General features: G+C 36.8%; 8 protein-coding genes across 10 annotated transcripts; 7 read left to right on the top strand and 1 right to left on the bottom strand.

The window, feature by feature from the left end:
* Nucleotides 1–28,526: 28,526 nt before the first annotated feature.
* LOC140169781 (uncharacterized) lies at nucleotides 28,527–46,117 on the top strand. Of its 2 annotated transcripts, XM_072193085.1 has the most exons (8): nucleotides 28,527–28,611; nucleotides 36,403–36,704; nucleotides 37,788–37,953; nucleotides 38,626–38,947; nucleotides 40,702–40,840; nucleotides 41,375–41,500; nucleotides 43,074–43,209; nucleotides 44,125–46,117. In XM_072193085.1, the coding sequence occupies exons 4-8, from the start codon at nucleotides 38,867–38,869 to the stop codon at nucleotides 44,636–44,638; spliced, it is 996 nt and encodes a 331-aa protein (XP_072049186.1). In that variant the 5' UTR covers nucleotides 28,527–28,611; nucleotides 36,403–36,704; nucleotides 37,788–37,953; nucleotides 38,626–38,866; the 3' UTR covers nucleotides 44,639–46,117. The 2 variants fall into 2 exon arrangements, with proteins under 2 accessions (XP_072049186.1, XP_072049187.1); XM_072193086.1 differs by lacking the exon at nucleotides 36,403–36,704.
* LOC140169243 (uncharacterized) lies at nucleotides 31,076–31,528 on the top strand. Its single transcript, XM_072192501.1, has one exon. The coding sequence runs from the start codon at nucleotides 31,076–31,078 to the stop codon at nucleotides 31,526–31,528; it is 453 nt and encodes a 150-aa protein (XP_072048602.1).
* Nucleotides 32,762–33,412, bottom strand: LOC140169242 (uncharacterized). Its single transcript, XM_072192500.1, has one exon. It carries the CDS (start codon nucleotides 33,410–33,412, stop codon nucleotides 32,762–32,764), a length of 651 nt encoding a protein of 216 aa, XP_072048601.1.
* Nucleotides 36,429–38,867, top strand: LOC140169241 (EGF-like repeat and discoidin I-like domain-containing protein 3). Its single transcript, XM_072192498.1, has 3 exons — nucleotides 36,429–36,704; nucleotides 37,788–37,953; nucleotides 38,626–38,867. Exons 1-3 carry the CDS (start codon nucleotides 36,429–36,431, stop codon nucleotides 38,865–38,867), a joined length of 684 nt encoding a protein of 227 aa, XP_072048599.1.
* Nucleotides 46,118–47,666: 1,549 nt separating the features above from the next.
* On the top strand, nucleotides 47,667–61,907 carry LOC140169779 (uncharacterized). Of its 2 annotated transcripts, XR_011861399.1 has the most exons (6): nucleotides 47,667–48,757; nucleotides 52,115–52,894; nucleotides 57,998–58,129; nucleotides 58,774–58,852; nucleotides 60,256–60,934; nucleotides 61,338–61,905. XR_011861399.1 is itself a non-coding variant. In XM_072193084.1 (5 exons), exons 1-5 carry the CDS (start codon nucleotides 48,559–48,561, stop codon nucleotides 60,782–60,784), a joined length of 1,719 nt encoding a protein of 572 aa, XP_072049185.1. In that variant the 5' UTR covers nucleotides 47,667–48,558; the 3' UTR covers nucleotides 60,785–61,907. The 2 variants fall into 2 exon arrangements, 1 of the variants encoding a protein (XP_072049185.1); XM_072193084.1 differs by having other exon boundaries at nucleotides 60,256–61,907.
* A 12,526-nt stretch (nucleotides 61,908–74,433) lies between these two features.
* On the top strand, nucleotides 74,434–98,016 carry LOC140168953 (uncharacterized). The gene is made up of 8 exons (XM_072192263.1): nucleotides 74,434–74,539; nucleotides 77,307–77,617; nucleotides 80,313–80,475; nucleotides 92,554–92,864; nucleotides 93,238–93,376; nucleotides 93,895–94,233; nucleotides 96,022–96,103; nucleotides 97,150–98,016. Exons 1-8 carry the CDS (start codon nucleotides 74,458–74,460, stop codon nucleotides 97,805–97,807), a joined length of 2,085 nt encoding a protein of 694 aa, XP_072048364.1. The 5' UTR covers nucleotides 74,434–74,457; the 3' UTR covers nucleotides 97,808–98,016.
* A 10,324-nt stretch (nucleotides 98,017–108,340) lies between these two features.
* LOC140169778 (uncharacterized) lies at nucleotides 108,341–115,540 on the top strand. The gene is made up of 6 exons (XM_072193083.1): nucleotides 108,341–108,464; nucleotides 109,205–109,411; nucleotides 110,010–110,270; nucleotides 111,438–111,575; nucleotides 112,807–112,888; nucleotides 113,361–115,540. The coding sequence occupies exons 1-6, from the start codon at nucleotides 108,380–108,382 to the stop codon at nucleotides 113,884–113,886; spliced, it is 1,299 nt and encodes a 432-aa protein (XP_072049184.1). The 5' UTR covers nucleotides 108,341–108,379; the 3' UTR covers nucleotides 113,887–115,540.
* A 17,526-nt stretch (nucleotides 115,541–133,066) lies between these two features.
* On the top strand, nucleotides 133,067–134,881 carry LOC140168952 (uncharacterized). Its single transcript, XM_072192262.1, has 3 exons — nucleotides 133,067–133,215; nucleotides 133,449–133,527; nucleotides 134,223–134,881. Exons 1-3 carry the CDS (start codon nucleotides 133,080–133,082, stop codon nucleotides 134,788–134,790), a joined length of 783 nt encoding a protein of 260 aa, XP_072048363.1. The 5' UTR covers nucleotides 133,067–133,079; the 3' UTR covers nucleotides 134,791–134,881.
* Nucleotides 134,882–139,268: the final 4,387 nt, after the last annotated feature.

Raw genomic sequence — 139,268 nt, 5'->3', positions numbered from 1 at the left:
ATATGGATTACAGGCTTTAATCTTCAACACAGATGGTGTATATTTCAAATGGAGTTACCCTCTATGAATTTCACACTCCCTGTGTGGAAAATTAAGGTCATGTCTTCCACAGAGGGTGTATGGATTTAACCTGGAATACCCTATTAAAGATGAGTTGATATGTTTCGTCATTCCATATTATTATGTTTTGATGAGCCCAAGTGTGTGAAAATATTGGATCCAAAACATAATAATGATAAAATTGGATGCTTTAGGCTGCGTTCACATAGAAGTATACGGTATATCGGTATTAAGCTATCTGAAATATGCTCATTCGATCAGGCTGAGTTCATATAGGAGTATACTATGTGAACTCAGCCTGATCGAATGAGCGTATTTCAGATAGCTTAATGGCTAGTATGTCAGTTTACCCATTTTCTTCGTCTTATCAAATGCTTGTAACTTTACTTCTTGAGGTCACATTGCATTCAATGAGGTGTCATAATGTGCAGAATTAGATAGTGCATCTATTAAAAAAATAATTTGCCCACATATGGTTTAGGTTTTTTTAAATTAGGACGGTATACGTTGCACTAAAATCGAACATGCACGATTCCCACTATACTATACTATACGCAGGTATACGGCCTTTTCGAATAGCTCTTATGTGACCCGGTACTATGAAATTGCCTTGCTCGATTTAAACTATACGCGTGCATCTGCAAAACGTGCATCGTATACCCGAATAGTATACTTCTATGCGATCGTAGCCTTATGTGACCCGGTACTATGAAATTGCCTTGCTCGATTTTAAGCTATACGCTGCACCTGCAAAAGCGTGCACCGTATACCCGAATAGTATACTTCTATGTGAAGCGCAGTTTACGCCCAATATTTATTGGTCTCGCTATGAGTTTTAAAATATTGGACTCGACTATGTCTCGTCCAATATTTTTAAACTCATAGCTCGACCAATAAATATGGGCTCAATCGATCCAATTTTATATCACAGTTGGTCGGCAGATTTCATTTTCCTTGCAGTGTGTGCACACATCCTATTGTGCTATTCCAGTTGAAATCCATACACCCCCTATGGAAGACACAACCTTCATCTTCCACACAGGGAGTGTGAATTTTAAATGGGTTACCTGAATGAGTGACTCCATTTGAAATCTACACTCCCTGTGTAAGGGATTAAGGTTATAGGGGGTGTAGGTATTTCACATGGAATAGCCTTATATAGATGAGGCGATTATGTTACGTCATGCCATACAGTTGGTTGGCAGATTTCATTGTCCTTAGTTACAGTTTCCTCTTTTGTTTATGACCTGTGCTTTTACAACTTGTGCCCAATAAGTAAAGAACAACAAGGCTATTGATCAGTGAAGTGAACATACGCTGTTCCCTCAAGCATATCAAAAGACCAGTCTCTATCTGATGAGCTATGTTTTAAACATCTCAGTCACCTCATCTATCAGCAAGCATGCACTGTAAAGAAACTTCGTTGGGTGCTAAAAATGTGGAAGCCTCACTATCTTTATCCCATTGGAAGTGACATGAAACCATGGCAGAGTATCCAATCCCACACATGTATTTGTTGGCAGTCAATTTGAATAGTTTTACCACCATTTATACGCATCGTATTTGAGACTGAGCTCTGGAACAAATGATAGAAATTTGTCCAATCTTGTTTTGTTCATCTCGAATGGTTTGCTGTTGATGTTGTTGTAATCTATGTTATTTGTCTGTGTGTGTTATAGTATTTCTTCAGATGCATGCCCAAGACGAGTATTTTATACGCTTTTATTTTCACGACGGTTTATTTTCGCAAATTTCTGGATTTGGTTGTGGAGACAAAAATATTATCACCCAAAAATTGATTTTTGCACAGGAGTAACATTGCACTTCGCAAAGTCAAACAACTACCACAACTTCCTAAAAAATAATGGCGTCTACGAGTTGACATCAGTTATATTTGTATTTGTTTTTAATTTTGTCTTGTTCAACTGTTTCTAGCAGTTTCGACATTCTTGTATCAATCACTCAGAAATCAAGTAAGATGATTTAGTAAACTTTATCATGCATAGTGGGCATGTGTCATCTGTGATATAGTAGTACATGCATTGCTACACAGCTTGTTCAGTGAGCAAGGCACACATATTCCATGACGTGAGTCAATTAGCCAATCAGGACCGCTCTTGTGTATTTTCAGAGTACACACGCTACTTTGGCAAAAAACGTTTGAAGGAACCATGATAAAGATTAAAGGATGTCAAGGCTGATATTTGTAGTGAATCATTAAATCTCTAGTGAGAAATTTGTCACTTGTTTAAGTGAATTATGTCAAGACATTTGTTAATATATTTTTGAGAACCTGTTTTCCCAGGTTTTTATGTAAACCAACTGAAATATTTAAAGAAAAGTAGCCAGCAAAAGTATTTGATTACATACCAGTAATAACAGTGATGTTTATCTTGGTAATTGGTGTTTTGGACTATTTCGGTTGAAATCCATACTTCCCCTGTGGAAGACCACTCCCCCCTGTGGAAGCTTTTGGAAATATCTTCCACAGGGGAGTATGAATTTCAAATGGAATGAACACATAGCAGCTTCAAACACCCACTGAGAGATTCAACCTGATGAATCTTGCAGAGGAGGGTAAATGTAAAATGGACCTGCCTAATGTATTTATTCCATTTGAAATTCATACTCCCTGTGGAAGTCTTGTACAGGGGAGAGTTGATTTTAAATGAAATAGCACAATCCGTCTTGCTAACCTGTATGTGATCAAATACATTTGGTGGTTGGTGTAGTCTTATGTAAGTAATGTTTTTATGTTTTCATCAATGCAAAACAGCAAGGAAACCTTGTATCATGTAGAAACCAAAATGGTCTCATCATATCCAGTGGCATAGTTCAATAACCTCCAATAGCTTGTTAGTTGACCTCAAGCTGTTGGGAGATGAGTTTTTGCACCCAACACATTCAAAGGTGATTCTAATGAGTATATGTATACAAGCATAAATGGAGGTTAAACATTGTACATGTGCATTGAATAATTACTGCGTCTGTATAGCATTGATGTGTTTAAAATCATGGTGACTTAGAAATGAAGAGTATTTTAACATGTTTGTTTTTTAAGTTTGTTTGTGTTCACCCTATACTGCTGTGTTTTGTTATAATTTTTTTTTTCTTGTACCAAGTTACATACCAGATCATTACAGTTTACAAAAGATCGACATTTTTGTTTGAAATGAATGAAAACAATATTGTTTTGTATGTTTTCACATCAGGTTTGAAGAAATGTGTATATCAATAATGAAATGATGAAAAATTTATTGAAAAGATGACACAATCAAAGAAAATAATTCAATTGTCACACCAATCAAATTGGACTTTTACATTGCATCTTCCCCACCAACCACAGTGTTTTGAGTTCAATAAAAATGGGACTTGACTTAAATTTCTCGAGATATTTAGGTTGCAGGAAATGTCTCCTGTGAATGTGACATTTTGTGTGATTTATTTGAGACGCTGCAAAATTAAAGATATTTTGCTTTTTTTCTGAGGCACTGACTAATTAACAGTCCCCCTTGACATACAAAGCAAAAGTCAGATGTGCAGACCATTTATAATTGATCATAAAAGTGCAAAGCTTCAAATCTGGCCATAGGGGCAGTAATCAATTATATTAGTTAGTGATGTATTAACCCTAACATGCCAAAATACCACAAAATACCATGATGATAACCACGGCGCATGCATGAATCCCACATGATGCAATGACACAATCAGCCTAAGTGCTATATGCTCAGGGAATCACTGGCCAGGCCAGCACAACTTGTGTGAATACCGGCCAGTGAGCGTGTGCTTGGCATGCGAGGGGTCTAAGGTTCGAAATCCGGGGGTACCAAGTGACATCTTTGTTCATCTTCCCTCCTTTTTTGTTCCTTCTTTAACTTCTGTAAGCAAAAAGCATTATCCAGTGTTAGGGAACTTGATACACTATGAATCAGTTTCATACTTTAATTTCACACAGCTGTAGAAGAGTTCAAAAAGTGAGTTCAAAAAGCGAGTCAATGAACCATACAAATGTATACTTACATGTTAAGTACAAAAGATATGGACCATTAATGTGCAGGGCTTATCTCAAAATCAATGTTATGCGATAATTGGTTTATTTTGCTTGATTGTGTCAAAAAAATTATGTACAAAGTTGTGAAAATATGAAGTGAATGAAAATGAAAAAAAATCACATTTCTGTGTACAGAAAATGATTATGAATTATAGCAGCTGTTGAAATCATGATGATGATTCTTCTTCTTCAGGAAACGTATTGTTTTACTCATGTTGTAAAGTAGTAATTGACCTCTTGCTGACATGGCATCTTTAAAAGGTCAAATGTCAGGGGTCATGTATAGGTTTGACTGTGAGGATCATTGTAACATATAGTTTGTGATGTACATGTGTTTACGAATTGTGAGATTTTCAAGTCAAAGTTTATATTATATAAGCAACTCGATAGTTACGCAATCATGGAAGCCTTACAGAACAGTGTCCATGTGTTGTACAGGGTGGTCCATAAGTATGGGTCACATGTTTCTTTATTTAGCATTATAAAGTCAGTTGATTTAAGTGGGTTGTTACAAACATCCTAGAGGTGATGACTTACCCACCCTATATTACCCTTTTGAGCTGATTTTTCTTGAATGTTAATGATCTAAATTCTAGAGTATATATCGCACAAAAAAGGTAATTTTGCATATTAAGAGAAATGAAATAAATACTACCAACACTCTTTGTTAATGGGCTATACCATCTAAAATTCACACTCTCTTGTGGAAGATTTTGGAAATATCTTCCACATGGGGAGAATGAATTTCAGATGGAATGAACACTTTAGGCAGCTCCATTTGAAGCTTATCCTCCCTCTGTTGAAGAGTCAGGTTGAATCTTTCTCAGAGGGTGTATGAAATTCAAATGGAGCTGCCTAATGTGCTCATTCCATATAAAATTCATACTCCCCCTGTGGAAGATATTTCCAAAATCTTCCACATGGGGAGTGTGGATTTTAAATGGATAGCCCAATAGACCTGTGTTTATATCCAGCAGATGTTTTCAAGAATGCTGCAAGTGAAGGACAACTGATTTATAAGTTTGTCACAAAAAGACATTTGGCATCTTATGCCCAGGTCCCACAAGTCTGTAGTATTTTTACTCGGTGAGTCTAGAGTTTAGTGCGCTTTTTGTTAAGTGCAGTTTCAAATTGTGAGCATTCGCTGAAAGCGCTGACATACTTATGCACATTTAAAGATGCTAATTCATAGATTCATATGGGAAACGGCTGCCTCAACATGTTGATATCACAAATGCGCTGAAAGTAAAAACACTCTACATGTAAGTTAAGTCTGCTGTACAGGTTATATCAAAAGTATTGTTCTTGAGTCTTGACCATAGAATTAGAGGAGGAGAACCGGGACTCGACAGCCATCTTGACACAGGCATGGAGCAAAGATTGGGGTATTCGGTTTCCCTCAGAATGCACTGGAGGCATTCGTTGTCATGCAAGCGCGACATGGATGAAGGGCGCATTTGAGAGATGCACTTGATGTGACCTGCACGCAAGTATACCATTAGATGCAGAATTGTTTTCATTCGTCTCCGCGCATCATCGGCAAGAACCGGATACCCCCAATTTTCTCCCCATAGCTGACCGCACGATTGTATTTAGCGGTACAGGGAGTCCTGGTTCTCCTTCTCTAGTTCTGTGGTCTTGACACAAGTCATTATCAAGAAGATATAAAAATATCAAATCGATATCTTGTGGAATCTTTACAGATGTAGAACTTGATTTATAGATTTAATTGGATTAGTCATTGCATTATGGGAGATATTGTACTTTGACTGAAGGTGGTAATACCTACACCCATCGTATGTGTGAGTTAAGGCTATTGACAATTGGATGGACCTTGGTTTATATTCCGGCTCCATACATTTGATGTATATGTAGTGATGCCATGAATTCACTCAACAGCAAAAATTAATTCATATACTGCTTACAAGATTTATTACATGAGTGCTTCCACTGTTCCAAACAAAACAGTAATGTCTGTGCTTTTCGGTCATAATTTTGTCAAATAAAAATTGATCAAAATTTGCACTGTAATATAATTTTAGGACTATAAACATGCATAATTTTGTCAAATAAAAAATGATCAAAACATGCGCTGTAATATAATTCTAGGACTATAAACATGCATAATTTTGTCAGATAAAAATTGATCAAAACATGTGCTGTAATATAATTCTAGGACTATAAACATGCATAATTTTGTCAAACAAAAATTGATCAAAACATGCACTGTAATATAATTCTAGGACCATAAACATGCATAATTTTGTCAGATAAAAATTGATCAAAACATGCACTGTGATATAATTCTAGGACTATAAACATGCTCAATTTTGTCAGATAAAAATTGATCAAAACATGCACTGAAATATAATTCTAATCTATGACTAAAAACATGTCTCAGACAAATATTTCTAGATTCTAAATGATATGATTAAAAAGCAAACTGCTTCTATACTTTTGCTTGCTTACACACCTTTGCTTGTCAAAACACATCACTGTACAATGTATGTAAAGTGTGCTGAGGCTTGTGGATCAACATCTAGGCGCTGTGCCTGTGCATAGCGCACTATAAATCAATGCGCATTTTTTGTGTTTAATTCGGGATATGCTACTATTACAATTTTAAGATAAAATTGTAAAATGACTGCCTTCCTTCACACTGAATTGCATTATTCTCATAAACTAAAATTCCTATAAAACTGAAATTCTTAGTAAATTGGATATTTCAAACAAAATTGGCCAACAAATATCAGCAACATGATTTTAACAAATATCAGCAACATGGTTTAAAAAATGTTGAAAACAGTCAGAGAACAATTATTTTGTTAGATTTGGACCTCAAAATAGTTGTTGTAGTCAGGACTATTTGATGCCGAATCAATGTTGTGTAATCCTACTGTCAAGTGTACCTGTCTCCTTACTTGGAACACAAGAACCTTCTACTAACACTTCTCTGATTGGTCAATTACATGATATTTTCACTTTAATCACCAATCAGAATGGAGCTTTGCAAATAATTCACCCCAATTTGTTTTTGTTTTTTTGCATGTAGAAATTATTCTAAGAATGTTGCTGATTGGTCCAATTGAGAATGAAAACTTCTTTTTGGCCAATCGGCAGGTAGTTCTCATGGGGTTAATATTGTTCATGGTCCTTGGTTTATTAGCAGCTTGATAGCTGGAGGAGTTGATTAAGAAGTATAAAATGAAATTTGTCAGGGATAATTCAAGAAATTGTACAATATTACTGAAAATGTGTATATGACGAGAATATTTGATATTGATAAAAGAAATATGAAAATAATATGTGGCCATCTGTCACAATAAAGTATACCGTGGACAAAGAATTTTGTCTTGTATTTCAAAAAGGTAAATGTTATGGACTAAAATTACTCTATCATGGTCACGTATTTGTGTCAATGCTACAGTTGAGCACAATTTTGATATACATGGATATTGCAATTCTCGCGTTTCACAATACGATGCGCCTCCAGCGGTCGCTGGGTCGAGGCCAAAATACGCAGTGCATCATGGGAAAACGTAATATGAATACAATACCAGAACATACATCATTGTGGGTTTAAATGTCATTATAATGATGTTACATGCGAATGCACACTAAAACAACAATTTACAATTATAGTAGATCCATTGTCTATCAATTGATCACATGGAATCCTTCGTGGAGCTGTTTTTAACATATTTATTATCACACTCGCGTGAAAATTCAATAGCAGCTAGAACGGCGATGTCAACTTTGGAGTAAAAAAATTTGACTGCCAAGAGCAACCGCTGGTGGCGCATCGTATTGTGAAAGGCGAGAATTGGCGAGATACATGTACTTAATATGATCTTCAAGTGAGTGCTGGGAACAAGTTGCAGGTGGCCAAGAAATTATGTACTTACGATTTTCTACTATGATTTCAGTAAGACCGTGATTTTATTTAAAGAAACCTTTTGCCCTAAAGAATGTTAACAAAAGCGTTGATATTGAATGTAATCTTCCTTCCCCCAATGGCTGTTGCAATTGAAATCCATACACCCCTATGGAAGACATGACCTTAATCTCCAACACACAGGGAGTGTGAATTTCAAATGGAATCCATTCAGGTAACCCATTTAAAATTTACACCCTGTGACCTGTGTGGGAGATTAAGATTATGTCTTCCATAGGGGTGTCTGGAAATAGCCCATATCATGTGACATGATGATCAGGGTAAAGGGTTCACAAGTTTCTGTCTAAGATTTTTTAAATAAATTGAAAAGTTATTGTGAAAATTAGAAAGTATAAAAAAATTTTGTAGCCTTTGTATTTCCCCACACCTGGTCCAATGCCACGTCTTGTGTGCATTTGGAAGAACTTTCTCTTTTATGTAAGAAAAGATCCAGTTTTGAAATTTGCACTTTTGTCCAATCAAATCTCAGAAATCATGCGGGATGTTCTGAACTGTACGACGTATATTACATTCTGCATGCTTTGTGAGAGCTTAATGGACAAAGTGCAACTTTCAAAACTGCATTTTTTTTCCTACATAATAAGCCATTGTGATTGAACGCAACAACATCCGACATTTTAAATTGAACTAGGTTGTGTAAAACAAACCAGGCTGCGAATTTCTGTTATAATTTTGTAATTTCATATCAAACTTTTCGATTTATTACAAAATTCTTGGGGGACAACTTAAGAACTATTTATTATAAAAATACATAATTTGAAAAACAAAGAGCCACACTTGATTCAGATGTATGGGGAAGACTATCAGTATTAACAAAGTCAAAGTTTACCTCATGATTTTGAAGTCTAGTACAATATAAGATATTTTTTAAGCCTTGATAATATTGTAATTGTTGTACCTAATGTTTAATCATAGACCTATATGAGCATATGACTTTTGACAGGGAACTTTGTATGTGCATGCCCTAGTTGCATTGTTTTAAATGTAATTGAAATTGTGAAAGTCGCTCTTTATCTTGTATGGAAACATATGGCTATTATATTCCAGATATGGGCTATTCCAGTTATTTCAGTTGATCCTTAATCTTGCACACAGGGAGTGTGAATTTCAAATGGGGTTACCTAAATGGGTGACTCCATTTGGAGTATACACCCCCTCTGTGTGGGAGTTTGAGATCATGTCTTCCATAGAGTATGCATGGATTTCAACTGAAATAGCCCAATAGTTTTCAGGCTTTTGTTGTTGCATCTAACCCAACAAAAATCAATCAAGCTACGTAGGCCAAGAGCAGTAGACCATGACAATGTAGTGGTCAACATTCCCTGTGTTATTTCAAACATTAAGCACGGCATTTGAAACCTATGAAATATGAGATGGCAAGTGTTAAAACAAACTTGGCAAAGCATGTGCTGCCCCGTACTGTAGCATGCTTATTCGGAACAAAAGGATTTCAGATGTGTTAATTTCAAACATACATGTGTGTTTGTTTAGCAAGATGGCAGCATACATGGTAAAAATTTCTGAACCCACCGTCATCTCCAAAGAATATTATACAAATATTGACTGCTATGAGGGGCATGGTTAAAATTATAGGCCCAAGGTGATCTCAAAACCATGACTATGCCCCTCGGCGTAGCCCCGAATAAAAAGCAGTCAATATTTGTTTTATATACCAAATCTTAAGATTCTTGTCATCTGTTTGGTTAAAAGCATCGATTTTGGGAAGAGAAATGTATAGTTTCAATGCGAACGGCACACAGATTACAATCTGCGATTTCTGCATAATTATAGCGCGTGAAAACATTAACGCGTGCGTAATATCATTTTACGCTGGGAAAAAGCGCAGCAGTTTGATCGTGGCCTTGCACGTGACCGGTCCATAGTTCATTTCCATGGACCGGTCCATAGTTCATTTTATGGGCATAGTTAATTCAATGACTGCACTTTCAACCAATCAGATGACAGGAATCCCTATATGAGGTATATAAAATACTCCATGCATGACAAGGCACACTTTTTACATGGCAGTTTTTTAAGCATTTGACAATGGAAAGCCGGACATGAAGTATCAAAATTGATGATGATGATGACAATGATGATGATGATGAATTTTGTCATAGTAACATGATATGGATTCCTGCTCTTATTCCGTTCTCCTTTACCCCTAACAGTGAAAATGCAAAGACAAACAATGTCTATAGCTAATAATAGAATATGTCATACTGAAACTGAAATGAGTATTATATTCATGTAAGCCTACTTAGCATGAGCCTATATTGTGTCTTGTCTCAAGTTGAGAGATAGCATCATGTTGGATTTTGCTGTGGCAGATTCAAATTGATGCGCTGACATAGTTGCATTCCCAGCATATGGCCAAATCACACTCCTATGCGTGTGTATACCCCCTGCGGAATTAGGATAGCGTGCACGATTTGAATCTGCTACTGTAAAATCCAACACGGCGTAAATTGCTCTCAACTTGAGACAAGACGGACTATAGTATCAGTACATTGAGTATTGAGCCTAACAGTATAAAGCTGTATTGAGCCTACAGAATAAAGCTGTATAATCCCTCAATGAAGTCTGGGCAAGAGGCTAATTCCGTGTAGGCGTTACATGAAGAATAGACCCTGACAGAACTAAAGGTTTGTTTCGTGCACTGCCCTTTTTATTAATTTGGAAATACCAAACATTTATACTGAATTTTAGGAAGTAAATTTCATATTTAGTGGACTCCTGTTACCTATTGGTTGTGTTTCTATTGTCTACAATTTCTCTGTGTGTAATTAATAGACAGGTCCGTTGGCTTTATATTTCCATATTTCAGACATTGGTTGGAACACTGTAAGAATGTGTATGTATTATATACTTTCATTTACAAGGTCCTTGCATCTAACTGATAGTGGGTCACTGTTAGTTATGTAATATTTCAGGTGAGGTTACCAGTTTTGTATCAAAATACATAAAGATATTTTCACTGCTTAGGTTACCTTACAATATATTTATCATTAAGTAATCATGTGACTCTAGGGATGAGGTCGTAACCAAACTTTGTATATGAGGCAACCATGTCCATCAAATTATTGTAAATTGACCTAGAGGTTAAGTTACAAAGTTCATAAACCTACTGACAATTATGGTAAGTTGACTCTTGAGAATGAGAGTGCTTAACTGTCTGTAGCTTTTGGTGTATAGAATTTTATTGTATATTTGTAAAAAATATATGACATATATCAGACTATCCTTGTTATTTTATTAAACATCACTGGTATATGATACACACAAATCGTTGAAAAAATATATATGATATCGTTATGTGGATGTTGAAGTACTTTTTTATGCCTCCGATCATGTGTAGCAGCAGTATTGCCTATCTAAAGAAGGCGGGTTTACAAGTAGTCATTTTGAAATTTGAATATTTTTTTTATTACTTCATTTCCACTTGACCTACAAGTTTCCTTTGGAATCTGTGATATTGTTTTTCCTAAAATATGTAAAATATTTCAGATCTGCATCTTAGAACTGCATTCATATCAAATTTCAAATTGAAATGCAATCTTGGTTTTGTTACATGAGTCTGGCGAGGTTTCAATTAAACAAGTACCCAAATATATAATTGCAGTCACACCCAACTTCAATCAAAATTTGGCTTGACTTGTCCCAGCATCACCCGTTACAAGGAGCCAATCATTCCATGAGGTGCAACGTACGAAACTGCTATAATTTGGTTCACCTCAAGTTTGGTAGTGACGTCAGTGCTTCTTCGCACTGGCGCTGCAAGTGTGCCAACAAAACGCCCATCTACACGTGTGTGTACACTTACGGTGTTTAAATTTACTCACACGATTTGACACTGCGGCATGGGAAATACGCACATACGTCACTACCAAACTTGAGATGAATCAAATTATATGCACATACCACATATTTTACTGTCTTAAACCTGAACGCTGGCATGAATTGTTAAACACAAACAATCGGCTCTCATGAATATGCAAAAATTCACAGCATACAAAGCACAGGGACATTGGCCGATTGCGGATAATCTGTATCTCTTTAGTTTATGTGTACAGCACATAAGAAGAAACGTGTCTGCTGTAAACCAAGCTTAGAAACTGACAGCATTTCCATTTGAATATTTTTTGTTTATATTGCAACATTTTCCAAAATTTGAAAAATTGCAGTATCTTAAAAAGGATGAAGTACATACTTTTATGATACCACTGTATCATGGATTCAGAGGAATGGTCTGATCATTATTTCGACTAGTGCATAAGGCTATTGTTGTTGTCTTTGCTGATTGTCTTCAAACTATAGTTCTCTGCTTTACTCTCATACCCAATACAAAGTTCACAAACCTACACAATTACACATGCCTACACACCACCCTAGGAAGAACGGTAACCAATTTTAGCACCATCTCTCAAGTCACAGTACAGTGACCTCTATAATGCATGTATAGGTTGGTTGAACTTTGTAATGGATATGATGATGATTCCCAGTGTCTCAGTATAAGTAAGAAGTGCCTTGATGATGGTGTATCATTTGTGAATTGTGGTCAATGCTGTCCTATTCATCCTGTTGGATATTATTATACATAGGAGATTGCTAGTCGATCTCATTTTATCCAATAGGCTTTCACAATTATATGTCTTACATACATGTGGTGCTTTGAAAATAAAAAGTACCTTCAACAAGGAAACTATTTTGTATGCAGTAAAGTGTTTTGTTGTCAGTGTGGTGGTCGGTATGATGCTTTAATAAAAATGTTGGTATTTATACAGCGCTTTTCACATGTATCAAAGCGCTTTACATTTATTCTGCTGTCGTTAGAATATGTCAGCTGCCATACAATGTCCAAGGCATACTCATACCTTTGGGCGGCACTCTATGAACAATATGCCTAACTACTCCTCATTTCACCATAGGGTAGAGAGAGGCAAGTGAGGTAAAGCGCCTTGCCCAAGTGCACAGAATGATGGCACCACCGGTAGAGACCATACCACTGTGCCACCGTGCCCCCATGAATGCCACTGTTCCTCTGTGAATCCATTTTTTGAACAGTACATATTTCAAAGACATGACAACAATATGACAACATGCAAGCAATTTGAACAATCTTCAGAAGATAGCAGAAAACATGAAATTGTGACCTGCTCCCATGGAAATGAGTGTAAAGTCTCAAGTTATGAGTTTTGAGAAGTTTCAACTGTTGAGTTGATGTTTTTTGCTTGGAGACACCTGTATTGGCAGTGGTATGTCCTTTGTGAATTAATACTGGAGTACATCAGCGCCATTCACATAAGACACCACTGACTATACAGGTGTCTTCAAGTAATGAAAAACAAAAGTCTCAGAACCACCAACTTGCGACTTTACACTCATTTCGTGGGAAAGTAGGGACACAGCTAAACAACAAAACTAAAAAACAAATAACATTTTGCAAATCATAACACCAACACCACTTGACATAAACACAAACAAAACGTCATTCTGCATTTTGTAGATAGCACAAATAGACTGGTCTAAAATTTCAACATGTAATATGTTCTGTTTTAAAGTCGATGCCAGTGCACGGTATGCCCGTTTTAAATTATTGTTCTGTTCTGCTGCTTGCAAATGAGATCTGATAATATACGTCTAGCCCTTTTCTATTCATAGATTATCCATTGTATTTCTTTTGTTCACCGTTCTTCGCCCCGACCATTACCTAGAGTAATGGAGGTGGCTAGCTGCCCAGAGACCATTATCAACACAATAGCTCAAGATAACGGTCTCGGGCAGCGAGCTAAACAAAAGGAACACCAAGACATTCTAGAAACACTAGGGAAAGGATCACAACATACATGTAGAATCTGAGTTAGTTACAAGTCTCAGGTAGAATTACGACTGGAACAAATGCATTTACAGCTGATTCATATGCAAATTGTTATATGGCAAGAGAAAATTATGATAAGGATAATGAACTGAGTGCAATGCATTCGTCAAGATAATCGCACGCGCCGTGGAGTTATTGCATTTAGCTTGAGAGCCGATAGGCTCGAAAGCTAAATGCAATAACTCCATGGCAAGTGCAATTATCTTGACGAATGCATTTGCACGAGTACATTATCCGTCATACACTTTGAGTGTAGGCCTCTTAAAACAATAGGCAATATTAATTACTGCATTCATTATATTAGTTTTAATATTAGGGGAACTATCTTACATTTTAAAAACACCGTCAGGACATTGACCAGCTACGTAGCATTTAACTGGTAAAGAAAATCAATCCCTGTAATCAATGGTATCGATTACACCATACGTCATACTTAGGTAACTACAAGCGGCTACGGGACGACAGGTAACCTTCCGGTCAGCTATTGTTATCACGCAGTTAATTCGTTGACCGCTATCAGGATCAATCTAATTGATCGATTGATCCAATAAAAAATATTCTGATTGTGAATTGTTCTTTCTTTATTTTATTTCTCATCATTTATTGCTTTTCTTTTGTTAGGCCCACACTTTATTTTCTTCTTTCTCTCTTTCATTTTCTTTATTCTTCTCATCAAAATATGTAGTTCTTGTCGTTTTTCATGATTTAATTTGTCTTATTTTCTTCTCTTTAATTTTGCTTTTATCTTTTTCTCTTTAGGTCCTATTCATTTCTTTATACGCATTTGCCTTATTTGTTTACTTTATTAAATGTTTTTTCTTCCTTTTTCATTTGCATTCCACTAGTAGGCCTAATACTTTATATTATTTTTCTTTATTTTAATTTAGATTTTCTATTTCTGTTCTCGTCGTCTTTCTGTCTATTTCTTCAATATATTTCTTTTCTCCTTATGATTTTTATTTCTTTCTTGATTTCATAGTATTCCTTTCCTCCTGATCCTTTCCTTTAAATACATTTTTTCTTCATATTTCTTTAGGCCTATTCCGGGGCCTATTCATTCGAAATATTTACTTTCTTTCTCAATTCGTTCCTATATTTTCTTTTTCATTACTGTATTTTACTTTGTCTACATGTATATACTGTTTTTCTATTATAATACACATTTCATTATAGACCTGTAATATTTTACTTTTTAAACCTATTAATAGACCTAGGCCTATAATATGATCATGATGATGTATTTCAGCGTTATTTTTTTCTTTTTTCTTTCGTTTTTCTGTTATTTTTTGTATCAATGCATCGTGCCCCGACTTCCGATCGATGTAATTGAGTGGATAACGGTCACAGGCACGGAGAAGCTCGGAGAGAGAACAATAGCTTGAGTGTTTGATTGACAAGGTTACCTGTCGTCCCGTAGCCGCTTGTAGGTAACTTATTCACGCATGGATTAATTGACTTGACTTTATGTTGTGATCATTTAATATCGTGGTTTCGAACACAGAGAGCACTGAAGCAGTTGGAAACGATCGATTTAGATGTCAGACTAGTACTACGGTGAATATCAACTGGACTTTATAGCTCTATAATAATAATAATAATAATTTTATTAGAACAACGCTTTTATAACAGCGGCACACGTCTACCCGACGGTGCGTTCTTACATTAATATACGAGGAAACAAACAAATTTAAACAAAAACAACAACAAAATGAACCAAGAATAAAATAAAAAAATGATCAATGAACTTCGTTGCCGATCCATCTACCACGTCTTGCCGGCGTATTGCAGTGTTCCAAAGCAAATTGAATGAAAAAAAAAAATATCATTTTGGGACCCCACAATGCACCAGAAAGCGAAAATCGATGGGTCAACAATAAAGTTTTGTAACGTGACAAAAAGGGTAATCACTCGGCTGTTTCATTAACGACGCCCTCTCTCCACTCAATGCAAAGATTCCGTCGAATTGAAGACGCAAGAGGGCATAGAGCAATGGGATGGAATTGGTGGAGAAGATGCTCGCGGGTCATAGGAAATCAAAGGTAAAGGCGTGTTATTTGAACAACCAGAGAAGATTCTCATCTTCTCTGGAACAACCAAGTGATTATGTAAATGAGAACAAAAGTATATCTACTCTACTTGAGGCATTCACTACGATAAGACCAAGCTCGTTTAAGGAGTGATTTACAAGTTAAATCAAAAATATTTAGCATACAATCAACATCGATACTATTAACATCAAACAATATTTCACTTGAAATCCCAAGCATGAGACATGTTTTTACATTTAGATCACTGCATATAAAAATTGCCATATAAGATCTAAGCTATTTACATTAAGTTGATACTCAAGATTATAGTATTCGGCAGTTCTGATATTTTGGAGTGCTTTACATACAAACATGAAATGTCTTATATCTTCAGTTCCATTATTACATAAAGGACAAGTACTGTCCGCTCCATTGTTCCATAAACGAGTTCTACCGTTGAGCGGTAACGTATTTGAACGTGCTTTGAACTTAAGAGATGCAGCATAAAAGTCAAAGTTACATAAAAGATATTCTTCGAGACTAGGCGTGGATTTAATCAATTGGTAATCAATCAGGGACGATTTAGAGGCAACATTTTTCAACCAATTTTTAAGTGAATTATCCAAAAGAATGTTAGTCAAATTATTAACCCAGTCATTGCTCACGGAAACATCGTTAAATACATGATCCATACCACATTCAATAAACACATTTTGTAAGTAGGATAACCAGCGAAGTTGTTTAGGCTTTGTTGAATTATAAAGTGTGCTTGTGACATTAAACATCAATTTTGGCCAACGATGCAAAGACATACATCTTAATCTATCAAAGTATTTCACACGTACTTTGTCTTGGAGAACAGAGATTGGTTGCCAACCAAGATCACCCAGTAAACATTCAATCGGTGTATTCCTGGGCGCTTTTAAAATTGAACGAGCCATTTGATTTTGGAGACGCTCAAGTTTTCTAGCATCATCTAGGCTATTAGGTACCCATATAGCGGCAGCATAATTAATACTCGAGATACCCAAATTTTTCCATAAAAGATCTCCGTAATACACACGTTTAAAATCATCCTGGCCATCTATAATCGATTTTATATAACCAATCATACGATTCCCTTTTTTAATAATTTCTTCGATATGGTAATGACTTGTCATGTTTCTACTGAGAGTGACACCTAGGTACTTATACCTGTCAACTTCGTTAATAACACTCTCTCCCAAATTCCATATTCTATTGGGATTCGATCGTTTGCCAACAATCAATACATTGGATTTACTATGATTAAAGCTTAGTCTCCACGCGTTAGCAAAGTTAGCCGCAAGATCTAACATCCTTTGTAGTTCATGATCGCTATTTGCAATAAGTACAATATCGTCAGCCCAAAAGAGGCTACCAGTTCGGACATTACAAATATTTACCCCTAATTTATGATGCTCGAGTAACTTTGTGAATTCATTTATATAGATACAGAATAAAATTGGAGAAAGTACACATCCTTGTTTAACACCTTCTTCGATCTCGAAAAAATCGGTATGAATATTGCCAAATTTTACCATTGATTGAACATTTCTGTACAAAGCATCAATGAGCTTCCAAACATTTCCTCTAATGCCAATATTCCATGCGGAATAAAGGAGTCCATCCCTCCATACTGTGTCAAATGCCTTACGAAAGTCCAGGAAGGCCATATAGGTAGGTTTACCCTCAGCAAGTCTTGTAGCTGCAATACTCTGAATGGTAAATATATGGTCTTCACACCTGTAATCCTTTCTAAAACCTCCTGGACTTCCGAAAGTATATTATCTTTATCCAGAAAGAGAGAAATTTCATTTGCAATAATTCTATTAAAGATTTTCGAAATGCAGGACGTTAACGTTATCCCCTATAATTATTGAGATCTTTGTGGTCTCCTTTTTGAAAATAGGAATGATAACACCTATATTCCATTCTTTTGGAATTATATTTGTTGCAGCAATCTTTTAAATAATTTAAGTAAAGAATTTATTAAACAACTGCCACCATTTTTTAAAAGTTCATTTGAAATACAATCAATACCTGGTGACTTATTATTCTTAGACTTCTTTATAGCATCATATACCATTTCATAAGTTATCTCAAGTGTATGAAGTTGATTATCATTAACAGGATTATTTTGAATCCTATATTGATTTACCATCTTTTTGGGTGGGTGCGGCGTGCCGCACCCACCCTGTATTCTCTGACTATTGACCTACTTTTTCACATGCCGCAGTGTTGAGAAAATATTGGTGCCGGTTATATCCCAAACACCCACAGAGGTGATAGTTTACGGCGAGTTTTGTAATTATTACTTGATTTTGATATGTAAGTAATACGATAAAGTCGTCATAGGCAGTAATGTGTTTGTATTAAAAGAAATAACAAAAATAATTATTTAAGTAATAGAAATACTATTTGGAAATTGCAGCAAGATTTGCAGATGTTTTTATTTGAACAGTAGCAGTTCACCAGTTTTGCTAGTTTTCCTAATCTTTGGGCTGAATTAATAGCATCGTGAAGGTCATATATATCATTTTATACTGACAGCTTCCGCATGACTACTTAAATATAGCTTGTATGTGCATTGTGTTCAGTGTGTACATAGGCTATTTACTTTTCAAATCTTTGATGCTTGTATAAGGTATTATAGACAAATTATTAGAATGCATGTGCGCCAGTAGAAATGGCCCAGGTTGAATAAAATAAATAAACATATGAATGAATATTTTATTCCCTGGATTATTTTTGTTGGGACAAAATAATGATATTGTTTGACGCTTTGAAATACAGTTATGTTAATCATATTAGATTTGTAAAGCTAAGAAATAATATCGAAATATTGTAAAATCAAACATTTCCCCTCATAAGTTGCAATACAACATATTGAGGAAATTGATATGACAGATTTTTAAACTTTGATATGGAAAGATACCCCAGCCCTGTTGTCTCACCAGAGAAGATGAGCAGAAGTCTTTCTATCTGATGATAAAAAAACCCTCTAGGTATGATTACGAAAATGTTTTAAATAACTATTATCTCCAAAAGTTTTATAACCATGTTTTATATAAAATGTTAACATAAAACGTCTTGTGTTATGATGTGAAGGGTTAATATAAAAACAGGGAAAATCTGTTCCAACTGACCAGCAGAGAACAAAGGATAAGCAATAGATCAGATTAAAATCAGGAAAATATGACACAACCTCCAATGGGGAATAACAAACGTATAAACGTATAAAGTTAAAAACTCTTTTAACTTTGTTTATACGTTTTGTGTTATTCCCTATTGGAAATCGATGTTGTGTCATATTTTCCCTGTTTTTAATTGTGAACTTGACTTACTCATTCTTTCATTTCTCTTGACAATTTTTCATTTGCCCACCCTATTCCTTTTAAAGGAATTTTTATTAACATTACGAGTCGATACGTCATTATTACAATCTTTAAGTTCCCTATTCATTTTACCAAGAGTACGCCAATAATATAATACACATTGTTTCATTTTGTTATTATCGTGAATAATCTCATTAGTACCTGGATCTTTCAAAGAATAGATATCCTGCTTAGGTTTGTTTCCACGAAGTGATTGCCAGAAATTGCGACAATGGGGACCTCCCTCATTGGCAACCTTGATCGATTTCTCAACACGTTTATGCATGATCTTTTCTTTGATGATTGATTTCACATGGTGCCTCTTTGTTTGGTAGTCATTCCAAAGATCTTGACCTAGTTCTTTATCGTTCTTATCACCCTTACACCAAATTCTATGTTTTCTATTAGCCTCTTTGCGATCTTTAATACATTTATCAATATCTTTATCCCACCAATTACGCAGTTTTGAATTTATTTTACGGCTACCGATGGTTTTTGTTGCTGCTTGAATAACTTTATCTTTCCAAGAGTGCCAAATAGAGTCCATGTCATCTAAATGGTCAATATTCCAATCCGAAAAATTACAAGAGATTTCATTCTGAAAATCAGACCAGTCTTGGTCTGGACTAATATCCCATATAATACGATTTTTCTGATTTTGATCATGGTTATAAGTTACTGGTTTCTTAAAAGCACACTTCATTAATAAAATATTATGATCACTACCCAAATTCATATTACGATCGTCATCTACAATAAATTCTTTAACATATTCAAAAACACTATCCGAGCATAAAAAGTAATCAATTGCACTTTTCTGATCGTGCCTAAACCAAGTAAATTTACCTTTACATAACTTTGTACAATTCATAATAAGTAAACCAGAATCGTCTCTAAAATTAAGTAGACGTTGACCATTAACATTAATATCCTTATCGCAAAACGGAATCTCTTTACCAATTCTACCGTTACAATCACCCATAATTATGATTCTAGGATCATTAATGTTGTCAGTAACACACATTTCCTCAATTCTAATGCAATCAGAAAGTAATTGACTATAAAGTTCATCTACACGCTCGATGTCAACGCCTTCTACTGGAAAATATACAACGGCAATAAAAATGGGACCATTTTCCATAGAAATTTTTAACCATAGTCTTTCAATCTCATCACTACTAGAATCAAGAAAATTATCATCGATTACATTTAATTTATCTGACACAAGAAAACCTATTCCGCCACCACCTTTGTGGGATCTATTCTTACCAAACCATTTATATCCCTTGACTTCAATACCATCGTCATGTTCAAGAAAGGTTTCGGCCAAACCCATAACATCTATATTTTCTTTATTCAACAGATCACTTATGTCATAAATTTTGTTCTTAACTCTGTTAACGTTATTAAACGCAAAATTACACCCGATAACAGGCCTATTACTAACACGTCTTTTCCCTTTACCTCGCCTGTGTCTTTTACCATGTTTACTAGTCTTATTACCTTCATATGACTTGTTGGTAGGCCTATGTGATATTACATCTTGAGTAATGTGATCACTACAAATAGGCATGTTATCAGTTCCAGAGATATCGTCTTCATTTACATGATAAAAATCAGTACATTTTACATTACTTATATTTGAACGAGTGCATTCATCATACAAAACATTAAATGAATTTGAGACACCAATATCATTGCCGCCGAATACAAAATTAATACTTTCTCTGGCTTGTATACCAGAAGCGGCATCAGACACTACTTCTTTGCCTAAAATCTAGAAATATTTACACATGTTCAGACTCTGTTTATGACCAAAGGTACCGCATGAAAAACATTGTATAGGTTTTGTGTGCTTACAGTCTTTCCTCTGGTGATTTTCCTCTCCACAAAAATAGCATCCACGAGCACGATAATTTGAACTACTTATATTAAAACACACGACATTGGGATTTAACAATTTGTTCAGCATGTGTTTGAAGGCCTATGGTATTATAAAGCATGATCATGATATTATGCGCTAGTGTGTGTTTCCCGGGCCCGGCTATGTTATTTTAGATATAGGCCTACATGTATTTCATTTGTAAAATGCTGAATATTTTGCAATGGTGTCATCTTGTATACTTATGATCCACCTGTTTTTGGCCCTTTTTAATTAATAGAAGCTCGATTATTCTCATTTGATGTTTGATTTATTTGAGGTCATTAATCATAATTTATGACAATGATATTTGCAAGGGTGCAACTCTACTAGTCTTATTACAAGACTGCCCTATCCCAACCCTAAACCCTAATCCTAAACTCCGTAAACGAGGACTGGACTCAAGTCTAGCGAGTTGCACCTTATTCGGTAATTGTACACTATTATAGAACACCGTTTGTAACTATACCATTTTAACACCACAGAATGTATATTCGTACTTTTTGTTGGTATATATATCGAACAGATAGTTAGGGGAAAAAGTTCACTTTGGTGACCACTCTCTGGCTAGTAAGGTTTGACGATTGATTCGACTTCTATGGACCATTTAGAAAAAAATAGCCACCATGTCCCTCGCGAAAATCCCGGCATTTTTCGCTAGAGGCCAAAATCAAAATGGCCGCCACCACCATTTTGAAAATTTAAGTTTTGAACCAGAGCACCTATAATCATGCACAAAGACACTTTTTCGTATATTTCTAGTACAAGGATTCCGATTCTGACATTAGTTTGACATTACGGCATCATTTTCACCCAGAAATCCAAGATGGTGGCCGGCACCATCTTGAAAAATTTAGTTTTGAACAAGAGGACCTTAAATCGTGTACAAAGACACTTTTTTGGATAAGTCGACCACAAGGATTTCAAATTTGACATTACTTTGACATTTCGAACTCATATTTACCCAGAAATCCAAGATGGTGGCCGCCGGCATCCATCTTGAAAAAAATAAGTTTTGAACCAGATTACCTAAAATCGTGTACAAAGACACTTTTTCCGGTAAGTCGACCCCAAGAAATCCGAATCTGACATTAATTTGACGTTACAAAATAATTTTTGCCCAGAAATCCAAGATGGCCCCCATTTGGTAGAGCGTAAATGTGATTTTTGAATGAGAGCAGAAGCATAAGTGTGTCATTTCCGCCTTATCTGGGGTTCATGTCTCTTATATGGGGTTTCAACTGCCTTATCTTGGGTTTACATCCCTTATCTAGGGATAAGGCGCCTTATCTGTGGTTTAGACGGCCTTATCCTGGGTTTACGTTCCTTACCTGTGGCTAAGATGCCTTAACCTTAGCATATCGCAGTCTAAACCCAGATAAGGCATATAAACCCCAGATGATGCGCCGTAACCCCAGATAAGCGACGTAGACCCCAGATAAAGCAGTCTAAACACCAAATAAGGCGCCTTAACCCTAAATAAGGAACATAAACCCCAGAAAAGGCATCTAAACCCCACATAAGGTGCCTTAACTCTAGATAAGGGTTGTTAACCCCAGATAAAGGTCGTAAACCTCAGATAAGGCATCTAAACCCAAGATAAGGCGCCTTAACCCCAGATAAGAGACGTAAACTCAGATATGGCAGTCTAAACCCCAGATAAGGCGCCGTCTGGGGTTTACTTCTCTTATATTAGGTTTATGTTCCTTATTTATGGTTAAGGCGCCTTATTTGGGGTTGGGACTGGTTTATCTGAGGTGTACGTCCCTTATCTGGGGTTACGGCGCCTTATCGGGGTTTAAACTGTCATATCTGAGTTTACGTCTCTTATCTGGGGTTAAGGCGCCTTATCTTGGGTTTAGATGTCTTATCTGAGGTTTACGACCCTTATCTGGGGTTAACGACCCGTATCTAGAGTTTGGGCACCTTATGCGGGGTTTAGATGCCTTATCTTAGGTTTATGTTCCTCATTTAGGGTTAAAGCGCCTTATTTGGGGTTGGACTGCTTTATCGACGGTCTACGTCTCTTATCTGGGGTTACGGCGCATTATCTGGGGTTTAGATGCATTATCTGGGTTTAGACTGCGATATGCTAAGGTTAAGGCATCTTAGCCACAGGTAAGGAACGTAAACCCAGGATAAGGCCGTCTAAACCACAGGTAAGGCGCCTTATCCCTAGATAAGGGATGTAAACCCAAGATAAGGCCGTTTAAACCCCATATAGGGGACATGAACCCCAGATAAGGCGGAAATGACACATTTATGCTTCTGCTTTCATTCAAAAATCACATTTACGCTCTACCAAATGGGGCCATCTTGGATTTCTGGGCAAAAATTATTTTGTAATGTCAAATTAATGTCAGATTCGGATTTCTTGGGGTCGACTTACCGGAAAAAGTGTCTTTGTACACGATTTTACGTAATCTGGTTCAAAACTTATTTTTTTCAAGATGGCGCCGGCGGCTACCATCTTGGATTTCTGGGTAAATATGAGTTCGTAATGTCAAAGTAATGTCAAATTTGAAATCCTTGTGGTCGACTTATCCAAAAAAGTGTCTTTGTACACGATTTAAGGTCCTCTTGTTCAAAACTAAATTTTTCAAGATGGTGCCGGCCACCATCTTGGATTTCTGGGTGAAAATGATGCCGTAATGTCAAACTAATGTCAGAATCGGAATCCTTGTACTCGACATATCCGAAAAAGTGTCTTTGTGCATGATTATAGGTGCTCTGGTTCAAAACTTAAATTTTCAAAATGGTGGTGGCGGCCATTTTGGATTTTGGTCTCTAGCGAAAAATGCCGGGATTTTCGCGAGGGACATGGTGGCTATTTTTTTTCTAAATGGTCCATAGAAGTCGAATCAATCGTCAAACCTTACTAGCCAGAGAGTGGTCACCAAAGTGAACTTTTTCCCCTAACTAAGACAATTATATAGTTATGTGATCTCTGTGTCTAAAGCGCCACCTAACTCTACTTTATGGTTATGTGAAAGTAGTATTTCTAGTATTTGAGCGTGCACGTATTATCTAGAATCTATTGTTTTGCGTGCAGGTTTTAGATAATGCATTGTTTAGCGTGCAGGTTTATATAATTTGGGCTGTGAAGGGTAGTTCGCGAAAATAATGCACGGGAGAAGAATACATAACGATGAATAGAAACGGGCACTAGAAGTGTATAGAGGGCTACTGCAGCCCTATAACAGTATTAAATATTTTATTTTATTCCAAATTTCAAGTGATATTTTATATTACACCTCTGGTGCTCAATTAATAAACATCGTTAAATTTATGCAAATTAAAATTTAATTAGCATAACGAAAAGTAACTCATAAATAAAAAGTAACTGTTTCATTGTAAACTCAGTACATGTATATAAACTTGCCATTAGTTTTTAGAAGGGAATCTATCTTTATCCTTGCACAACCCAAAAACGCTCAACGGTCCATGCAAATTAGCTACTAGGCAAGAACCCTCGGGATACTACCCGACCAGGGGAGTATCGCAACTAACCACCGGTACTCATTACAGATTCAGATTCAGATTCAATGACCTATGCGGTCTTTATTGACAATTACCACACAACTTGGTATAGTCAGTCCAAGAGAGCGCCAAATATGGATCAGGAGTAGGCTATTACATAATAATACCCTGCTATGACAATAGCTGCACTAGGTTAATCGTATAATCTCCTTATGTGGTTATCATGGCTGGGCCAGGAAATCCACAAGGTCAGCCAATGTATGTACATGTACAGGCCCGTAGCCAGCCCTGCGAGTTAGGGGGTTCGTTTTTGCAGATTTCTGTTAAGTATAAATGATGAGTAATGGCCGCGTAGCGGGCATCGCGCCGCGGAACCGCGGCGCAGGGGAGTGTCTGAGGGGGGATGCTCCCCCCTCAGAAATGGGAGAATTTTGACAAATGAAGTCCCAATTGAAGGCATTTGGTGCACAATTTTTACATTATTATCAGAAATATATGGTTTCAATTTATTATTGCAAAGAGGCAAATTAGCACGGTTAAAACAAGAAAAAGTTGCAAATCAGGCATACGGGGTGTCTGAGCTGAAAAATGTAGTCCCAATTGAAGGCATGGTGCACCATTTTTACATTATTATCAACATATTGGTTCAATATATTACAGGAAAGACGCGGTTAAAACAAGAAAAAGTTGCAAATCAGGCGCAGGGGGTGTCTGAGGGGGATGTGCCCCCTCAGAATTGGAAGAATTTTGAAAAATGAAGTCCCAATTGAAGGCATTTGGTGCATTATTTTTACATTATTATCAGGAATATAATGGATATATTATAGCAAAGAGGTAAATTAGTTCGATTAAAACAAGCAAATATTGCTAATCAGGTGCGTTATTTCATCACAAATAATATCAATTATCTTATTTTCCTATGTTATATCACTCCCTTCATCTCTGAACTAAGCTTTCTCTGTTATCGTTTTTTTGCACACCAAATATTTTTTTTTAATCTTCAAATCTAGATGAGACAAAGAGGCAAATAATGACTCTGCTGTATTTATAGCATTAAATTAAGTCATAGGCCTACATAAACTGAACCTAAAATTAATAGGAAAATTCGCGCGAAGCGCGAGAAAAATAACAATTTTTGTGCTAAAATGGCCATTTCAACCACATTTCCCATGTTCTCCTTTTTTTGTGTCAAAATTTTAGGGGGTTCGATCGAACCCCTCGAACCCCCCCTGGCTACGGGCCTGCATGTATTCGGTACATGTGCCATATCTTTTACAATGGGTGATAAATTTCTGGTTTGTTTTATTTCAAAACGCAACAGTCGATATTCTAAAGCTTGGTCCAAATCCAAGAGAAGAACCAACTCTAGTAATTTATGTGGTTTCAAATTATATCGGCTGTTGCCTTTTTGATAGAAATGGTGTTTGTTGATGTGCACAGTTTCCCATTAGATCATAACATGCTGTTGTACATCCAAGGTCAAAGGTCTTTTAATCCATATTTGGCGTTGTTCTGGGACTGATAGTCAGAAAACAAATACAAAGAACATTACAAGTCAAGAGGCTGGGGGTGCAAAGCCTTACTGTGACCTACCCATAACGGGGAGTACCAATGAACACTGCGTTACCAGGGGGATGACACTCTTATTCACATTTTCATTCGTGTTCGATTTTAGTGCAGCGTATACCGTCCTAATTTTAAAACTAAACCATATGTGGGTAAATTCATTTGTTTTAAATAGATGCACTATATAATTCTGCACATTATGACACCTCATTGAATGCAATGTGACCTCAAGAAGTAAAGTTACAAGCATTTAATTAGACGAAGAAAATTGGTAAACTGACCTACTCGCTATTCACTATACGAAATACGCTCATTCGATCAGGCTGAGTTCACATAGTATACGCCTATATGAACTTAGCCTGATCGAATGAGCGTATTTCGTATAGCGAATACCGTATACCGTATACTTCTATGTGATCGCAGCCTAAAAGAGTGAAACAGCTCTTTCGAAGTATTTTTTGAAAAGATTTCGCATTTATCCCTCTTAGGCTGCGATCACATAGAAGTATACGGTATTCGCTATACGAAATACGCTCATTCGATCAGGCTGAGTTCATATAGGATAGGAGTATACTATGTGAACTCAGCCTGATCGAATGAGCGTATTTCGTATAGCGATTAGCGAGTATAGGCATGATAGGTCAGTTTACCAATTTTCTTCGTCTAATCAAATGGTTGTAACTTTACTTCTTGAGGTCACATTACATTCAATGAGGTGTCATAATGTGCAGAATTAAATGAATTTACCCACATATGGTTTAGTTTTAAAATTAGGACGGTATACGCTGCACTAAAATCGAACACGCACGATTCCCACTATACTACTATACGCAGGTATACGGCCTTTTCGAATAGTCTGAATAGTGCCCTCTTATGTAACCGGTACTATGAAATTACCTTGCTCGATTTAAGCTATACGCGTACACCTGCAAAACGTGCACCGTATACCCGAATAGTATACTTCTATGTGATCGTAGCCTTATGTGACCCGGTACTATGAAATTGCCTTGCTCGATTTAAGCTATACGCGTGCACCTGCAAAACGTGCACCGTATAGCCGAATAGTATAGGGCCTACTTCTATGTGAACGCAGCCTTACGGTGAGTGCGTTTTTTTACTCTTTTACAATATGCGTTTCACAATTATTTTTCATGCATCTTATCATTTCAACGAGCCCTGTCCTATCCCGTTCAATATTGAACTGAACAATTCTAGTTAAATTCGCCGGCGGCAAAACTTTTTTAGGGGGGGGGGGCTCTTCTGAATCCGCTAGCAAAATTTGTCAATGTAAGCGTTTCCGTACTGTTTTCATAAGCCTTTTTATAAGGCGCCCCTTGAATTTGTGGCAAAAATCGCTTCCCCGTTCACGGCTTGCCTAAAATTGCTTGCTAAAAAAAATTCTTGCCTCCCCAGGGCTCGTAATTTATTTGGGAAATTCTTTAATTGCACAGCTAACTCATATCCATAATACTATAATTTCTTATGGTGGCAGCAATTATTTATGGGATTTGTCAATCCTTTAATTTCATTTCTTCAACAATTACTGAAGCCTGATTGGGTTCATCAGTTTTCCGACGACGGGGTCATGGCTGAAACACACGGGGAAACCCCCAATTACCTGTATAGAAACTTAATAACCAACGCAAATCAAGTTCACACGTCATCAAAATACATGCAGCAAATTCATTTGTAACCATAATTGTATAGTTCTACTGACGACGGAGAGTTATCGGTGTGTGAAAATAATTTATAGCTTATTACTTCCTCTTTTAGTAGACAAAAATGTAGGCCTACGTGTATTTCACGTATTTTAGGCCAAGTAAAAAATAAAACATGTTTCACGTCCGGGTTTTCGAAAAAAAGGAGGAAGAGGGGGCTTTTTATTTTCTATTTTTTATCGCAAAATTGGTGTAAATACCCATACTTAGAGCTGTTTTAGCGTATACAATAATGCCTGGAAAAAGAAGGAGGCCCTTTTTTATTTGTTGTTCTGAGAGTTACACCCCTTCCAATGATCACAAAACCTTCCTAAAATGTTTCTTGTATCTTAACAAGGCTATAGAAAGCATTCCAACTTCCTAGACATATTTTTTGAAAAGTTATAACTGAATTTCAAAAATAAAAATATATTGAGGAAACCTCAAAAAGGAAGCGGAGGGACGTGAAACATGTTTATTTTTTTATTTTGCCTTATCCAAAATGGCTGACATTAAAGCACGACTAATCGTCAGCCTGGCATTGGCATGTTATGTGCTTCATCTGGCCTCATCAAATGGTATGTTGAATAAAAAAGTAATATATATTTTTTTACATTACAATCTCAAGCTATTTTTTTAATCGTTCTTTAAATATTTTATTCGATTACCTCGCACATCGTTTTTGCTTCGACTATTTTTCACAAGGGTTAGAAATATTATTGTTATTGTTTAGCATGTTTACCAGCCTCAAGATTAAGTTGAAAAGAAAGCAACAACCAAAAGTGACAAGGAGGAAATTTGATACAACCTAACTCCATCAGACTACCATCAGATCAAAATTCAAAATTGAACTTATAGATTTAATGTACTCCAAAATTATGAGGATGTAGTAGAAGTGGCAACATTTTGACTTTTTCAGCATCTCAGTATTATATTTATGTTGCTTCACTGCTCGAGTATGAAATCAATGTGCAATATTTTCATTTTATTCTGAGTTAAGTTCAAAAATCTGTTTTTAACATATAATGCCCCATTTGATTATCTATTTAGTTTTGATGTTTTATGATATATGTGCAATATTCCATGTTGATTATAAATGTTTTTAATGTTTTAAAAATGTAAACCACATGTAATTTGGCCTTTGGCCACGATTTTGTGAGTGAAATACAATACAATACAATACAATACAATACAATACAAATTTTTTTAAATAAATTGAGGATGCTTACAAAGAAACTGCACAGAAGGTTATGTTCTCGGTACAAAAAGAAGGGCCAGAAACCATGGATCAGCAAGAAATCATGTATTTAGTAGAGTATAAAACGGAAGAGAGATATTGAACAGACAAAGTCAAGCAGAATCTAACAGAACTATTACCTGAACAAAGACAATGAAGTCAAGAAAAGTATGAGAAGGGACAAGCATGTCAACAAGTGAGAATTGGCTGATGATCTCGCATATCGGGCAGAACAAACAGCAGGAAATTGGCGAATTAAGGATAATATGACATTACAAAGAGTAAGCAATGATAAAGGCAGAACTAGCAATGTTGTAAATGATAAATCAGGGAACATATTAACAGAACAATCAGCAAGGAGAACAAGATGGCGAGAACATTTTGAAGAAGTTTTAAACAGACCACTACCAACCAACCCAGTCTCAGAGGAGTTAAACATGTTAAATGACCAAGTATCGGTAATTGAGAACATCAGTGATAATCACATATCAAAAGCAGAAATTAGAGCAGCAATTAAAAATTGATGAATTGTTGAAAGTAGACACAGATCCGGTGGGGGGCACTCAACTTTGGAGGTGACGCGTATGTAGGTATCGCTGTCACCCAAAGACCCCATATTTTTTATGAACACATGCTCTGTCACCCGAAGACCCCCTATTTTTCCATTTGATTTATCACCGAAAGACCCTTACAAGTTTAATTTGAACAGCAGCTTTCATTTATCACTGATTTTGTTACTTATTTTGAAAAAACACAGAAATTTGAAGCCATTTAGAACTAGAAATTCGATTTTCGAGGTTTCTGTGGCGCTGTTTCGGCTCTCACCCAAAGATTCCATTTAAAAAAAGGTCATGTTCTCACCCAATGACCCCATATTTTTTTTCATTTTGCTCTCACCGAATGCCAAATATGCTCTCACCCAATGACCCCATATTTTTTACATTTTGCTCTCACCGAATGCCCCTTAGTGCGAAAGTGCCAGCCCCACACCTATATCCATTGTCAAGTTATATACCAAAGAAAGGTGATCTCACAGAATGTGGAAATTACCGAGGCATTACGTTGCGGTTAACTTCTGTCCCAAGCAAAGTATTTGGAAGAGTACGTATTGACGGAATTAGAGATGGAGTGGACAACAAGTTGAGAGATGAAGAATTCCATCAGTTTGGAAGAAAGCTCTCAGCTTCCCCCTCTTCAAGAAGGGTAATCGCTCTCTGGCTTGCAACTATCGTCCAATCTCACTCACGGCTATTCTCTGCAAACTCTGCGAGCACATCATCCACTGTGCAGTCATCAGGCATCTATCCTACCATCACATCCTGACCCAATCTCAGCATGGCTTCAGGAAGCGCAGATCATGTAACACCCAGCTTATCTTGACCATCCACGACCTGGCGAAAGGACTGAAGTCTAAAGAACAGACTGATCTCATCTTGTTGGATTTTTCAAAAGCCTTCGACAAGGTTTCCCACAGACACTTGCTCATGAAATCAGAACATTACGGCATTTGTGGCTCCACACTTCTTTGGATACAAGATTTCCTCAGCAATCGCACACAGCAAGTCATGGTGGATGGAAGAGTCAGCAGTGAAGCACATGTTACATCAGGTGTTCCTCAAGGAAGTGTCCTTGGTCCGCTCCTCTTCTTGATTTACATCAATGATCTGCTAGCCAGGGTACGCCATTCAGAGACAAGACTCTTCGCTGACGATTGTGTGTTGTACCGGCGAATTCAATCTAGCCAAGACAACAACTTGCTGCAGGAAGACCTAGATGCCTTGCAGAAGTGAGAGGACAAATGGATGATGGAATTTAACCCATCCAAATGCCAAGTGGTGCGGATCACAACCAAGAGGGAACCGACACTCACCTCCTATTCAATCCACGGTCAAATTCTTGAAGTTGCCTGCTCTGCAAAATACCTGGGTGTTCATATAGATGCCAAGTTGAACTTCAACACCCATGTTGACTCCATTTGTAAGAAAGCTAACTCCACCAGAGCTTTCCTCTCACGCAACTTCAGCCGCAAAATAAAGGAAGCCTGCTACAACACATACATCAGACCCATTGCAGAATATGCTGCGACAGTTTGCGATCCCTACACCATTCGCAACACCAAAAAGATAGAACAGGTGCAGAGGAGCAGTGCCCGGTTTGTTTTGAACAACTACGATCGTACCAGCAGCTATACTACCATGCTTCAAAACCTGCAGTGGCCTTCGCTTGAGTGTAGACGTCTCCAGAGTCGCCTGCAATGATGTATAGAATCCGATATGATCTTGTGGACATCAACTGGAGACATTACCTACAAGAATCAACATCTAGTACAAGAGGACACAACTCACGCTTCTGGATACCCTACTGTGGCACTCCAATCATCCTTCTTCCCAAGAACCATCAGGGACTGGAACAACTTGGAATTTGACCCTGCAGAGATCTCCTCCCTCGACACCTTCAAATCGGCGTTGAGGGCGTCCTGCAACTAACCTTTTCCTGGAAGATTTGTTTTTACTTGCACATTGTACATAGAGCACTCTGCAATATTGGTTGCGATTATCTCTTTTCCGCACACGCCCGCAACCACAGTGCGATATTATTCACTTGTGAAGTCTGCACTTGAAGGAAGGAAGGAGGGAGGAAGAACAGTAGAGCAGATTTATGTTTAGCGGAATATTATTGAGCAAGTCATAGAGTGGCAGTCAACCTATATACATTACCTTTGTGGACTTTGAAAAAGCGTTTGATTCCGAACACCGAGAAAGCCTGTGGAAAATTATGGCTAGCTATTGCGAAACTCATTAGACTGCTATAACAGAGTATTTCTCAGATAAATTCTCTACAGGTACTTCAAAGGATATGTATGCGACCATAAATGGACTGCTTAATAATTCAACTAAAGCACTGCCAGTGCGTAAGACATCATCTGACACCGAATTAGCCAATGAGTTTCTTTTGTTTTTCATACAGAAAGTTGAAAACATTAGAGCGAATATTAATGATTGCTCCTCCTTGTACAGTGCTTCTTCATCTCATACTGTGCCCTGTTCTAATTTGATGTCAAATTTTGAATCACTCACCAGTGCTGACGTTGAGAAAATCATCAAGGGCTTTTCAAACAAGTCTTGTATTCTTGATACTTTACCATGTTGATCAAAGATAATTTGGATATTGTTTTACCTATTATAACAAAGATTGTAAACTGTTCTTTATCCTCTGGAATCTTCCCTGATACACTGAAACAATCTATCATTACCCCGGTTCTTCAGAAGGTTTCTCTTGATGTTAATTCTCTGAGAAATTATAGGCCGGTTGCTAACCTCAAATTTTTGTCAAAAGTAATAGAGAAGGCCGCGTCATCTCAAGTCAGTAACCATGTGAACAGCTTTGATCTTGGTGAGAAACATCAGTCTTCGTATAAGAAATATCACAGTACGGAGACAGCCCTCCTGAAGGTCAAAAATTACGCTCTCCAGTCCTGCCTACCTGCCTGCCTATGTCGAGTGGTGTCCTCGAACTGTGATGGCCCTCCATATCTTCCTGTCTTGCATTGCTGTTGTCATGTCAGTTGTTTCAAGTCCGGTGTCTTGTTTCAAAATGTCGACATATGTTAGGGCAGGCCTTCCTTGTTTCCTTTTCCCATGCTTCGGAATCCAGTGCACCAGTTGAGATACAGGTTCTGTCTTGCTTCTATAGCAGTGACCAGCAAACCGAGTCCTTCTCTCTCTGATCTTGTCTGATAACTTTGGAAGGTCGCCATACAGCTCTTTGTTTGTCATATGCTGTTTCCAGTGGACATTACGCATTGACCTCAACAGTCTGGTATGGCAGCCATCCAGCTCCTTTGCCAGTTTGGAAGTGACTGTCCATGCCTCACACCCATAGAGCAGTACCGATTCCACTGTTGCTGTAAATAGGCGCTGTTTGAATCTTGCTGAGAGCGACGACTTCCAGATCTTGGCCATCCCATTACAAGCTCTCCAGGCTGCTGCTTTTCGTATTTTTACATCCTTTTCTGAGCTCTTCATCCACGCACCTAGGTACTTGAAATCTGGGACCTCCTCAATCTGTGTTCCACTGTTTGTCTTAATTGTGATACATTTGTTATGGTTAAATGTTATGAACTTGGTTTTGCCAGCATTCATTCCCAATCCGACTTTTCCTACTGATGTTTCCACCTGGCTGAGCAGCTTGATCTATTTCCTCTGACAGTAATGTTATATCATCAGCAAAATCAAAGTCAGTGACAACCTCTGGACCAGTCCATGGATGGTAACAAAGCTGTTCTCGTGGTTCTACTTGACATGTCTGCGGCGTTCGACACCGTTGACCACCCCATTTTTTTTTAGAAAGACTGGAGAAATGTTTTGGTTTGCAGGGTGCTGTAGTATCTTGGTTTAAGACCTATCTTGAAAATCGAACTACCAGTGTTTCCATTAAGCATATTTTTTCTGATGAACATGTTTTCAATTGTCATATTCCTTATTACTACAGGGCTCTATAATCGGTCCACAAGGATTCATATTGTATACATATCCTGTTGGAAACATCATTCGTGGACATGACCTGCGTTTTCATTCTTATGCTGATGATACAACTATATTCTGAATTCGACCCCACGATTCCTGGTGACTGTGATCGTGTGCTTAATAATCTTGCCTCATGTATCTCTGAAATCAGTGCATGGATGTCTCAGAATAGGTTGCAACTTAATCAGGATAAGACTGAATTCTTTGTCATTGCGTCTTCTAGAGCTCTGTCTACTTTACCTCGCATTCAATAAGACATTGGTGATATCACTATCAACCCTGCCGTCACTGTTAAAAATCTTGGGGTAACATTTGACCAGTGCTTAAATATGTCAAGTCATGTCAGCAGCATTTGTAAAACTGTCAATTTTCATATTCGAAATTTGTGGCGTATTCGCCGATTCATCATTCCGTCAGAGCCTTGATCTGATCCCGCATCGACTATAATGCTTGTGGACGGGATCAATCCTAGCTTACATCTTCTCAGATCCTAGATGGCCTCTTGTTGTCTTACCATTGATTACCGGTAAAACAAAGAATTATTTATAAAATCATTCTATATGTATTTATATGTCTAAATAACCAGGCCTTACATATCTCACTAATCTTGTCCAGCAACTTCAGGATGTAGCTACACAGATTTCGTTCTCCTACTGATGCAACAAGACTTGCTGTTCCTCAATCTAAGAAACGAGTCGGAGATAATTCCTTTGTTGTCGTTGCACCTCGCCTTTGGAATAGTCTCCCCGTTGACATCAGGGAATCGGCGTCTGTGTCTATGTTTGAAAAACGCCTGAAAACACACTTGTTCCAGAGTTAATTTTTTTTTTCTGCATTTTTTTTCTGCATTTTTTTTCTGCAATTTTTCTGCATTTCTTTTTTTTCTTTGTATTATTGCTTGTGTAGGGGGAGAAGCGATTATTGGCAGCAGAGAATCATTATAAATTGTGCACCGCATAATTCTTAGCATAAAGTTTTTGGCACATGTTTGATGTTATGTTCGGCTAAATTTGTTATATTTTCTCAAATATCACTCATAATTTTGACATAAAAAAGGAATATTCTATATAGAAAATAAATTCTGCAAAATTCAAACAAATAGGCCTATCGTGGCAGGTTTTGTGGTTTATGTGGAAAAGGTGTATGCCCTATATTGACACGATAATTCTAAATTTATCAAAATTTAACTACAACGTTTGAAATTACCGGAAATAAATTAATGCTTTTATTAGAAAGGACATTTCTATGACACATGCACATCCAGTACTCATATCCCGGACTCAAATTTTATAGCCTACGACGTTTCAAGACCCACGGGTCTGGTATATTGATCACATATGATTGATTTCCAGAAGACTTCAGGACACTAATGGACAGAGCTTCAACATACTCGTAATAATCTAAATTTATTATAGTTACTGATGAATAAAGACATAAAGAAAGAGGGGCAAGCGTTCAGGGATCGGATAACAACGTTTGCACCATATTTTTTGTGGGACATGAGAGCTCATCAGACACACTAAATTGGATTCTGAATACGAGGAATATCTGTCTTGTATCAAATAATTTTTAATTCGTGATATAATACAAATTTTTATGGCAAATTATAACAAATTGATGATTTTGATATACCCTAGATTTACGAAGAGGGGGTGTACCACCCCCTGTAAGATTTTTTATCCGTCATAAAAAACCCGCACGTGTTTACGTCCAAACGACCTAAGCTAATTGTAGATACACCCTAATTTGACCCTATGCGCTCATTTTGGTGATATGATTTTCACCCCAGCACTTATACCCGGGCATAGGACCGGCCATCAAAGATGACCATAGAGGGGCGGGGGGGGGGGAGGGTTGGTCAGGTCACAATGTTTTTCATTTCGCTCTTGTGAAATTATTTCAAGAGCTACTGACTTTTTACTTGTTAGTTAGGTGAAAATAGTCATTTCCTCTAATATTTAGCATTTTTGTAGGATTTTTAGCCAAAAAACTAATTTTGCCTTCCTTTACTTTTGCACATAGCCAGAATTTCCCAAATTTACATGGGTATCCTCACATTATGACGTCATAGCGACATTATGTGGGGAATGTTTATACCTATTTTGGTATCTTATTGTTTGTACCTATTCTCGGCCTGCAAAAAATCGCTTCCCCCTCGGCCTGCCAAAAAATCTTTACCCCCCCCCCCTTTGCACATGCGAAATTTTTGGATCCTAATTTGCAAACCTTAAATTGCCTAGACATATATTGCGAGTGCAGCGAGCAGGAAAATTTGCATTTTAGCGCTTCCGTACTGTTTTCCTAAGCCTTTTTAGGGGGATGTCATTTTTTTTGAGGGGGCATGGGTATGTCGGTGACCGGAGTCAATTGTTTATGACCGCCCCTCCCATTGCGGGCTAAATTGTTTATGACCCCCCCCCCCCGCCATATGAATGTGTGTCAAAAATTTCTTGCACCCCACCCCAATTTTAACACTCACACCAGGGCTCATACTTATTGCACAGACCCTTATGGTTTGTCAGTTGGGTTTGTTGCAATTTTCAAAACTTGTCATTTACATGTATATTTGTTTCATTTTGATCTGTATTACACTTTCTCTGGTATAGCATCAGGCTGTCAAGATGCACTCGGGATGGAGAATGGAATGATAGTAGACGGGCAGTTGTCATCTTCTTCTAGCGTGAATTACGTAGGAAGAGTACGTCTCAATGGTGGCAGTTCCTGGAGAGCCTCACAGAGCGACACCGATCCATGGGTTCAAGTCACATTTGTTAATGTAGTTCATATCACAGCTATAGCAACACAAGGAAACTTTGACGAATTTGTTACGAGCTATACGTTAGAATATCTTTACCAGGAAATTTGGCAACATGTCAAACATGACAACATGAAAAATGGCGATGATATGGTAAATCAAGAAACATCGTGCTTTTCTGATTTCCACTCTTCTAATTTTCATTATAAACTAATTAATTTTATTTTCCATCTGAAGTTATTTTAATTAAGCAGATTATAAATGTAATCTGTAACTGTATTAAGAATGATTGATTTTGTCAAAAATTCAATTTATTTATTTATTTATTTATATTTTTCATTTATTTATTTTCTATAATATAACTAGTTTAAAAACTCGGTCGAGTTTTCCAAAGTTAAAAAAGACATAAATAAATAACGCATAGTTAATGAGATGAAGGAGAAGTAAGCAACGCGCACGCGAAGGTTTTATTATTAGCGCGACGTCTATAGTTCAAATCTATTGCAATGTGCGTCTGTCAAAGAAGTAATTTCTTGTTTAAATAAACATCAATATCTACCAAAAGAACGTTTCAAACGTAAAAAAGGGGCCAAAGTTTAAAAAATCTTTCCTGTGTGGCTTTTCAACCTTGGTCCCTTTTTGGAAAGTCGTAAGAACATGAAGAACGGGTCACGAGTTGTATGAATGTTCGAAAGCGGTGCAATATGCAGTAGGCAATGTATTACCAAAAATCATTTGCATGTTATGTTTTTTTTACACTGCGTGTTCATAAAGACAAGTAGAGTATTATAGACTTAACAAATCGACTGTCAACCCACTCTGTATGCCCTACACATAAGGCGCAGAATTCCACATGACGATGACGATTTTAACAAAATGAGTCTTTGCTCCTTCTTCCGCAAACCACAAACCGCGAAAGACCGCCAACTACCGCTGCTCACTATGGATATCCAAATATATTGCCCCGCAGGGCTACAAAGAACCACTAACCGCGAAATTTGGATAGCCAGCAAGTTTGCCCCGCGGGGCTACAAAGAACCACTAACCGCGAAATTTGGATGGCCAACAAGCTTTGCCCCGCAGAGCTACAAAGAACCACTAACACATTAAAATACACCAAAACACATTACAAGGTCTATACGGAAAAACCAAGTTTTAAAAAGGGTGAAAAGCCACATAGGAAAGATTTTTTAAACTTTGGCCCCGTTTTACGTTTTGAAACGTTTGTTTTGGTAGATCTTTATTGGCCATACGATAGGTTCGAGTGGATCCATCCCAGTTGTTCGTAACTTGACGAATCCAATAAGGTTAATAGCTATCAGAATCCGAATACTAGATGGACAAGGTGATGTATATGATCGTCTGCCTCTTCGATTTGAACTTTACGGTTGTGCAGGTACAGGTAAGAGCATCTATCAAATAAGCAAGATTATTAATCTGTGATTTATTTGCTTATTTTAAGTAGGGCTTACAGACAATGGTAAACACCCTGTTAGTGATATAGATATTAGGATTTCTACACGCTATTCCGAAATTCCGAAAATAAAGGACCAGTAGCAGGAAGGAAAGAGAGAAAGAATGAGAGAAAAAAAGAAAGAAAAGAAAGAAAAAAGAAAGGAAGAAAGAAAGAAAGAAAGAAAGAAAGAAAGAAAGAAAGAAAGAAAGAAAGAAAGAAAGAAAGAAAGAAAGAAAGAAAGAAAGAAAGAAAGAAAGAAAGAAAGAAAGAAAGAAAGAAAGAAAGAAAGAAAGAAAGAAAGAAAGAAAGAAAGAAAGAAAGAAAGAAAGAAAGAAAGAAAGAAAGAAAGAAAGAAAGAAAAAGAAAGAAAGAAAAGGGAAGGAGAGAAGAAGAGAAATTTAAGTTAGGTGTAGTCACCGAGTTTTACACCAACCGCATTTTAATATAGAGAAGGCTGTTCAAGGACAGGCAAGGGGTTAGATTGATTTTCAAGAAAACCCTTGATTGTGTGACCTTATGCTAAGGGTACGTACAGCTATAAAGAAACCAGGGATTACTGCTTTAATAGTTTTGTTTTTGTTTATTTTTATTTTTTAACATATCGTTGCAATCGATAAGCAATAACGTCTTGCCAAGATGCCTTAGGTATGGTGGATGGACGAATAACAGACAACCAGTTGTCAGCGTCTACAGATGAGTTAGGTGCCTTCAGGGCACGTCTCTTCGGAGAAAATGCTTGGGGAAGGTCTACTGACATCAATGAAGACCCGTCGATAACAGTAAGCTTTGGTGATCCTGTGACTGTGACGGCTATAGCGACGCAAGGTCAAGGAACTCTAAAGAAAGAGATGAGTATGTAATGACATACCAAGTGACATATCGCATAGATCATCAAGAGAGTCAAGAGTTGCAAAACATCAGACAGGAAACAAGAGATATAGTAAGTTCACATGTTGGTTGACGGATTCACAATTATCAACTTTTCGTGACCACTCAGAGCTGCCATTTTTTCTCATAACCATAATACTCTCAGAAAAAGAAATATCCACACTGCATGTACTACAAAATACTATATCTACTGCGGATGCATGCATCCCTCATAATGCAATCACCCTAATGATATACGGTATAGGCCTACGCACGGCTTTGTTGGACGGGCCAGCGAAACACCCGTGGCCCGGCGGACCCGCTACCAATCGCAAAGGTGTGTTCGGCACGTGAGGGGTCTTGGGCTAGAATCTCGATCAAAACTAAAAACTTCCTTGTTCATCTTGTTTCTTTATTGTTTCCTTCTTTTCTTCTCTTTCGCCAAAAAAAGTACTTCGGGCGTTAGGGTTAAGAACGGTTCAAACGTCACATGGAGTTGCATATCATCACATAATTACAATGGTATTGCTAATAACTATCAATAGCTACAGATTACGTTTACATTGTGAAATTCTTCGGTACAATAATGGAGCCCTGTGGTACGAAATATTTCATTCCAATGCACTCCAAGTTTTTCATACTCCCTCACTTAAGGTAAACAACCTGAATAACTTTTAATTTGCCTTCACATCAGGAGCTGAGTTATAAGAACTCAACATGGATTCCTGAAATCGGATAGCTATAACAAAAACATCAATTGATCAAATCAAAACTCGACCGCCGGTTGTCCGCCGGTTCCGGGTGGTTCCATCCGGTTGTGAGAGGTAATTGCTTTATGAATATCAAGAATTAATGAGAAACATGAGAAGAACTCCAGGGAAAGAAAATCAATTCTTCGTATTGTACTACATTTGAATAAAAACCACTTGAAATCACTCCACTTGAAAACTGTATATACTTGCGCGGACGACTGGATGATAATCAACCAGCCATGTTATCCAGGGTGTGACGACTGACCTCATTACTGTATATATTCCCGTAGACTTTTAGAACCAGACGGACCCGCCCGGAACCGCCGGGTAACCGGCGGTCGAGTTCTGATTTGATCCCCAAGAAAGACATGATTAAGTGATGCGCATGTGCAATATTATGTTTAATGCTTGTTTAATGCTTAAAGTTTTTGTTAAACTTGAAAACTTTTGCATTCATTATTCATGACAATATTTTGTCTGAGAAAACATAATTCTTTATGTTGTACAAAATGTTATATTTCATCTTTCCAAAGAACATTTGAGCCAAGAATGACAATAATCAAGTGCTTACAGCTTTATCGTGTGATTGTTGATATCATGCAACATTATGTTGAAGTTGAAAAAGATTTAACTTTTGCATTACCATTTCTTTGCAAATATTCCCAAAACATTAATGTGTGACTTAGCCAGCTGGAATTCTCTATGCAATAATACCTTTTCATGTTTATGCAATAATTATATTTACAAGTACCGAGCATCATCTCATATGTAGTATTCTCATATTTGAATAAAACCTATGTTATATTATTTATTAATTAATAATAAATACTATTTCGTTGGCAAAAAAAGATGCAAATAAGTTTTTATGCTTAGCCTAGGGATTACTCTTAGTCTTTCTTTGTCATCTTCTTTATCTTTTTTGTTTCCTGCTTTTTCGTGTTCTGCTTTTTATTTAGTCTGTATATTCTTCTTCTTTCATCTGCTTCGCCGTATTATTCTTCTTCGCATACTTCTTCGTACATTATAGTAAATTTGTGATTTTTGTGATTGGCTGCTATTAATACTTTGAATTCAGACTTTTGTTGGGAATTTGGATGCCACCACGCCTGTATTCCAAAGATTTGAAAATCCAGTGACACTAACAGAAATAACGATATATCCGACCTCGTGTAAAAGTGATTGTGCCCTTCGATTTGAGCTATATGGATGTGAATGTGAGTAGTTTTATAATTTCAATATTCCCTGTAAGACTTGATGATAGTGCAAATTGGTCATGTTGCACAGTTTGTGTTTGATTTATGTACACACTTAATACTTAAGATAAGTTATCAGTTTCAGAATGACCATGATTTATACAGACTGTATCAAAATATTGATACCCATCAGTTCTGGAAATACAACATTGCATCCTCTCGAAATCATTTAGGATTCACAAGAGCTGCATAGAGGTAAATGGACTACCACACAAAATTACAATTTTGAGATTATGGTATATAATTTGTTTTCATGGTTTATGCTTTCGTGATGTCTTAAATTAGCCACTTCCGGTACAATTGTCTATGTTTTTCTTTATTTTGCTTTTTTAGATTTTACAGGCCAATAATTCAAAATAACCAACATGTGGAATAGCCCAATTTGCCTCTGTACGGCTTACATAGTTTTATCATAGATATTGGTGGTCCATAATGAGTAAAAACTGAATGTGTATCAATCATTTTGATATAGCTTGTATGTTTAAATATTTGCAGATATACCTACGACTCAGCCACCAGTCAGGATGCTGACATCTCGCAGGATTATCGCTACGTCTTCGTCAGTTTCAACATTTCAAAAATCGGCTACTAACAAAAAGGAATTCACCACTATTGATAAAGGTATCACGTTTTTGGGAATATGGGTCAAACCGACAAGAAAATTAAGCACGAGAGCACAAATTGGCTGCGCCTCAGCAAGGCCGCCCGTTTGGCTGCGTTCAAATCTGAGCGGAGCCAGGCGAAGCCAACTCAAGGTTGACCTGCTACCTGCGTTCGGCTATTATGTAGTACTCGGATTAACTACCATAGCAATAGATGAATACAATTTTTGAATAGATCTCCCTGCACTACAAGCAGGATACACTCATCACCTGTGTATGTCTGCAATCATAGATTGGATACAATGCCGCTCTTTTCAATGATACTAAAAGGCATGCACCGACGTCGTAATGCACGTGTTAGCAGTGTAGGAGGACACATTCCCTACTTAGACGTTAAGTTTTATTTCCATTACAAACACATGAACAGGCCTGGCATACTGTATTGTTTGAAATCTGACTCCTTAGGTTCAACCTTTAAAACTGCCTCTTTTTTACATAATGAACCACTGTCACCGAACGCAATGATGTGTGACACTACAAATTGGTCCGGATTTGTAAAACAAATTAGGTTACTCATAACTTTTTACAATCTTACATTTCGTTAAATAATGTTCGATTTCTTTCAAAAAGCATTAGGGGGACCTTATAAGTTGTGGACCCTATAGTAAATAGCTCAGAGTAACCACAAATCCTAGAAGCATAGAAATAATGATTAGTATTGTATAGCAAATATGTAAACCACTTTATTTACCCAAGCAGATAATCCTCATACGATGTAACATTAAATGGCTCAGTTCTGGCTGCAGCCTTCCAATTACATTGACCACCACGGTTGCAGCCAGACAGCGCGTCCTATTTGTGCTCTCACACCTTATAATTTGACAATTTGATCTGTTTATACATTATCTCAAACTATGAAAGCCATAGGCGGCGGAAGCAGGGAAGGGTGGGGTGGCGAGGGACACTCCCTCCTAAATGTTTCTATTGGGAGGCAAATAGAAGGAAAAAAAAAACAATAATTGCCCTGCGCATCTTCCTTTTTAGCCCGAAACACCGAATTTTGGGCCAAAAATAAGGTCAAATTACACACAATATCGCCCGTCGCGCGCACTGGCCCATTAACATTAATAATTCACCTTCAAGGTTTATTTTCTAAATTCTAATTTGTGCTACTTTTTAGCAACAAGTTCTTGCACGAAAGAGACATCATCAAGAGGTGAGATAACAATATCAAGTGTTACGTATGACACCTTATAAATCATACACCCTATTTGGAAGCTTTGAAGAATATTATTTGGAGAAACGGTGAACTTTTATCAAACATTGATGTGCGACGCTTTTGGTAGAAGTGGAAAGATACGATGGGTTTTTTTTTAAAGAAACTACATTGACACATCATTAAAAGAAGGAGTGTTATCTTTTACATTGCTCAGAGCTCATAGTGTTATTTTTGAGATATCCTCGAACGTTTGGAAATCTGACAGAATCCTTCTAACTGTTGTGTCCTTAGAGTTGTATAACTTATTTAATAATCAATAATTTCAATTTTATTTCGTATGAACGATTAACTGATAGCATTTATCTTAATCTAGGTCTAACATCAACGATAGGATCGGAAACTGTACTACCCAATAGGCTGACATCAGTGGTAGGACCAATAACAGGGTCTATTCTTGGCATCGTCGTTATCGTCGTGATCATAGTCATAGTAGTCATCTTCTGCAAAAGGTAATTTAATTATATAATATGTGTTCAATTAGGCTATTAGGTTTGAATTACTTGATTGAAAACTGTAAAACACTATTTCATGAATGACAAATGTTTTACATGATAGGATCTTCTATTCTATTTCAGGCTATTTTAGCTTGATTATAGTTTAATACGTCAGGATCATTTAGTGAGTTCCTCTCAGCACTTTGATTGTAATTATCCCCAGCAGCTTCCTAGCTCTCCCTATTACCCCTGGGTGGGGTAAGACAAATGAGATAAAGCGCCTCGCCCAGTTGCAAAACATGATACACCGCCGCCGGAATTCAAACACGCGATCCTCCGATTGTGAGGCAAAGCCCCAACAGATGTGCAACCGTGCCATCAGATCCAGTGAACATGGACTTCTCAGGAAATTGAAGTAATGTTTTAATATCTATGAAATCTATGATATATTTTTTTCCCTTTTGTGTATCTCAACTGACATATTATATAAATCTATTTTTGTAATGGATTGGTTTAATTGTATAAAAGGACGATGGTCCGATTGCCAGCTTCATCACCACTTCTTGACACTATCAAAATCTAAATTTTGGAATCAGCTTATGAAGCGCATTTTTTCTATTTTGCCTTGTGAAATTAATATAGGGCTGATTTAGTATCCAAAATGTCTCCAAAGCGAGTTAAGCCATTTATTATTCACACATTATTTGAGCTCAGTACTTTGAAACTCGAATTTTTGCCTCTCATGAGAGGTTGAAAAACAAACATGAGACATCATAGGTATAATCGAAAGTGTGATTTAAGGTCATATAAATCAAAGTGAAAATAGTATGTGATGAAAGAAATCGGAATGTCCTCCTTTAATAATACCGAATAATCTTCGTCTTGTGACTTCGCTTGTCGCTGATTTGTTCTTCGTTTTGTTTATCTCAGGCGCAAAAGCAAACCTACTAATACCAATGCCGAAACGGAACTTGCCGTGTCGCCATCGGGAAACGAAAACAAATCCAACCCTGGAGCAGAAACTTACGTCATCAAAACATTACAAGGACAACAAAATGACAATACAACTAACACTGAGCCAGATCGCAGTACACTGAACAACACTGAAGAATATGCATACGCGTACGCAGATGTGGATGCTCGCGAAAAGTCCAACCAATCAGGTTCTGGTCAGAGTAAAGTACAAGGCGTTGAAAATCAGAATGCAGGCTCGCTGTATCAAAATGCTTTGAACAAAACGGATACTGATTCACAGATGTACACTGATTTGAAACTAGACGAACAGTCCAATGAGTACGAAACACCTCACATTTACACCCAGCTTACACATACGAATGCTGCGGAGAAACAAACAGATTCAAGTCCTGCGAATCGTAATGAAGAACATGATCAAAACCTCGAAATATATACAAATCAAAGTGTGGTCACAAACTTAGAAAAATGAAAAAGCGATAGACCTGGGATGAAAAAAATAACAGATGTTTTGGTTTCTCTTCGGATCTTTTTTTCTTTTAATGAAAGAAGTTTGACTTTATTTTGTGCATATTCAAGAAAAATTATCGTCTAAATATATTTACTAGACGTAGTAATTTTATTTTAAGATTTTCCATTTTTTGTCGCTGAATTGTGTTTAAAGTATGTCAAAAGAGGTCGACTAATTCTTTTTGTATTTCATTACTTTTAGCGACATAAGAGTAATCAGTGTGGTAATGGTATCTCAGAAAATGCCAATTTTGCCGCATGTACATGGTGTCCTAGAAAGAACTGTATCATCGGAAACATTCATTTTGAGATATTTTAATGCCCGCATCAACCAGAACTAAATACATGTAGTTAATGTTGTTGAGAAACTGTTGAGAAACAGCTGTCACATACCTTTGAATTTTCAAATCCATTGCACTGAGTCAAAAACAAACTGTATTGAACATTATCACATCATGCCTCGTGTTCAGTTCTTGGTAGTCCAGATACAGATCATTGCTTAATATTTGAATCTGTGGAACGAGTTGAAATTGACATATTTTCATACGATTATAGATTATATTTCATGAACAAAACGATCAATATATAATATTTAAATAGTATATGAAAACTTTTTTATTGTGTAAATGCAAACATGACCAAGTACGTTCTGATTAGTACCATAAAATACCAAACAATTAAAAGATTCCGATGATCAATTCTTTAAGGGACACTGTGTATATTGAGCTTGTATTGGATATTTATATAACGCATTACGTCATTTTTGAGACGGAATCGAATAACATGAGACATTCTTGTCTGAAATCTGAAATGTTGAGTTATGGTTGTCTAAGTCTTCATCTATTTTATTGTATTTAGAAACGTAAAATTATCTCAGAAATCCTAATTGGAAGTTTGACAGAATTTTCAGTACATTATTTCGCATACTATGTGATATAAAATTTAATTTTAATTTTGTGGGCTGAGATTTCGATCCATTTGTTTTGGATAAAGTTCTACCAGGATCGAAAGTTCAGGCCACCGAATTGACCTTTAATATATTTGTCCTGACAGATGAGTATGTTAATTGACCATTTCGGTAAATCACATAATACAGTTAGAGCACAGATGTCGTTATTTGACGTCACGCCTCGCAGTAACGGTGTTCGCTAAACGATGTGTGCATCGGCATGACGTAAAATGACGACATCTGGGGTAGGCCGCATGAACTATGGGATTTACCGAAATGGTCAATTAACATACTCAACTGTCAGGACAAAGTTCTTTAACCCCAATATGTTGCACATTCATTAGATTCATACCAATGTTATGTGTCGGGTACAAAAGTCACGTACTTCACAGCTTAAGGTCAAGTTTTAGTAATCAGATTTTAAAATGCAAATAAACTCTGCCACTGAAATTGAGACCGTTATGGTAATTTCCAACATACAAAAATAGATATGATTGAATTTGTTTTTCTGATCAACACAGAATTCACCTAAAATGTCTTTATACATAAACTCTTGCATGATTACTTGGAAGGGGTTCCCATCTCTCATATTTCTCATGAAATAGCTTCAAATTGTTACACACTGCATATCACACTGTTCGTATGATGACACAATCGCATCAAGTGGGTTCCTCACGATTGCAGTTGTTTTGTGAATTGAGGTTTTTTTAATGTTTAGTACGGTTAGTGTTGATATGCAAGTGAAACATCAATATTCTGCAGCAGAAAAATCCAAAATCAAAATTAATTATTGTTGTTTGCAACACACCTTGGTTTTTAAAGATCTCTTACACATGGGTGTAATATAAAGCTTGAATATTTATGCCAATGTAATATTAAGGTAACGCTGAATTATTTTGGCCTACAGTGTACTGAGATCAAACCTTTCCCCGGAAACCCTTTATATTATATTGAAATCAGTTAAAGCCATGTTATAGCATTTGCTGAGGAGAACGCCCTCAACAAATTTGTAAATTTTGGTTTTTACACGATTGTAATGTACTTTAGTAAAAACAAAGATACTCTGCAAAAGTCAAGACTTTAGGTGCTATAGTTTTGTCAAAATCCGAGATTTTGAATAAACCGCAGGAACCGTCGTTTTATTTTTAAAAAAAGTGGGTAATGGTGAATCCAACGGACAAGGACATAAAACACATCAAGGATCAATAAATAATACGAGAGAATACCTTGAATATGAACAACAGGAAAGAAAACGTACACGGTACACCAACTTGATGTGGGGAAACAAGTAAAATACAGACTAGACAATATGCAGGGGGTGGTAAAACCAGCAAATGTAGGCATAGGAAGTAGGTAAAGGTTGATAGCCAAAAATTACCAGTTCCAAGGCTCACAAAAGTGAGCATAGACTTTCAAAGTCTATTGCGACCCAATTAAAGGGTCAGTGATTATTTTAAAAACGTTAATATATGAGTTTGTTCTTATAATTACATTTTGCATCAATATAATTTCAAAGATTTTTCACTTCTTCTGCGCCGGGATAATCAAAAGTGACCACTCCTTTCATGTTAAGGCCAAAATAGCTCAATTTCTATAGCATGGTCTTAAATTGTCAATTCGCCGGGTAAATTGTGGTTTTTTTTTTTTTCGTGTGGGTTTAAGAATGAAATCGCGTATTTGTAGACGGAAATAAAAAACAGAAATTTTTCTTTGCAAATAGATCAGTTTCAGGCAAAAATTCCAATTTTTTGGCACTTAAAATCAGGTATCAATCATGCCCATAGCCTATCAAAATGAGTCTTCGAAGGGCGCACACAAGTTTGTTTTTCTACCCCATGTTAAACCATTTTTCATATTTTGGAATCACCAATGTCTTAAATAAAGATTAAAATTTATTTTAAAATTGGTTTTTTGAAACAAGTTGAGACTAACTTTTAAGCTACGGGGACCTGAACAGCGCCACCATTATTTTCAGCTTGCACGAATGTCTCTTTACCATGTCCGCACGCGGATTAGTTTCAGGAGCCAAACTTTTTGAGCAGATCAAGATGCACCATTTTGTGATATTCTGAACATTGATCAATTGCATATCTTTTAATTTAATTATAATAAACAATCATGGCTACTCATCTTGCTCCCAAGAAACACCCACTTGTTTGCACTACCGACCTATTTTTACCGGGACTATCAAGGGTTACACCAAATGCGGAAGGATTTAGTGGTGTGCTGCCTTATTGTTGTACGTAGAATGTATCTGATACCTGATAACTGTAATACTTTATACAACTCAAAAGTACCAAAATGGTTATTTTGAAAATCACAGTGTTAACACTGTGTTTGACTTATTTTCTAGTGACAGTAACTGCACAGGTTCCTGTAATTGTTGAGCAACCAGAAGATCAAACGAGAGATGAAGAAGTAGCCGTTTTCATGACATGCGGAGTTCAATATTTGGACAGAACTACACACGTTGTGTCATGGGTAATCGGTTCAACAGTTATTTCCGATGATGGTACTGTACGCAAAAACGACTTGGACAATTTAATTGGAGATGGTGCATCAGAAAGGTATTTATTGACTCTCGGTATCGTACCTGAAGACCCGCCGAATACCCCGAGGCAATATAATTTTGAACTGTTCATAACTTCAGCCCAAGGTGTGGATAATGGAGGCGAGTTTCGCTGTGCTGTGTGTCCGAAAGATTCTGATGGCCTTTGCAATGGAAACTTGGAATATGAATCCCGTGTTGCCACTCTGGAAGTTAGATATAGACCAGACACAACTCTATACCAAAATGTATCAATCCTTCCAATTCACCAACAGATACCGTTGTCGTATTAGGGGTACAATCAACTCTAACTTGCGAGTCTGAAATAGCCAATCCACCAGTGAACTTACAATGGCGTCAAAATGGCCAGATTGTTGAAGGTACAATGCCTCCAGATACTGCAGGAATACGAAAACTTGACTACGATATAACTCCAGTTCTTTCTGATAATGGATCTATTTTCACATGTACTGTCATCAGTGACTATTTCGATGATCTTACCGATACAGAATGCAATTTGCCGCGCATTAAAGTAGTCCCCATCTCATCTGTTACCGTTCAACCACCTGGGGAAGTTAGCACAGGTCAGTAAAGCTGAATTGTCTATTAGGCCACAATTTAGACGAATGCTGCAGTAGCCAAGAAGACCCTCCAATCCACCAAGGTCCAAACATATCCCCTGTAAAAACCCTGCACAATTCTATAACAATAATATTCCCCGCCCCAAATCGCCAATATTAGCCCTAGATCGATCACGCATTATTATGTTTTGATGAACCCAATTGTTGAATATTGGATCCAAAGCATATTCTCCGAAATTAACCAAAATCCTCCCAAATTCCATGTGACCCTAACCAAAATAACTCTGTACTGCCTATATAGGTGTATGATTGTAATATACTTTCAAACCTAATTCTTTGTCGTTTTGTAATCTTTGTACAAATTGTAGCTATATTATACACTAGGTAGAATCATTCATATAAAACTACCTATATGGCTCCACTTGTAAACGGAGCTTTTCATATGTGATGCGATCAAGCAAAATCAGTCGGAACTCGGAAATATTGTTTTTTAGATATATCTAAACAAAGGAACTATTTCCCTTTGTTTCCTCTTGTTTTGGAAACTCTTTAATTGCTTATATCTTTGCAACTGGTTGTTCAATTTCAATGGGGTTTTCTGCAAAATCCCCGGGGCAAAATCCAAAATCACATATAACCTAATTTCGGCTTGCAATTGATTGAAAACCTTCCTGACCGTTATTTCTAATAATAATATTTCATCATTTGAAAGTTTAATATCCTTAAAATTTCAAAGAGATTGAGTTATATTATGATTTTCATGACTTTTAGTGGCAATAACCTGGAAGCCTGATATTGGTTTATTAAGTTCATGTAGGAAATCCATTATTACCTTAAAATGTTTTTTCACTTCCTCTTAATTCTAGGCATAGCCATGGCATAACGCACTCCGTGCACACTACACCTGCCACTTTGTAAATTTGGACTTTCTGCATCTATTCGCTACTTGCACGGTTCCGCCATTATGCACTATGTGCGGGAGAGCCTCGAACTGGCAGCATACATGAAAGGAAGAATTATGTAACCTTACACAGAACGTTATGACTAGTTCAATTCCCATTCATGTATGCTACCAGCTCGAGGCTCTCCCCGCACATAGTGCATAATGGCGGAACCGCGCAAGTAGCGAATTGTACATGCACAAAATACACAAAATCACTGATGGGTATCTAAACAGGCAGAACGAAGCCATTGACCTCGCTATTCAATAAAGATTCTTTGTGAATTGAGGTTTTTTATGTTTAGTACGGTTAGTACTTGATATGCAAGTGAAACAACAATACTCTGCAGCAGTCGTTTTCTTTAAAAATCAAAATTAATTATTGTTGTTTGCAATACAACTTGGTTTCTCTTACACATGGGTGTTACATAAAGCTTGAATATTGTTAGTTTATTATGCTAATGTAATTTTAAGGTAACGCTGAATTATTTTGGACTACAGTGTACTGAGATCAAACATTTCCCCAGAAACCCTTTATATTACATTGAAATCAGTTAACCCTTTATTTTTAGTAATGTTTTAACATTCAAATAAGATTTTCAGGATGCAACTGATGGTACTTATTCTATATACATGTACTCATAGTCATAGTAGTGTCATTGGTGGACTGATCTTTCTAGGTCGTTAATATTTTCTATAAAAAATTATGACATTATGTTGCACTCATTATGTATTAATAAGTGTCCTTAACTTTCTGTTAAAGCCTTAATGTACGATTTCCGTCAAATTTTAATTTTGTCATTCTTTATTCAAAATGTTTCAATAAAATTAATAATAACTGCTGGGGAGGGTTGCTATCTATTTTAAGCTGACATAACAAGGTAAAGTGAAAGAAACCCCTCTGGTTATTTTGGCCATTTAACATGCAGTTCTATGGGAGGACAAATTATTATCATAATTTTTTTAATTTGAACTTTGCTCTGTTGACCTACAAAGTCAACAAATTTGACCGATTTCATTTAGGTGCTAGTTGGGATATGTGCAGAGGAGGCTTAAAGGCATTCCTACAATGCACTATGATTGGGAAATTTGATCAATATAACCTAATTTTAAAGGCAAAGTCCCCATTGCCACACACACAAAATGGTAATTTTAAAACTGCAGCCAACGAGCTAATAGTTGAGACTTAGGACTGATATTTGATTTTCTTACAGGAAACATTCATATTGTCCCACTGCATTAATTTTATTCCTAAGTCTCGATGTTTTGAATGTTAAATAATAGGATGAAAACACCAGATATTTGCACACAATCCCAATGCAAAGCATGGTCAACTATACCACATGTGTACAAAAGCCAGACATACAAGGTCAGAAACCCCATTGGGTTGTGGGAATGTCTTTAAACATCCTCTGGGATATGTGTAAACATTACAAATATGCAAAAAAATCGGGTTTGAAAAAAAAAATCAAATGTTGGGCTCTTTAATTAAGCTTAAAAGGTTAGTTTGATTCAAAAATAGTATTCATATACAGTCATTTATAGTGATTACCTGCATTTGGTGGCCATTTTGGGCGCTATTTAGAAAATACACTGACTCTTGGGACGTTTTATCCTTTATATTAACTTGAGTTTATGCTGGGCTAAAAAGTTAGTTTGAGTCGGAAACAGTATTCATATTATGGCCATTTATAGTGATTACCTGCATATGGGGGCCATTTTGGATGTCATCTTGGAAAAACCCACTTTTTGGGGCCAGTTTATATTTTTTTGGAACATCCTGATTATGTTTTGGGGTCATCTCAGGAACCTAACAAAGTTGGTTTGATTTAGTCCTGAGGGATGCACAGGATGTGCCTCTAGCTACCCGAGTACAGTATGACACTTCACGCACGATAATTTCCCGTACCAAACCTCTGCTTCACCTAATAACACAAGAGGAAGTTTTGGATGAGAAAACGGACATTTTGATGAGAAACGGCCAAAATGGTGAGAATTTAAATTTTCTCATTCTTTTGGATGAGAAACCTCCTGGTGTGTGTGTCAATCATTATTGTCTTATTAAAACTGGCGAGAATTGCTAATCCCCGCTGAGCTCAAAATAAACATTATTATTTTCTCATCCAAAAGAATGAGAAAATTTAAATTATCACCATTTTGGCCATTTCTCATCGAAATGTCCGTTTTCTCATCCAAAACTTCTTCTAGTGTAACAAATAATATCGCAATGACAGTATACAATGTATAATAATGACGCCCTCCACTGGCTGCTGTGGAGACTAGCTTTGTATTGTTCTTGTTATTGTTGTACGTAGAATGTATCTGATACATGATAATGTAATAATTTATACAACTCTGAAGTACCAAAATGGTTGTTTTGAAAATTATAGTGTTAACACTGTGTTTGACTTATTTTCTAGTGACAGTAACTGCGCAGGTTCCTGTAATTGTAGAGGAACCAGAGGATCAAACGAATGATGAAGGGGCAGCCGTTTTCATGAATTGCGGTGTTCAATATTTGGACAGAACTACACACGTTGTGTCATGGGTAATCGGTTCTACAGTTATTTCCGATGATGGTACTGTACGCAAAAACGACTTGGACAATTTAATTGGAGATGGTGCATCAGAAAGGTATTTATTGACTCTCGGTATAGTACCTGAAGACCCGCCGAATACCCCGAGGCAATATAATTTTAAACTGTTCATAACTTCAGCCCAAGGTGTGGATAATGGAGGCGAGTTTCGCTGTGCTGTGTGTCCGAAAGACTCTAATGGCATTTGCAATGGAAACTTGGAATATGAATCCCGTGTTGCCACTCTGGAAGTTAGATACAGACCAGACACAACTCTATACCCAAAATGTATGAATCCTTCCAAGTCACCAACAGATACCGTTGTCGTATTAGGGGTACAATCAACTCTAACTTGCGAATCTGAAATAGCCAATCCACCAGTGAACTTACAATGGCGTCAAAATGGCCAGATTGTTGAAGGTACAATGTCTCCAGATACTGCAGGAATACGAAAACTTGACTACGATATAACTCCAGTTCTTTCTGATAATGGATCTATTTTCACATGTACTGTCATCAGTGACTATTTCGATGACCTTACCGATACAGAATGCAATTTGCCACGCATTAAAGTAGTTCCCATCTCATCTGTTACCGTTCAATCACCTGGAGAAGTTAGCACAGGTCAGTAAGATGAATTGTCTGTTAGGCCACAATTTAGACGAATGCTGTAGTAGCCAAGAAGACCCTCCAATCCACTAAGGTCCAAAAATATCCCCTATAAAAACCCTGCACAATTCTCTTACAATAACATTCCCGCCCCAAATCGCCAATATTAGCCCTAGATCGATCACGCATTATTATGTTTTGATGAAGTGTGGAAATATTGGATCCAAAGCGTATTCTCCGAAATTAACTAAAATCCTCCAAAATTCCATGTGACCCTCCCCAAAATAACCCTTGGCTATACTACTTATGATTGTACTTTCAAACCTAATTCATTGTCGTTTTGTAATCTTTGTACAAATTGTAGCTATACATGTATATTCCAATATACACTAGGTAGAATTATTCATATAAAACTACCCCATAGAGCTCCACTTGTAAACGGAGCTTTTCATTTAACCTAATTTCGGCTTTATACAAATGATTGAAAACATTCCTGGCCGTTATTTCTAATAATAATATTTCATCATTTTTGTGAAAGAATAAGATCCTTAAAATTTCAAAGAGATTGAGTTATATTATGATTTTCATGACTTTTAGTGGCAATAACCTGGAAGCCTGATATTGGTTTATTAAGTTCATGTAGGAAATCCATTATTACCTTAAATGTGTTTTTCACTTCCTCTTAATTCTAGGCATAGCCATGGCATAACGCACTCCGTGCACACTACACCTGCCACTTTGTAAATTTGGATTTTGTACATCTATTGTACATGCACAAAATCTAAACTTCACTGATATCTAAACAGGCAGAACGAAACCATTGACCTCGCTATTCAATAAAGCGTGGCATAATGCATTGAAAACTCCCGGTGAAAACTTTTCCACAAAATACTCGATTTCTTGTATTAGAAATAAGCCATAGGATTGAACATTTCAGACAAGTAGAACCAAAAGGAAATTCTTGCCTGACCAAATTTTTAACTTTGAAAAATAGTTTTAAAGTTTCCATATCTTTGTAAATTATAGATTTTTTTCGTCCAGGCTCCGACCTGGGTGATTATTAATTACTCTACATTCAATTGCGACCTTAAACCCTATTCTATTACCCCCGCAAAAGTGCCATCTCCGAGGTGTGGAGGCATCATAATATTAACTAGACTTAGCTGTGGTCTAAGTCCACGAACACAGCCGTGTTGTAACCCCTTAATGACCTTTGACCCCAAAATCTACGAAAACCCCCCTTAATGACCTTTAACCTCAAACAAAAAATACCACATATACATTAGGTAAACATAATTCATGTGTTCACATACCGTCACTCTCCTATGTTTTTCTTAGCTAAAAATTTGTGTACGAATTTGGTTTTATACCGGAAGTGACCGCTTAATGACCTTTGACCTCAAATCTGTGTATGATTCATAGACACTGTGCAATAGCAATACATGTGCACAAGTTGCATCACCGTCCTACGTAATTTGTGGGAGAAGTAGCATTTTGAAGCTATTTCGTTTTATACCAGAAGTGACCCCTTAATGACCTTTGACCTCAAAAAAAAATACCACTTATACAATGGATAGACACAATTCATATGTGAACAAACCGTCACTCTCCTATGTTTTTGTTAGCTAATAAGAATTTTTTGAGGAATTTGGTTTTATACCGGAAGTGACCCCTTAATGACCTTTGACCTCAATTCTGTGTATGATTTATAGGCACTGGGTAATAACAATACATGTGTGCAAGTGGCGTTACTGTCCTGCGAAATTTGTGGGAGAAGTAGCATTTTGAGTTGAAATCACGTTTTGACCTCTGTGACCCCTACGTGACCTTTGACCCACAAGTTTCATGTGACATGTAGGGGCATGGTCAGTGATGATTGTGACCAAGTTAGGTCAAAATTGGTGTACGGATGTCAGTGCTACAGCAAATGTAAAGGTCGACAGAAGAAAGAAAGAAAGAAGAAGAAGATCCTGTAAGAAAAAAGACACAGCCGTGACTAACGTCACGGCTGTGTAAGAAAAGAAGAAGATCCTACAAAAAGACAGCTGTGTAAAGAACCTGTAAGAAAAAGACACAGCCGTGACTAATGTCACGGCTGTGTAACTACTGTGTTGGGAAGTTGGTTGGTAGGCATACTGCAGTTACTGTCCGTTTTCCTATACACAATACACAGTGCTCTTTCCCATTGACGCGTGACCTTACAAATAGCCCTACGTTAACAGTATGGGGATATGACTAGTTAACGTCGCTGTGTGAAAAATAACCGGCCAATATTAAAAGTACTCTTCTAAAGTTCTAGAAAATATAGTTTTTAACATGTCCTAAATTTTAGCTAATTTAGATGTTTGGAAATATTCGTACTTTGGTGTTTTAGTTAATGTTATAGGTAATAGTACATTGCCTAGTTAACGTCGCTGTGTGAAAAATAACCGGCCAATATTAAAAGTACTCTTCTAAAATTCTAGACAATATAGTTTTGTAACATGTCCTAAATTTTAGCAAATTTAGATGTTTGGAAATACTCGTACTTTGGTGTTTTAGGAAGGATATGTAAACGACAGATAACACCAAAAATATGAAGAAATTATTTCTAAACCGTGTTAAGTCAAAAATCATTATGTTGCTCATTTTCAAGAATGCTGGTTTACAAAAAGCACGACATTGTCTGATTTCGTGAACAAAGCCACACATAACATTGTTTCCTTTCGTTTCCTTTATAATCGGTTACCCAACTGAAGCTATGAATACCAGCATTATTGCGATATCGCACATGAAAACAGTCACTTGTGCACAACCAGAGAAGATCCGATTTAATCAGTTGAGCTGTTTCAATGAGTGTTATCTTGGTTTAATAGCTTTTAATGGGGTTAAGTCCTGCAAAGGTCGAGATGAATTCTACTGTAGACATGACTGCATCATGGGTAGCGTGGTTAGTTACTCATTTAACACATCCAAACTTCACACGTTTTGTATTTCTACATCTACTGGTTTATTATAGTAGTTGTATAGTGGCAATACAGTAAGATATATCGCTATCTAGAAGCGGAGCTTGACTATTACTTATCTCTTCAGTATCACGAGTCTAACTAAATTAAATCACATCATTCTTTCCATATACATACAAAAGACATCACATAGTATTAAACTATTGTCCAATTGGAAGCTTCCTAGTGTGATTGTACCAAACTATTCTTAACCAATCACCAGCCTCCAAGTAGGCTTAGATATATTAACATAAGACCAATCTCAGGACTAGTAGGATATAGATCACCAACAGAGCGGGTGGGGTCCCTAGAGATGATCTGAGTTCTTGGAAAGGGATGGTTTGACCAAGGTAGTATAACTAATTAATAATATGTTGACATGTAATTTCCTTGGTCAAACCACATTGAAATGGGTTTATAATAATTTTAGTAGGAAAACAGGATAGAAGATGACCATTAGTTATAGGCCTATCAAACTGTGGTCATCTAGGAATTTCATCTGCTTTAGAAGTTTCACTTACTCACACAAGGATTTTACCTCTGCATAAGGGTTAAACCATTAACTTTCTCTTTATACATCCTAATGATTTACTTCATGCATGCTATATTACTATCTCACATACTGCGTTGCAGTGTTATCGGTTAGGTAAAAACCAATAAGTGGCATACCCTTGGCAAGGTTGGACTTAAAGCTTTTAGAAAAACAAGTTGAATAATTAATTATGTACATTTTAGGCAAATTAGCTCATCGATAATTGATGAGCTCATAGCCAAATATGATAAAAAAATATTTTGATTTACATTTGTGAAGTGTAGCATTTTCATGCAGTTTTAAATACACTGCTGTTTTTTACATTATAATAAAAAGAAATCTGAGTTAATTTAATTCCCGAGGAGAGCATCTGTGTTTTGATGGTATTGCTACCAAATCCGTATTAAATAATTGGATGTGAAAGTCTTTAGAATGTCTGGTATCATGTGTATGGATGTCGTCATCAGTAGAAGAAGTTGTCGTAGAGGTCATTTGGTAGCATTTTGTAATGGAATAATAAAAATGCTGTTTGAAATTTGAATATATCATGGATCTTAAGGGGTGGGGTATGAACGTTTGGACAGTATTTATTGTGGGATATTAGAGCACATCAGACATATCAAATTGCATTCTGAATACGAAGAATGTCCTTATGATATCAAATAATTTTGATTTTTTTTGAAATTCGCAATATAATACACGTTTTATGGCAAATGATTAAAAATTGATATTTTTTATATTTAATAGTACTCGAAGTAAACTTAACAATTCTGATGATTTATACTTAAAGTGTATGTAGGTGGGATGAAAAGCCGACGATCAATTGAAAATTTTGACCTTTCGTATTGAAGATATGGATTTTTCCCAAAACACCAAAAAAAAAAAAGGTCTTTTTGGGAAAAAAAATCCATATCTTCAATATGAAAGGTCAAAATTTTAAATTGATCGTCGGCGTTTCATACCACCTACATACACTTTAAAAATATGTCATTAGATTTATAAGATTTACTTCGAGGACTGTTATATATCAAAAATGTGAAAATATCAAATTTTAATAATTTGTCATAAAATTTGTATTATATCGTGAATTTCAAAAATGAAAATTATTTGATATCAGAAAGACATTCTTCGTATTCAGAATGCAATTCGATATGTCTAATGTGCTCTCATGTCCCACCAAAAATACTATCGAAACGCTCAAAACGCTCATTCCAGATCCCTTAAGGGCACTTAATTGGTGGGAAAATGGGTCAGTGTGGGCGAGCCACAAAGAAAACACTTTCACCGTCCTATTTTAAGTAATTTACTTATATTTAGTAATTGGGAATCGGGAACATTTTAACAAATTAATGATTGAACAACCGGAATTACAACGTGTGAATATCATGCCTGGGTGACTTAATCTACTAAACCTTTAACGTTTTCCAAATGAACTCTAACCCTCCTTATTAGCTAGACCATAGATCATACATCATCGTGAATTGTGACGTAATTCCAGTCGCCCTATAATTCAAAGTTGCCTGACCTCATATTCACATAATTCGTCCTTGTTATAGTTCCTCCTATCAATGTTTATCACTTTGTTTTAATGTGAATTTACAGACATACCCACGACATTGGCACCTGAGATGACATCAACATCTGGCTTGATAGGTACATCTTCAACTCTTTCGACATTGCAACCGACTACAACAGTTTCTACTTCCCAGGGGGGAAATTCGGCACCCAACAGCGGTCAGTTTCGCAGTCATGATATAGTACACCGTAATGTCCGTGAAAATTGAAAAAGAACAAAATATTAGGAAAAAGTACTGGTTTAATTACACCATAAAACATACATTACCTGAACTATCCAATGACATTCGATGGAGATTTATTTAAAAAGAGATATCCTGTCATTAGATCGTTTGTCAAGAAATCGAACTTTTACTTACACGGTCTTCCGAGTTTCACAAATCTAACATTTGTATATGTATATTATATATTTTAAGAAAAAACATTACTTATCACATGGATTTATAATTTGGTGTTTGTTTGATATAATTTTATATTCCAAATAGCCAGGTAGCGGGTTTTCACAAAGTTTGGAATTCGACACGGAACCGATCAGTTGATTATTAAATACAAACAAACAAACCTACATACATACATACAAACAAGCAAGTAATCAAATATCTTTAAAAATACCCCGTGGTGATAACATTTTCGGACGTTTTTACTGGAGTAATTAGAAAAACATGAGCTTTCTTCTAATATCAAAAATATCACAGTTTTGATTCAAAAAAAGGAGGGACGAGACTGTCGATCGGGTCACACCCCTGTACATGTTCCCATACGTGTTTTTTTAAAACTCATTCCCACTTACTCTCTAATTACAGGAGTAGCAGTTGTAGGAGGGACAGTGGCTGGTATTTTTGTAATTATTCTACTATTGACAGTCCTTGTGTGTTTCTTAAGGTAACGTTTTTGCTTTCAAAGCAATACTTTTTTCACCATTAAAAAGCAGTAACCAGTATTCGGTAATCGGTAGCTGTAAAAGACAGAAAACAGAAATGACAGAAATGACAGAAAAGACAGAAAAGTTTGGAGTTATGAATTAAAGAGTTGTCAGGAAGCTGTGGGAGTTAAAATGTTGGGAGTTAATGTTTAAAGGTGCATGTTCCCATTAATTGATAGTTTGCTGGATTGCCATCAAACTTGGTGGATGCGACCACCATCGGGTGCCGATAATGGTCAAGGTCATCCGAGTATAGATTGTTGGATTGCCATCAAACTTGGTGAATGTGACAAAATTTAGTTTCAGTCTGTAATTAAACAAATGTTTGAGCTACAGGCACCTTAACAGTGCCACCCTTATTTTCAGCTTTATGAATGCCTCCTTACCTGCCATGTCCGTGCACGGATTATTTTCATGCACTCAGATCAACAGTGGCATGGCCAATGGGGGAGGGTGGGGGCGTCAGGGGAAAAGGGGCAGCTTTTCAGCCGGCCTAGACTTTTTTATTAAATTGTTTTCATCTAATTGTGGGTAACTTGTAAACTTTGCTTATTTTTTGAATTGATATATAGATTCTTCAATTGTGTCTCCTGCTTTATCACAATTAGTTGTGCCATATAAATAGTAAAAGCTAATAAAATCTAATTGTGATGATTTGTGGGGATCAGCATCCACCCCTCTCTATGTACTCCACCACCACAAAGTTAAGTTCTCGCCAACATCACATGCACTTCAAATAAAGTAGCTTTATATACTCACTGCGCCACTAAGAAACTCTAAAAATATGCAGGTATGCAAAACGCACCTGCTGTGTATCAGCAGGTCCTGCAGCTGGTCAAGGCTTTCTGGCTTAGAACATAGACCATTTAAAATATGCTCTGAGGCACAGTCCAGACTTGACCACATAGAGTGTATGGTCAAACTGATTCATTTCGACTCATTCTCACTCATTTGCATTCATTAATCAATAACTACTCTCTAATTCATAACTTCAAACGTTTCTGTCTTTTCTGTCGTTCTGTCATTTCTGGTTTCTGTCTTTTACAGCTACCGATTCAGTAATCAGTATTCATTGTTGATTGAAATCAGAATCACCTTCTTAGTTCTATGTGCGTGTATGGTATTCAAGTTCAATTAAGTGATATTATCTCTCGTGATAATGTGCCATCAAAAATGATATGCCCATAAAAATATATACATAAACAAAGGTTTCTTTAGACTGGACCTATGTGTCGATAATACGGTGGGTAACTAATCTTGTTGTTGTTTGGGAGAGAGTGTCTCTTGTCTTCCGTAAACGCAAAATTATGTAAGACTGTAATATCATTGTCGCTGATTATACTTATTTGTTTTTTCATCTTAGGTGGAAAAACAAATCTACCACTGCCCATGCAGAAACAGACATTGCTGTGTCGCCACGGACAGACAAAACAAAACCCAATCCTGGAACTGAAACGTACGTAATCAAAACTTTACAAGGACAACAAAATGTCAATGCAACAAACGCAGGAGAGCATGACCGCAGTACACCGAGCAATACTGAAGAATATGCATACGCGTACGCAGAAGTACAAGGTCGCGAAAAGTCTAACCAGTCAGGTTCTGACCAGAGTAAAGTACAGGGCGTTGAAAATCAGAATTCAGGTTCGATATATCAAAATTCGTCTGACAAAACTGACTCTGAATCACAGATGTACACAGATTTGAAACTAGACGAACAATCCAAAGAGTACGAAACCCCTCACATTTACACCCAGCTTACACATGCAAATTCCGCGGAGAAACCAATGGATTCCAGTCCTTCTAATCGTAACGATGAAACTGATTCAAATCTCCAAATATATGAAAATCAAAGTAGGGTCGAAAACTTGGAAAAAATGAAAAAACGCTAGACCTGTGATACAAAAGAATAATAGATGTTTTGGTTTTCTCTTCAGATCTTTATTTACTGAGGAAAATACAATTGATCCAATCAGTCCAAATGAGGCAATTTTAAAATTTTGAAATTTGAGTTCGTAGAAAGAACACATTTTTATATTAAGGTTATTTTAATAACCTTAATATAAAATAATAAAATAATTAAAATTATTTTAAACTGTTGTGATTTGGTAGTTCACAGCATCTTACGAGTGGTAGTGAGCTTTAGCAAAAACTGCATTGCTCAATTCATAGCGAGCGTGTAGAAGAATTAAAATATTACCGATATACTTTTATAGGTGCTGCGGTTCTTGAGTTACGTTGTAAAGAGGGCTGAAACAACAACACTTTTGTAAAACGTACATAACTAATTAACAACAATAAATTAAGCAAGTTTGCAAAGTATACGATTTGTAGAATGAACTTTTGCAAAACATCAAGGTGTTAATGTTCAATAATATATTGATCTTGATAATGAAAGTCGATATTTAGGTTGCTTCGAGCAACAATACCTCGTCTACCCTTAAGCGTACTATACATACCTAACATATATACTTAATTGTGAAGTTTTATTTGATTTCACAATTGCCACCTTTGGTCTGGTTTGGATTAATTCGTGTCACAAACATATCTATCGTAACTGATTCGTAATTGACGCCACAGGTTCATTGTGATCATACGTCAGGCCTTCGTTCCCGATGAATTTGTCGTTGGTTCATGAAATATTTGTCATATTTTCAAGATATTGTGAAATTTTCTATGATATCAATGTACGGAGTATTTATGGGATGAAATTAGTCGCGTCGGCACTTTTCGGCAGTGTATTGAAATAAATATTTCATGTATCATGTAACTCTTGTGGCTCTTTTATGCCTCTCCTATGCCATTGTTCCTCCTGATCAAGAATAACAACTTCCTCGTTCTTAATTGAGTGTCGAGTGTCCTTCAAATGGAGGTAAACAGCTGAGTTTTGCGCTTCGTTGGTACTTGGTCTCCTATGTTGACCAATACGGGTTTTTAACGCCTGTTTGGTTTCTCCAACATAAGGCGCTGATCAGGAGGAATAATGGCATAGGAGAGGCATAAAAGAAGCCATTTGGGAAATTTTAGTGAATCCGTTGTTCGTCAATGTCCGTTTTATGTTCTTTTAATGTCCCGCTTTCATCCGCCAAATAATGCGTTTCGTGTTAGCTGTTAGGTGATATTTGTTAAGTCCGTCGGCAAGTTTTCGTCTATACCGTATATTTCCTTACTTCGGGGGGTTTCGCTGGTGCTGGCGCCGGATGTATTACTGGTGAACATGGGCGTCGATCATGGGATGTGTAGTATTTTCTGAAGGGTGGGGGACGTAATATCAAATGCCCCCAGAAAAAAAAAAAGGAGAAAGGGGAAAGAAGAGAATGAGAAGAGAAGGGGAGAAAAAAAGAAGAGAAAAGGGAGAAGAGAAAAGGATACATTGCACGTAATTGAGTAGGCCCTGGTCAATAGTAGGCCGAAGCCTACGAATAGGGCTATGATTATTTTAGGCAGTGCTTAAAGGTGTATAATTGCCCCAAAAGCCTGTGAAAATTACTGCCGGCCTGTCGATATTGTTACGACTCATACTTGACTCAAGGCCAAAATCACCTTTTACCCAAATTCACACAAATGCACAACACAAATACACTGTTTGGTTAAGCTAACAAAATCTAAGTCTTTAATTGAAAGCACGTTATTATTGGTACAATATATGACAACAAATGCACATACACAATAATCAAATATAATCACTCTTTATCTATTTTGTACTTAGCCAGCATTCTTCTTCTTGGCGATCATTAAGTTCTTGCAATGTTCTGGACGACTGATGTAATATATCCTTATTCACTTGTCCTGCGAAAATCAGCGAAGTCCAGTGAACACTTGAGTTTATGAATATCCTTGCGTATGAAATCCTCACACAAAAATGGCGTTGCTTTCTCCTTGCGTTGCTTTCTCCTCCAAACTTAACTCCTTGCGCTGCGTGCTCCAAACTCAACTCCTAGCGCTGCTTTCTCCAAACTTGGTGCTATTTCCACCTTTCACCCAATATCTTCAGGAAGCAGGACTGCGATGCAGTTGTCCCCACTTATATTGACAGTTGTGTTGCTCCTTTAACCAGACTTCAGCAAATCGGCAGAAGAATATATATTCCTTTCTTGGAAGAATAACGTTCTTTGACGTATTCTAGATCTTCTCCGACAGCACTGGTAAATAGTAGTACTTTGACTACATAAAATATTTCTGGTTTGCAATTTCCTTTCTTTGAAGGAATTGGACTGTAAGCATATTAGCTAGCTAGCCCAGATCAACACGATAAACTTTTCTTATATATCAGGCCCTGGGAAATCCCAAGTATTAATACACATAATGAGAACTTGGAAATTCCCAAGCCTTAATTATAACAAAAACCTTTCTCATTACATCACTTCCTGAGGGGAAATCCCATTACATCACTTTCATTTTACAACCTCAGGGGTTTCCAAATATTCCAAATTTAGAAATGATTCAATTTGTTTTTGATCAAGTTGATGCAAGAAAGGGGAATCCCTCAAATGTCTCATAAAATAGATTTTAATTGTAAACAAAGATAATCAAATTAAATTACTCAGGGCACATCACAATATGCAGAGCCAGTGACATTTTGTCACCAAAGCCAGTATTTAAAACGGACTTAGACCTAGTATTACGGTCTAAAGTCTTATATTAAAGTGTCAGTGACCAGTGTAACATTTCGAATTTTGCAAATTGAGTTAGGGCCCTTTTGTTTTTGTTTAAAGCAATAATAGTGTAAAAATAATGCACCAAAATTTTCAATTGTACATTAAATTTGAACGATTTTCCAATTTTTTCCAACTAAAATGGCTTCAGTTGGGTATTCATTTTCACACATTTTAAAACTAAAATTTTACAAAATAATAATAATAGCTACTGACGGGAGAACATCAAACTTTCAAAGTTTAACGCAATAATAGTGTATAAACCGTCCCCCAAATGGCTTCAATTGGCCTTCATTTTGCAAAAAACTACTGACACCCCACCCATGCGTATGGATAAACAAACAAGTCGTCCTTTTTGCTTCTGCTTTGGACATCCGACAGTTAATGTTTAAAACAACCATTTGTACAATGATAGTGAAAACTTTTCAATGGCTTCAATTAGGCCTTCATTTCACCAATGTTCAGCTTTTTCAAACTAAAATTGTACCTGATAATAGTGCTAAAATGGTCCACAAATGGCTTCAATTGGGCTTTCATTTTCCAAACCTCTCAAACACTCCCCTTCTATAGGATCGACGTCCCTGCTGGTGCCACATGGCACGGATTCGCCGGTCATTTGTCGGAAGTTGCACGATCGGACATAAGACGCCTGCAGGGTTAATACCGACCAAAACGCACATCGCATAGGGAAACGCATAGGGAAATCGGACCCCGAATTCCACCGAATCTTCTGCCGGACTGGTGATTTTGCCACCGGATAAAATATTTTAGTATACGGCGATGTACGTTGTTGACCCAGTCCGTTCAAGTGTGACACACGCATTGGCAGCGACGGACTGGCTGAAATCGAATGTTGAGTCATGACCAACTAAAATCGTTTCCGATAAATTTGTTGGGGGTTCATGAAGTAAATAATCACGGTGTCACAGAATTTGTAGCACGATGTCGCATATTATATACGTGAAAAAGATTTAAAGTTTGATTTAGTGAATAAGTAAAAAGGTTTTGATTCCATATGTTTCCAAAGATGACAATATAAAATAAACCAACATATATAAGTCAAACACTCCATCGAAGTGCGAATATTAATTATAATTAACATGCTGAGACAAACTATTGTCAGAACACTTTATCCACCGGCCTGTATCATCTCTGTTTTATTATTATAACTATTTCGTCACATAAATCAGTCTTTGGATATAAAAGTGATAGAATGAATAATATTTAACAATTCCCTATGGCTGTAAAAGGCAACTAACGACATACTCCCGGACATACTGCTTACAATAATATTATATTTGTTCGGGTCGTGGTTAAATGTAGATTTTGTTACGAGTCGTACTTGACTCAAGGCCAAAGTCACCTTTAACCCGAATTCAAACGAATGCACAACACAAATACACTGTTTGATTAAGCTAACAAAATCTTTAATTGACAGCAAGTAATGATTACAATATATGACAATAAATGCACATACACAATAGTCAAATATAATCACTCTTTTTAACTATTTAGTACTTAGCCAGCATTCTTCTTCTTGGTGATCATAAAGAGTTCTTGCAATGTTCTGGACGGCTGATGTATATACTTATTCTCTTGCGAAAATCATCGAAGTCCTTTGTACACTTGCATTGATAAATATCCTTGCGAATAAAATCCTCACACAAAAATGGCGTTGCTTTCTCCAAACTCTTATCTCCTTGCGCCGTTCTCCAAACGCCTAAATCCTTGCGCTGTTTTCTCCAAACTTAACTCCTTGCGCTGCTTTCTCCAAACTTAACTCCTTGCACTGCTTTCTCCAAAATTGGTGCTATTTCCACCTTTCACACAATATCTTCAGGAAGCAGTACTGCGATGCAGTTGTCCCCACTTATATTGACAGTTGCGTTGAATCAAATAACCAGACTTCAGCAAGTCGACAGAAGAATATATATTCCTTTCTTGGAAGAAGTACGTTCTTTGACGTATTCTAGATCTTCTCCGACAACACTGGCAGGCAGTAGTACATTAACTACAAAATATATTCCTGGTTTGCAATTTCCTTTCTTTGAAGGAATTGGACTGTAAGCATATTAGCTAGGGGACTTTCCAATTGTGCAACACACTGAAAAGGGGAATTACCAGCTATCCATTCAATTTGCTGAGAGGGGAATCCCTAAAATGTCTCATGAAATAGATTATAATTGTAAACAAAGATAATCAAATTAAATTACTCAGGGCACATCACACCTCCCCTTAAAAGAAGAAAGTTTGAATGTATGGAAACCTTTCTTAAATGTTTTCTTCTTTTACATCAACTTCAACAATATATTAACTTTGAGTGATTAACTCAACATACACAGTGACTACTTATCACACAAGTTCCTTTTTAAAGTAATTTTTGTTTGTCAGTTTTATGCAATTCTGGACAAGGCATCAGCCATTACATTGTCTTTTCCCTTAACATGTTTGATGTCCAGATTGTACTCTTGCAAGGTCAAACTCCACCTCACCAGTCTTTGGTTTTGTTCTTCATCCTGTTGATGAAGGTGAGGGGATTGTGATCTGTGAAAACAAGCACAGGGTATACGGTGGTACCTAAATACACATCAAAATGTAGCAGTGCTAATAGCAATGCTAGACACTCCTTCTCAATTGTGGAGTAATTTCTCTGGTGCTTGTTGAACTTCCTTGAAAAGTAACATAATAGGGTGGTCAATTTGATCTTCACCCTCTTGCATCACAACATCTCCACAGCCTATGTCACTGGCATCAACAGTCAACTTGAACTGCTTCTGAAAATCAGGTGCAGTAAGTACTGGTGAACTCATGAGTATTGATTTGACTTTTCACACTGTTTTCACACTGTTCTGACCAAATGAATTTTGCATCTTTCTTCAACAAATCAGTCAAAGGACTTGCTATCTCTGAAAAGTTTGGACAGAACTTTCTATAATAGCCAACCATTCCTAGAAATCTCATGAGTGCCTTCTTGTTTACAGGTGTGGGGTATTGCTCAATTGCTTCAACTTTGGCTTTGATAGGTTTCACCTGACCTTGACCTACAACATATCCCAAGTATGTGAATGTGGCATGGCAAAACTCACTTTTTACTAGATTGACTGTCAATTGTACCTCAGACAGCTTCTTAAACAATTGAGTTGTTCCATGTGTTGTTCGCAAGTTTGACTGTAAACAACCAAATCATCTACATATGCTTCACATCCCTCTATGTCTGCCACAATTTGATTTACCATTCTCTGAAAGGTTGCGGGTGCGTTTTTCAACCCAAATGGCATAACTTTGTATTGGTAAAGACCAAATGGTGTACAAAAGGCAGAAATCTATTTGGCACGGTCTGTGAGTGGAACCTGCCAGTACCCTTTCAAATGATCAAATTTGCTAACAAATTTTGCATTTCCGACTTTGTCAATGCAATCATCAATTCTTGGAATTGGGTACGAGTCTGTCTTTGAATGAACATTTGCAGCTCTCATGTCTGCGACCAATCGGTATGAATCAGGCTTGGGAACAAGTATACACGGTGAACTCCATTCACTACTACTTGGTTCTATGATATCATTGTCTAGCATATAATTGATCTCATTTTTGAGATGTTCCATTTTCAATGGATTGACTCTGTAAGGATGCTGCTTGCTTGGTTTTGTATCACCAACATCTACATCATGAAATGCAGCATTTGTTCTACTTGGCGTATCAGGAAATATATTGTCAAATTTGTGAATCAAATTTGCAATTTGACTTTGCTGATCTTGAGAAAGATGACCTAACTTTGAGTCCAAATTAGTGAGCACATCAGAATTGTTCAATTTTACATTATACTCTTTGTGCTCCAGCTCTTTATCCTGGTCAAATCTGACATCAGAATTGTCATCTTTACTCTTGTCTACATTGGCGATTTTGTCTACATCGGCATGTTTGTCTACATTATCAGCATGTTTTACTGTACACACAGGTTTTGAAATGCCACTGTCACTTCTTTCAACATACTCTTTGAGCATATTTATGTGGCATAACTGCCTGCTCTTGCGTCTACCAGGAGTCTTGATAATCTACTTCACCCACTTTTGACTCTACTTCACATGGGCCATGATATCTGGCTTGTAATGGGTGTCCTGGAATTGGCAACAATATTCATGATATTAGAACTTTGTCACCTGGTTTGAACACTCTCTCTTTGGCATGTTTATCATACCATTGTTTCATTTTGGCTTGTTTTCTTTGGCGATATCAGTTACTCTGTTAAGCCTATGCTTAAAATTGGAGATAATCCAATAAATTGATATCTGATTTCTCATTGAGCCACTTTTCTTTCAACAACTTTAAGGGCCCGCGCACTGTGTGTCCAAACACTAACTCAAAAGGACTAAATCCCAAAGTTTCCTGAACAGCTTCCCTAGCAGCAAACAACAACAAGTGTACTCCCTCATCCCAGTCCCTCTGAAATTCCAAACAGTATGTCCTGATCATGTTTTTCAAAGTTTGGTGGAACCTTTCTAGTGCACCTTGTGATTCTGGATGGTAAGCACTTGACATGCTTGAGGTATACTGCTCTATACCTAATTGATACATGGTCTGACTGTATGGACTTGGGGAGCCCCACAAATGTGAAGAACTTGGTTAAAGCTTTCACTATTGTCACTGCTTTAATATTTCTCAAGGGTATGGCTTCAGAAAAGCGTGTTGACGCGCACATAAGTGTCAGAAGGTATTGATTACCTGACTTAGTCTTTGGTAGGGGGCCTACACAATCAATAATAACCCTACTAAATGGTTCATCAAAGGCTGGAATTTGCTTCAATGGAGCAGGAGGTATTTTCTGATTTAGCTTCCCTACTACTTGGCATATGTGACATGTTTTGCAATATTCAGAAACATCTTTTCTGAGAGTAGGCCACCAGAAATGTCTCAGAATTCTTTCATGAGTTTTATTAACACCCAAATGCCCTGCCATGGGACTATCATGTGCTATGTTAATAACTTCAGTGTGGTATACTTTTGGTACCACAATTTGGTGTACTACCTTCCACTCTTCATCGGCAGGTGCATCAGGCGGGCGCCATTTTCTCATTAGCACATCGTCTTGTTTGTAAAAATAGACAGAATTTTGTTCTGCTTCTTCTAGGGTCAATGTCCTTTGATTGATCTCTTTGAGTTCTGGGTCATTTTGTTGCTCCAGAATTAGCTTGTCATGACTTAATGGGTCTTTTATGGTTTCCCCAATTTGTTCATGCTCAGAGGCTGTGTCATTTTTAGGGGTATTTTTATCCCTAGGAGAAGGAAGTTTGTCTTCTTTCTCATTCAACTTTGACACAAATGTGTCTTCCATATTGTAGCCTAAGTCATCAATTTGGTTGTCCTCAATTGTTTCTAATGAGGCCCTCTTACTCATTGCCCGTGTAACTGCACATGCAGGAAATATCTCCTCTTCCTCACTATTATCATCCTGTAAACAGGGCTTATCTGTGACTATTGGGTCAGGAAAAACCTTCCCCCTGCCAAATCATTTCCTAGCAACATGGACACTCCTTTGACTGGCTATTCGTGTCTAACTCCTAATGGTAACAGGACCAGAAACCAAGTCAGATGTCAAGTTAATTTTATGGAGAGGTACATTAAGTATTTCCATCCCAATACCCTGGATCAAAGCATTACCTGCTGAACTATCCTCATTAAAGGGCAAAGTTCCTTCCAGAATCACAGAACGTGTACAACATGTGTCTCGCACAATCTTTATGGGCTTTGGACTACCATTATCACCTAGTGATACTACTCCCTCTAACACAAATGTTCAAATTCCTCACACACCTGGTCTGTGTCACCTCCCTTTTGTGGGAATTCTTGTTTCTTGATTTCACTGACTTGTTTCTTTGACCCAAATGACACTGCACATCCTACATTATTATTAGTAGATGGCTGTTGTTTTTGTGAGTCTTGTTTGTCTCTTAAGATATAGCACTGGGATATTGTATGTCCTGATTTCTTACAATAGGTTCAAGTTACTTTGGTTCTAAATTCAGTCCCAAATTTTGATTTGTTACCTGAACTTCCTGAGGTCCCTCTACCACCAGCACTATGCTGTGAATTAGACTGAGGTTTCCATTCATGTGTGCCACCCTGATTGCTCTAGGTTGATTATGGCTGAACCTGTTTGAGTAACTAAATTTACTTGAATTAAACTTGTGCGTCAAGCCATAATCGTCAGCCATCGTCGCCGCCTCACTAAGCGTCTTAATTTTGCTAGCGCTTTCATCCAAATGGGTTTTCATGATGCAGTCATGTCTACAGTAGAATTCACCACGACCTTTGCAGGACTTAAACCCCATTAAAGCTATTAAACCAAGATAACACTCATTGAAAACAGCTCAACACACACATGTGTCTGTTTTACATGTGTGATGAGCAATGAGCTGGTATTATAGTTTCAGTTGGGTGAACGATTATAAAGCAAACGAAAGGTAACAATTACTGTGTGGCCTTTGTTCACGAAATGAGACAATACCGTGCATATTGTTAACCACATTCTTGAAAATGAGAAACATAATGGCTGTGGGCCGTAACACGGTTTGGAAATAATTTCTTCATATTTTTTTGGTGTTATCTGTCGTTTACATATCCTTCCTAAAACGCCAAAGTGCAAATATTTCCAAACACCTAAATTAGCTAAAAATTTAGGACATGTTACAAAACTATATTTTCTAGAATTTCAGAAGAGTACTTTTAATATTGGCCGGTTATTTTTCACACAGCGACGTTAACTAGGCAATTACCCATACTTCTATCATACACTATTAAGGTTACGCGTCAATGGTAAGAGCACTGTGTATTGTGTATAGGAAAACGGACAGTAACTGCAGTATGTAATGTCAGCATGGACTCATTTCTTGAACTCTTCTATATGAACCAATTATTGCCTAAGTTGGCCGAAATCATCTTTGACTTCTTTTGAACTAAGCCACCTGTCAAACATTTGTTCTTTTACTCTAGCATATTATACATGAGTTTGATCTGCTTGCTTTCTTGAATCTCTGAACTTTAGTCTGTATGCTTCAGGCACCAGTTCATAGGCCTTAAGGACTGCCTGTTTGACTTCTTCATAATTATTACACTTCTCTTTTGGTAGAGCTGAGTAAGTCTCCCTGGCCTTCCCCACAAAACTACTTTGTAAAAGCTCTTTAGGCCATTTCAAATTTGTAGCTACCTTTTCAAAATGTTGAAAGTACTCGTCAACGTCTTTTTCTTTGAATTTAGGCACAAGCTTTACATACTTTGTAACATCAAAGCCTGACTTTGACTTTGAGGAGAAACTTGATGAGTATTTGTCACCTAGTTTTGCTAACTTCTCTTGTTCAAACACAATTTCCTTTTCTTTCAAATGTGCTTCCATTTCGATTTTAGCTAGTTTTTGCTTTTCTTCCATTTCTAACTTTTGTTTTTCAAGTTCCAATTTTGCTACCTTTTCCTTTTCTTCTGTAGCCAATCTTTGTTGTTCAAGCACCATCTTTTCGTGGCTTGCTTTATTTTCCATTTCTAATTTCTTGTTTTCCATGTCTAGTTTTTGTTGTTCAAGAGCTATCTTTTCTTGTTTTTCATTCTCTAACTTGATAATTTCCAGTTTTTCTTTTTGGTCCATTTCTATTTTCTTTGGTCCATTTCCATTTTCTTTTGGTCCATTTACATTTTCTTCATTTCTAATTTCCAACTCTTTCAATTGAAATGCCGAGTCCCCACCAATTTCAGTTTCTACTTCAAATTTCTCTTCCAAATAGGATTCATCAAAAATATCTTCCCCGACCAAAACATCAATCAAGGCATTTTTGATTATTTGCTTTCTTGTAGCTTGCTTTACTTTCAAGTCATAATGTTTGGCAAATGCTAACAAATCAGGCTTCTTCAACTCATCAAACTTCTCCCAATTTATAGTTTCAAGAAACTCTTCTGCTTTGTACTCTGCTATACTGTACTTTCACTTTCAAGACTCAGTAAATTAATGTCAACTGTTTTACAGTGTATTTCCCGGACGAGCCCCCAATTTTGTTACGAGTCGTACTTGACTCAAGGTCAAAATCACCTTTTACCCGAACTCACACGAATGCACAACACAAATACACTGTTAGATTAAGCTAACAAAATCTAAATCTTTAATTGACAGCAAGTAATGATTGGTACAATATATGACAACAAATGCACATACACAATAGTCAAATATAATCACTCTTTAACTATTTAGTACTTAGCCAGCATTCTTCTTCTTGGTGATCATAAAGAGTTCTTGCAATGTTCTGGACGGCTGATGTATATACTTATTCTCTTGCGAAAATCATCGAAGTCCTTTGTACACTTGCATTGATAAATATCCTTGCGAATAAAATCCTCACACAAAAATGGCGTTGCTTTCTCCAAACTCTTATCTCCTTGCGCCGTTCTTCAAGCGCCTAAATCCTTGCGCTGCTTTCTCCAAACTTAACTTCTTGTGCTGCTTTCTCCAAACTTAACTCCTTGCACTGCTTTCTCCACAATTGGTGCTATTTCCACCTTTCACACAATATCTTCAGGAAGCAGGACTGCGATGATTTTCGCAAGAGAATATTATATACATCAATAAGTATATACATCAATAGGATCCACGACAATGGAAATCATCCAAACGGTAGGTTACAAAACATAACGCAAAGGTAATGCATATCAAGTTCATAGACGGATTACGAGGAAGTCATGTGAACTTTACCGATGGTTCCGTTTAGTAAAATCATATCAATAAACTAACTGGCACGCTATATACTACGTACAGTCAGAGCGCTAGTGAACAGCGTCTTTGTTATGATCATGCATGTTAAAAATGAGGCTCATGATTAGGTATAAAACTAACAGCTCAGTGGGTGAAAAAGTAAGAATTGTGGTCATTTTCTAACCGCAAATAATGGTGATGTTAAAAGAGGCAGAGTATTTCTCTCTTGTTTTAAGTCGCTGTCTAACCCAAAAATGAATGACTGATATGTTGCAGTATCGTTTCACCAACCTTGGTAATCATTGGTAACCCAAAACACTTATTTACAATGTATAAATGTATTAAATGTCACTCCTGAAGTGACCAAGTGGCATGCTGCGCTGCACAGTGTCGACACCCTAATTTATAAATATAAACTTAATACTCCGTTGGTGAGCGACGGGCGAGTGGTATTTCACCGAACGAAAGAAGAGGAGTTCTATCTGATTGGCTAGCAATCGATCGCTTGATCGCTCGCTCAGTGGTGAACTACAAACTCAAAATGGAGCGATGTATTCAATTCGATTGAAATCGATATTCTATATATTATTGACGCAGATAAAGAAAGTCGATAATGTACATTGTATTATAGATACAGCACCTGGATCTTACACGGGTTCCTTTATATAATTCATTTCTCAAACAGTTGAATATATCACAATTTTAACTTTTGATTTCAAAATCTTTACTTATAAAATGCAGTAAAATATATCCACAGCAAAATACCGGTCCCCGCTAATGAGTGTATTTAATTTCCAGTTAGTGTATTAAAAATAAAACCTGGGATTTACCTGACAACAAATCAAATTTTCTAGTAATAGAAATATCATATGGGATACTGATCATGCGCAAATCGAAAAACATAGAATAGAAACTATGTGGCAGGCTCTGTGGAATCTCATATCGTGTGAAAATGGTATGCTTAGTCTGAGTCGCTCGGCCTATCTCGAACAAAAGCGCCATGCGTATAATCTGTTGAAAAACGAGAGGATTCATCGTACTATCACGGCAATTTTTGACACGAAGATTTAGGGATGATGACGCTGTGCGCTGAACCTATCTGACAATCAATTAGCATCAGTGAAGCGTGGGCTCGAGTCCCAAGCCAAAACGCTGGGTTTCATCTGATTTTGTTCGGCCCTTTATTCTTATTCCATGTGCGTGGAATGGGATTTTTCCCTCGAAATTTGTCTTTGTTCCCTATAAAAGATACCTGCTGTTGATTAATATCCGTTTAATATGGTTAAACCCGAAATACGGACAAAACATTAATTGGTTCACAGTGGTTTAGGTCAGTGGTAATTTCTTTTTGCTTTTTGACTTGATCGAGGGGATTGAGTTCAAAAAGAATTTGTGAAGTGTTGTGTATCCAGCACACAATAGGCGACATAGTTTATGGTAAAAATTCGCGCTAAGTACGCAAAAATTGGCAAAATATGAGGTAGGTTTGGCATACTCACCCGACATGTATGATGGGTCTGCAATCTGGTTTCAAAACTGGCAACTATGGTTTTCAAAATGTGTCCTAGTGCATAAACGTGTTAATTGGCCTTGGATCAATCTATGCATGGCGGGAAGCCTGCAGAAATGAAACTACCGGAAGTGACATTGCGTGTTACAAAAACGTCCATTTTTTCAAACCTAAATAATTTTGCTCATAATTATGCATGTGTGGGTTAAAAGGTATCGAACATAAATATCGTACCGGAAAGGTTTAACATGACTGTGTCCGTATTTTGCTCGATATGAAAATCGAAAACTGTACTATTAATAGGCCTATATCTAAATTTTTATATCACTTTTAAAATTTGTATTTAAGGATAAAGTGTACTTTTGTTCTACTTGTCTGAAATTATCATTCAAGTCTGTAGCTTGCTTCTAATTAAGATTTTTAAAAACTGATCATTTCTAGGAAAAGCCGATAATACATTTTGTGTGGCTTATTCGCTAAGTGAACGGACTTACGGGTTCATTAATTGAAAGGTATCCACACTTTATTGAATTGTGAGGTCACCGGCAGCGTTGTGCCCGTGTGTAGGAGTTAGTGGCGTATGACCAAGCAAATTAGCAAATTGTTGCTGTTTTACTTCCTCATAGTCTGTATACTATTGTAGTAATAGTCCCGGAGTAATAGTGTACAGTAATGGCTGGAAGCAAACGTTTAATATTGGCATTGGTGCTTGGCTTATTCCTAATGCATGAGTTTCATCCAGTATCATCAAATGGTAAGTTTAATAAGACGTATAGTTTTACGACACGTACGTTGTTAATGGATATAACCCTTTCTCTGACACCTTATTACAAGCAATGCTCTTATTAAATACTTTATATATCTTCATATTACAAGTTAAATAGATGAAATAACATCGCGGGTATACATGAGGCAATAAATATGAAATGAATATGCAACTTAATGTGGCAAGAGCACAATAACAGTCGCAACCCAAAGGTTGTAATTGGGGTTATAGTTTTTGGTCAGGATTAGTGTTAAGATTAAAAATTATGATTACGGGTAAAGTGGGTCTAACATTTTTTAAATAATATTAACATGGATTAACATTACCAGAATCCACATGATTTTTCGCAGTTTACTGCGTAAGAGAAGCACTTTGAAACAAATTACATTGATTTAATAAAATTCCAATTGCACCCAGGGGTGTATTGGACAAAAACACTGTCAATTTATGTGTACACTAGCTGCATCTATGATAGAGGAATATCTCGCCCAACTAAACATGCCAAAGTGCTGATGAAATTCCCAAACCATGCCGCAGCAAGATACTAGCTGATACTGAATCACAGTGTAATACACTATTTGGCTATATGATGAGGACATTTTTGGAGAAAAGCCGTAAAAATAAGATTCCAATAAATCAGCCTCCTTCACTGACCAATCACAGACACCATAAAACTTGACCTAGACCATAGATGGTAGTGATTGTTTGTAAACACCCTAGAAAACCTGATCAACTGGCCTTACGATTCAATCCCACATGGCTTACATTATTAGTTGCAGTTAGACTATTGTTATGAGTCGTACTTGACTCAAGGCCAAAATCACCTTTTACCCGAACTTACACGAATGCACAACACAAATACACTGTTTGATTAAGCTAACAAAATCTAAGTCTTTTATTGAAAGTAATGTATGATTGTTACAATATTATGACAACAAAATGCACATATAAAATAATCACACAATCACAATAATATTTGAACTAATCAGTACTTAACCAGCAGTCTTCTTCTAGAGTTCTTGCAATGTTCTGGACGGCTGATGTATGTATCCTTATTTACTTGTCCTGCGAAAATCAGCGAAGTCCATTGTACACTTGCATTTATAAATCCTTGCGTATAAAATCCTCACACGAAAATGGTGCTGCTTTCTCTCAAATGCTTTCTCCCAAATACTAAACTCCTTGCGTCGGTCTCCAAACACGTTTATGACTCCTTGCGCAGTTCTCCAAATACTAAACTGCTTGCGCCGTTCTCCAATACTAAACTCCTTGCGCAGTTCTCCAAATCTCTTTACTCCTTGCGCAGTTCTCCTACTTGACAGACTTTAGAAGCTTTGAATCAGTTATCAGCATGAAGACGAAGATCACAATAAGTCCCTCCTTTTTGGGATGTCTCCACACTATCTTCTCCGTTCAGCGGCTAAATATTTAGATATAGCACCTTCGCTATAATTCCAATGCTGATTCAATATTCAACTTTGTGAATATTTTGCTGCACCATACACACACAGCTCAGTGCTTCATAATAATTAAATGTCTGTGTAATAAACATGTTGACATTGGCTTTTATATCAACCAAAACCCACATCTATTAATAGCCACTCTGTCATATTACAACACTTCCTGTGGGTAATTCCCAAATCTTATCCATTTCACAATCCAAGAGATTTTCCCAAAATTATAAATTCTAGAGATGAAGAGGGGTTTCCCCAAACAATCTTAAATTAAATATGATTCCATTTGTTTTGATCACTTGATGAATGAAAGGGAATTCCCCTAAACATGCCATAACACACACACTCTTTCATGATTATACTTCCAAGGTTTTTCCCCTTGTCTCATATTTCTCATGACATACTTTCAACTTGTAAACAAAGTTAAATAATTAAATTAAATTACTGAGGGCACATCACACTATACATTGAAAATGTCCTAATATTCGTAAATGTTTGTGGACCAATCTCTTTTCAATTGACATTAGCGTCCTTTTCAATCAATTTTAGAACAAATTGATATGTAAAGTCACTAAGATCACTCAATTTTTCAGAAAGTTGGCCCACAGACATATAGATATGGCATTAGTAGTTAACTTATACCTTAGTCATTCAATTAGACATGAGAATAAATTATTCTAAAAAAACCTGAACATTTTTTATAAAAAAAAAACCTGAAAGGGAGAGTGAATCTGGCCAAAAAGACCTAATAACCGGCTAAAAATAAATAGAATTGGGTAAATTTGGTCAACAACAACAATAACAACAACAACAAAACAACTACCTGAAAATTGAATATTTTAATATTAAATTAAAATTTATTTTAATATAAACTGCGTTGTCTTTGTTTTAGACAGTTCTTGTTATTGTTATATGCAGTATTTTGAAAATGCATTTAGGTCTTTGCCATATTTATCATATTTATTACGAGCTCATTTGACTTACTTTGAAAGAGTTCGTTAAGAAGTATTTTACAAATAACACGTTTTCAAAGTTGGAAGCATACAATTTGCTATGGCTAATAACACATACCTAGCGGTTTTACTCATGTATGTGCAGCTATAATAACCCTATCTGTCAAATATATTAGGAGAAGGGTTCGTTTTATCAATATCAGATATGCCATAAGTTTCAACATGCCTAAGAGAAGAATAAAAGGTTAATTGAGGACTTATTTTTTTGTATAAATTTTGTATAAGTACATTCATCATTATGTTAGTTTTTACGCGATTTGTTTCACTATTCTCATTCTATCTGTACAGCATCCGACTGCCATAAAGCACTGGGGATGGAGCATGAAATGATAGTAGATGAACAGTTGTCAGCATCTTCTGAAGAAAATAACGTGGGGAAAGCTCGTCTCAATTCTGATTCCGAATGGAAACCTCACAAGGACGACAATGATCGTTTGTTTCAAGTCAGGTTCGGGAATGTGGTTAACATTACTGCTGTTGCAACGCAAGGACACCACGATCATAGAAAAATGGAATTTGTAACACAATACAAGTTGGAATATCGTCAAGATAATTCCGTATGGCATACTGTCAAAAATGAGACTAGCGATGACGATATGGTAAAAAATGCATTAGTACAATAAACTTACACCGCCTTTCAAATAAAATGCAAAATAAACAGTAAAAAAACACACACACTGGAGCTACTTGCATTTCTTTCAGACCTGCTAAACAATGATTTATGTCAATACTTTGTTCATGTCCAGGTATAAGGATAATTTACTGGGTGGGCAATTTAGTTTATTTGTGCCCTCAAGTTAGGGAAAATAATTTACTGTGTGGGCAGCGGTAATTAATGGCATCCGGGCGTTTTGATTTTCAGAAATGTAGCCTTGTTTTTGCGTAGAATTTGGCTTTGATGTAAAAACTTTACACTCCCCCCCTGCATCTTATGCCGATATTAGCACATATTCATACATAGCGCCTATCAATTAGTAAGCCCTCTTCAGCAAAGTCATATTTCATTGAATTTTCAACCGTATGACAAAACAGGCGAAAATAGTAACTTTTTGCACAAGATTTGCAATTTAAAGAGAATTGGCCATTGCTCATTCTAATGACGCTACAACCTTGGCGGAAATTCGTTGCCACACCTGCACGTTCTGGTGTTAAAAGCACGCAATCGGAGCCAAATATGTGATAGTTCCGTATTATTTTGTATATAATAGTTGCAAATGTACATTCAGCTTACACTCGCCCCTTCCCCACCCCCCATTTTTCAATGTTGGGAGACTGTAATGTAGAAATGATGACGATTTTGTCCAAATCAACATTGCTATGGGGGAGCGGGGAAGGATGTTGGCCAATTACCGCTCAGGTGTGGCAACAGTTTCCGCCAAGGTTGTAGTATATGGACAATAAAAGTGTGCCATTTCATTTAATGTAAGGATTTATATTGTAAGGAACACTTGAGGTTTTGACTTTTAAAACCTACATTTTGGTCAAAAACTGTGTTGAATTGCGTTATCTGTTGACCTAATGAGAGAAAGGGAGAAGTGTTAGCTTTTGTTTGATATAAAAAAAACCAATTCTGATTGGATGAAAGGAACACTTGAGGTTTTGACAAAAAACAATTACAGAGGCCCATTTTCCAGCTAAAAGCTCCACAGCTCTTACGATGATATGCACTCAATCGTGTAGTGTAATCAAAGACTGTGTAGAGACAATTCACTGCTTGCTTGGAAGCTCTTGGAAGAAAATGTGTGCTCATGTGTATCGAGGTGGAAACTGTGCATTGATGGTTTATAAGAGAATCGTTTTTGTATAGAAACCTTTCCATATGTATCCGTTTGATATTTCACTTCGGACATTTAAAAATCTTATACTAATTATCACTCCTTAAGGTGGTACTACACCCCTGGTCAATTTCGTGCCTATTTATGCATTTTTCTCAAAAACTATAGCGCATTGGTGACAAGTAAGATATGTATATATTAGGGGCAATGACTACAACTACTGCATTGGAAAGTTTATTTCAGCACAGACAATAGTTGTGGAGTTACAGTAAAAAATGAGGGACAACCAATATTTGATCAATAAATCAATAACTACTTGCCTTATTGAGTTGTTGAATTTCCAGTGCAATAGTTGCAGTCATTGCCCCTATAATATACATATCTTACCTGTCACCAATGCGCTATAATTTTTAAAAAAATGCAAAAATAGGCATAAAATTGACCAGGGGTGTAGTACCACCTAGTTAAAGCAGTAAAATTAGATGAGAAATATTTTTATTTTGTATTGTAGTAAAGTTATGTGTTGACTTTTGCTGCGTAAATTCTTATCACAGACACACACCGGGGACACACACCACTCGCAGATTTAAGAAATATAAATTAAACTATACCTGTTTTGACATTATTTGATAAGAAATTATGAGAATCTGTTAAAAACACGAACAAAACTATATTCATAAAGTATTGCCAAACCACTATTTGAAAAGGTATTAACTTAGCGTACGAGACTGGGACCCTCAGATAGGGTGTTTGGTACCAGTTGGGGGGGGAGCTGCACGGCTACCAGAGATAGTTGGCATGCATGTTAGCAATTGATCCGGAATAGCTTTTGGCGAGAAAAGGTCAAAATAGGTCAAGTACCATTGAGGCCTATTGACCTGGACCTATTTTGCTGAGCGACGTCGCATTGAATTCCCTCTATAGCTTTTGTAATGACTATTTTATTAGTTTATCCATGTATACTCGTACCTTACACTTATTTTTCCATTATAAATATTTTATAAATTAAATAATGTAAATGCTTCACATTCACAAATTTCAAGTTGAAAAGTTGTATAAATCTGTGAATAATTCAGTATTATTTATCAACCTCAAACATCGTGCAATGCGTTGTGTTGTTTTTCGTGATCAGCTCAAAGACAAAATCATCTGTAAATATTAAATATTATTTTTCAGGCGCACCGTCCTTTTTCTTAATCTAAAATTGGCTATTCTAATTTGTATAAATTATTTTTTGATTAAGATTCATCTTTTTGGTAACACCATATAATTTTAAGGCATAGACTACCTTTATTGCCCTTTTCCAGCATTTTCCTACAATGTAGGCTACATAATGTGTTTTTGTTGTCCAATGTTTCTTTGACTGTTCTTTCTAATGATTCTAAGAAAACAAAATTGAACATGTCCCAATTAATAACCGTTACCCGTCGTTAAACACAAATCTAACCTTGTCTGTTTCATTGAACTAATATTGAAATTTTGAAAGTGATTCACGGAAATTGTTATGTGATATGTACAGATCTTTATTGGACACCCGATGGAATCGCAGAATGGAGTTAACCCAGTTCTTAATAATCTGACGAATCCAATAAGAGCAACGGCTATCAGAATTCGAATATTGACAGGACGAGGTGGGAAGGATTATCGGTTCCCTCTTCGATTTGAACTCTACGGATGCACAGGTAGTATTAATTATTTACAACTATACGGCCATGTGTTTTGAACTCGCCACCCTTAGCGTTACTTCACAAATATTATGAATTTTTACACCAATCAAGTTTCAAATTAGAATATCTCCACAACTATCAACCCTAAACCAGCAAAAGTATACATTTTTGGAAAGCTGAAGGCAAAAACAATTTAAATATACACATTTCAACTCATTGTACAGGGTGACCTTGAAGTTATACAGGGTGGAATAAAAATAATCCAAAATAAAAAATGGGTCACTTAAGGGCTGGGGTATGAGCGACCTTGAAGTTCCGGTATCTGGAGAGGGGAAGCAATGAGTTACCCCAAATCACAGCGGCAGGTAGTGACTGGGCCGCCGAGTGCTAATATATATTTATTTTGGAAGGTTCGTGTTTGTTTTAAATTTTGGGGCGTTTTTCCAAAATTTGATATTTTTGGTCATATTTCAAAAAAGCGACATGCCAAAGACAACTCTTTGGGCACATAGTTTGTTATTGTTATTGCAGTTCTTTTCCACATACCTACGTTAACATTCGATTGGGTGATTTACTAATATTATATATTTTATGACTGCAATTTGGCGTTTTCAATGCGTTTTACACGTATCATGAAATTAACGCAAATATCTAGTCACGCTGCTTTTAGAATTTTTACCTGATCGTCGGCTTTTGCAGGCAACAGAATGCAGATTGGCTCACGATAGATGTCGTATTCCTCTATGTGGTTCACTCATTGATAAAATGAGTTTGCATTCCTTGTAACAACACACACACATTGCCGTCTGGAAACCGGGTCTGGTACTGATTTTGGGACAGCCAATAGACTTCAGCGCCGTATCAAATCTCATAAAAACCACACGACTGACGACTATGTGTTTATGTTTCCCGCACGAAAGCTTGTGTCTACATCTATTACTATACTTCTTTGGAAACGTTGACCTTTGACCATTCTTTGTAAACGCCCTGATATGACCTTGATATGTTCGCTTGATTGGGTACGTTATAGAGGCCTTGCATGTGACGTATCATCCCGTAAATATGGCGGACTACTCAAATGCATTCAACAAAAGCATGATTGCAATCTACCGTGACAGTTCGTCTCACACACATAACCCTGCACTACGATCAAATAGGTTGATGACAACATTTGATTGAATGGACTGCACTCCGCCATAACTACGGTGAAGGACACCGGCTCAACTCCTTTGTTTGGAGCCAATCGATAATTTCATGCAGGGCCTCTATAGCATCCATTTCATTGAGGTGTTAGGACTTGGATAATACTTGCAGGGATACAATAGTTTAACATGGTGTGTGAGCATGGTGAAAGACTCATTATTGATTAGGCGCGGACATATTAAAGGCACAGGTCCTTTGCGTGTATAGCAGAAAATTATAATAGAATGTGTGAATAGAATGTTTGGAATTTTGCAACTAAAATACTAACTGCATTCTGCATTATGTATTTATTTATTTATTTAGGCCTATGCCTATTTATTTATTTACTGACTTATTTATTTATTTTATTTATTTGGTATATTAGTTAGTACGCCTAGTTAGTAATATTCCATGATAGGCCTACGTCGGTTTATTATTGATTGTTGATAACTTGACAACTTGATTGATTGATCGATTGATAGTCATTTCACATTATATTCCTAGTTTATAGGCCAATTTGAATAACATCGTACATTAGATAAATAGACCTATCAGTATTGATTTATTCTATTCAGCAATATCAAGGATTACTATCAAACTTCTCATAGCTGATTGTCAGTTGGCTCAGTGGTAACGCAGTAGGTTTTACAACACCGAGGTCCCGGGTTCGATTCCCACCTCTGCCTATTTTTTGCAAGGCTGAGAAAAAATGAAATTTCTGGACTGCAAACTTATTTGGCGCGCGATCTGAGCTGGTCCTTTTCTGGTGGCTGTGTCTGTTACAGGCACACTCCCTCTGCATCCAAACCAGGTTCACGCTCATTACACCTCCCTTAATGCATTGCTTATTAAGTACTAACTTGCATTTATAAACTGAAAGTAAACAACATTGGTTTGGTTAGAGGTTAGGGGAGCCTACTGACTTAGGAAGAAAAAAAAAAAAATCACAGCTGTTTGGTAATCTCGGAATACAGGGTGTCCCAAAACATGTTCAAATATTTTTTAAATTCAACATATTTTGAACTGAAACATTTTACCCCTAACCCATACAAAAAAGTAAGTCCTTATTTAGATTCCTCATCAAATTTCCTCTCAGAAAATGTAAACTTTGACTATGATAGGATAAGTAATTACAAATTTACAGCAACTTTTAGATTTTGAAGACATCCGCATTGCTTACTACAGTGTTTAATATGAAAACGGGTAGTTTTGTACATAAAAGTGTGCATTTTATAGACTAAACCAATCATAAAGAGTTCAAAATGATTAAAAACAATTAACAGAATTAATAATCTTTCAAAAGAGGTCTTACCCATGTCTGTAGCCCATATGGATGCAAAGATATGATCAGTTGATTCAACTCGCACACACACAATCTTTATTTCCCATAGACTTTGCACATACCGCCACCGCCTCATCCGCCACCGCCTCATCAACCACCTCGGTCACCTTTTGTTTAAGCAGAGATATAACAATTTGAACGAGTCTCGATTTGGAAAAGCGTAACAAAACCACCATTTTTGGGTGGCGAGTTCAAAACGCGTGGCCATACAATGTAGGCAGCATTAAAAGGGCAACACACATAAACGTTTTTTGTAAAATGTTCAATTTGGTAAACAAAGATTTGTTTACCAAATGTTGATGCGTCTAATGCACGAGCGCGCGTGCATTATTTTGTCTAATTCTCTCAGAATAAGTAATACGCGTTCATTAACTTATAACTAGAACATATGTATGTACGGAGCCCCGGAAGTGACATGGAAAAATCTTTTTTTATCTCGTTCCCGCGAGATAATATCTCGTTCCCGCGAGATAATATCTCGTTCCCCCGAGATAATATCTCGTTCCCGCGAGATAACATCCCGCGGGCGCGAGATAATATCTCGCGGGAACGAGATAATGTTCAACACAATGCGCACTAGTTGTTAACACTGTCAATGGGCTTCATATTTTTTCGGTGAAATCCTTTTGGTTCTTTTAAACAATCTGTTTCTTGCAAAAAATTTAATTAGGTTTTGTTCAAATTTGAAAACCTGCACGATATTGAAAATGAAAGCTAGCATGCAATATGATGCTCGGTACTTGTAAATATGTTTTTTCGTTAATGTTGATATTATAAATGTTGCAGGAAGAATTATTGCATAAAGAATTCCAACTGGCTTCAAAAATTTCTCACACACATTAATGTCCAAGAAATTGTAATGCAAAGTTTAAATCTTTTAAAACTTCAATATTAATGATGCATGGTATCAAAAATCACACGTAAAGCTGTAAACACTTGATCATTGTCATTCTTGGCTCAAATGTTCTTTGGAAAGTTAAATTATAACATATTTGCTCAACCTAATGAAATAAAGTTGGAAAGCTTCCAATTGCAGTAATCAAAGTTTTCTCGGACAAGCTGTTATTTATCTTCAGAGAAAGCATGAATAACATAACACCGTGGATTATAAAATTGATAATGTGGGCTTAATTTAACGGAATACACAAACTTTAGGAAGCGGTGAGCGACATATGGAAAGGTTTCTATACAAAAACGATTCTCTTTATAAACCATCATGCGCACAGTTTCCACATCGATACACCTGAGCACACATTTTCGTCTAAGAGCTTGCAAACAAGCAGTGATTGTCTCCGCACAGTCTTTTATTACATTACACGGTTGAGTGCATAGCAATGTAAGAGCTGTGGAGCTTCTAGCTGAAATGGGCATCTTTGATTGGTTTTTGTCGAAACCGCAAGTGTTCCCTTCATCCAATCAGAATTTTTTTTTATATCATACGAAAGCTAACACTTCCCCCTAAAAACACTTTTCGTCACTAGGTCAACAGATAACGCAATTCAATGTTATAGCAAGGTGAATGTGGGAAATCTGTTGAAAACTACCTATCCAAGCACATTTTTTGACCAAAATGTAGGTTTTAAAAGTCAAAACCACAAGTGTTCCTTACAATATTTTTCTAAAAAAGCACACCTATATTGTCTATATACTAGCGTCACTAGAATGAACAATGGCCAATTCTCTTTAAATTGCAAATCTTGTGCAAAAAGTTATTATTTTCGCCTGTTTTGTCATACGGTTGTAAATTCAATGAACTATGACTTTGCTAAAGAACCCTTACAAAATTGATATGGTATTAAATAAAAATTCCTTTAAAATGAATAGGGAGAGCAAATTAATTGTCAAGATAAAGGTGTAGTTCCATATTGATAAGTCCAAGTAAAATAAAAAACATGTTTCACGTCCAGGTTTTTGAAAAAAAGGAGGACGAGGGGCCTTTTTATTTTGTATCGCAGAATCGATGTAAATACCCATATTGAGAGCTATTTTAGCGTGCACAATAATGCCTGCAAAAACGAGGAGGCCTCTTTTTATTTGTTGTTCTGAGGGGTAGGCCCCCTCTAATGATCTCAAAACCTTCCAAATTGTTTCTTGTATATTTGGGAAGGCTATAGAAAGCATCTCAACATCCTAGAATAATTTTTAAAAAGTTATAACTGAATTTCAAAATATAAAAATATAATTGAAGAAACCTCCAAAAAGGAAGCGGGAGGGGACGTGAAACATGTTTATTTTTTTTTATTTGGCCTAACATGCGTGATGCAGTATTACTTCGATTTTCACTTGTCATCATTAGCAGAGGAGTGAAATTTTGATTGAAAGAATTAAACTAAGGGACGCACCATTTGATACTGAGGGGGGTAGGAAGTTGGGGTCGGGGAAAAAATTTTGGGGTTCATTATCGAACCCCAACGGGTTTAGTTTGTATTTATATTATATATCAACATAGGCATATTTGTTTGTGATATTTCAAGCGTTTTAAAATTTCAAAATAATCCCATTCAATTACACGGTTGACGACGAAAATTTACTGAATTTAGAGAATGCAATGCGGCCTTGAGACGAATATTCGTCTCAGATGCGGCTACCACCTGATATTTAGAGGAGTATGCCAATTAAACAATGAATCACCACTCATGACTCGAGGTCAAAACCATTATGTAAATAAGATAATGGCGACTAAAATGGGCTCACAAACATGAGTTCATTATTATGTAAATGAGATGTCATTGTTCAGTGTTTGCATGCGAGCTCAAAAAAGGACATGTTGACATAACTTAATTGACTCTGTGGTTATAGTATCATTAACAGATTTTATACGCTATAGTAGAACAACAAGCACATACAAGCAAGTATTTTGTCAGTATTAATAAGACTATAATGAGGCTATTAATGTAGCCCAACTCTATGTAAAATCTGGCAATACCGCTAAATCTTAAAGAAATGAAAATATCTGTTGCAATTTTCGGATTTGCATAAAAGTAATTCTAGTTCATCCAAGTTGTAAAACAATTATTTCTTTTAATACAAACACATTCCTTGGTAAAACAACTTTATAGCACTGTTTGTATATCAACATGAAGTAGTAATGACAAATTTAAATGTACACTATCGCCTCTGTAGTTTCCTGATTACATAGACAGCACGATTATTTTATTTTTATTCTGCAACGCTGTGAGGAAATAAGTAGACCAAAACCCATCGCAATAGCGCTGCGCATTTCTCGCCCAAAAAGCGCCTGTTGATCAAACTTGGAATGAACTGCATTGACGCGCGCATTATGTAATCGTAAATTTCTTCGCAACCAGTCAACCGAATCAAATAAAATGTTCGTATGTGATGAACAATAACATAGGCTATGCGCAACCGGCTAACATTAAGAAATTTGCATGGCAAAATGACCCGTCTCCTCCGCAGCCAGTTTGGTTCCGCTCCATCGAAATCAAGCTGGTCACGGAGGGGATTATTTGTGTATGGAGAGCCAATCTTGGAGTCTGTAATGACTTAGGCTACGCTCTCAGCTAGAGTCCGACGCTGCATTGTACTAGAAATACCTTTTCTGTGAAATGGCTATCGGAGCCAACCGGGAACACGTATTCATTTAAATATATAGCATTAATTTAGTATCACCCTGATGGCCCCCGTGCAGTGGAAAACGGATCCACCTGTGCACCTATAAAATGGGCACAGCAATTTGTCTCAAATATGAATGAATTTAAAGAAACATACGGGATATGATGAACCATTGACCTGACGCCATGATAGTAGGATCTATTAGTCGTTTTACATACAATGTATATACCGTATTGTCATAATACCAATATTTGTCAAAATATATAATGAGTAATATTTAGCATCGTATATGTGCAGTCCATATGCACAAACGAATACTGATCTTTATGATATTCAGGTTTTTGTACATCTCATATAACATGTCACGTAGGAAGTCATACGTGTTGACCTTCATCTATTGTATTTGTTCATCTGTGTATGGAGAGAAGAAACACCATTAAACGCCATTAATACTCCATCAGTATTATGGCGCACACCGACACCGCCTGGCTAATAATTATTTGGTGCAGCAGAGACACTAAAATGAATACACGGGATCGATACACGTGAATTGCTATGCACGATTTTGATATCAGACGAAAATCTTCGGATACCGGGTTAGGAAATGATGAATATCTCCCGTAAATGAATTTTTCTCAAGAAACCAGATGTGGTCTCATACACTTGAAAATACGTGTTGAACAGATATGATGGTCGCTAGAATGCGCTTTGAAAATTGGCCGTGCGCTTTGAACTCAAAATCGGATCAAAACTCTAATTTTATATTGCGTTGGTCCTGTATGGACTACATCGTGTAGTACAGCTGCACTCACTACTAGGCAGTATAAAAGTCGATGACCATTGACCTCAATGGGGTATACAAGCTTATTCACGCACAACCAAGATCAATTACCCGGCTATTGTGAGTAGCCTTAGTCATGTCCCTCGACTAATTATTCGTCTCAAAGAGCTTCAAAGGTCTGAACCAAATGGCCAATCGTGGCTGTGGATTCATTCTACCATGGCGATTTCTGCCATGAAGATATAGGGTCGATGACACTGTGTGGCGTAGTTCATTGAACTCACCGGATTGCTATTCCAAGTACTTTGATAATACAGATAATAATGTACTACTGTCTGTTCAATTAGCTTAGATTCTTGAATTTTTAAGATATTTGACAAAATAAAAAATTGCGGCCAAATTCATCAAAGAAAAGTGTTAGCACAGCCTTAGACCTAACGTGATTTATACTTTTCAAATTCCCAAGTTCAATCTAAAACCCCATTTCTTTTCAATTTTGCCTCATTTTAGACAATTACTTGGGTCCACCAAAAGGGTTCGCGACCTTTTTACAAATCGAGTGGGACGGGCCATTCTGAACTTAGGACATATACCCTATCCAATTTAGCAAAACAATCTGTCCACCAATCTGTCCTGCCATTTCAATTGTTATACCGTTCCAGTTATTGGATAGGTTCTATAGGTAATGATGGTCCACCGGTTTTTGTTACACGAAATTATATGGCGCGATTACATTTTATCGGGCGTTTTATGCATAACATTATTCTGAGCATTATTTTTTTCCTAAACAATGACATTAAAATTATGGATTTCGTTCTTATTTCAACTAGTTTACAATGTAAATTGAGTTTTGTTTAATACCATCATTCCTTCCCAAGAATATCAGCATTCGCTTGACATTTTCAGATACAGTGACTTTACAAGAACCTGATTGTTTTCAATAATATTTTCTTGTACAAAAGTTCTTTTGTTTCCAAATGTCCTTCTCATAGTTTGTATATATTCAACAAACAAAACGAAATAACAAATTGAAAATAAATGTGTAGTTTTATAATAGGACTATAGGCCTACACCTTCTCAGACCCATTCGATAAATAAATAAATAAATAAATAAATAAATAAATAAATAAATAAATAAATAAATAAATACGCAAGGAATGTATTGATATAAGCTGGGCCTATTTTAGAAAACTTAATAAATAAATAATAACGTAATGTTTCAACAGTAGGATTTCAACACAAACAGGCATAATGGCAAATACAGGGTGTAACAATAAAATTTGTACAATTTTGAAAATAGAATGACACAAGTATGCCGCTTATTTTTTGGTTTGATTATGTCTATCGAGATAATTTCTTTAGCCACCAGATAAGCTTTGTTCCAATAAAATTGATGGTATGCAAGTGAAGATATGGCCAATTATGTAACCTAGTCTTAAAACAGGTTGGGCCACTTTTGTCTAAATGTTACAAAAGTGACTGAATTGAGTTCGAAGTGGTAAAAATGATTACATAATAGAATATCTCCTTGAGTTTTTTGAAAGTCACATCTAAGCATTGACATAACAATCTCATTTACAAGAAATCGTGGCTACAGCTCAACAACTTCAAACCCAATTCACGTTTGAAGAGCGTATTTTTATGGTTGTGACATTCGGTAGCACACCATGGAGTCAAGCAGAAACCATAAGATTGTTTATAGCTCATTTTCCAAACTCACGTCTTCCATCAAGGCATACAATTACATATAACTATGGAAAGTATGTAGAATTTGTCAACGGAAATGCTGGTAATACTGGTCGCCCCAGAACAGCTAGAAGCCCAGCTGAACTTAACTTCAAAATTGTATTGTTTTGTACTTATGGATGCAAAAATTGTTCTCAGTTTTACCACTGATATCTCAGGGATATGAGAACATTACTTAATTTATAAGATAATTTGAAAAAAAAAATCATGATTTCATTTATAGATTTTAAAGAAATATCATATTATTATTAAGTTAATGTTAATTTTATGAAGAAACACCACCAAATTCTTTTGTGTCTGTTCTTTGATGTTTAATGCACGATAAGCATATCTACGCGGTTCAAACTTGACAAATGCTTGATATGCGCAAACATGGCAAAAGTGGCCCAACATGTTTTCTGGACGATTTAATTAATTGGACATAACTTTTGAACCCAAGCTACTAAAGAAACCAACTAAACGTCTTCTTTTAGCCAATATATTACTGATTGTACTGCATATAACATTTGTGCCATAACTCTTTTAGTTTCTTCCTGAGACTTCAAAATGCAATTGTATAAATGTTATTGTTACACCCTGTATAGCTATTTTGCTGGACAATTATACTTCTTGATGCGGATGATCAAATAAATACTATCTCATCGCATTATGACATTCGTCCCCATTGCTCTAAATGGATTGATTCAAAAAAGTTTATGGTACCCGACGTTCTACGGCTTGTTATAAAAAATATCGCGGGAAAAGATCAAAATTGAAAAGAAATGGGGTTTTAAATTGAACTTTAGAATGTGAAAAGTATAAATCACGTTAGGTCTAAGGCTGTGCTAACACTTTTCTTTGATGACTTTGACCACAATTTTGTATTTTTTCAAATATCTTAAAAATTCAAGAATCTAAGCTAATTGAACAGACAGTAATGGGTCAAGGCGAAAGCGTATGTTCGAATAAATAAATAAATAAATAAATATTCATAACAGTTACGTAATCAATCGATAGTGCGGACACTTTTCACTTGCAAACCACCAAAATTCGTGATCTTTTAGCGTTGGAAAAGAAACCACGTGAATAGAGTGCCCTCTCAAGGCTCTGTGCTATGCGCTACATTTTAATGGCCAATCTGCACATATGAACCGCACGTCTGAGTGATGTCAATATTTACACATCTTTTTTGGGCGAAAAATGCGTGCGATGGGTTTTGGCATACTTATTTCCACACAGCGTTGCAGAATAAAAATAAAATAATCGTGCTGCCTATGTAATCAGGAAACTACAGAGGCGATAGTGTACATTTAAATTTGTCATTACTACTTTATGTTGATATTCAAACAGTGCTATAAAGTTGTCTTATCAAGGAATGTGTTTGTATTAAAAGAAATAATTGTTTTACAACTTGGATGAACTAGAATTACTTTTATGCAAATCCGAAAATTGCAACAGATATTTTTCATTTCTTTAAGATTTAGCGGTATTGCCAGATTGCACGTACAGTTGGGCTACATTAATAGCCTCATTATAGTTTTATTGATACTGGCAAAATAGGTGCCTGTATGTGCTTGTTGTTCTGCTATAGCGTATAGAATATGTTAATGATACTTTAACATGTTTAACCACAGTCAATTAATTTATGTCAACATGACCTTTTCACAAGACTGTGTTTATATAACTGAATTCATTTATACAAACACAACCTTGAGTAAATTAAAGAGAGTACTTAAGGGATCTGGAATGGGCGTTTCGATAGTATTTTTGTGGGACATGAGAGCACATCAGACATATGGAATTGCATTCCTAATACGAAGAATGTCTTTCTGATATCAAATAATTTTCATTTTTTGAAAATCACGATCTAATAGGCCTACAAATTTTATGACAAATTATTAAAATTTGATATTTTTCATATTTTTGATATATAACAGTCCTCGAAGTAAATTTTATAAATCTAATGACATATATTCTTAAAGTGTATGTAGCTGGGAGGAAAAGCCGTTCAATTGAAAAATGTTGACCTTTCATATTGAAAATATGGTCTTTCTTCCCAAAATGACCTAATTTTTCTGTGTTTTGGGAAAAAGATCCATATGTTCAATACGAAAGGTCAAAATTTTCAATTGATCGTCGGCTTTTTCATCCCACCTACATACACTTTAAGTAAAAATCATCATTTGCGAATTTCAAAAAATCAAAATTATTTTATATCAAAAGGACATTCTTCATATTCAGAATGCAATTCAACATGTCTGATGTGCTCTAATGTCCCACAATAAATACTGTCCAAACGTTCATATCCCATCCCTTAAATGGGGAAACTTAGGCAGGCGATAAAGAGAAAATATATTTACTTTAGCACTTATGGACCCTGTCAATTGAGACTTAATGTCTGTTAAGTGAGGGCTGTTATTTGAACAGTTATGGGATTAGTTAATAATATTATTTTGATAAGTCTCAGGTGGTGGTCGCAGTGTCTCTAAATTCAGTAAATTTCCACCGTCAACCGTGTAATTGAATGGGATTATTTTGAAATTTTAAAACGCTTGAAATATCACAAACAAATAGGCCTATGTTAATAAATAATATAAATACAAGCTAAAACCGTTGGGGTTCGATAATGAACCCCACAAAATTAACCGAGTATATTGGGAAAATGCCATACGGCCGGGCGGTGACACAAGTTGCCGGCTCTATCATGCCACTCGCCGCCTGATAGGTTTCTACCTCTTACAAATGTTATTCGGGTCAAATTTATTGTCAGAACACGGAGATAAAATAGCATTGAAATAGAAATAGATGTATCAAGGACGTTTATGAACATTAATAAATAAATGTATCGAGCATGTTACGTTTATGAGCATTAAGACATAGATGTAACAAATTGTTATACGTTTATGAACATTAATAAATAGATGTATAGAGGATGTTACGCTTATAAACATGATTTTCAACATTGTTAACAATATTGCTAGTATGTCAACAAATGAAAGTTCTGTAATTTGTTACGATTTATTTGGCCCGCCTTTTGCCAGTAAATAGGCTGTCATGAATTATCCAGTGTATTTTTTATTATACGTGCCCGGTCTTATCACTTGATACACAATAGCTCACCAATCTGAAAGCCTGTTTTAATCACAATGGTCAGAATTAAATAGCCAAAATGATTAGACAAATAGGCTACACTGTCCATACACTGAGTACAGTCTCATTGCAAGATCATAGGCTAAGTACCGTAGTCCTTGTCATTTGAGGTACGTAAAAACATACTCATTAATATGATCGATGCGAATTATAGAAACAGTTCAAACAATAAAATAACTACACCTTTATCTTGACACTTCCTCATTTGTTCGCCCTGTTCCTTTTTAAAGGAATTTTTATTATGATCAACATCAGTCACGATACTATGTGATACAAATGACTGTTTACTCTATTATTTTTATGTATTTCTATTTTTATGTATTTCTATTTATTTAAATAGCATCCTCTTGTGGGGATGCATTGGGAATGACAGATAGACGAATAACGGACAGCCATTTGTCGGCGTCTAGCGATAATAGTAATGCCCAAAAGGCAAGGCTCTTCAGAACAGATGGTGCTTGGACTGGTGATTCTTCATCGTGGATTAAAGTAACCTTTGATATTCCTGTGATTGTGATGGGTATAACGACGCAAGGAAAACCGAATGCTGACGAGCATACAATGGATTACGAAGTGAAATTTCGCTTTGATGACAGTCAACCAAGTAGTCAAATGGACATCCAAAATATTGAAAATGAAACCGGTGATTTAGTAAGTGCAGTTAAACAATTTTTTGAAGGTCTTTGGAAATGTCGAGATAAATCGCGTGATTTGTAAAGCAAAATATTGCTTGGGGAATGATTAGTCAAAAATACTTTCATATAAGCCGATATGACATGTATGATGTTCAAATTAGGCAACTTACTTAAAAATAATTTAAGATAATACATGTAGCATGTGCCTAATAAATTTAGAGGCATTTAACGAGTTCAACGGAGGCCCACAACATTTGTAGGGAAGCTCTCAAAACTGAAGATCGTCTCAACTTAGATCTTGGTTGCTAAAAGTCTTGAATAACGCCACAGACTTAGCTTTTAAGGACACACACTATCCTGTAAATTTATTCTTCTATTTTCATTTTTAGACATTTATTGGTAATTCAGATGGGGATACGCCGGCGTTCAGAAGGTTTTATAATCCAGTCATCCTGAGAGAGTTACGTATCTACCCAAAACAATGTCACAAGGACTGTGCCATTCGATTTGAGCTGTACGGATGTGAATGTACGTATAATTTGTTCAAATTCTACTACCTCCATTCTGCCGCCACTGTCCATTCAAAATTGCGTACTTACAATAAAAGTCCGATATAAAAAAAACCAAATCGTTCGCGTCTGGCGTCACCTGTCAGTCAAACATTGTTTACGATTTGACGTGATGATTTCTGAACGCATCGGGAAAACAGCGTGTCCTATGGTTAGTTTTGAACCCTCAAAAATACAAACCGTCTCAAAAGTTAGACCTTAGTAATAGGAAACTTCCTTTATTGAAGGCACCATGTTAACAATGTTTAGAAAAGTTGCCTTTGCCTTGTAAAAGTACCGACATAGTTAACAATTTAAATTAACACTATAATACAGTGTAAATACTGAATATATCTTTAAGACCTACTTTTACTCTCGGCACTTTAGTAGGGAGACTAGGTTGCAACATCATGCATCCTATGCTAAAGTGTCAAGCAGATACAACAATGAGATACAACATAATATTTCAGTTTCTTATCTCGTCCTAACCTAAAATAGACTTACCTACGACACCGCCACCAAAAATGACGACAACATCAGGGAGGTTGATGACTACATCTCTAGCACCTTCGACGTCGACATTGCTACCAAGTACAACCACTTCTATCCAAAACGAACCTTCTGTTGGCCAGACGGAAACTTCTGCCATCCAGACGGGAACTGCTTCTGCACAGACACAGGTTTCTACTCTCAAGCCGGGAAATACGACGTCGACATTACAACCAAGTACAATCACTTCTAGCCAAAACGAACCTTCTGCTGCTGGCCAGACGGAAAATGCTTCTGCACAGACACAAGTTTCTACTCTCAAGGCGGGAAATTCTGCGCCGATCAATGGTCAGCTTCGTCGTTACCTTTACCTTAATATATAATAAGCAATGAGTTTGATTCAGAATGACGGTTCAATTAGTGATATGATGGCCAAAATGGTTCGCCTCATTGCTCCTCCAAATGATAAGAAAGGGTTTAGGGTGTTCAGATTAAGCAAATCCCTGACTGTCTAAAGAATAACTTAAGATACAGGCTTTTATCAACCCACATCCTTATCCTCCTGTCAGTTAGTAATCAGTGCTTTGTAAGGATGCGAATACACATTATACGGTCTCCATGAGTTTCACAAATGCAATATATTCAAAATGCACATGATACCTGTTTAAATGCAGTTATTTGCTAGATCAGAAGAAAAATCATCAAAAATTGAGTTGAAATCACATTTTGTTAGCATTTGTTCTACATTTAAGTAAATTTTGGACCAGTCAATATGTACGGACACTTACAGCAGCACGCAGTCAAATGGATATGCTTTTCACATTTTCTAGCTTTTTGTCAATTTGCTTTTGATACGTATTAAAAATATTTATAGACATATTCTTCTATGTTAAATTATTCTTACAAAAATAAACAGGGATCACTGATAGCACCTTTAACAAACCAGCATTATTTATTAATAAAGAATATGATATTTGAGGCCATTTATAATCTAAAGGACGCATCTAGGTATCATTTTGCCTCAAAGTTGACACAGAACTAAATTTTTGGTGAGAAAAATTTATAATTAGTAACCCCTATGATACGATTATTTTCTATTCGATTGTTCTGCCAACCTACCGTAGAATTCCGTCTAGAAGCATATATGCCTCTAAACGATGTTTTTTTTTAACGAAAGATATGAAAGGCCAATATCCTTCTCAAAAACATTGCAATAGATTGGTCTTACAAATATACATGTTTGTACAGTAATATAGTTGTTCAAACTCCAAATAACGTTTTTGTTGAGAGTGTCTGCCTCTTGTCTCTTGTGTCAAAAAAACCTCGTTTAGAGGCATATATATGCTTGTATACGGAATTTTACGGTATGCTGGGTCAAAGGACAATGACATTTCGGTAATGTAACTTGTGGTAAACATTTATTCTACCTTCTCATTTATTCTATTAAAACAAACACATTACGCATTAATTTGTGTACTTCCATGCAAGGTTTAGTTGGGTTTGTGCATTTTGTGCATATTTTCGCAGGCCGCAGTTGTCCTGAGCAGAGATCCGTCATATAACCACGTATTACATGCACTCCATAACTTACCTAAAGCTTGTAACTGTGTAACCTCATCAGTGCTTAACACCCTAATTTATACTACGTAAATCACGGTTTTTTATATATAGGCCTAAGTGTTTTTGATACAAAAACACGTTGCTAAAAGTGGCGGGTAAGCGTCATCGATTACAGTTTCCCGTCGTATTCTAGTGTGATTCTTTGGCATTGTTCGCATTTGGAGAATGAGTGCGACACTCGAACTACGCAAAAAGCATTCTTATTGTTTGACGGAATTCCGTCAGTAACGGATTTTATTGTACCAGACTCATTATTGTTTATATCAGATTTCCGAGCGTTATTAATAAATACATGTATGTGCATTGTGAAGTACTCGGATGACGATACAATATTCAAGCACAATAACGCGCCGCATCAGCACACTCACTCGTCAAACACCATATCAGCACATTTTTGGCTCGTGCAAAATGTATCAGCTAAAAATAAAGGAGCCTGAGGCATGTTAAATGTCAAATGTGTAACGTATTATTATGTTTTTCTATATTTCTAAATCAAACTTAACTACTTTATTGCAGGAGACGCAATTATAGGAGGTGCAGTTGTCGGTGTTCTTACAGTCATTGTAATGTTGGCAATTCTTGTATGTTTTCTGAAAAGGTAATGTTTTTGCTTTCACCGTCAGTGACTCTTATTAACTCATAAGTGCCAATTGCATTCAGGATTGAAGTTTGTGAAATTACTTTACCGGTTAGAACTGACGTAGATAACGCTATAAGGAATATCACATATATCATAGTCCACTCAAAAGATAAGCGGTATGTCAAACAAATATCTTTTACCATGCCCGAATTGCGATTAAACGTACATAGGAGAAACTGCAAGACTATTTGGAATTAGACTCAAAGAACACAAAACCGAAACGAAAAAAGCTTCAAAGAAAGCATACACCAGATCACAGACAGCCTCCATTACAGGGAAGGATAGTAAACCCGCGCTAACAGATCATATTGCACGGGACGAGTCAAAAATCATAAATAGCGAACAGAAAAGAAAGATAAACATAATTTTCACCAGGTCCGCTGTCGCAAAAATGAAAACAAAGAGTAGACATGACATAAAAAGCAGCCATCTAAATTAGAGGGAGGGGGCAAAGCACTCAACTTTACGACCAACTTCTTACGGAGCCATCTAATTAAACGTCAGCTCCAACCGGAAATAGCCATTGAGATGCAGGAATTGGCCAGTTTAAAAAAGTGTAAGTCTTAGTATGAAATTGAGGTACGTAACAGCAACACAAATTTTGGATTTGTACAAATAAAGAAGTTCTGAATTTTAACTGTTTAAGTGACAATCCTGATAACTTATTTCCTATTTGCGGATCTTTGGTATGATAAATGTGATAAAATGTATATCATTTTGGCCACCCCTTTGTCATTAATTTGGCGCGTAGTCAGCGTGGTTGTTTGGTAAGGCAAATCCGATAAGTTATGTCGAAACTCTTTTAGATGGAGAGGATATAATTCAAAATGGCTGATTATGCATTACCTTTCCGTTGCTACTTATCACCACATATTATTTTCTGAAGGGGCCTTCTTTACCACCGCCTGATTATGATCCCGTGTTCGTATTACATTCAGTAAATGTTTATTTTTGCTTTTTTTTGCTTAAAACTCATGATCGGTTTGTGCTTTTCTCTTCTACAGACGTAAAGGGTCAGATACAGGTAGCAATGTGAGAAAACAGTCAGAGGAAAATGGTCTTCACAATATTGCATTAGAAAATGCAATCAAGAGTCATGGCAAAATCAATAACGGTGCTTCTTCGCAAAGCAAGGAAGGGGATATGCCAGAATATGCAGTGGTTTACACGGATAAGGATGAATCTATGCCAGAATATGCAGTTGTCAACCAGGACAATGAGAAAGAAATACCGGAATACCTGGACATTTACCAAGATAATCATCCTGGAGATATGCCGGAATATGCAGTTGTTAATAAGGAAGAAGATGAAACTGAATCAGACAATGTAACTTTGAAGAAAAAGACTGAAGAAGTGCCTACATACGAAGTGGTCAATAAGGACGAAGATGGTGACTTGACCACTGATAATGACACTGAAGGGTGGATGGATAATTCTATCTATGCTACTACAGACAGTGGTAACCAGGGTGGTGGTCAGAAGGAAGTAGACAACAAAGGTAGTAACCAGGTCCGTAATGTAGGGGGACCGGATCAATTGAAAGTCAATAATGGAACCGAAGGTTGGATGGACAATTCTATCTATGCTACTACAGACAATGATAACGAAGGTGGTCAGAATGAAGGGTGGGAAGACAATATCATTTACGCAGCGGGGAAATAAGACGATGAGGGACTGTAATATTGGTATATATAAGGTTTTGGTGAATTTATTCAAAAATGTGACATTACAAAAAAAAAAAAACCTCTAATATGGCGATATTTTTTTAGTATAATGCGTAATGTTTTTTAAATGTAAACTTTGGCTAAAGGAAGGGGCAATACTGATGTAGCATTAAAATATTTTAACCTGAATTTAATCGTCTAGTTGTCATAGCCTTGCAATAAATCTATTATCTTGTAAATGTATATAGTATTTTTGTTGTTATAATCATTCTGTTCAAAGAAACATAATATGCCTCATTCTGATATTTTTGTTAAGAAACTTTATACAAGGTGTCCCATAAAAAGGTTACATGTAGAAAATGAACCCCATTTTGTTATGGTACAACAAAACAATGTCATTTTTTTAGATATTATTTATTCATCCCTCGTGTAATTATTTGTTAAGTTTCAATTCCGTATCTTAAAAGCAACTTAAAAGATGACAGGGGTGTCAAAAGTGGCTAACCATCAAAATATCGCACGACGAAAGTTGAACACAAGCACAACATTGTTTTCAGATTTTTTCTTTAGGCCTATTACTTTTTATGTTTCTCTTATTTTTTCATTGTTGAACTTATTGCTCAAAAGAAATATATTGAAAAATTAAATATTGTACACTGAAAATGAATCAGTTCTAGAGCTTCTTGACTCTTGGAGGTAACAAATAAAGAAAGATGGTCATTAGAGAAGAACATGTTTTTGGTATGATAAGTTCTGACATAGTGAAATGAATAACAGTCTTTTGCATTTAGGCATTGCTTGGACTTTGTTGACTTGAAATCGCTGCTGTTTGTTTTTACATTTCTGTCTGAACTCTTGAAATAGTACTGAAGAAGTTTTATTCTTTGATTATAAGAATGAGATTTCTGCATCAGCCATGCTTTGGCTGGACCTGCTCAGGTGCCCCGCCAAATGCACGGTGGCTGTGACTGACGGTGGTATAATGAACTTCGTGTTGCATTATATCACGTAAAGAGCTTGGTCAGGAATGCCTGGAATGCGGCCTAAGTACGTAGGTTGTGAACTTGACATTCACAGGGGTGCTAGTAGAGGGTACATAGATTATGTAATGAAAAGGATGTTTATATTCATTAACATTAACTTACATTATTTTCAAAAATCTACATTTCTACAAATCTACAAAAATCTACATGTTTATATTGACTGTAAAATTTATTATTTGTGTCCATTTTGTCCCAAATTCACTTCAGAATGCACAACAAAACACACTGATTAATTAAGTTAATCTATTAAAGTCTTTAATTGAAAGTAAAATATGATTGGTACAATATATGACAACAAATGCAGTACAAAATAATCACACAATCACAATTTTAACTACTCAGTACCTAACCAGCAGTATTCTTTTAGGTAATCATAGAGTTCTTGCAATGTTCTGGAAGGCAGATGTATACGTATATCCTGATCCTGCGAAAATCACTTGCATTTATAATCCTCGCTCAGAAATGGTGCTGCTTTCTCCACACTTAACTCCTTGCGCAGTTCTCCAAACACTTATCACTCTGCTCTGTTCTCTCTCTCCAAAATGGCGCTATTTTCACCTTTCACACAATTTCCTCAAGAAACAGGACTGCGTTGCAGTTGTTCTCCTGTTTCCACTTATCTTGACAGATGTGTTGTTTCATAAACCAGACTTCAGCAAGTCGACAGAAGAATATATATTCCTTTCTTGGAAGAAGTACGCTATTTGACGTTTTCTAGATCTTCTCCGACACTACTGGCAGGTAGTATATTGACTACATAAAATATTCCTGGTTTACAATTTCTTTTCTTTGAAGGAATTGGACTGTAAGCACATTAGCTAGCCCAGACAACATTGTAAACTGTGAAGAATTGTGTTTACACCAAGCAATGTAAAAGTCCCATTCTTTTTTTTTTTTTATAGCCAATTGCTATTTTACAACACATGGTGTGATCTTGGAAATTCCCAAGCTTTAATTATAACATTAACCTTTCTCATTACATCACTTTCTGCGTTTTCCCAGTTATGATGTCATTTTCACTATACAACCTCAGGGGAATTCCCAACTATCCCAAATTAGAAATGATTCAATTTGTTGTTGCTCAATTTGATGCCTGAGAGGGAAATCCCTCAAATGTCTCATGAAATAGATTTTAATTGTAAACAAAGATAAATAATCAAATTAAATTACTCAAAGCACATCACAATTTGAAAAGTTCAGAGGCAAATGGTGCAAACAACAGATTTGAACAAGCAAACATAAATCATAAACATCAGTCATATTACAAATTCATATCAAACACAAACAAAGGTTCTGTGACCAATCAGATTGAACCACCATGTGTACATATACAAGAGTTATATTTGAGTGCCAAGACAGAAATGTCTTACTCTTTTTCAAACGTCACCACGGTCAAGGTCAAGTCACATATTGAGATGGGTTTGTGTATGTGATGTGTGTTTGGGTCTATACGTCACATTAGTAGGTATAAGATGCCCTCAATGTACCCCCGGGGGTGGGGAAATATTAATGTAACCGCACAAATGATGATCTCCCGGCCCCGGGCTCCCGGCTCCCTCCTCACATATCTGAGGGTATGGGTTATAATTGACCCCTTAATAATGGCTCCCTTAATAGTGCAACGTAATACATAAATGAATACTCTCTTTGTTCTGTCGTTCTGTACTACTCTAGGCTCTATGGGGGAGTTCGTGGCCATCTCTGTTGTACTCAGTCAACCATGATTTTATTGTTGTACAAGTCAAGGGCTTTCAGAAAAACTTGGGTGATTGATCTGAATTTGCCTAACTTTTTCTATAGAGGGCGTTTTTCAAAATGGCCGCCAAAATTATTACTTTTGACAATATCTCAGGTTCTGGAGTGCGTAGAGACACGATTTTGTTGTCTATACCTATGTTTTTACTACCAAGGAATCCAATAAGACCAGTTGTTTAGTCACTGGCACCTCCTTCGAGGCAGCCATTTTGAATTTCAAAATGGCCGCCAAAAATTAACATTGTTATTTATAAGCAAAGAGTCATAGTTTTGGTGGCTAAACTTTTGTTTGGTAAGGTCTTATAGTATCCAATGTGAGTATTAAGAATATCTTACATTTGTATTCATTAAGTTTAACATCTACATGGTTTTGTCCATGCTTAAAATGCATTTTATATGGTATAGTACTATTCAAATCAGACCTAAGCTCACATGACTATTAATCTGACAGTTTCGTCTGGTCGACAGAGTTTCTCAGGAGCCTCCAAAACTGTCATTATTAGGCATTAGGCAGTTAAACTTAGGTTGTGATTGAAAGAAAACCGTACCAATTTACCATTTGATTTCAATAATAGCCCAGAATAATAGTTCATGTATATTGTCTATCAGGTCAGTTGTGGAGATTTCTACAGCTATCTGTCTTCTGACACTTGCAGAATACACTGCATTTTACCATTGCTGCACGGGAAGGACAACTTACACGAGCACAGTTGCCGCAATGACACACCACACTCCAACATGGCTCCAATGATCTCCATGATGTCAAAGGAAGAAGGTTTCCATTCTCATGTAGAAAACCATAGTCTAGTGGATCTAGATCCGCTGTTTGGACGATGAGTTGCCTATCCAGAACATGCATGGTGGCATATGCATTGAAGAATGCACGGTAGATGTGAGGTTTCAAACCTTTAGATGTTGGTGGCAGACTATGGTGTAAAGCTGACTTTGAGAAGTGAAACTGATGTGCTCTGAGTTGCAGAAAATTACTGGACTTGTTTCCAGCATCTATGACTTGCACCAAGTACTGTTCTGCCTGCTGGATAAAAGAAGGACCTAGTGGAGTTGTTGCGCCAAATCCTTGCAAGTAAACCACAGGTTTGGCCTTGAGTGCTGCTTTTTTTGTGCCTATTTTACTGGTGATGTTACATCCTGTGAGGCTATGTAGCGCAGGAAGCACTATGCACACTGAGGGCCCAATCTTGCATACAGAATGTGGAGAGGGACAAAACGGGCAGTGTTGCCTCTCCCTGCTCTTACCCACTGTTCCTGAAGACCCTCGTGAAGAAAGGTAGCCATATAAAACAACAGGGCAACTGTTACATCAGTATCGTTGGATATAACAACGCAATGTTTGTGACCAGCTCGGACACAATCTAGGACATGCATGGGTATACCATGCCTCTTCAACTTAAGACTGCAGGTGCTGCATGTTATATTCTGTTCCATTATGGATCTTTATGCACTTCCATTTGCCACTGTCAATGCATAGCTGGCTAAGAATAGTTGGCTCTTTATGCATTTCCATGGACCTATCACGCAAGAATGTATACACTAGTGTTTCGAGCAGCAGTTTATTTTGGCTTGACGGCCGAAACGTTGACATGTTCTTTGGAATTGGTGTAGATATCTCAATTGAGCTCAGTACCACTGTAGTTCCTCAACCTCTCTGTATCTTTCACCGATTGGTCGTCATGGTAAATGTCAAAGATATAATCGCATCTGCCATGGTGATGATACAGAGAGGTTGTTTCTGCAAACTTTGAGAGCAGATGAGAGAAACTTGCAAGTCCTGATAGAGGCACTCTGCGGATTGCTGCCATGACATCAATCAGGAAGGTTGAATCATCTTTATGCCGGTAGCAATGGTCATTAGGCTTGAGGGTTTCCTCTAATTCCCGAACAAGTTGGCTCTTTTCTGGTTTGGCCATTAAACCGTCATCACCAAACAGCAATGGGGAAGGTACGACATCATATGTCAGAAGATCATCAGTGCCAAGACCTCTATCTCTAGCCACTTCGATGGATTTGTCAGTCATATTCATGGCTGCGATGACTTTCTGGACTGATCTCTTGGGTTTGTTTTGAGATTCCCTCTCTTAATAGTTTTACAGAGTTTCTTGATTATCTCTTGACTGTGGAAAGCCTGATATGTGTTCTTCCCTTTTTAGACCCATTTAGTACATCGTTTCTGATTACTGATGTCATCACCCGCTTGGTGACGAAGTTGTGGAGCTCTGTGGGGCACTCTGCAGAGAACGGTGACCCTCTCTTTTCAATGAACTTCATCATCTCTTGAACGTGCTCTTCTTGTTTGTTAGTGACTGAAGATGATAATTCATGATGGTGCCATGCCTCTAAGGTACTCCCGTCGACACCAGTAAATTCTCTGTGCAGGTTTTTTCAGGATGGCTGTCCATCCCTACTGCGTCCAAGTCTAATATAGTAGTATTTTTGGGTTTCTTGACCCTAAAAACATATGTTTAGACACTAACGTCAGGTCTATGAACCTCTAACGCTAAGATAAAGTCAAAAGTAGTCAATTTGGCGGCCATTTTGAAAAGCGCCCTCAATAGAAAAGTGAATTATATTCTATTAGTCTATACCAGAAGTTTTTTTGGGGGTTCCTTGACCCTGAAAACGTATATTTAGACACCAACGCCCGGTCTCTATGACCTCTAGAGCTGAGATAAAGTCAAAACTAGTCAATTTGGCGGCCATTTTGAAAAGCACCCTCAAAAGAAAAGTTATTCATATTCTAAGTATATTCTTGCGGGTTCCTTGACCCTGAAAACATATGTATAGACACCAAAATCATATCTCTATAAGCCTCTGGAGCTAAGATATAGTCAAAAATAGTTAATTTGGCGGCCATTTTGAAAAGCGCCCTCTACAGAAAAAGTTAGGCAAATTCAGATCGATCACCCAAGTTTTCTGAAAGCCCTTGACTTGTACAACAATAAAATCATGGTTGACTGAGTACAACAGAGATGGCCACGAACTCCCCCATAGAGCCAGGAGTATACCATTTAATGATCACGATTTAGATCCCTACCATCAGAGAAACGAGGAGGGGGTCGGGTGGTCATCTTTTGTACGGTTACATTAATTCTTTCCCCACCCCCGGGGATACATTGTGGCCATCTTATACCCACTAATGTGACGTATAGAACCACCCACACACACGCCACATATACAAACCCACCCTAATATGTGACTTGACCTTGACCGTGGTGACGTTTGAAAATTGGCTTCAAAATCGAAATGTTGGCCTCCATCCCCCCCTCACGATGTGGGTGATGGCGGATATTTGTAATGAGTGAATTTTGTCTGCAGCTTACAGCTGAGCTTAGAAAATAAGTGATATAATGAAAGATCAACCACAATTATCAATAATATTATCATCATATCCAATGTTTTCAAAAATGCTAATTCTATTCAACTGATCCTTTAATTCTGTTGAGGAGTGTATTTTAAATCCAGTGTATATTTTTAAAACTATGATAAAAAACAGCACATAATTTCTTATTATGATTTCTTATTTATATTTGAGTTATATCTGCCAAAATATCAAATCGAGAAAAATGGATATTTCGCCTTTTTCACCTGACCTCTTCATTTGTTACATTGATATATCAAAGCATGTATTGGACTTACTTGGACTTACTGCTTTCCTCCCTCGGATCCTGGGAACTTTGGAGCTAGCAGCCGTTTCATCATGGAAGTCCATATGCCTCTGTTTGTGACCATACTCCTTGCATTGAAGATTGATGTAATCCCAAGTTCTTGGCAGCTGCTTTTTATGTTGTCAAGCCAGCGCTTTGGGGGTCTACCTCTAGGCCTGTATCCAGGTATTCTACCTTCAAGGGCATGTTTAGGGTATCTGTCCTTTGGCATCCGTATGATGTGTCCAAAGTAGAACAGTTGTTTGGCTTTGATTTTGTCTAGTATTGTGACCTGGCTGTTTGTTGCCTCTCTTATTGATGTGTTCCGTAGCCTATCTCTTCTGGAGACTACCATTATCCATCTTAAACAAGACATCTCGAACACCAACAATCTCTTCTCGTCTCTTTTCTTGAGCGTCCAAGCTTTTGCCCCATATGTTGCTATTGACAAGATTAGCACCTGGTAGAGTTCCATTTTTGTGTCAATACTAATTTCCTTTGACTTCCATATTGTGGTTAACTTCCCGCATGCTTCCCATTGCCAGTCCAATCCTCCGTTTGATGTCTTCCGTACTGGTTGAATTCTCTCGGCGAGCGCGAAGCGCGATCACCGAGCGTAAAATGCGCGGAGCTAGTGCTAGATCTTTAGACAGTTTAATTGGCATACATTTACAGTCAAAAATGGTTACATAACATAATATAAGCAATTCAAGTTCATGAAGACATGTTCAAGTTCATGTTCATGTTCATGTTCAAGTTCATGAAGTTCGGTGATCGCGCTTCGCGCTCGCCGTCGCCACTTCGCGGCGTGAGCATTCCGCGCTAGAAATAGAAATCAGTTTCCAGTGATAAGCATATTCTGACGAGTGTAGGTCGGCTTCGGCTGGCTTGCATGAAACAATATTGTAAATAATGCTTTAATAAATCACCAAGTCTATTTTAAATGTATTCCAGCTCCCTTCTTGGTTGAGCACTTTACTGTGGATGATTTACCTTACTTGGATTTATTTAAATAAATAATTAAAAACTCGAAACTGCCATGTTCAATAGTTAACAATCTATACTGTACGGGTATTTTTTTTTACTCTCAATTACATTCATAACCGCAAACCTACACTCTAAATTGCAGAACTTTAAGATTTCTGAAAGATTTAATTTTTAATTTAATACTTGATTGGTCCCTAATCACAATTGTTGGAATGTTAGAATGACAACTTGAAAATATTATCAAGGTCACAAAATAGTTCGACGACCTAAGGCAGCAGTTAGTTTGCCTTGGCGTTTTTACGATGAAGAACCAAGCCCTGAGCAAACCCTACACTAAGATCTAAAACATGCTCAATGCCAGGTCACAGTTCTCTAACCCGATGGGAGGGGGGTCTGTTTGTAGGTATACGAGGATGTGAAACGGGGTTGGGGTTCCTCTTCATCAGCGATTCATCGATAGATGGGTTTTCAGAGGAGACTAATTTGGCCAATTTGAGCGAAAGTGCCCTTAAAAGTGCTCTATTAAGGCAATTTTTTTCGAAGACCGCCCACCCCAAGTGTAATCATAGAATGGCCTTTGAATGTGTTGGGTACAACAACCCATTCTCCACAGTTTAAAGGTCATCATGCTTTGAGCAATGATTATCGAAGGGAATTAGTGAACTGTGCCATTTGAAATTGAACCATTTTTGGTTTATAGTGCTATATACCAATAAGGGATGTACTGTTATACACACTCGCACACCATGGCGAGTACTTTTGCTGTCGGGCCTGTAACTTTCCAAAGTACATGTCCGACTGGCGTGTGGCATTTTGACACTAGGCCTAAGTATTGGTAATTTCAAGTTGTTATCGTAGTAAATGATATGGCTTTGGATAAAATAGGTCCCGGAAATAGGTCCAACATGCGGGGCCCCCACAAGTAATTAATACTGCCAACTTACCCCACCCCCCTTTCCGGGGAGCACTCCAATAGTAAAGTGACAAGCATGTGTGGTCGTAACTTTCAACATGCATGGTTTTTTTTTTTTTGGGGGGATTGTGTTGAATATTAATGTCCTATTTTTCAATGCTAAAAATGGGGTCTCTCGGGGCAATACTAAACAATTGGTTAAGGTAAAACCATAAAAATCGGGTCTTTTCGGGGGGCAGATGATGTAACAAATTGGGTCTTTTGAACGAAGATCTAAAAATGAGTTCTTTCGGGGGCAGAAAATAGCAATTTGGTTATTTTAGGCGTTGCAGATATTGTAACATTAGGAATTTTTCCACAAAAAGGGTCTTCGGAGCAAAAATTGGCCACTCACATCTAACATATTCATGGACTGGTTTGAGGCTTGCGCCCTAGACACCGCAACCGATATACCATCTTTCTGGGCTCGCTACGTCGATGATACGTTCGTTGTAATACGCGAATAATACATCGACGGGTTTACCACCCACATCAACAACATTTCGCTCACTGTCAAGTTTACCATGGAACAGCAGGAAAATCGTCAACTTCCTATGCTTGACACTCTTACCCACAAGAAGGAGACCGGCTTTACCAAAATCACCATCTACCGTAAGTCCAAACACCCCCCCACACACACACACACCCCCCCAACCAGTACTTTCTCATTGACTCACACCACCCAACCCACTACAACATAAGTTGGGAGTCATCAGAACACTGGTTCATAAGCAGAGTCACTGGTCACGGAAAAAGAGGATAAAGTTCTAGAGTTGGAAAAGATCCGGAAAGCGTTTGATGTGTGAGGCTATAAACGGTCCCATTTCGCTGTCGCCAATAACCGCAACCCTCATAACCGTCAACCCCCCACTAATGCTGAGTCCAAGGGATCCAACATACTTCCCTATGTTATGAGAGTTTCGGAAGGACTTCGCTGAATTCTGTTCAAACGCGGTATCCAGATGCACTTTAAACCAAGAAATACTCTCCGGCAATTTCTTGTGTCACCAAAGGACAAAGTCGACAAGAAGGAGAAGTATCATACCGTGCATAACATCCAATGCCAGAACTGCAACTCCTCATATATTGGAGAAAAACCAAACGCCCCCTAGGAATTAGAGCTCTGAACATAGGAGGGAGCCATTCCCGGTAGCGGAACAATGGACACTCTATCCCCACTGCAGATGCCAAAATCTTGGATACTGACTCTTCATGGGTCGGCAGAGGCGTCTGGGAAGCGGCTCACATCAGGCCGTTATTACCTACCAGCAGTGTAGACCTCGCTATTGAGACGTCTTGCGTCTAAATAGTACATCCGACAGCCGCCGCAGCGCCCCCACGTGTTTATTGGGGCTGAAGAAAGTCTAGAGAATTGCAGACAGAAAGCTACCCAACGTGAGCTATTTTGAGTTTGAGAAACAAGATTCGTTTAATATGATAGTCATATAAAGTATTTCAAACATTCCTACGTAATTGACACCACAAATATGGGGGAAGTGGGTCTTTGGGATGGGGGGGGGGGCTCTCTCGGACTCTCCTATCCCCTCACGTCAATTATCTGAGATGTTGGTGGACATGCATTAAACTTAATAGACTATTGTCTTCTTTTACGCATTTACGGTAACATTATTTCCGGAAAAAATTTTGAGCTTCTAAAACTTCTGTCGGGCCTGTAACTTTGTAGAGTTACAAGCCCAATTTGATGATGCCAAAAAAAACCCGTCAAATTTAATACGGGCGTTTTAATAGTGTATGGTGGTTGGAATAAGCCCTTGCCTGATCCCTAGGAAAATAATCGGTTCTTTAACCCTCATAACTATGTGTGCAAATTAATTGAATAACCAAAACAACCTCATATTCCCGACCTCAATTTCCAATTTTAAGGTATGATTGCTAATTTAAGACTAATGAACTATGCGACGGGAAATGAGAATATTCGATTCTTACAATGAAAGGTCATTCCAGATGACTAGGTTACAAAGTAAACATAAGCAAATCAAGTTCAAATACGGAACTAAACAAAATATTGTACGATAACAGGGGAGTATAGCAAACCTTCCTGGATTTTTTTAAATACACTTCCTCTTAAACACATTATTGTGAATACATTGAAATGAATTATATTTTCTCTTAACAATACTTTCAACACGTACTGTTATTGTTGATACAATATGGCGGACATAACAACAAGAAATAGAGGAGCTGCTACAGTATTAGTACTTCTGCTTCATTTATGTCACCCGGTCTCATCATCTGGTAAGTTCAATCCAGTACGAGGGCAGTCAATAAGTTCGTAGAACAAATAATGTTGGTCGCTCTCATTTGTTCATTTGAAAGGATCTTCCTTCACAACATTACTGCAAAAATAATAGATTGTGGCATCCCGGTATATGGACACCATGCAGAGTAATTAATAATAAACGTTTTAAAACGCTTTCATAACCTTTATATAACCCGGTCTTTAATGTTATTAAAATATTTTTACCAAAATCAAAACCCAAAATGCAACCTGTTTAAAATGTTTTAAAAACGTTTTCTGTTTGCTGGGCCCAGCAAACAAAAAAAAGTTTTCGATATCATTTGCGAAGTGTTAGAAATTGTTACCAGAAAACCTTTAAATGTCGGGTTATATAAAGGGTATAAAACGTTTTGCTAACATTCAAAAACATTTTTAATTACTTACTGCAAATATTCTAAAATAAAACTATTTAAGTGTTGACAAAATATTTGGCAAAAAATGCAACGTGTTTCATTAAAAACGTTTTAAAACGATTTCAAGCCCTATACATAACCCGACATTTAATATTATTAAAAGGTTTTTACCAAAACCAAAACCAAAAATATAACCTGTTAAAAACGTTTTAAAAACCGTGACGTCTCTATGTTTGCTGGGATGCAGTCGAATTTAAATAAAATAAAATCACAGTCATTATCATCACTAAGATATTACTTATTAATTTCGTAAGTGAATCTTAACATATCCATTTCCATTGCAGGCCAATGTCATACCTACCGCACGAATGATTTCGGATCAAGGAGGGTGCAAAACACAGACTTCCAATATCCTTGGCCACAACTTGCTGCTGGTACCACAAGATTTACCGTGTTCATCCAAGGAAATAAAGATGCTTACATCACTTTGTCACCGAGAAATGGTGGAATTTCTGATGACAATTCCGGTGATACTGGCATTCCCAAGATTGGTAGGTTAAGAAAAAAGAACAATGTTGGTTTCAATCTGAAAATTTTGACAATATTTAACCCTAAAGCTACTAGACCATACAAAACAATCCAACATGAAGCGATTGCAAGATTATGCATCCCACGTGATCTGATTACGCAATCCTGCCAAACTACTTTTATACGTACGAGAACGTTTGTCCGGCAACGGTCACACGCGTGGCTTGATATACTCGTTCTGCTTATTGGCACCCGAGGGGTCGGTGGGTCAAATCCTGGGCGGGGGAAACTTTTCTCTTCACCTTCTTTCTTCCTTCTTCCCTTCTTTCCTTCCACTCAGGCAAAAAAGATTATTCCAGATTACTAACAATCATCATGTTGCTCTGAAATTACCAGACAGATTTGAAATTACACAAGCAGAATAGAAGTAAATAGAATAAAAGTCGTTACTCTGTGTTTTGCGCCTAAAAGCGCTCATCAGACGAAACGATGGAGAAAATTTGACTGGACAACCATCTCAGAGTAACGCCTGCTGTTTATTCAGTAATTTTGTAATACTGATGGACCTGTTCGTTATGGATCATCTGCAAATAATACCTTATAATTTGTTCTTATCGATAGCCATTGGTGGATGGCAAAATCAGGAATCGGGATTCCTGTGTAACTCTGAAGAAGACTGGGAACGATTTCAGTCACCCAACATTCTTAGTCTAAGCGAGGAAAGGGAATTTTTCGTGCAATTTGTCAACAGCTACCTGCAAGTCGGCGCTGCTGGGGAATCGCCATTCATGAGTGTAAGCTACAGTTGTGACGTGAATGTTAAGTATGTTGGCATAGCAACTGGTAATGGCGGCAACGCTATGTGGAAATATTGTGAAAATGGTAAGAAAGCTTCGTTTTACAAACATACACCCTTCCCCCCACACCCACCTCACGTGTGATAGATCCGATTTATTTACAATGCCTCGAAATTCCTCATCTCCAAACGTCATATCCATCACAAAATGTTGACGGATGGTATATTATGAACAAAATTACGACCCTGGTAGTAAAACTATTACATACACATGGTCAATAAAGGAGGTGAATAGAAATAAACTTAAAACTGTTGTAATTTTGAAAAAAGGAAAATAAATAATGCGAACATTAGTGATCAGAAGCGTTCGGAGATGACGATTGATAAAGGTATGAGTGAAGAAATGGTTGTAGATGAATTTATTGCGCCAACATGAAGGTAAAATGTCTAAATTAATTGACTGCAGATTGACTCGTGCCCTCGGGGTCAAATATATAACCTTACAAAATTAGTCTTTTTCTCCAAGCGCTTCTAAATTTTCGTAACGGTAGATGACGCAGAAATCGGGACAGGAAATTTTAGACATAAATTATCTTTACTCCTTGCTATGTGTTACAATAACCTTTTTTACAATATACAATAAATAATTTGTAAATCCCGGTGTTTTTTATGATGATGAAGTTATCCAGTAAAATATATCAGCAAGATTTGATGACCCCCAATCGGGACATGTGGTTTTGGGAGTTGTGACTTATTAAATAAAAACTTATTTCAATATTTTGATGTTTTAAGATATAAAAGGAACATCAATACTATACAACTGCTAAAAAAAATCGAAATCCCGTTTCGTATTATATTTTTGACTCCTGAAATAGGCACCTTACCGAAGAATGACATGGGAACGGAGTACATAAACCCCAACACCAAACGGTTCTTCATATCAGCCCAGCCTCCTTTAATCATCTAATTTGCTACTTTGACGTTCCCTTCCTTTGTTACAGCGTTGCCTAGATGCAAATGTGACCCATCACATCGAAACAGACCACTTCGCGGCTAAATAAAAAGAATTCTGAGCTTGTTTTGCCTCATAAAACATTTTTACTGTATCTGATTTCAACAAGTAAGGTGTCATTTTCAAGCTAAAAAAAGCAGTAGTTTATCCTAGTGTTTAAATCTCCATTTTCATTTCTGCCGCAAAGGTGGTATGTTTCGATGTGATGGGTCACAAATTATGTACGCATTTTATTCAACAGATATACCTACGACACCTCCACCGAAAATGATGTCAACATCTAGTACGTCGGGGGCTACATCGTCGTCGCCTTCGACATTACAATTGGTTTATACAACCTCTCCTAGCCAAGTTACTGCTAAGACGAAAACATCTGCTGGTAGGACAGGCACTTATAATATAAGCTATTGTACTTTTTTACATTCCAGAATGATAAACAAATTACTTTATAAGTAAACATCACACAAAAAGGAAGTCAACGCTTATCTGGTCGATCATAATTGTTAATGATTAATTCGCAACTTCTTCCGCCCAGGTGAAAGGGGTTTCAAACTTGTAAAAGGGAATATCAGGAATAAATACACAAACAAACAAACAAACAAAAACGAGAGTGGGAATTCAAGAATAGATATATAAATATTGATTTCCCAACACTATTGGAGTACATTTACTCCAAATGTTTGGCAATGTCAATATGCGCAATTTTAAATCCAGTTGCCCAGCTGTATTATACTCTTAATTCGAATTTGATCATTTTAGTGATTAATGTTTAAACTATTCCTCTTTTAAATAGTGTCATTTAAAAAAAAAAGAGTGTGGGCATATTTTAGGTAAAAACGTTTTAATAACATTAAAATGTCGGCTTATATAAAGATCATGATAACGTTTTAAAACGTTTTGTATGAAAACACACTACAACAATATTTTTAAATGTTTTCAAAAATGTCATTGTAAACTATTTTTGCAAACATTTTGCCAAATATTGTGTCAATACTTAAATAACATTATGTTAAAATATTTGAACCCAGCAAACACAGAAATGTTCTTAAAATGTTTTTTTTTCAAAACCTTTTAATAACATTTAGATGTCGGGTTATATAAAGGTCATGAAAACGTTTTTAAAACGTTATTGAAAATATTTTGGGCAAACATTGTTCGCAAAATATTTTTTCAACCCCAAAATAACATTCTGTTCAGAATGTTTTGTATCAAGTTTTCAAGAATATTTTTGGAATGTTATTAAAACGTTTTTATACCCTTTATATAACCCGACATCCAAACGTTTTCTGTAAAACGTTCTTGTTTGCTGAGCAGTAGATTATCAAAAAATGTTTTTTAAGGTTATGAAAACGTTTTATACTCTTAAAATACCCTTTATATAACCCGACATTTAAACGTTTTCTGACAACCTTTTATAACTTTTTGCGAATGATGTCGAAAACGTTTTGTGTTTGCTGGGATATTAGTGTGTGTTTTTGTCCTGGGCCACCGGTCAAACAATTCTAAGAATTCTGCTAATAATGCAAATTAGTTACTAAGAATTTTCGAAAATGTTCCCAAACTATTGTTACGTAAGTACTTTAACAAAACTTTATTTTGTTTTATTACAGGAGTAGCAGTTGTAGGAGGAACTGTGGCTGGTATTCTCATAATCATTTTAATATTAACAGTCCTTATATGTTTTCTGAAAAGGTAATGTATTCGCTTTCAAAGCAATAACGTTCAGCGTTTAGAGTCATTCATTAGAGCCAACCACAATCAGGATTTTATCGGCATTTTAACTTAAGGTGTAGCTATACCACGTACGAGCAAAATGTTGGAGCAAAAGTAATCACCTCATAACGATATGGTATTCAAACAAATACATGTCCGTTTTAGCTAGAACTTGCTGCGCATAACCAGCTTTGGTGTTTAGTCGTATGATAGGGCTAATAGCCATGTCGATGTTAAAGTTGTCCCTGTTGGAGGGAAACAACATCCAAAACGGCTGATTATGCGTTATTTTTTAAATCGCCCGAAAATATTTTTCGAGTGCATCTGCCCCCTCTGGCACTAACTAATTACGCTCCAGTTTCTTTTACTGTTACATTAAGTAATTGTTGTTGTTGTTTGTTTGTTTTGCTTAAACACTTAATATCTATAGTCTATTCTTTCTCTTCTATAGACGTGAAAGGTCAGACACAGGTGCCAATGTGAGAAAACAGTCAGAGAAAAGTGGTCTTTACAATATTGCATTAGAAAATGCAATCAAAAGAACTGGCAAATTCAACGATGGTTATGAAAGCGCTTCTTTGCAAGGCAAGGAAGGGGATATGCCAGAATATGCAGTGGTCCACAAAGATAAGGAGGGATCTATGCCAGAATATGTTGTCAACCAGGACAATGAGAAAGAAATACCGGAATACCTGGAAATTTATCAAGATAATCATCCTGGAGGTATGCCGGAATACGCAGTGGTTAACCAGGAAGAAGATGAAACTGAATCAGACAATGCAACTTTGAAGAAAAAGACTGCAGAAGAGGTGCCTACATACGAAGTGGTCAATAAGGACGAAGAGGGTGACTTGACCGCTGATAATGAAACCGAAGGGGGATGGATAATTCTATATATGCTACTACAGACAATGGTGATCAGGGTGGTGGTCAGAATGAAGTGGTCAATAAGTGCAATAACCAGGTCCGGAATGTAGGGGGGAAGGGCCAGTTGAAAGCCAATAATGGAACCGAAGGATGGATGGACAATTCTATCTATGCTACTACAGACAATGGTGACCAGAGTGGTCAGAATGAAGGGTGGGAGGCCAATATCATTTACGCAGCGGGAAAATAATGTGATGAAGAAGTGTAAATAGATATAAATGGCTGGTGTAACGTACCTTTGATGAAAATTACCCTCAAAGATTCATTCAAAATATGACTCACATTAGGTTTCACTACCTGAAGAGAATTGATCAAAATTCCTCCTGAGGTTGATATCTGTCAATGAGTTGACCAGATCACCAGGCGGTTGTTATAGCCAGATGCAGTACATTACACAAATGGGTTAATGAGTTACATAACAATGACCTTGTGTGGTATTTAGCTCCCAGAAAGTGAGTTGTGCCTGAGGCAGTTTGTGGTTAAATGCTGATCCCTCACTAAAAGAGTTACTACCGTCGATTTGGTTGAAAAAGGAGGTGAGACATGACCAATTCTGTTCAGGCAGCAAAACATAATGCACGGCAATATATTTTTTTGTATGCGGTCATACCTTGAAATAGAAAAATAAGAAAAATAGCAATTATAGTGGTGACGCTGAGGTGAATATGGGGTTGGTAAAATTATTTCACAAGCAGTAGGAAAGGTTGACACAAGTATAGGCAAGGAAGTGATTTTTTTTCTTTGGAGTTTGGAGGCTCTTATGTTTATACATGTATTACTATAATACTTAAGGTTTGTAATATCTCTGTGTCTCGCCCAATTTATTATAACATGCAATACGGAAATGAGAACAAGAACATGTAAAAGATGGGTCAAGAAGATGAAGAGGAAAGGGAAATAATAATACGAAACAAAAGGAACTATGAAAGAGAGAGGTTTTTGTTTGTTGGTTAGTATTTCCGTTTCCTTATTGAAGAAGACGACAACGGCAAAGAAAATAGGTATAGGAAGGAGCAGGGGGAAGTAAAGCAGTGGAAAGAATCAAATTAATCTCAGTTGGAACACGAGATTCAGAAAATAGATGTTCATATAATCCGATGAAAGAAAATTATGACAGCGTTGTGAAAAGGCGATATTTAAATTTGTACATTATCATAATAATTAGCATTGTTTTGATATAAATTCAAAGGCACGTTATCGTTTGAAATATTGCGTGTTTAAACAATAAAGATGATAAGTATTTGAATGGTACATCAGCTCAAACATTTTAAAGCAAACGTGGCGATATTGCGTTTATATTGCCTCATGGGGATATACATATACCATGTCTCGGGGAAGTCCATTGTTTTATCTACTAATTAACACCCAAATCCAAAGCTATATCAAAAGATTTGGTGTGGAAATTTCAATATTCATCAGTACCCAGTTGAAGTTTAATGTCATTTGTGAGTAACCCAAAGACTTCTGGTTTCGAACCACTACCACACATCGTCATCATCCCTATATCTTCGTGTTAAAAATTGCCGTGATAGTACAGCGAATCCTCTCTTTTTTAACAGCTACGCATCGCGATTTTGTTCGAGATAGGCCGAGCGACTCAGGCTAAGCATACCATGACTATCATATGAGATACCACAGCGTTTCTATATTCTACACATTATTACGATTTGTGTATGCTCTAGTACCCCATATGATGTTTCTATTACAAGAAAAAATTAGTTTCAGGTAAAACCAGAGTTTTTTGTTTCCAGTACACTAACTCGAAAATCAGTACACTAATTAGCGGGGCCTTGCAGCTTGCTGTGGATATCTTTACTGCATTTTTAATGTAAAACATTTGAAATCCAATGTAAAAATTGAGATATATTTAATTTTGAGAATGACATTTATACTATATAGGTATAAAGGAACGCGTTTAGCCCATCCAGGTGCACGTCCACTAACACAATGCCTATGTAAACTTTCTTTATCTGTGTCAATAATAGAATATTGATTTCAACAGAGTATTGAGCTGTATGGAAAAAAATATTTATAATACAGGGTGTTGACACTGTGTACCATGGCTCTAAATATGGAGTACTGATGAATGGTAGAAGACAATGCTTGCAGTTTTCAAAGACACACATATCAACACGTTGTTAATGTAGTAAACTTCAGATTTTTGTGGAAATAGAGTCATAGTAAGATATTGGACTCTTTTCGTTTCCTGTTATTTTAGTACAGATTATTTTTAATAAAATAAAATTTTGATTTAATAAATAAATTTTGTAGAAAATAAAGGTTTTGTTTATATCAGGTCCATGCCTTGTATTCAGAATGTAATCTGGTGTGCTCTCATGTCCCACAAAGTGACTGTGTTAATGTCGCTATCAGAGAGCCCTTAAGGGCTCGGATAGCAACGTTTGCAGTAAAGTATGGAATTGAGAGCACATAAGACATATCAAATTGCATTCAAAATACGAGGGATGTCCTTCTGATATCAATGAATCTTGATGTTTTGAGTGTTCCGATTTAATACAAGTTTTATGACAAATTATTAAAATTGATATTTTTGATATTTAACACAGTCCTCAAAGTAAACTGTGTAATGATATGTACTTAAAGTGTATGTAGCTGGGAAGATATACATTTTTTTAATCTCAAAAAGACCTATATTGTTTTTGTTTTATCGTATTTAGAATGCAATTGTCTGATGCACACCGACATCGCCTGGCTAATAATTATTTGGTGCAGCAGAGACACAAAAATGAATACACGGGATCGATACACGTGAATTGCTATGCACGATTTTGATATCAGACGAAAATATTCGGATACCGGGTTAGAAAATGATGAATATCTCCCGTAAATGATTTCGTCTCAAGAAACCAGATCTGGTCTCATACACTTGCAAATACGTGTTGAACAGATATGATAGTCGCTAGTTTGCGCTTTGAGAAACGGCCGTGAGTCTTGAACTCAAAATCTGACCAAAATCTCTAATTTTATATTGCGTTGGTCCTGTATGGACTACAGCGCGCATAGGTATATTCGTCTCAGAGTGGAGGCAGTATGTATGACCATTAACCGCAATGTCGTATACAAGCTTACTCACACAGCGAGAAATCAATTACCCCGGCTATTGTCAGTAGCCTTAGTCAGGTCACTTGGCTAATTATATACGTCTCATAAGGTCGGAATAAAATGACCTTTCGTGGCTGTGGATTCAACCTACCATGGCGATTTCTACCATGGAGATATCGGGGCGATGACACTGTGTGGTGGGCTTTCATGTCCCAGAACAAAATACTGTGTAAACGTTGTTTTCCGAGCCCTTAAATAATATTTTGTTCATTCTGGTCATGGTTATTAGTCTTAGTTAGGTCACTAAATTCAATAGGATCCGCGACAAAGGGATTTCTGAACGATAGTTTACAAAACACAACACAAAAGGTAGTTTATAGATGCATGACGAAGAAGCCTGAACTTAAGCAAAGAGTGTGATCTGTTCCATTATTAAAAATAATCATAAAATACACTAACTGTTACGCTATATGGGGGTTGATAGTGATGCGTAAACAAACAAACCAAACCAAACAGTGAGTTTTTACTTCCTCCTAGCACGTATAATAGTGCACGTAATTAAAATGGCTGCAAGAAGCAACATGTTTGTGACGGTATTTCTCGTAGTTTATGTATTACGCTTTGTTACATCAAATGGTAAGTTTGATATCGGTAATTTTCTATCTATCTTAAACGGGAACAGGCATTAAATTATAGTAATTGATGAGTGTATACATATTTTTTAGCCTTTTGACTTTGAAAATCAATATTCTTATTTTACTTGCTTGCTGTAATTTGCCATACACCAAAACACAAGTAATGAGTGAATAATAATAAATATCAAAAGCATTTAGACTATGAGCCAAGAAGATTTATTCAAGTGAAAAGCGCAGGGTTGAAAGGGTCCTACCCGCACATTACAAATATGCATTGCTGCCGGGTCAGGGCCGGGGGTTTCCAGCCCAAATCCACCCAGTTACGGACGCCATATGCCAAAGCCTTTGCATCGGGGCCTGAGATTGGAATTCAGTTTCCTTTCTCACGAAGTAAGGCTAAGAGTAAAATTGTACAATTGTGTTTGGGAGTGGCCTTCTCTCTGTTCTCTTTTTCCTAGCTATTTTCTTCCATTTCTTGCTTTGTTTATCAAAGCTATCTAGGCCAGCATGCATATTAGCCTACACTGGCTATCCAGGCTTGTGCATTTGTATGAGTTTGGAACGGTCCATGGTTTTCCATGGATTAGCATGTGTTCCTCACGGACCAACCTGGGTAAACAAACAAACAAACAATTACCATTTTCAAAAGAAATAACTATATACTAGTAAACACTTGAGAACGTTCCTGCAATCTTATTGGTTCTTACCCAGCTTTACCCGTGTGATATGACACGATATCACACGGGTCAGCGCGTGTGCGTCAACGCGATACGAATACTCGCTATTTGGACCAATCGGAGGCGCACAGCAACAATGAGACTGCTCGATTTTAAGCCCTAGGTAATTCCTTGCAAAATGTAAATTTAATTTGATTAAAATTTGCATAATATTTTTATTTTAATTGAAGTATTTAAGAATGAGAATAAAGGTATTGTTTTTAGCCGCTGGAGTTTTTAGCCGCTGGCGTAAAACAACTCGGCTTCGCCTCGTTGTTTTACTTAAAATAATGATGTCGCCCGTGTTATATGAGACGATAGATGCACTCCAGCGGCTAAAAACAATATCTTTGTTCTCTAAATATTGCTGGCAAACTGAAAACAATAAGTACAAAACTATACGTCACTATTGAAAACACGCAAAACGTGATACCCTAACCTAACGTTAACCTTACGCCACCTCGATCGCCATGTCATCCCTATGGCGTTACTTGTCGTCGGCTTCATTCCATAGTGGCGTATAGGTCCGATACGTCACTATGGCATGTAACGAGGTGTACGCCACTATGACATGCAATGTTTTTCATTTTTGCCGATATTTCTTAATTATAAAATGTGTATAAAAAGTGACGTATGGTCGATACGCCACTATGGAAAACACAAAATTACACTTTGTAAATATGCGCCACATTTAATTTATTAATTACTAATTAATTAGCTAATTTTGACTGATGAAAAATGAAAGAACATCATTAAAACATATGTGCCACTATAAAAAAAAAAAATGACCAAAATCACTTTACGCCACTATGGAATACAGCCGGTTATGGTTAATTATAACAAAAATGTATTGTTTTCTGGTCTGGCACATATTTTGCTAGAATACGTTACCAAAGTAATCATGATTCCATTACCAAAACACACTGTTAGTATATATTTCAATATATCGATACAATACCTGCACATAAAGTCCGTCTTTTTTTATCAGCGCAAATATCACTATGCTATAACCACTTCTTAGCCGTTTAATCATCACAAGGCCCCATCATCACTCTCGTCACTGTTGTTGTCTTCATTCTAAGCGTCCTCAATCGGCACAATCTATGGGACTTGCTCCTCCGGTCCGTCGGATCATTTTTGTAAACTTTACCTATTTGATATGGTTTTGTAGTGTATTGTCACGGTGGGGGAGGGTTGCAGAGTTAAGTTTCTGTTAGAGTGCAGATCCGTCGGAACACGCTTTTCAATACTGAATAAATGCTAACCTTATCGTAACATCATCCAAGCAGCAAAGTTCATTTCCCATTGAAAAAGCGTGATCCTACGGATCTGCAGTTGACTATTCTGTTTAATATCCTTATCACTACAATAACACGCATGGATATGATTGCCTTGTATCCGGCATCATTTATGTCAGAGGTTTTTTAAGCCATCACGTACAGTGAGATTACAAATGAGGTTACAACTGGAATGTCCGCCTCCTCAAAAGTTGGTGATCTCAGTGCCATTATGTTTTTCATTTGACTGCATCGGCTGGAAAGGCTTCACTTTGCCCTTTCCGAAGAAACATGACATGAATCCACAGTCAGCGCATGGTAGTCAATTATGGCTTCTGTGATACCAGGTTGATTCTGATCAAGGATGGCATCAAGTTATTGGTGTTCCTCTCCTATTGAGAGACCCATGACAATGCTGATCCCATGCACCACCGGCATTTTTGTATATATGTATGGAATTATGCAATGAGTGTATTATCTCGTTTCGTGTCGACATTGATCGTGATTTGGTTTTTGGTTTTTCCTATTTGCAGTAGATTAACCTATTTTTTTCCTTCGTGACATGCTTGAGGATCCAATCAACTTCTTCTTTGAATCATCTATTCTTTACGTTTTAAATAAGTTATATTTGGGCTTTTGGTTTAGGTAAAAACGTTTTAATAACATTAAAATGTCGGGTTATATAAAGGTCATGATAACGTTTTAAAACGTTTTGTATGAAAACACACTACAACAATATTTTTAAATGTTTAAAAAAATGTTATTGTAAACTATTTTTACCAACATTTTTACCAAATATTTTGTCAATACTTAAATAACATTATGTAAAAATGTTTGAACCCAGCAAACACAGAAATGTTCTTAAAATGTTTTTTCAAAACCTTTTAATAACATTTAAATGTAGGGTTATACAAAGGTCATGAAAACGTTTTTAAAACGTTATTGAAAATATTTTGGGCAAACATTTTTCGCAAAATATTTTTTCAACCCCTGAAATAACATTCTGTTTAGAATGTTTTCAAGAATATTTTGGAATGTTATTAAAACGTTTTTATACCATTTATATAACCCGACATTTAAACGTATTCTGTAAAACATTTTTGTTTGCTGAGCAGTAGATTATCAAAAAATGTTTTTAAGGTTATGAAAACGTTTTATACTCTTAATATACCCTTTATATAACCCGACATTTAAACGTTTTCTGACAACCTTTTATAACCTTTTGCGAATGATGTCGAAAACGTTTTGTGTTTGCTGGGAAGTTACCCTGACATTGAGACGTACTAGTCAGGTCCCGTGGTGACAAATGCTTGTGGAGGACTTAGGGGCTCTGCAATAATTATGAGCCCCCGGGGGGAATTTCTAAACGGCTCGCCACAAATCGATTCCCCCTCACGTCTTGCCACAAATGTCTGGCCTCCCCCTTAGATCATTTGGTAAAATGATTTAACTTGAAAATCGATGTATGGAGAAAAAGAGCTTTTAATTTGGAAGACTTGAAGTTTTTCTTTTTGAATAAAATACATTATTAAACACATCTCATAAAATGAAGCACGGTGGTGATTTGAGAATATCACCAATGTAAAGAGCACCCTCACATTACCCAAGATATGGATTTATCTCAAAATGTCCACATTTCAAGTTAGATAGTTTTACCAAATCAGGGCCGAGCGGCTAAGGCTGAATATAGGTAAGTGAGTATTCTTTCATTTTACCTCACTAGTTTGGCTTAAAATGACCAAAAAACTTTCTTAAAAGTTGTTACTAATATATATCTTATAATAACTCAACTTTCTGCTCTTGTGGACGACTTACAGAAGATTTTAGACAGAAGAAGCCAGGCAGACCTCATAATTATGGACTTTAGCAGGCGTTCGACACCGTCCCCACCAACGTCTTTTTAGCGAAGCTACACCATGTCGGTATCCGCAAAAACATCTTGAACTGGATCGACTGTTTCCTCACTAAACGTCATCAGAGAGTGGTGGTCGACGGCGAGTCCTCCGAAAAATCAACTGTGGCTTCCGGAGTACCCCAGGGGACGGTGTTGGGCCCCTTGCTATTTCTCATCTATATAAACGATCTGCCGGCAAATCTTTCGTCTAGCATAAGGTTGTTTGCGGATGACTGTATTATTTATCGCGAGGTGAAAACTCCGATGACAGTAGGATTCTCCAAACAGATGTTGACAACCTTTGTAAATGGGAGTCCAAGTGGCAGATGGGTTTTTAACAAAGCTAAATGTTTCAGCATGAGAGTTACACACAAAATCAAACCACTCATTCATCAATACTGTATGGGTAACCATACCCTGGAGCAGGTTGATCATCATCCATACTTGGGAGTGGAATTGACATCTGACATGTCATGGAGAAAGCATATTATTCAAGTTGCCGTTAAAGCAAACAGAATGTTAGGTCTTCTTAGAAGAAATCTCTCGTGTTGCGATAAGGCAACAAAATCAACTGCCTATGGTGCCTTAGTCCGTCCATTACTGGAGTATTGCCACACCATCTGGGACCCTTATCAACAAACAAATAAAGATACCATTGACAAAGTTCAACGACGAGCAGCCAGGTTCGTGTTTAATGACTACAGTCGCCACTCAAGTGTCTCAAATATGCTTGGTAAACTTGACTGGGATAGCCTTGAAACTCGGCGCACCAGAGCCCGTCTTCAGCTTGTGTATAAAGAAACTCATGGACTTGTACCAAACAACATTAGTCACCTCCTCAAAACCCAAGACCAGACATCCAGACCGAAGACTCGACAAAGTGCTGGAATATTCATCTACACCCATGTTTCTGCAAACAAGAACTGCTACCTTAGATCACTATACCCAAGAACTATACCCACCTGGAATGTTTTACCCGACCATGATGCGCCCCAACACTACAAAACTTCAAGGACCAGCTACAGACCATCGACGTCGACAAACTGCACAAACGACCGAGTAGCAAAAATTAGCCCTCCGACTCCTTGACGCGCTAAATTCCGTGTGAGATAACCTACCAGGTGTTTACGCAGTAGCAACCAAATGCAGATGCAGATATTTGGTAAAGAATAACCAAATTAAATTCTTATCGAAATCGTATATTAAAGGAGTATATCGTGATCCTAGCATCCTCTTTTAATGACATTTTTCAGCACATATCCACGAAAAAAGCATATTCCCAAAATTTCAGTTGATTCCGATTTTGCGTTTGCGAGTTATTCATGATTATGTGTATTACACTGCTCCATAGACAATACGTTGTAATTTCGTTCTGGTGCACCAGAACGAAATTCAAATTTCACGATATCTTTGCTAAACGAATTAATCTGCAAGAAATATTTGTACATAAACATTATGTAGCCAGAGTATTCCAGTGATATAAAAATCTCAACTTTTTTTGAGAAAAGTGGGGGGATGAGGCTGTGGATCACGAAATGCCCTTTTAAGGCGTTCAGCAACCAAATTTCTCACAGAGGCGGGTACAGGGGTCAATAAGATATCATTTATTCACTCTTGCAATAACTAAGAGTTGTTGATATGACGTGGTATTTGTCGTAATCAGTGATTGTAAGCATTTTTAAAGCAGTCATCATTCCAGACTTTTTATATTATATTTCTTGCCACTGTTTTTATTCCACATGTCTAGTATCTCACTGTCAAGAAGCACTCGGGATGGAGAATGGCATGATATTAGATGGACAGTTGTCAGCTTCTTCAGACACGAATAACGTAGGGAAAGCTCGTCTCAATTTTGGTGGTTCTTGGCGATCCAGAACTGAGTCAGAAAAATGGTTTCAAGTCAGCTTTGTGAATGTAGTTAATATAACAGCTGTGACCACACAAGGAAGAAATGATGACATGCATAAAGACGAATTTGTTACAAAATATAAATTGGAATACTTTTGAATCGGATTGGCACAATGTAACAAACGGACTGATGAACATATGGTAAATACAGTCACCTCTAAGTCATAAACAAGATTGAAGACAGGTTGCAAAAACTGTTAAGAATGAATTATTTTCATAATTTAATTATTTTTTCAAATTACCTATATCCATCTGACGATTAGCTAAAATTCGTTTAGCATTCGTTTCTAGTTTTTAAGATATAATGTCCTAAAAATTCAATGTGTATTTAGACAGGACAAAATCTTTATTTCTTGAAAATAAAAACAAAAGAAATGTACTGACTTATTCCGGGTGAAAAATCAATAAAATAATTAAATGTCCAAAGCTAACATTAAATAGGTCGCCTCCGCCTAATGCAAATTAATATATAAAAAGTCTCATGCATAGCATAAACAATACTCGGGTATGCATCAAATTTCAGGACTTTTTTGGTCCCCCTATAATAACACAAGTTGAGCGCAGAAGCATGCCATATTTTTCAGACATAAACCGAATGTATTGTAACATGGATTTTAGGATGCAGTACGTTATCACAATAGTGTTTGGCACAATACCTTATATAACAACACAGTGTATATTTATGTTACGTTAAAATGGTAGTTTTTTCCTTTAAAAATGTGTACTGAGTTTTATTGTGTTACTGAAACAAAAGTTTAGCATGTTTAGGGAGTGAACCTTGAAACCTTGAGTAAGAAATTTATGACTATAAACACTTTCCACACTCGAAAACAATTCAGGATATATATCTATATGATGTGATATGTACAGGTCTTTTTTGGACACAACACAACTTCGGATGGACATCAGCCTGTTTGTAATAACCTGACGAATCCAATAAGTGCAACGGCTATCAGAATTCTAATAGTATATGGACAAGGTGATGGTAGTGGTCGTTTACCTCTTCGATTTGAACTTTACGGATGTAAGCCTAGAGGTACGATTGAAGATCAATGTGTTTATATGCAGGGTAATTATGTACAATAGTACATTTATTTGAAAATGCTTTTGTGCAAAATTTAACTATAGCCTTAAAACCAGATATTAGTTGCTCGATAATTTAGGGCTAGATCAATTATTTGCGAGGAGGGTAACGAACCCTGTGGATAGTCATATGTAGAATTTTAACTCCTATACCACCCCCTAACCTATTTTCCCGGTGCAATAAATACTCAAATAAGCGATCAAATAACTTGGGCTAACAGTAATTGTCCATCATTTTAGCGAATTGGACTGACCGGTCTCATTAACTGACCATTTCAAGAAGTTAGCTGAGGATTTGTCACCGAATGGATTATGTCGGATATTGAACACAATCTTGACCCAAATCAATTTGGTAACCGCAAGGGTGTTTCAACTTCACATTATCTAGTCAAACTGGTTAACAATTTGTGTTCTCATACGGACCAATTGAAATCAAAGTGTTCAGTTGTCATAACCGACTTCAGTAAGGCTTTTGACCTTATCAATCATAATATCGTCATAAAGGACCTTCTTAACTTGGGAACTCGTGCATCAGTGATCCCTTGTGTGTGCAGTTTCTTAGAAGAACGAATGCAGTGTGTTCGTTATCAAAATCACAGCTCTGAGTTTATTACCCTAAAAGGTGGTCTTCCGCAGGGTACCAAGTTTGGCCCTCTTGGTTTTCTGGCCAAATTTAATGAAGCTGTCCGCACAAATGTCACCGATGGCCGGGTTCTGAGTTTAAAGTATGTTGATGACATGACAATTGTTGAGAAAACCCGTATTGGTGATACTGAATCTTTGCAAAATGTTCTAGATGGTTTTTGTGACTGGGCAAAGCAAAATGATATGAAATTAAATCCTGACAAGTGTGTTAACATGAATGTTACCTTTATGAAGAACCCACCTGACAGTGCACCTGTCCAAATGTGTTTCAAGAATTTGGCAATTGTGGACAAAGTGAAAATTTTAGGTGTTACAATTTCTTCCGACTTGAAATGGGATCTTCATTTGTCTCAAGTCAAGCGTAAGGGTAGCAATAAGTTGTACATGCTTAAAGTGCTTAAGAAATTCAGCCTTTTTGTTGAGGATTTGATTACTATTTACAGATGTTATGTGCGTCCTTTATTAGAGTATGCCGTACCTTTGTGGAATGCAGGAATAACCGAAATTCAGGTCTTAATGCTAGAGAGGGTGCAAAAAAGAGCCCTCAGGATCATTCTTGGTCCAGATTATCTGTCGTATGACCATGCTCTTGAACTGTGCAACCTCACCAGCCTTCAGGAAAGGCGAAAAATGCTGTGTGTTAAATTTTCCATGGATATGTACAAGTCAGATGAGTTCAGTGCCTGGTTGCCTTTAAAAGTCAAAGATAAAGTGCAATATTCTCTGAGAAATGCAAACCATTTTAACAAAATCAAGTGCAGAACCAATCGGTTTCAAAATAGTGCAATTCCTTATTTTGTCGATATGCTCAATGAACTCATGTAATAATGTGCTCTAATTTTAATCATGTTGCTGGCTAACTGTTTTTATATTGATGTGTTTATTTTTTTTTTAAATTCTTGATATTATCTTATTGTATTGTTGTATTGAAAGTATAGGGGTGGGGTGGGAGAATAGACTATGATATGTGAGTTTTGTTGGTGTGAGGACTCTGATTGTGTTATATTTCAGGATGTGTCTAGTGTCATGCAGAGTGGTGTGTGTGAGCAACTGTTGTGAGTGGTTATGTGCCCTTCCAGTGTGCTGTAAGTGGATTGTGGTGTGCAAATGTTGTGTGCTTGTGAGTAGTCTGGGTTGGATTTCTTGGGGTGGATTATTAACTTGGTTTGCTTTCGTATGGTTTGTGCTATAGGGTTTGCTGCAATATTTTGTTTATTTATTTTGTTGTTCACTTGCATTTTGTCATAATTCTTTTTTGTGTATATTATATATGTCTTTTAATGTAAACTTTGCTGTAATTTAGCCTGCGGGCTACAATGCATTGTGTTAATAAACCATAAATGAATGAATGAATGAATGAATGAATGAATGAATGAATGACCTATCAGCTTACTCTAGAACAATGTGGTCGATCTCAAACCTTGAGGATGAGGTATGTTGAGGCTAATCGACTTTTAAGTTTAGCATAAAATTAATCGTATTTTTCTATCAAATCTATGTATTTCCTAGGGATAAATTCGGAAGGTTTCACCCCAGTACCAATTCGTCCACAAAAATGAATCGAATAATATCACACTATAGATGGCGCTATAATGATATAAACCAAAAAATCATTAAGAATACATAATGGGTGAAATAAATAAGAAAACATGACCTATTATTGTCAAGCATGATACGAGGACTATGAAAAAAATATGAAAACACCTTCTCCCATTAAAGAATTAGTTAAAAATAAAACAAAGAAAAATCATAAATTTTTGAAAATGTGCACGATATACCTAAAAATAAAGAAATAGTTAAGCGAAATAAATACAGCATGAGCTATCTTGTCAAGAATGATAATGGGCGCAGTGATATGTAATGTTATTTAAGATTAATTAGTATGAGTGACCGGTATAAAAGTGTACAGGGGTGAGCCGGTTGTCAGTGCCACGGCGAAACACTTCCTGTTTCCATCGGGACATGCAATCGGCTTGCTAATTATGCTAATTATTCACATTTACGCTGAAAATTTTCCCGTTGTCTCACATAGATGCATATTAAGGGGACGATATTTAATTGTATATATAAGTTTGAAGAGAATCCATATCCTAAATTGTCTCGGTCCCAGCCGGTTTGTGTTCCTCCGTCACTAAACAAACCGTCTGGCGACAACCCCGAAGTACCAATCGCTGATTGGTAAATGAAATTCCAAATAAAACTGTTTTTTAAAACGTGACATGTGTAAGTGACACTAAACATCATAGGCCCTCCACTATTTGTGGATACCGCAAACGCAAAATGTACGCTTGCCGCATAGCTGTCCATCAACCGCTGCATACGCTGAAGCCCAGCGCTGATTGACAGCCAAAATTTAACTCATTTATTTAGCATGTTTAGTGAGTTGATGTTCAGCCAATCAGAAAAGACGTACTATGAGGTTGTCGCCGACGGTTTCTTTAGTGACGAAGGAGCACAAATCGACTAGACTATATCCTAAACCGATAGGGTTACCCCTTTAACGAAAATAGTTATTTTAGAATTAGATTTGGACTAGAAAAGTGATTTTCTTTTCATACTTTGAATGTAAAATTGCAAATTTTGTACGATGTGTTTGTTATGATTTGTGTTCCTAGCAAAATATTTCGAATATGCCATGATGCACTTACTCTATATCAAGTCATAGTGACATCATGGTGAGAATGTCGGTACTTGATAGAGATGAGCCCGACTATTCTTTTTTTCACCAAATAGAACAGTGTAGAGAATTTGGTATAGATATCGATATAAAACATGTAACCAACAAAAAACGTGTCAGTAAATACAAGTGCTGAATACATCAAATGAAATATTTTAAGCATATAAAGCTATTTTGTACCCCATTATATATGTCATGAATACAGCAGCAAGTTGTCGGGATCCATTGGGAATGGTAGATGAACAAATAACGGAAAACCAATTGTCAGTGACAGAAGATGGTGGGAATAAACTTGAGGCGCGTCTCTTTAGTGGAGACGCTTGGGGAAATACTGAAGAAGACCACAACCCAGCGATTACAGTTAGCTTTGATGATTATGTGATTGTGACGACTATAGCAACGCAAGGAAAGCGTTTTGGAGATAAATATGTGATAGAATACAAAGTGAAATACAGAATTGATGATGGAGAACAGCTAAATATAACAAATGAAAACGGAATTACAGTAAGCTGATATTTCATGATTTTATTCATATTAAATTGACAATTCTAATCAAATCATGACATTCAAAGTTTGTGACATTTTGTGTATTAATACAGTTTGAAATTACAAACCATTTGGTTTCATAAGCGCACGCACATTTCGACGATTTGTACAATTGAAACCCCCTGTGAAAAGAAGAAACAGTTGGCTGCCCACACAAAGATATTTTAAAATTCAATTTCCTTTTTTCATAAAAATCATATTAAATGTAGCAATTATTTGCCAATTCATAATAAAGACGGGAACGTTGTTTAATCAAGAAATTATAAAAACCAAAACTGTTTGTATTTAATCAGATCGCACATTTAGCCAATTGGTGTTTGTTCTGTTTTTTGCTTTTGCATTTTCATTGGACACAGAAAAAAGTGTTACTTAGCTCTTCGTCATCTAAAAATAAAAACAAGTTTAATTTTTTAAGTTTTCAACTTTTAGATTTTCTTCGTCTAAATTTAAAAAATAAAGTAACCTTACACTGCAGAAGAGGTCGAATGTTAAAACGTCATTGTGATTTAAAATTTTTTTTTGTTTAACCTTTTAATATCCTGACTGACTGTTTAATTCATCAGCATCCTGTTGTCTGATCAACCACTATCGTATCTCATAGACCCGTGGATAATATTCAACCCATATCAGCGACACCTTCGTTGTGGTCAATTATAAACTGTCAGTAATGTTATACTCTTTAAGCACAGAGTGCAGTACAGTGACGTTACCGATTTTTGCCTTTATAGTTTACATACTGCTCACAAAATGTATCCGTACACAAAAGCAATACATTAAATACACCAAAGCTAACTAACCAAAGTACGAAAAGTTGTCAATAGATAGAAAATGTTATTTTGCGTATTTTGATACCTCATTTGACTTTATTTTCCAAACTTATACAAATTTGAAAAAAAAAAGAGAGCATGTCAGAAGTGACAGAGATTTACATAGACTTTTCTCTCGAAACACGCGATAAGCACATCGAGTGAGCGTTGATCTGTCACATGTTAAAAACCGGTGGGAATCGCCCTGAATAAGAAATATCCCAAATGTGCCACGTTTGAAATGTTCCCTTTTCCATTCAAATTGGTAATGTCGTATCGTGCCTAATGAGATACGGATCATTTTTGTGCGTAACATGGTAAAGTGTTATACGGCAATCTGCAAAAAATCATAACGAATTATGAAGTGCAATTATACATTTTTACATTATTATACTAAATGTAGAAAGTTCATTTCTAACCTCTTATTTCATCAATGCTTGAAATCAGACTTTTGATGGCAATTCCGATGGTGACACGCCGGTATTTCAGAGATTTGAGAATCCAGTCAACCTAACAGAAATAACGATTTATCCAATCACGTGTCAAGGCAACTGCAAGCTTCAGTTTGAGCTTTACGGATGTGAATGTAAGTATTTTTTATGTACAGTCATAATTAAGATACTAATTAGCTGTTACTTGATAAAGATTCTACATTCTAGATAGGCCCTATTTCCCGCAAGATAATGCTTGTTTATATCTACGGCATGATAGCAGTATTTTGGATGGCGTGTGTAAAACAATCGCATATCTTACAAATGGTTATTTTTTAGCTGGAGAGAAGTGGTGCCAGGAGGTGGTCTGACTGGTATTATTTGCTTTTCGTTTTCTATTGAGCACATCCGAGACCCTATCAGTTAGCTCCTTTAAATGTGTCCCAAAATATTCCATAATATTCATCTAAGTTATGTATTTTGTCATCAGACATTAGCTTTCACTTGTTTTGATATTATCTATATTTGTTTGTACATGGAATGTTCTCGAAATTCAACGGAAACTGCTAGTAAACAATCATATATAGTGTAAATCAATGGAATGATCTAGAACAATCAAGATGATACCAATAAAAAGTGATGGCGCTACACTGACTGAAATGTGGACTTAAGGTGGTACTACACTCTGATAATTTGTGACTAATTTTGCATTTTTCTCAAAAAATAACTACACAGTGGTAACAAAAGTTATGTATATTAATATTATAGGGGCAAGGAATCCAATTACTTCACTGAAATTGCAGTAATTCAAGACATCAAGCGGTTCATTATATATGTTAAGAAATAAGGTACATTCTAGCGGTACCTCTTTCCTTATTATAAATAACGTAACGCTTGTCTTGAGTCACTGAAATTCCAATGTAGTAACTGGATTCATTGCCCTTATAATATCCATAACTTTTGTTACCAGTGTATTATTATTTTTTGAGAAAAATGCAAAAATAGTCGCAAATTTATCAAGGGGTGTAGTACCACCTTAATAGAGCTAATTCATGATCGTGGATCAATAATTGAGACTATCAAAGGAATCTCATTAGAACGTCAACCAATCAACTCTCTAGGCTTACATAAGTAATTTAGGAAAAATACTACTTTATATGCACTGCATATAGTATAGGTTACGAGTTGCTAATAGTCGTTAAGGTCTTTTATTGATCTTTCTGTAATACCGTCCAGCACTAATCCACCACATCATGACATATAAGATTTCATTTGGCAATAATTAAATACGCTTAAGATGATTAGCTGCTTGGGATTTCTGGCCCTGTGATTAGTTGATTTAAGTCTTCCGCGAATTGCATCGTGGACGTCTAAGATTGCATCTTGGAGATCTTAGATTGTATCTTGGACGTCTAATGTTAGACGTATATGTCTTTTGAATATGGACGGCGGAAACCTTCAAAATACGCCTAAGAATACGCCTAAGAATACGCCTAACCTTAGACGTCTAAGATGCAATCTTAGACGTCTAAGATGCATTCTTAGGCGTCTAAGAAATTCGCGGTAGACTTAAATCAACGAATCACAGGACTAGAAATCCCAAACAACCAATCATCTTAGGCGTATTCAATTATTGACCAATGAAATCTTAGACGCCTAAGATTTTACACGCCTAAGAATTCTTACACGTCTAAGATTGACCATTTGACCGTGACTAGTGATGGACGGTATCGCAAATTCGATCAAAACCTACAACGGACGCTGTGCGTTAGAGAATATTTCGAACAATGGCTGGGTGGTGTGTTTTTAATAAACTCCTTTTCTCTCCATATCCACCCGCGTCAATCCCAAAGAGAAAGGGGTGATGGGGTGGGAGGATAGGGTACATGTTCTCCACCTTTCGGCACAATGGCCCATTGTTTTGTTCTTTTCAGCCACTTTTGACAATTCAGGCGGAACAATGTATTTTTTTTTACATAATGGGTTTTTTCATTTGAACATAATCTAGCAGTTGATGTTGTTGTTGCAAACTGATAAAACTTTAATTTGTTTTAAATATTTTGTTTTTCTGATGACTTGCAGTTAATGTAAGATTTCTATTTGTGTGGCTATAGTGTAAATGATGGTGATAATGATGATGATGATGATTATGATTATGATGATGATGATGATGATGGATAGTACAAATGATGTCAGATGATTATTAGAGTCGTGGTGGTGATGATGATGGCAGTGATGGGGGATTACATTTAGTATGAAATTTTCACCCCCGCACCCACCCAGTCAATGTTGTTTTGATACTGAGATAGGAACGGACTAGTATTGGCTCCAACATTGATTGGGGGGAGGGGGTTGCAAGCAATATGAAACATTAATGTTTGCCACTCATGTTACTTGTAATGTTTAAACAAAGAGCCCGTGTCTATGGTGTCACCCTGCTCACTTTTCATGTATGTTTTTTCTTAACACGTATGCTATGACTGAGCCAAAATACACAGTTAAGAGACCTCGATACCTCCATTCAACAAGAAAGTTAACCTGACGGTGTAGGGTATGATGCGTTTATATCCAATACGTTCAGAGGTCAAGTTATTACTGCACACACATTATAAGGTCAACCAACTATGTCTTTATAATTCGAAGAGCGTGTGACATATTTTCGCCAAGGCCCCCAGGCCAAGGCCAAATCGTCTTTTATAATTGAAGAGATCAGATATGCATAATTTCAATCTGCAAAGTGCAAGAAGACAAGAGGTCAAATTTTCTATGTTAAAAATAGAATCATGGAGGTATATAAATATATGCTAGGCATGTTTGTTCCTCTTTGTTGTTTGTGTATTAATTTTCATCATCATCATCATCATAATCATCATCATCATCATCATCATATCATCATCGTCGTCATCATGCTCATCAACATTAATACCTGACTACTACTATAGCCACACCAAAACAGCACACCAAACCAACGAAAATAAAATCAAACCAATTAATCAATTTTGCTGCAAGTCCTCAGAGAAAATCACATTGGTGATACCGTCCATCACTAAAATATCAATCTTAGACGTGTAAGAATTCTTAGGCGTGTAAAATCTTAGGCGTCTAAGATTTCATTGGTAAATAATTGAATACGCCTAAGATGATTGGATGTTTGGGATTTCTGGTCCTGTGATTTGTTGATTTAAGTCTACCGCGAATTTCTTAGACGCCTAAGATTGCATCTTAGACGCCTAAGAATGCATCTTAGACGTCTAAGATTGCATCTTAGACGTCTAAGGTTAAACGTATTCTTAGGCGTATTCTTAGGCGTATTTTGAAGGTTTCCGCCATCCATATTTGAAGCTATCCGCCATCCATACTACGTCAGCGTATATTTAGATCGCCAAAATTAATTTGCAGTTCGATTTCCTTTTCTATGTTCTTTTCTTCCCAAAAAAATGAAATATAACATATTTAACAACATACTGGTTGATTCGGTACTTCTTCCTTATAGGGTCCGACCTCTGCTAGAATTGCTTAACTTTATGTCTTTACAGATATACCGACGACACCGGTACCAGAGATGTCACCATCTGGCAGTTCCATGGCTACATCTAGCAGGTCCATGGCTACATCTGGCAGGTCCATGGCTACATCTTCATCATCTTCCACATTGCACTTGGCTACAACCTCTCCTAACCAAAACGAATCTTCTACTGGTAAGACTCACTTGTACTTTTGCCATCCATACCGAAACTTTTACCACCCACACTAAAGTCTGTACTCTCAAGCCGCGACAATCTGTTTCCACAATGACTTTGAAATTGGAAATGTGTCAAAACTATATAAACAATCATCACTTAAACAACCATCACCAATCAGCATGGTTCCACAATGACAAAATCTCTTTATTTCTTGTCACACTTATTCACACTTTATTATTTCATTACAGGAGGAGCAATTATAGGAGCAGTTGCAGCTATTCTTATAATCATTATAATATTGACATTCCTCGTGTGTTTTCTGAAAAGGTAATAAGGAATACAAATGTCATCGAAGCACTAAGGCTCTTGTGTTTTGTTGGACTGAGCAGGGACCTTAGTAAAGACCCGAGTGAAGTTGAGTGTCCATGCCTGTACATGGGGGGGTGCGCAGGCGTGTCGGAGGTCTGAGGGACTTCAAACCGAAACGCCGAAAAGCAGGGTTGCTGGTTGTTAGTTCTGTCATGTGTGGGGATCCGCGTTACCATGTCGACTCTCCCTTGACATACACATCTGGGCATTGGACCAGAAACCTTGTTTACACATTCTTAGATGTTTTTTGGCCAACAGGTTGGTGTATTCACTTTTTGACCATATTGGTCACTGTAAGCCTATACAATACATCCCCAATATGTTTTGGATGGATCTATCTTCTGTGTATGGGATTTGCGTTCAATTAAATAGATATAAGAGCTACTGGAATCTAAAACAAAAGCAATAACAAAAAACCTAATGATGTTTACCCACATGTCTCAAACCGGCGTACAGCCTGTCTGGTTATTCAGAAGGGAATTCCCGTCATTGAGGAATTTGTCCTTGTCCTTATTTTGCAATAATGTTCAATCTCTTCGTCCCGACTTCCCGAAAGAACAGTTGGTTATGCTCCTGTGTCAGTCGAAATTGTCAGGGCATGTTTATATTACATTAAAACTAATCATTGGTTATTTGCGCCTTCTCTATTGCAGACGTAACAGTTCAAACAAAAATACCAATGTGCGAAAACAGTCAGATGAAAACGGTCTTCAAATTATTCCACTAGAAAGCAAGGGAGAAGAAATGCCAGAATATGCAGTGGTTCACAAAGATATGAAGGAATCTATGCCCGAATATGCAGTGGTTCATAAAGAAGAAGATGAAACGGAGACATCGGAAAATGCAACTTTGAATAATGACACAAATATATCTACATGCGAAATGGTGAATAAAGACGGTGAGGACAAAGAAGAATCTATGCCAGAATATGCGATTGTCAACAAAGATATGCCAGAATATGCAGTTGTTAACAAGAATGAAAATGAGAAGAAAATGGAGCCGGACAGTGCAACTTTGAAGAGGAATACCAACGACGAAGTACCTACATACGAAGTTGTTAACAAAGACAATCAGAGTGACGATGTAGGAAATTTGAAAGCTGATAGGGAAACCGAAGGGTGGATGGACAATTCTATCTATGCTACTACAGACAATGATGATCAACGGGGTGGTCAGAATGAAGGGTGGGCAGACAATATCATCTACGCAGCAGGGAAATAATAAATATGAGTAACATGGATCAAAATGGTTAATGAAAATTTCCGCAAAGCTTAATTTAAAAATGTGAAATATTATACGAGTGGATATTCATACGTAGTGGTAGATAAAATGATTAAAGAGTTTAACTTCAACACTACACTATTTTTCGCTCACCTAGTTCGACTAGCGTCTTCAGCAGATGGTGATGCTGTGATGGTATCTTGTGTACCATCAGGATAACCTTCACTGATGACGTCATATGATTGACAGAATGACGAGGAGAAAGACCGCGCTTCAAGTAATTTCGTTGCAAAATCTTTCAAACATCTGTATGGAATTATATATATTTTGACAATACGTTCTACACCAGTGTGTGCAGTTATTTAATCTTTAATTAGGAAAAATAAATATATGTATGTAATATTTGTGCATTACGCGTAATTATAATGTATATGGTTGTCTCAATGCATGTACATTCTGTAAAGTATTTTACTCCATTGCATGGTAATGTTAATATTTGATTTTAACATTTAATTTTGATTAGTAATAATGTAATTACTATTTTATATATCACAATGGTAATAATATTATGATTAATGTATATATAACATGTTTTAATGAATGTTGGTGTTTTTTTTAAAGTAGAACGGGAAAAAAAGAGTTGGAGGAGAAGGGGAATGCGGATGACGAGGACGAGGAAAAAGAAGATGAGCAAGAACAAGGTTCATTAGAAACAGAAGCAGTATAAAACATAAACAGAAGACACAACATAGAAAATTGAAAAAAGGAGAAAAAAATCAGACCATGGCAAAAGAAGTAAAGGAATGAGTAGAATGAAACGAAAACAAGAGGAAAATGATAAAAGATGGAGAGAAACCAAATAAAACTGAGATAGAACACTCATCTATAGAAATATATCATCAGACAATTTTTTGATTTGATTTGTTCGGATTTTGACAACCCTGGATAACCCAAGAAAGCCTCTATTGAAGCTTATTTCCATTGGGGTCCATTGGAACACCGGGACGGATTGGGAACAGTCAGGGGTTAACACCCTACTCTTTTCGAAACTGGCTGCGAAATACATGTACAGGTATGGCTCTCTGCACACGGGACCGACGGCATAACGTCCCCTCCGAAGGACGGAGTACTTTCATGATTCATTTACCCAATTCTAAATGAACCATGGGGAGAGCGGAAGTCTGAATTTAATTGCCAATTAATTTCAGACTTTTTTCCAAGTCAATATCCCAGCAAATCGCCACCGCCGGGAATTGAACCCGGGACCTCATGCACTAAAGGCAAGTACCCTAACCATAGCGCCACGCTCTCCCGAAGTCATTTATTGAAATTTTGAGAACAAAGTACAAAATATGGTAAAAGAACATGAAGAATGCATTTAAACATATTCATTCACCAATCTTTACACAAGTACAAAAAACTAACGACACAAATTAAAGCGAATAATCAGACAAAGTGGGTAATCCCTGGAGTTGACATGGAATGGCTCTGTTATGTTATGCGTTTTTGTTACGTTATGCGTTGTTACAGATGTGCTCCTTTTTTTGAATTACAACACATTGTTTGGTGCGTCCGACTCCAGTCCTGGTCCTATTTATATTCACTGGGAGGACCCAAACTTGGATTAGATGATGAATAACTTCGGGTTGGAGGATAATGCATCCCATTCTTTATCCCAGCACTTTGCTATTCAGTAGGAGTGACTAGAAAGAGTTTACTCCAATGGCAGATCTGTGGATTGGGTTGCAAAGTGTCTTCTAGGAAGACGCTGGTCTACAAGGACGGTGGGCGCGGGAACAAACAAAGCTATCATCCTGACCACGCTTCTGGGCTAGCTTCAAGATCTGCAGATCTTTTCTCAACTTTCCTGGAGGGATGCTAGACAGACCATAGAAACTTTGCATAGATGCGTTTATAAGAGAATTGTTTGTAGCCAAACATTTCGAAATGTTGTATGCTTTTACTTGAAATAATTATTTCCTTCCTGTTTTTCAACGAACCGGACAATAACAATTTAGAGCCTTTTTGTTTGCTTCTCATTTCCCGTTTTCCATTCTTATGCATCAGATCAAGTTATACGTAAATAAGGATGGAATTAGATAAATAATAAATTAATGATAATAACACATTCATAAATACGTGTATAGTTTATAAAAGGGAGTGAAAAATTCATACGGATGCTTTTAAAACGCTTCATCTTGATTAAATTAATTTGAATGCATTAAAGAGGAAGGATGGTTGATCAAGCCAACTCACCATCCAACATCTGGTTTGTGCAGTAACTATTACTAGCAATAATACTATATTGTTTGTGTATATTAGGATTGGGGCCGGTGACCGTGCCCTTACATTATGTGATGCGATCAAGCAAAATCAGTCGGAACTCGAAATATTAAATTTGAGTTACTAATGGGATAGTAAAAAGCATTTATAAAGCTGCATGTTGCAGAAAACCCCGAAATTTAACAACCAGTTTCAAAGAAATGAGCAATTAAAGAGTTTCCAAAACAACAGGAAACAATTATTTCCTTTGTATGCCTATATCTCCAAATCAATATCTCAGAGTTCCGATTGATTTTGCTTGATCGCATCACATATTACAGTGTACTTTCACACTGGTCAGGACTTTGACGAGTTGCACACTTCAAATATCATGGATTATTATTCAACATAAAATATTCCGCTTGTTGTAACACTTTATGAATAAATCCACATGTGTTCTTTCCACGGTAAAATTATTTTCTCAAAAATGTGTGTCCGTATAATGATATATCATTGCGATAGAACATGGCGGACATAACTACAAGAAATAGAGGAGCTGCTACAGAACTAGTACTTCTGCTTCATTTGTGTCACCTGGTCTCATCTTATGGTAAGTTCAATCCAGTAATGTGTATATTTCTACAAAACAATATAAATTACCCAGTGGGTTTGATCTTACCAAATTTTTCCAGACCTCTTGACCATCAAAATTATATTCATTTACATTTGCACAATTCAGATAAGTATAGAGTCAGGACCGGGGTCAGGGCTCTAGACTCGATTTTTAAAAAATATAATAAAACTAGTAGGTCAAATTACAACACTCGAGACTCGGTATGGTTTGACATGAAATGATTCGACTAATTACAAATCTGTTCAGTGCTTAAGGGGGTACTACACCCCTGCCCAATTTTGTGCCTATTTTTGCATTTTTCTCAAAAATTATAGCGCATTGATGACAAGTAAGATATGTATATTATAGGGGCAAGGACTACAACTACTGCACTGGAAATTTTATTTCAGCACAGACAACAGTTGTGGAGTTACAGTAAAAATGAGGAAAACCAATATTTGATCAATAAATCAATAACTACTTGCCTTGAGTTGCTGAATTTTCAGTGCAGTAGTTGTAATCTTTGCCCCTATAATAATATACATATCTTACCTGTCACCAGTGCGCTATAATTTTTGAGAAAAATGCAAAAATAGGCACAAAATTGGCCAGGGTGTAGTACCCCCTTAAGCCTATGTGTAGACACAATTGATCGATGATGAGATCCCGGGGATGAGATCCGTAAACATACGGTTAAATTTTAATGATTGTGGAGCTCAATCAGCTTAGAATCATTTAAGAATGCAGCTCTCTATAGGCACAAAATCATGGAAAACAGGATCAGCAGTGGCGTTGCCGGAAAGCATAGGAGATAGCTTTCCTCTGAGAAGTCTTGCCCTCCCTCCCCCCCCCCCGGGATGCTGGCCGCTCTGATATTTAATTTTTTTCACCATTTGGGTCAACTTTTGCCCCTTAAAAGTAACATTACCCGGCGCCCATTTCCACCCCTGTGGAAAAGTCCTGGCTACGACACTTAGGATCAGTTCCAGAATTCCGTACAGGTAGAGTGGCATAATTTGCAGTATTCAAAAGTTTTTCACATTAACATAATACAACCTCGTACAGTCACGCATCGAATGAGGACTTGTGTATTGTATTCGCCACTTGCACGGTTCCGCCATTATGCACTATATGCGGGAGAGCCTCGAACTGGCAGCATACATGAAAGGAAGAATTACGTAACCTTACACAGAATGTTATATGACTGGTTCAATTCCCATTCATGTATGCTGCCAGTTCGAGGCTCTCCCGCACATAGTGCATAATGGCGGAACTGTGCAAGTGGCGAATTGCCATTGATCTGATTTTATATGAAACAACTGTATGGTAATAAGCATTGATATCGAAGTGGGTGTACTGCCTCAACAAAACATAATGTAAAACACGTGTAGTGACTTCAATTATGAAGAAATATTATTAATGTAAAAACTTGTCATTACTAACATTAATATTTTCATATTATTTCAAACATATCCATTTCCATTGTAGTCCAATGTCATACTCACAACACGAAAGATTACGGATCTATGAAGGTGCAGAACACGATTTTCCAATATCCATGGCCACACCTTCCTGCTGGCACCACAAGATTTACCGTGTTCAT

Source organism: Amphiura filiformis, chromosome 14, assembly GCF_039555335.1.
Source record: "Amphiura filiformis chromosome 14, Afil_fr2py, whole genome shotgun sequence".
NCBI classification, from domain to species: domain Eukaryota; kingdom Metazoa; phylum Echinodermata; class Ophiuroidea; order Amphilepidida; family Amphiuridae; genus Amphiura; species Amphiura filiformis.
Note: the sequence above shows the minus strand (reverse complement) of the source record. Positions and strands in the feature narration are given on the sequence as shown.

What these genes read in the sequence shown, in the direction of transcription:
- LOC140169243 (XM_072192501.1), top strand. Translation starts at nt 31,076, where the DNA reads ATGGAATTTAACCCATCCAAATGCCAAGTGGTGCGGATCACAACCAAG.
- LOC140169242 (XM_072192500.1), bottom strand. Translation starts at nt 33,412, where the DNA reads ATGAATGCTGGCAAAACCAAGTTCATAACATTTAACCATAACAAATGT.
- LOC140169241 (XM_072192498.1), top strand. Translation starts at nt 36,429, where the DNA reads ATGGAGAATGGAATGATAGTAGACGGGCAGTTGTCATCTTCTTCTAGC. An exon ending in TGAAAAATGGCGATGATATG is followed by an intron (nt 36,705 to 37,787) that starts GTAAATCAAGAA and finishes TTGTTTTGGTAG; the next exon opens with ATCTTTATTGGCCATACGAT. An exon ending in TTACGGTTGTGCAGGTACAG is followed by an intron (nt 37,954 to 38,625) that starts GTAAGAGCATCT and finishes GCAATCGATAAG; the next exon opens with CAATAACGTCTTGCCAAGAT.
- LOC140169781 (XM_072193086.1), top strand. Translation starts at nt 38,867, where the DNA reads ATGACATACCAAGTGACATATCGCATAGATCATCAAGAGAGTCAAGAG. An exon ending in GACAGGAAACAAGAGATATA is followed by an intron (nt 38,948 to 40,701) that starts GTAAGTTCACAT and finishes CTTTGAATTCAG; the next exon opens with ACTTTTGTTGGGAATTTGGA. An exon ending in TGAGCTATATGGATGTGAAT is followed by an intron (nt 40,841 to 41,374) that starts GTGAGTAGTTTT and finishes AAATATTTGCAG; the next exon opens with ATATACCTACGACTCAGCCA.
- LOC140169779 (XM_072193084.1), top strand. Translation starts at nt 48,559, where the DNA reads ATGCCTCCAGATACTGCAGGAATACGAAAACTTGACTACGATATAACT. An exon ending in ACCTGGGGAAGTTAGCACAG is followed by an intron (nt 48,758 to 52,114) that starts GTCAGTAAAGCT and finishes CTTATTTTCTAG; the next exon opens with TGACAGTAACTGCGCAGGTT. An exon ending in ACCTGGAGAAGTTAGCACAG is followed by an intron (nt 52,895 to 57,997) that starts GTCAGTAAGATG and finishes GTGAATTTACAG; the next exon opens with ACATACCCACGACATTGGCA.
- LOC140168953 (XM_072192263.1), top strand. Translation starts at nt 74,458, where the DNA reads ATGGCTGGAAGCAAACGTTTAATATTGGCATTGGTGCTTGGCTTATTC. An exon ending in AGACTAGCGATGACGATATG is followed by an intron (nt 77,618 to 80,312) that starts GTAAAAAATGCA and finishes TGATATGTACAG; the next exon opens with ATCTTTATTGGACACCCGAT. An exon ending in TGAACTCTACGGATGCACAG is followed by an intron (nt 80,476 to 92,553) that starts GTAGTATTAATT and finishes TTATTTAAATAG; the next exon opens with CATCCTCTTGTGGGGATGCA.
- LOC140169778 (XM_072193083.1), top strand. Translation starts at nt 108,380, where the DNA reads ATGGCGGACATAACAACAAGAAATAGAGGAGCTGCTACAGTATTAGTA. An exon ending in TAAGACGAAAACATCTGCTG is followed by an intron (nt 111,576 to 112,806) that starts GTAGGACAGGCA and finishes GTTTTATTACAG; the next exon opens with GAGTAGCAGTTGTAGGAGGA. An exon ending in CTTATATGTTTTCTGAAAAG is followed by an intron (nt 112,889 to 113,360) that starts GTAATGTATTCG and finishes TCTCTTCTATAG; the next exon opens with ACGTGAAAGGTCAGACACAG.
- LOC140168952 (XM_072192262.1), top strand. Translation starts at nt 133,080, where the DNA reads ATGTCACCATCTGGCAGTTCCATGGCTACATCTAGCAGGTCCATGGCT. An exon ending in CCAAAACGAATCTTCTACTG is followed by an intron (nt 133,216 to 133,448) that starts GTAAGACTCACT and finishes ATTTCATTACAG; the next exon opens with GAGGAGCAATTATAGGAGCA. An exon ending in CTCGTGTGTTTTCTGAAAAG is followed by an intron (nt 133,528 to 134,222) that starts GTAATAAGGAAT and finishes TCTCTATTGCAG; the next exon opens with ACGTAACAGTTCAAACAAAA.